The 118481-nt window shown below is 37.9% G+C and overlaps 10 protein-coding genes and 1 pseudogene across 16 annotated transcripts; 6 read left to right on the top strand and 5 right to left on the bottom strand.

Annotated features, from left to right (window-relative positions):
* Positions 1-951: 951 nt before the first annotated feature.
* Positions 952-5125, top strand: LOC103702216 (protein NRT1/ PTR FAMILY 2.7-like). The gene is given in 6 exon segments (XM_039125154.1): positions 952-1233; positions 1315-1532; positions 1867-2100; positions 2102-2406; positions 3740-3841; positions 4033-5125. Coding segments are annotated over 6 exon segments (1806 nt in total). The 5' UTR covers positions 952-1136; the 3' UTR covers positions 4883-5125.
* A 3719-nt stretch (positions 5126-8844) lies between these two features.
* LOC103702090 (protein NRT1/ PTR FAMILY 2.6-like) lies at positions 8845-9444 on the top strand. The gene has a single exon (XM_008784384.3). The coding sequence runs from the start codon at positions 8845-8847 to the stop codon at positions 9442-9444; it is 600 nt and encodes a 199-aa protein (XP_008782606.1).
* Positions 9445-9735: 291 nt separating this feature from the next.
* Positions 9736-24386, bottom strand: LOC103702091 (TOM1-like protein 6). 3 transcript variants are annotated; one of them, XM_008784385.4, is made up of 9 exons: positions 24099-24386; positions 19999-20077; positions 19354-19452; positions 16598-16711; positions 12158-12327; positions 11934-12015; positions 11689-11774; positions 10979-11236; positions 9736-10897 (listed from the first exon to the last, which is right to left on the bottom strand). In XM_008784385.4, the coding sequence occupies exons 1-9, from the start codon at positions 24209-24211 to the stop codon at positions 10024-10026; spliced, it is 1875 nt and encodes a 624-aa protein (XP_008782607.2). In that variant the 5' UTR covers positions 24212-24386; the 3' UTR covers positions 9736-10023. The 3 variants fall into 3 exon arrangements, with proteins under 3 accessions (XP_008782607.2, XP_038980273.1, XP_008782608.2); XM_039124345.1 differs by having other exon boundaries at positions 19999-20073; positions 24099-24384; XM_008784386.4 differs by lacking the exon at positions 16598-16711.
* Positions 24387-26918: 2532 nt separating this feature from the next.
* On the bottom strand, positions 26919-28667 carry LOC108511119 (protein LURP-one-related 15-like). Its single transcript, XM_039125153.1, has 3 exons — positions 28422-28667; positions 27094-27321; positions 26919-26981 (listed from the first exon to the last, which is right to left on the bottom strand). Exons 1-3 carry the CDS (start codon positions 28665-28667, stop codon positions 26919-26921), a joined length of 537 nt encoding a protein of 178 aa, XP_038981081.1.
* Positions 28668-33402: 4735 nt separating this feature from the next.
* On the bottom strand, positions 33403-36221 carry LOC103702215. Its single transcript, XM_039125152.1, has 7 exons — positions 36212-36221; positions 36005-36081; positions 35781-35888; positions 35333-35533; positions 35098-35247; positions 34985-35047; positions 33403-33771 (listed from the first exon to the last, which is right to left on the bottom strand). The coding sequence occupies exons 1-7, from the start codon at positions 36219-36221 to the stop codon at positions 33403-33405; spliced, it is 978 nt and encodes a 325-aa protein (XP_038981080.1).
* Positions 36222-38820: 2599 nt separating this feature from the next.
* LOC103702089 lies at positions 38821-45703 on the bottom strand (annotated as a pseudogene).
* A 2232-nt stretch (positions 45704-47935) lies between these two features.
* LOC120110167 (protein transport protein Sec61 subunit beta-like) lies at positions 47936-51485 on the bottom strand. Of its 2 annotated transcripts, none has more exons than XM_039124344.1 (2): positions 51318-51485; positions 47936-48485 (listed from the first exon to the last, which is right to left on the bottom strand). In XM_039124344.1, the coding sequence occupies exon 2, from the start codon at positions 48472-48474 to the stop codon at positions 48229-48231; it is 246 nt and encodes an 81-aa protein (XP_038980272.1). In that variant the 5' UTR covers positions 48475-48485; positions 51318-51485; the 3' UTR covers positions 47936-48228. The 2 variants fall into 2 exon arrangements, with proteins under 2 accessions (XP_038980272.1, XP_038980271.1); XM_039124343.1 differs by lacking the exon at positions 51318-51485 and adding an exon at positions 48740-50403.
* A 978-nt stretch (positions 51486-52463) lies between these two features.
* LOC103702087 (protein LURP-one-related 7) lies at positions 52464-55986 on the top strand. The gene is made up of 3 exons (XM_008784380.4): positions 52464-52789; positions 55133-55342; positions 55691-55986. The coding sequence occupies exons 1-3, from the start codon at positions 52571-52573 to the stop codon at positions 55814-55816; spliced, it is 555 nt and encodes a 184-aa protein (XP_008782602.2). The 5' UTR covers positions 52464-52570; the 3' UTR covers positions 55817-55986.
* Positions 55987-65569: 9583 nt separating this feature from the next.
* On the top strand, positions 65570-78308 carry LOC103702086 (ras-related protein Rab-21-like). Of its 2 annotated transcripts, none has more exons than XM_026802623.2 (7): positions 65570-65848; positions 66842-66978; positions 68658-68718; positions 68857-69019; positions 72369-72457; positions 77312-77462; positions 77994-78308. In XM_026802623.2, the coding sequence occupies exons 1-6, from the start codon at positions 65797-65799 to the stop codon at positions 77425-77427; spliced, it is 618 nt and encodes a 205-aa protein (XP_026658424.1). In that variant the 5' UTR covers positions 65570-65796; the 3' UTR covers positions 77428-77462; positions 77994-78308. The 2 variants fall into 2 exon arrangements, with proteins under 2 accessions (XP_026658424.1, XP_008782600.1); XM_008784378.3 differs by having other exon boundaries at positions 65572-65848; positions 68854-69019.
* Positions 78309-79195: 887 nt separating this feature from the next.
* On the top strand, positions 79196-110373 carry LOC103702083 (E3 ubiquitin-protein ligase listerin). 3 transcript variants are annotated; one of them, XR_003384672.2, is made up of 17 exons: positions 79196-79401; positions 79587-79698; positions 81602-81664; positions 83580-83657; positions 87505-87596; positions 89632-89734; positions 90781-90933; positions 92914-93569; positions 93688-94177; positions 98801-99294; positions 100357-101164; positions 103010-103727; positions 103817-104904; positions 104990-105445; positions 107926-108156; positions 108485-108716; positions 109637-109822. XR_003384672.2 is itself a non-coding variant. In XM_008784372.4 (16 exons), exons 1-16 carry the CDS (start codon positions 79346-79348, stop codon positions 109862-109864), a joined length of 5826 nt encoding a protein of 1941 aa, XP_008782594.2. In that variant the 5' UTR covers positions 79200-79345; the 3' UTR covers positions 109865-110373. The 3 variants fall into 3 exon arrangements, 2 of the variants coding, with proteins under 2 accessions (XP_008782594.2, XP_038980269.1); XM_008784372.4 differs by lacking the exon at positions 108485-108716 and having other exon boundaries at positions 79200-79401; positions 109637-110373; XM_039124341.1 differs by lacking the exons at positions 79196-79401; positions 79587-79698; positions 81602-81664; ... (3 more) ...; positions 90781-90933; positions 108485-108716 and adding an exon at positions 91043-91127 and having other exon boundaries at positions 109637-110373.
* Positions 110374-115978: 5605 nt separating this feature from the next.
* On the top strand, positions 115979-116740 carry LOC103702214 (mitogen-activated protein kinase kinase kinase 17-like). The gene has a single exon (XM_017841562.2). The coding sequence runs from the start codon at positions 115979-115981 to the stop codon at positions 116738-116740; it is 762 nt and encodes a 253-aa protein (XP_017697051.2).
* The last annotated feature ends 1741 nt before the right edge of the window (positions 116741-118481 follow it).

The following is a 118481-nucleotide window of genomic DNA, read 5'->3' as shown; positions in this document are numbered from 1 at the left end:
GTGAATGACATTTGGAAGGGTCAAGTGATTTGTCATAATATTCATAACGTTGAAGGTCTTATCTGCAAGACTGGCTTGAAACTTTTTCTTATCCATTGTATAATCTAAAATGGTGACCAGAGTTTTCTATTTGCCAGCCATATGGATACCGATCTTAATAGTATTGTTATTAATGTACTCAACTATTATTAAGATTCATTGCTTAATATGCAATATGTGTTAGTAGCGGCGTATTAATATGTTTGCTCATTATTAAAATTCATTGCATAATGTGCAAATTTTTTTATTCAGCATATAGATGCCGGTGTTAACAATTTCGAGATTGGTATGTTCTTCTATTATCAAAGCTTATGGTTTAATATGCAGCAATATATTAATATACTTGGTCATCATTAAAGTTTATAATTATTTAATATGCAATAGAAATTTGATTATTAAAACTTTTTATTTAATAGAATTTATTCAATTTCCGCATTATATTTCAAAAATAATTTGAAAAAAAGAGAGAAAAAAATCATATCTCGCATGTTGCATGGAGCTGGTACTAAGAACACTGATATTAACAACAGAAGTTTCTACAAGAAAGCTTAATTTTTAAGAAAGTTCTTTTTTCGCCATCCAAATACTTGTATTAATAATGAAAATTTTTAATTAGTGATAATTAAATTTATTATTTGATGTCCCACAAAAAATTTGTCGTTAAAAATTTTTCTTTATTAAAATTTAATATATTGTTATATTGTATTTCAGAAATAATGTAAAAATAAAAAAGAATTGTACCACTTATCATATCATGTAGGTTATGTGCTAGTTGATATAAAGTAAACGGAAGACCTTTGTTGATTTGACGCAAAGACTCTGGCACCTATTTAGGCAGTCCGTACATATCCCATTTTTAATAAGCGCACATCACAATCCATGAAGAAGAGAAATGGAAGGAAAATTAGGAAGTGCAGTAAAACAAATCGGAGACATATATCCTTCCATTTGCGCGACGCTTTTCCTCCTTTTGTATGCGCCCGGGACTGCTATATATGGAGCTCCACCAAGTGCTCTTCTCCAAGCAAGATTTAGGCGAGCAGGAAGTGAGCTGAGAGAGAGAGAGAGAGAGAGAGAGAGAGAGAGAGAGCGAGTGAATGGAACCCAAATCTGATGAGGAACCTGAGGTGCACGTCAATGAAGCTCAAATCGCTCGCAAAAGAGGAGGTTGGATCACATTCCCTTTCATCGCAGGTATCTCTCTCAATCCTCCCTCCTCGCCATGCACCTCTCAGTCTAATATCCTAATATTAATTATGCTTAATTTTCCCACAGGGACCATGTTCGGGATGTCGCTGGTCGTAAGCGGAGTACTAAACAACTTCATAGTGTACCTGATGAAGGTGTACAACGTGAAGAGCGTCGACTCTGCTCAGATCTCGAACATCATCAATGGTTGCACCAGCCTCGCCCCCCTGGCCGGAGCCATCATCTCCGATGCCTACTTTGGATGCTTCCCCGTCGTTGCCTTCTCCACCACGGCCTCCTTGCTAGTAATCACTCATATAATTCATTTTGCCTATATATATATATATATATATATATATATATATGTATACGTCAAGAATAATGCATGCATGCTTCGTAGAGACATGAGTATTCTTGTGAATAAAGAAACTAGAATTAATAGAAAGAATCAACCACAAAATCATGCCTTCCTCACAAAATTTCTGAAAGCCTAGAATTGAAAATGATGAGACCACTTAATGATATCAGCATGCAGGAAGCTAAGCAGGTAGATGTCCCGCCACCTCCTTGATGTTTTTCTTTTTTCTTTTTGCTGATGCATTCATGCATGCGCGCAACTATTGTCATCAAATTAATTAGGATATATATATTTGCATCAATTGACGTGCAGTCCTCCGATGGCTGCATCCTTCTCCATGCACACCTGTCTCCGGTGCATGCGAAGCAGCATCTATCGGCCAGTTTGCAGTCCTCTATGCTGCCGTCTTGCTGTTGGGCATCGGGATCGGAGGAACGCGGTTCAACAATATTACTCTGGGTGCAAACCAATTTGACGAGGTCCAGGATCAAGACGTCTTCATCAACTGGTACTTAATTCATCATCCTCTATGCAGCAGCCTTAATTGGAGCCACTGCCGTAGTCTACATCCAGGATAGCATAAGCTGGGCCTTGGGCTTCGGCCTGTGTGCTGCCATGAACGCCATCAGTGTGGTTGTCATTCTCCTCGGTGCGCCATTCTACCGCAGGACTGGGGCCCAGGGGAGCCCATTTACGGGACTGGCTCGCGTCATCGTTGCCGCAATTATTGCAGCGTCACCGTCGACGGGCAGCTCGGGTTACGACCGTGGACCTACCGAGGTGGCCATGCCCTCCCCTGTTGCTCCAACTCAAAGTTTTAGGTAAGCACCTAATTAATGGCCTAATGATCATATCGGATAATTTTCTCTTTCTTTTTATTCGAGAAGTATGGTAAGAGAGTAACATTTCATTTCAAACTCGGAATCTTTAGCTAACGAATTGCTCAGGAGAGGGATGCCTCCCAAAAAGACACCCAAATTATATCGGCTATCAAACATTCATATTAGACTTGCTGCAGACAGTATTTGTTGGTTCGATTCAATATAATTTAGAAACCGTTGCCATTTTTAAAGATCAGGTGCAAGATATGGTGTCAAAGCTTTGTTGGAACTGCATCCATTATAAGACAAAATGTAATAATAGAGCAAAAGGGAGGACTAACAAAAATAAAAGAAGATGGTGACAGCTGAGGAGAAGGCCTTGAGCATGACTCATGAGTGCTGACCTTTTTCTGATATAATTATGGTGATGGATGATTGATGCTACCAGAGAAAAAGCAAAGTTGCATGCTGAGAACTTTTAAAATTGCTCATGCTATTTGAGAAACGTCACCATGATCTCAAGCAAACATCACTATTATATTTCTCTTCTTAACAAACTATCATTAAGATTTTAGTAACAGCATGCTTATCCCAAGCTCATTCAAATAATAAATAAATACACACGCGCGCGCATATGTATGTATGTATATATTGTACGGATCCAGGAAAATCTTATCCTTCAAAGTTTTAGTGCTATGGAAGGTTCTCCCGTGGTGGAAGACAGCAACCATTCCCACCACATCCAATTATTTTTTGATGCGAGAAGAAAGAGTGCTAATATTGTTTTTGGATGGCAGATGGTGAGGTCCTATAGCTTAATCCTTCAGCACGTACAACGCGAAGTTGTCCCGTCCGTAATTCCTTTCATTATAGAAGAAAGGCGACTGATGAAGGTCATTCGGAAATAGTGAGCCGAACATATTCCTTTATTTAAAAAATAAATAAATTAGTTCTCATTTGCCATCTCCTAACAACAGCTGCAATAGAATATCAATTATTTTTTATATATGAGATAAATGAAACATTTTCCGAGAATGCTATAATGAATGTTTTGGCAATATAATTATCATTATTTGAAATCTCATTTTGACTACGTGGATGTACACCCCAAGGAGCGGAAAAGAGAGTATAGGAAATTAGGAAAAAGCTATAGTGTGCACTCCATTTTGTACTCAATAATATAGCAAAACTCATAAGAATTAATGGAATAAAGAGAGTGGTTGGATGTCGAGTTACCAAATCAGCATTTTGCAGACCAAAAAAATATTTTTGTATGCACAGTTAAACAGCATAAAGCATTTTTTTTTATTGGGAACCACCACCGACTACGATAAACCAAAATGCATGCCCACTTTTTCAAATGGAGTACCGCTACAAAGCTTCCATGGCCATTTATGTGTATAAGAAGATTTCTTGGCAAGCGGGACATAAAGAGGTTGGTGAAACTCACAAATTTGTTGCCATACAATGAAATTGGTTGAACATTAAATTACTAAATCAGTATTAAATTATTGGATTAGTATTAATTTGTCGATCCAATGAACTATTCTTTATGATCAGCCTCCCCATTTAATCGACTTTTTCCACTTCATTTGCTGATCGGAGTGTGTCTCCGGATGCTGCCAGCTTCCTAAACCGCGCTGCGCTGATCACCCAAGGCGACGCTTGCCGGGACGGCACCACCGCCAAGCCCTGGCGCCTGTGCACCGTCCAACAAGTGGAAGACTTCAAGGCCTTGATCCGAATCCTCCCACTCTGGTCCTCCGGCATCCTCACAACCGTCTGTTTAAGCACCCAGGGCAGCTTCACTGTCCTCCAGGCCCTCACCATGGACCGCTCCCTGGGCCCCGGCCGCTTCTCCATCCCCCCTGGCTCCATGCCCGTCTCCGGCCTCGGCGCCAGCGTCCTCTCCCTCGTCCTCCTCGATCGCCTCCTCTTCCCGCTGTGGCGCCGCCTCACCGGCCGCAACTCCACGCCCCTCCAGCGCATCGGCCTCGGCCAGCTGCTCAACGCTGCCGCCATGGCGGCCTCCGCGCTGGTCGAGACGCGGCGAGCCGGCATCGTGCGCTCGCACCACGCCGAGGGCCGGTCCGGGTGGGTGGTGCCGATGTCGGTGCTGTGGCTCGTGCTGCCTCTGGCGGTGACCGGGGCCGGGGAGGCGCTGCACCTCCCGGCCCAGGTGGCGCTGTTCTACCACGAGTTCCCTGCGTCGCTGCGGAGCACGGCGACCGGGATGATTGCACTGCTTATGGCTCTCGGATTTTATCTCAGCACGGCCGTCGTCGACGCGGTTCGCAGGGTCACGGATTGGCTGCCGGATAACATAAACGACTCTAGGTTGGATAATGTGTACTGGACGCTCGCCGTGCTCGCGATGATCAACTTTGGATACTTCGTGTTGTGTGCAAGGTTCTACCAGTACCAGAGTGCAGCCGAGAAAGTTGAAGGCCAGGCAAGCTCACAAAGTAGAGGTTAATTAAGTAATCTTATAGTTATTATCATATGTAGCTAAATTATCATGACTCTGGGACAAGAGTCGAGTAGTCGACTACCTGCAAACCATGCGATGAGTAAGTTAATAGCTCTAGTCTTAAAATTATCGAATATGTTTTCAATTTTATAGTTGCGAGGGAAGTAGGCCATCCACTTTGTTAAAAAGAATGTCAAGAGAAATGGCAAAGACGCCCCTTTGTATATTACAAACCTTTCCCTAAACTATGAAATAACTTGGGAGTGGTGTTTGGTTACATGGCAAAAATCAATCACCCAAAAGTGAGAGTGCAACAGGAATGATAGTGATCTATGTGGAGGATTTGCTAAGAAAAATCTGAGAATTTTTATTGGGACATGAAAGCCCTCTTCCTCGTCGGACGGTCCTATCTCAAAGTTTCAGGTAATGCAGTCAACCAAATCATGAGCACCGAATTGGAGCATAAATTCATAAAAGCTTAAGCTGGCAGTTACTTTTTACTAGCATATTAGAAATGAAGAACAGATGCCACTTAATGGTAGGTTTCAATAATTAGATAGGGATTGTCTTGTAAGTATAATGGATATTAGTTAAGCACTACCTTTATCTCATATTATATATCTGATTAATGGGGTAAGGAGGAGGATTTTCTGGGCAACCTCTTCATTTTGTTCTTACCCCCTTCCTACTGGAAATTTTTCCTTCCGATCTTGCTTATCTTGTTAGAGCAGATGCTAGTGGCATATCCTTTATTTAAATATAGTAATCTTCCATTCCCTGTTACCGAGAGAGATCAGAGAGAGAGAGAGAGAGAGAGAGAGAGAGAGAGAGAGAATCTTAAAACAAATGATACAAAAACAAACAAAAACTAAAAAGAAAATAAAACATAAAAAATTAATAATAAATTACGAAAATACGAAAAACACAATATGATGGAGAAAAAGAAAGATAAACTTCAAAATACAAATAGAACTAAGATGGAGACAGAAAAAATAAAGTGACCAAAATATAAAAATAGTAACATGGATATATTTTAAAAAATAAAAATTGAAATTTTAAATACAAATGTGACTAGCAAAATAAACTAGACTACTAATAAAAATCGTACAAACTGAAAAAAAAAAAGAAACCTGAATACAACACGGCAAATGGTTAAAGAAGATCAAAGCTATATCAAATATTAAACTAAAATAAAATAATTCAAATAGACTTAAGGTAAAAGTGCAAACTACAAACATATTCAACAAAAGTAAATCCACAAAAAATCTGCAAAAGAAAGAAAAATATAAGAACAATAGAAAGTGAACACAAGATTTAGAATTGATCAGAAAGGACAAGTGCCACGCCCCAAACCCACCACTCGGGTCGACCATATGACACAGTCACATAATTATTAAAGTAAAACTAGAGATCATGTAAGGCCTAAAAAGGTACAATATTCATAAAAATATTAAAAATTATTAATGTATTTAAACCAAACCAACTAAAATGTACTGATTGATTACACCATTTCAAATGTTCATAAGTAAAAGATAAATTAACTTTTAACTATCTAGCAGTCTGACTTCAGATCAATCTCACTTCTCGTCTCACCCGACGGATTCTACAAATCTAGTGCCTTTGAAAAAGAAAATAAGTGTAGTATGAGCTTTTCCAGCCCAGTAAGAACCCAACAGCCGCACCGGTAATAATAAGAAAACAATCTAAGCAACAAATAAGTGTTATTTCATCATTCAAAAGGCTCAATAATCAACGAGTATATATATAAACCATTACATTTACATAAATACTTTTTTACACATTATATTACTCACTTTCGTATTAATCTGATTCCCAAATTTTAAGTTTTTCACTTCTAGCTTTGGACTAACCAAAATCATGACCCAGTCCAAGACTGTACAAATCCCACGCATAAGCTCGTGGCAGCTATCTCACGCATAAGCCCGTGGAGGCTATTCTACGCATAAGCTCGTAGAGGCTATCCCACGCGTAAGCCCGTGGAGGCTATCCCACGCATCAGCTCGTGGCAGCTATCCTACGCATAAGCTCGTAGAGGCTATCTCATGACGAGGCTAGTCCAACCCATTTTACATATCTAATTTTACATGTTTAATCAAATTTCAATCACATCACATATTTTCATGTATTCTCAAAGATATGATTATTCTCCCCAATTTAATTATTTCAATATTTCTATAGCAACCAAGATGCATACCTCGTATGTGTCATACCAGCTCATAAATCTAATAATAACATACTTACAAAATAAATTCAATGATAAATCAAATACATGCATAAATAGAGGTGCTCAGATATAAGGATTCTTACCGGAATTTGTAGACTGACTCAAACTCGGATCCAAATCACAACTTACGAGCCGGGGTGCTGAGTCCTCTGATCAAAATCTCCTGGCACCATTGCCTCTCCTCCTACAACATCAATTAAATCACAAACTAAAATATTTAATATTTAAATATTCTAAATCATAATTCACATCTACTATGGGGTCCATCACCAGGTCCCCAAACATCTCAATCCCTTCAGATCTAGGGGCAGTCGGGGTGGCCCGACTCCCACCCTTGTACCACTGGCCTATGTCGTCGCCAGCCGTAGCCGCTGCCATGCCGGCGAAGATGGCCGGTCCCGGTGAAGAGACCAAGAGAAGGGAAGATCCCTCTCTCTTCATGGTTGGAAGTACATCTCCCTCCCTCAAATCTCTTTGGTCCAAGGGCAACAACCATGGTGGTTGTGCCCTCTACTTCCCCAACCCGACAACACCACGGCCACCCCTAGCCAAACTATCGTCAGCCGCCACTGTTGCAGTCGCCGACAATGGTGGTCGGCCAAGAGAAGGAGGGAAGAAGAGATCTCTTCTTCTTCTTCTTCCCCCAAGAACCGGAAGAACTCCTTCCTCCCATCCACCATCATCAATAGAAGGCCACCGTGATGGTGGCTCGGCCCCCATCCGACGGCAGCCACAGCGGCCCACGACTCACAATCGTCGCCACCGGCGGCCAACCGTCGAGAAGAAGGGAAGAAGAGGATGGGATCACGAGAAAGAAGACCTCGGATCTACTACTTCCCATCACCAACCAAACCCAGAAATCCCTCACACAGTCCCGATCAACCCCCAAACGCCATGGATCCCGACCAACCCAGCGGCCGGCGGCGGCAAGATCCGGAAGAGAGGAGCCGAAACAAAGGTACCCTGTTTCTGACTCTTCTCCAACGATCTCACCAGCCAAATCCTAACCAACGCAGCCCTAAAACTAGCAAATAAAGCGCAAGGGGCGAGCCATGCTTACCTCAGTCCGATGGGATGCTCCGGCAACCTTTCCGACGAGAATCCGTGAGTAAACTCGTATCAACACGCACGGATCCAAGATCTCTTCACCCGTTTTTTTTTTTTTTTTTTTTTTTGGGGGGGGGGGGGGGGGGGGGGCGGTCTTCGCTGAAGGGAAGAGGGCTTTAAAGCCTCATCCACGGCTGGCCGATTCTCGGAACCGTCCCCTCTCCGGCGATCGATCTCCCCCGATGATCGGTCTCCCCTAACGCCCCCTCTTCCACGACCGTGCTCAGGGCACGTTTGAAATTGGAGATGGGCCAGGCCTCTTTAGGCCGGCCCATCAAACCAAAGGATTTTTTTTTTCTGGTCCTCACAACAAGATTGTTAAAGTCTGCTCCCTGACCATGTTTCAGTTTTCAATAACGTGACGACAATTAATTGTTGCTGACCTGAACGTGCGTAAGCCGCGACGCAGGACAGCTTCCTAAACCGCGCTGCATTGATCTCCCAAGGCGACGCCAACCCGGACGGCTCCATCGCCAAGCCCGGGCGCCTCTGCACCGTCCAACAAGTGGAACATGTCAAGGCCTTGATACGAATCATCCCCCTCTGAACCTCCAGCATCTTCGTCAGCGTGCTAATTGCCACCCAGAACAGCCTCAGCGTCCTCCAGGCCCTCACCATGGACCGCTCCCTCGGCGATTACTTCACTGTCCCCGCCGGCTCTGGGTCAGTCGTCACCTTCCCTGCCACGGCCATCTTCCTCTCCCTCCTCGACCGCCGCCTCCTCCCGCTGCGGTACTGCCTCGCCGAGCACGTCTCCACGCCTCTCCAGCGCATCAGCCTTGGCCAAGTGCTCGATGCTGCCGCCATGGCAGCCTCCGCATTGGTCGAGCGGAGGCGGTCCGCCGTCTTGCACGCACACCATGCCGAGGGCCGGGCCGGGTGGTTCGTGCCCATGTCGACGCTATGGGTCGTGCTGCCGCTGGCGATGACTGGAGCTGCCGAGGCGCTGCACTTTCCAGGCCAAGTAGCCTCTACCACCAGGCATTCCCCCAGCCGCTACGGAGCATGGCAACAGCTAGCGATGGTCTGGCGGATCATCGCCACCGGCTTTTACCTGAGCACAGCCGTTGTCGGCTTGATTCGGGGGGCCACAAATTGGCCGCCGGATAACATAGACACCTCTAGCCGTTGTCAGCTTGATTGCTGCGCTAGGGATGATCAACTTTGGATGATACCTAATCGGTGCAAAGCTTTACAAGTACCGGAGAGTAGCTGACATGGTTGAACCTGATCCAAGATGGACTGCCCCGTCAGCTGGAGATTATGACCGTCCCAAGAAGAGAGATCGCGGTCCCTGTCATATGTAGCATTCGTGCGTGTGATGATACATATGCTGCAACACAGAAAACTGAAAAAATAAGAATGTTTTCTGGCCTTGATCATTTTTATTTTTTTGTGTAGTTTATTGTGCCTAGATCTCTTCAATTCTTTGGTTCTCTTTGCCCTCTCTTTAGCCAGATATCTAGGCATGTGTACAGTTATATAGATGACAAATTGATCCAGGATAAGATCTTGGATATGGCCTAACCCATTAGCCATCCACATTGAATTCCAAGTATGTTAATACTTACATATTTCGAAGACTCTAGCCGCAAATAACATATTGCTAATACAAGTTGATCGATGTTAAAGAAAATTAATAATAATAATAAAAAGATGAGGATCATACAACACAATCACAAACCTGAAGAAGTCTGCAGGAAAATTTCCCTGCTAATTATGGTACATTAAAATCATATATCGAGGGTTTTATTTTCTTCCACCGTTCGTACCTCGGCTGGATGCACTGGACAAACTAGGTGCTGTGCTGCTTAAGACTTCCATCAGCATTTCTCAAGTCTACCAGATCCTCAAATAATCTATTTGATAAAATATATGGTTTGGGAGGAGTTTCTGGCCCAATTGGCCTCAGGATTGCGTTCGCCCTTTCCCGAGTGGCAGATGGGGTGCTATTAATTCTGGAACCAGATGAATTATAGTACTGCGGAGGCATAATAGAGGCATTTGGCACATGAGCAGCAGGACTTACCTGTGTTTCCCCGGTGGTAGATGGGGTGCTATTAATTCTAGAACCAAATGAATTAAAGAACTGTGGAGGCATAGAAGCATTTGACCCATAAGCACCAGCATGGGCAGTAGGGGCAGGATACTGGCGGGCATTTGATGCAAAGGGATTGGTGTTGGCATTTGCAGGAACAGTCGCCCATGGTGGGGGTGGGTAACTAAAATTATGGAGTATCTGAGGCTGACTCTCTGGTTGAGATCGAGCTTGGGGTTGAAGTGGAGGGGTAGATTGAGGTTGGGACTGAGCCCGGGGGGCGACATAACTGCTGGAGGGAATGTATCCTTGGTTTACAGCATACGCCTTGGGATTGTAAGGATACCCTTGTCCATTTGGAGAAACAGATATAGGAGACTCGTTTTGATTTGAGGCACGAGGTGTTAGGGGAGTATGGGGTGGTGACTGGTTCGATGCCAAGGTGATGCTCAGAAGGTCAATCATGTCTTGCTCTTTGGTGGCAGTCCTAACTGAGGCTGGGGGATCAGGTAGGGTCAGTGCATTGTTTGCTGATGAGCCTTCTGCAGCTAGATGGCTTGGAGAGGCTGGGGGATCAGGTAGGGTCACAGCAGATGAGCTATGAGTGGTTGCTGGCTTGAATCTCGAATTCCTGCATACAGAAACATCAAGACTATGAACAATGGCCAAAATGTTGCCAAAAAAGAGACAAAGAGGTCAGTTTCTCTTGAACCTTCGAGCCAACTGGGCGAAATCATCATCTTCTTCTTCATCATCTTCAAAACCCTTAGTTTCTGCAGGTTTAGGTACAGCATAAGTACTTGGTCCTGGATCGGGTTCAGGTGTGGATACAGCAGAAACACTTGGTCCCGGATTAGGTTCAGATGCTTCAATTGGAAGAGGAGAGCCAGAGGCTATTGCATCATGTTTTGCAAGCAGGCCTTGTATGTTATCATTCAATACGAGACCTTGCCCTAAGAGCTCCTCATCCCTGCCAAGACAACAAATTACAGGTTACTGAGACCCAAAAGACAAAAATGAACAGCAGGTTTCTCATTCAAGAGAATGGGTTTCCCAAACAGGTCAAGTATTTCATTCCCAGATGCAGTGACATAGTCTGCTACTGAAGTTTCAATATATTCACACAACTCAGATGAAATACAATGGCAAACATAATATATTGTAGGGCAGAAGTGATCAAAGGTCATCACAGCAAACTGGGACACATGCACTCCAATTCCAGAGGTGCAATAATATCCAAGGTACTTGTCAATGCAAATGAACAATCTTTAGTGGCGTAAATTGATCTTGAACAAAAAAAGCCGTCGAAGCTTCATTTGCATGAAGAAGATTGGGTTTCACCGTCCCTTCTCTCAACAGAAAAAATGTTTTACTATAAATCACTAACATGGACAACAAGTTCGGTTATGGCTGGGGCAATACCTGGTAGAACTGACAAACTGCATAACCTTCTTTTGGTTGGAGCGGCACTGGCTGACAAGGTCTGTGATCACCTCATCTTTAATAGCCTAAAATTTTAAAAAGTAATGATAAATGCAGTAGGTTATATGATATAGGCCATCAACAAGTAGCAATATATTGATCCTATGTTCATGAAAGTAAACTTGATGCAACATGCCATAGTAACTTTAGAAATCATATACAATCTGCCCAAGTATGAAGCATACCCCAGGATCATTTGGATTCACAGCTTTGAGCATATCACTTAATAACTCTGTCACACTCTGCATACTATCCAAATCTGATAAGCTGAAAACCAAGAAAGAAATCTTAACCAGTAGATAAAGTGAATAGCGAGCAAAAGGTTACATCTAAACTGAAAAACCAGTCTAAATGAATATTACATACAAAAGCATAAAAAAAGGAAGAAGAGGAGGGTGCAATGGGGGACCTCAAGTTTGCCATCTCAGATGCCATTGCTTCATCAAGTCTTAATGTAGAATTGCTGGCCATTCCATACCCTGCTTGAGGATGTCTAGGTATTGGGGTTACACGAGTGACCGGAGGAGTAAATATTAGAGTAGAATCTGGGGGGCGTTGAGGGAATTCTACACCAGATCTCTGCATATGTTTTCAGTTAGCCAAATGATCATGTTCTAGTACTCTTTTTTGTTAAAAATAAATAAGTTTTTGCAACTTTCAAAAGATTGTATAATACTATTCATGAGAAGTTGTATCAACAAAATTTTCTGAGTTATAACAACTTCATAAAGACATAACGACACATTTATACAAATCCACATGGCCATGCTTTATTTCTTTACCTAGAGATAATATTAGCATATGAAGCACAAAAAGTACTTGCATACATGCACTTTGCCTACTCGTATACACTCACACTCAACTTATAGAACAAGGGAAATGAATGTATGTATTAGATGCATCACACACTCTCTATTTATAGAATAAGGGAAGCAAATGCATGTATTATAAGCAAATACAAGCATTATACCCTTGTATGAACAAAATACTTGCTTGCTATATGACTTAATATGTGCATTTAAATATATGATCTACCTAACTGAAAAGGAATAATTTGCATAGGGCAATGGTCTTATGAAGAAAACAAAAAAAAGGACAGTAGAAGCATAATTAAGAAAGCATACTGACAGCAAAATCACAAAGGTAGGTGGCTGAAAACTGAGATAATATAAACTAATGAACAACAGATCTTCAGACAGCCAAAATGATAAAAAGAAAAGGTAGAAACAAGAAATATAACAAATAAAGGTCAAAAGGTGACAATTTGCAGATTTAAAGCATTTGATATCTTCAGCAATCCTAATGTGAGGCCTTATAAAACAGAACTAGTATTACTGTAAGATGACCAAATTACCACATACAAGAAGATAAACTAATGAACATTGAGTATGCTTCTATTATAATATTATTATTAAATATATAATAACAATACAATATAATCTATTATTAGATTAGATTCTAATCTGTTATATTATATTATATTATATATTATAATAATAATAATATTATACTATATTATAGTAACATTGTACTATTATAATAATAATACTAATAATAGTAACAATACTAATAATAGTAATAGTACTAATAACAGTAATAATACCAATAATACTAATAATAGTACTAATACTAATAATGGTAATAATACTAAAATTGGTAAGAGTACTAATAATAGCAATAATACTAAAAATAGTAAAGCAGTAGTACTAATAATAGCATAGTACTAATAATAGTACCAGTAAAAAATAGTAATAATCCTAAAAATAGAAATAATACTACAAATCATAATTATACTAAAAATAGTAATAATACTAAAATAGTAACAGTACCAATACTAGTAATAATACTAAAAATAGCAATAGCACCAATAATAGTAATAATACTAAAAATAGCAATAGTACCAAAAATAGTAAACGTACCAATAATAGTAATAATACCAATAATAGTAATACTACCAATAATAGTAATAATACTAAAAGTAGTAATAGTGCCAATAATAGTAATAATATGAATAATAGCAATACTACTGAAAATAGCAATCCTACTGAAAAATGCAATAGTACTAAAAATAGCAATAGTACTAAAAATACTAATAATGGTAATAATACTAATAATAGTAATATTACTAAAAATAGTAATAATGGTAATAATACTAATAATGGTAATATTACTAATAATAGTAATAATACTAAAACTACTAATATTACTAATAATAGCAATAATATTTATATATATGTGTGTGTCCATATATATAAATGTACAGATATATATACACACACACACACACATGTCCATATATATATAAATGTATATATTAATTACATGTTTCATTACATATATATATAATGAGATAATGAAAATAAAAAAATAAAAACAAATAGAAAATAAAAATGTATAAAAAATATAATTAATATAGAAATATAATATAAAAAATTCCAAAACTGAAAAAATTTCAGTAGTCATATGGGGTAAAATATCTAGGGATTTCTAGCATATTCTTTCCGAATTGAAGTATTTTTTTCATTAATATCTGTGTATATAATCATTGCTTCTATTGATTTGATACAAATACATTACATAAACATAATCTAAAGCACCGAACTATTATATTTTTCTCCTTTTCTTATCCTAGATTTCATTTCTATTTTCCTTAATTGATTTGATTCAATCCGTTGAGTTGCAAGTTTACATATATATATATATATATATATATATATATCAATATATTTATACAGATATATATCTATATAGATGTACAGATAGATGTACAGATATATATATATATATATATATATATATATGTATGTATGTATGTATGTATCTACAAATATATATCTATACATATATATGTCCATATCTATATATATGTCCATATATATATATATATATATATACACACACACACACACACACACACACATATACATATACATATACATACACACACACACACACATACACACATACATATACACATACACACATACACATACACATATACATACATATATATATATACATATGCACATACACATATATATACATATATATATACATACACATATATATACATATATATATACATATACATATATATACATATATATATACATATACATATACATTACATAAACATAATCTAAGGCACCGAACTATTATATTTTTTCTCCTTTTCTTATCCTAGATTTCATTTCTACACACACACACACACACAAACACACACACACACACATACACATATATATGACGTATATATTTGTGTGTGTATATATATATATGTGTGTCCATATCTATATCTATATATATATATATGGACATATATACATATCTGTGTGTGCATATAATATATATATACACACACACATATATGTATATATATATCTATGTATAATACATATATACATATATATCCGTATATGTATATATGGACATATATATATATTTACAATCATAATTTTATATTATTATTATTATTATTATTATAATATACAATTAATAATATCAATGATAATATATTATATTATATTATATGATTGAATTATAATAATATTATATTATTATTAAGTATATATAATAATATTTTATAATAATATAATATAATCTATTATTAGATTAGATTCTAAGCCGTTATATTATATTATATTGCTGTATTATATTATAATATTATTATTTTATATTGTATTATGTATTATGTTATAATTATAATAATATTATATTACATTGTAGTAATATTCTACTATTAATAATGCATGATTATATCATATCATATCATATTATGTTATATTATCATGCTATAGTATTCAATATTATATTGTACTATATTGCAATCATATTATACAAAATAATAATATTTTAATATATAATAATATATGATATTATATTGTATTATACTTTCCCCTTTGTAATACTATGCAATATCCTTTATTGTCATTTATCATACCAAAAGCACTTTCTCATTTTGGTTACCAAACATACGTCAGTTTACAGTACTTTATAAATGTAGTTACCAAATAGCAAATGGATTTTAATAAAAATTCTACTTCCAAAAGCTCTACTTTCCGAAAGCTCTACTTCTAAAAACTATACTATCAATAGCAATCCCAAATAGGGCCTTAAACTGATTAAAGCTTATATCCTTATTGCCCACCTTTAGGTCCTACAAACTGACAATATAAGAGAGATTTCTGTCACCAGAGATTAAAGTATCATTCAGGCTAGCGGTATGGATCACCACATGTCATGCCAATGCCTGACCAGCACATGGCATAGCTGCATGCCAATGTATACCAATGCATGCCAAACATTACATGGCATGACACAAGCTGCATGCCAATGCATACCAACGCATGCCAAACACTACATAGCATGACACAACATGACTTTTGCACATTATACTTAAAACGTTGATTGTCTCTTTATATGGCCTATCAAGGCCAATTGGACAACAAAAGAGTGAAAAGATCATTTGTGGGTCATAAATTTATTATTTTACCAGCACATATTTTGAGCACGAACTAATATTAAAGCTCAATGCTTGTCCAAAACGCAATTCTTTTGGTTTCAAAAGTTGGACTTGTCATAAGACATATCTAACATAAATTCACAATTGCAGAAAAAAAGAAAAGAAAAAGAAAAAGAAAAAGAAAAACAATTGCAAACAAGCAATATATTGTTATGCTGTCGGTCATACACAAGTTAGATCATAACATTAAAATTTACGGAAATACGTATGCATAAAAAAACAATTCACAGGTAAGAGAAGAATGCATATATCGTGTTATCAACTAGGGAATTAGCTTTATCTAAGTAATAGGGACATTTCCCAGAGAAAAGGTACAACATTACATACCTTTAGGTCCACATATGCCAAATAGTACTGAGGATACTTTCCTCCTGGCCCACCAAATGCTTCTTGCCAAGAGTCCAGCAATACCAAAATTTTATCTCTTACTTGCATATCTGTCTGTAATTTTTTTCATAAATATTGAAGAGAAAAATACATCATAAGAAGCAAAATCTAGTCATGCTCAACCCCCGCCCTCCCCCTCCAACCCCACCACCAAAGAGAAACATTTTTAAGGTATGATTTATATGAAACAGGCAAAAGGAAGCTTGCACATATCTTTTTAATGTATTTTCTTGATAAGGATATTACTTAGACTTAATGAAGAAAGTTTTTAAGTCAATGAGATTTCACATGAGATTTAAGAACATGTGCTTCCTTCATGCCACTAAAATGTTGATTCATGCATTGCAGTTACGGTTAAACCTGATAAGCAGTCTCAAATTTCTTCACCTGCGTAGGGGTGTTAATGGGCTGGAACTCAAGCCCAGAATTTAAAACTTAGGCATATGCCCTGCATAGCCTGAAACTCACGGGGGAAAGAGACCAGGCCTTAGCCCAATCTGACTCTAATAATTTTTCAGCCTGGCCATGCTGAAACAAGAAACAGTTTATTTTCTAATGTTTACAAGCCTAGTCTCAGCCTGAAAAATTTCAGGCATTTTCAGGTTTTGGGACAATCAGGCTTTAGGACAAAAAAAACCCGGTTGTTTTTAGTTGCATCTCTCATATCATTCAGGCCGGCCCTGCTCATTGACAGCCCATATAGGCCCATGGAAAAATATCTGCAAATCACATTTATCCAATATATAAGTGGCCCGCAAATTGTGATTATGCCCATCAGTCGAAGCATACATCCTTGCAGAGATAGTTTATACAAGTTTTGGTGCCGCTGATATTCCTAATGACTACAACTGAGAACAAGTGTTCGTTTAGATTCAGTTAAGACATTTTGTCATAATATCAAAGAAAAAGACTATTGTATATATGTCCCATAAACATTAATTGAAGATAAGGACTACAATAATCAACAACAGGATATTTATGGAAAAGGCACAAGCATGCAAACCTACAATATGAACATCAATCCATATTCTACCTGTCCCAGCTCTTTCCACAAGTTCAATTGGAGATATGCATTACTAAGATGCTCTACCCTTCTAATTCTCTCACCCACACAGAATGTAAGGACATGAGAGTAAAATTCTATACCCAGATAATGAGCCAATAAACCCTACCCAAACTACACGATATTGACAAAAAATTCCTTTCTCAAGAATATTTTACATCCTTGGTAACACAAACCTTGACTAGTCCTTCACACAACTTTCATACGCATATCTCAGGTCTTCTCTCCCTCTTCGAGAGGTATGGCGTGAACGTAGCTTTTTTGTTGCTGAGGTCCCATCAAATCTTCATGCACATGGTTATAGCCCATACCATCTCAAATAGTTACATTTTAGCCTCTCATTTTGTTTCCTCTCATGTATTAACTTAGACCCACCCCTTGCTTTTATCACCCATCCACATGGCATTCTTAAAACCATCATAGTCATCATTTTTGATTGGGCTTCCTTTAATGTATGACCCTTGGAGCAATACAACATTATTTTGGCCATGTTGCTATCTTATAAAGTCTTTGTTTATGTCTCTAAGACGTGGGAACCACACATCACCCACAAACACTTCTTTGTTCCAGCCATTAAGCTTTGAGTATGCAAGGTATGCCTCTGCCTGTCTCTCATTCTACGGTATAATATATCCAAGATAACAAAGGTAATCAATCACAAAGAGGTATACTTTCGCTGTTAAATCACAAAAGAAAATACTTATTTGTTCCACTGTGGTAGATCCAAGATAACACATGTAATCACAGTTTTTTTTTTTTTTTGGCGCGCGGTTTTTTTTTTTTTTTTTTTTTGGTGGGGGGGGGGGGGAATAACTTTAACCAGGCAGTTAAGCCCTTCACCTCTCATATTTTATTCCCATTTTACATTTCACCCTTCTCCCATTACCTTTTACCGTACTTTATTGCTACCTTTTTTTTGCCCATTTTTACTTATTCTATAATTGCTTAACCCATGCTTTTCCAACCAAACACAATTTTTGCCATTTTAGCAAAAAGATGTGGTTAACCGACTAATAACCAAATAACCTTTTTTTGGCTTCATGGTTAACTGGTTACCACCCCGTGATTGACTATCCTGGAAACAAATACAGCCTTAATTGTATCCAAATGTAAGGGAACATGAAGGACTACGGAGATCTGAAATCATATAAAACTGGATATAACATTTTAGCCATTGTGGTTTTGTGGAGAATTTGAAAAGAACATAATGCTAGGATTTGCAGCCTACATCTCAAATCTGTGGAGGAGATTAAACAAAGAAGTGAAAATATATTGGTTCAAGTGGTCATCTTTTTTATTTTTAATTATAAAGAAGATATAAATAAGCAGGTTCAGAGTATTATTTTTTTGGAGAGATGGTTTTACTGTAGTTCATCTTATGATCCTAATGAAATGAATTGGTAGACTTGTCAATCTTTTCTCAAAAACAACAAGAAAAAGAAAAAAACAAAATGCAAAGGAACATGTTCACTGAAATTTCTGAGGGAAATTTTCATTACAGTGTTTTAGTTAAAATAAATTGAGGGAGATACATTCGTAACTCAAAATGGACATAAGAGCATTGGGTAAAAATACTACCAATTATGTACCATGATCAAACATCCAGTGTTCATAGACCATAAAAGGAACTAACCTTTTTCCTGACAATTTTAACCATGTCTTGCAGAATATCACGTTCAACAACTTGAAAATGCACATAATCACCACAGTTCTTTATCATCGTCTCTAAAAGCTGCAAAGAGCAAACTGAAATGTTATAGGAAATATGTGGCACAATTTCAACCTAGATGTCTACAGAGTCAGACAAATATACTGAACATAGATCACAACTGTCATCTAGGGGCCATTGTTTCGCTGATAAGCACAATGGTGTGGTTCAAGTCTTAGGGCAGCCACTTCATGGGAAAAAAAAAGGACAAAAGTAAGGTCTATCCCCAGTCCACCCCTCCCAAGACCCCAGAATCCCAGGACCATAATTGGATAATGACCCTTTCAGATTAAAACTGTCAACCGATATACATATGCCTCCAAGCAGCATGCTAACAAAAGAAAATAACTTCATTGACAGAACAGACGAATAGCAGAATATTAAATGCACCACCTATGAAATTCATGATTCATTGTTGAAAAGGTAATATAAATATCAAAATTTGAAGCCATCAATACTATGATTCTCAGTTAATAAGCCTCCATGCTACTTAACATCTAGATGCAAAAACAGAAACAGATTGTGTTCAATGAATGTATATGTTTAGCTTTCGTGAAACTATGCACATACCGTCAAAGCCAGAAATTGGACCTTTGGGTTTTTATGTTGCAGGCGCTTCTTCACAGCTTTGACCACATCTTTTGCCTGCCTGATTCAATATACCAAATAAGTTTTTCACAAACAGTTCCAAACATATCCATCATAGAGCTTGAATTGGCATTAAAATTTTTAATGCGGCTAAAGCCGTAAAACATCCATCATATGACCAGGAAAAAAGAATCTCAATTTGTACAATTCATGGTGTAATTCTAGAAACAAATCAAGGTGTAATTCTAGAAACAAATCAAGGTGTAATTCTAGAAACAAATCAAGATGTAATTCTAGAAACAATCAAGGTGCCCATCATCTATGCATGCAGCATGGACATAATGTGAACAAGATACGGAGGGCAAGCATGTGCTTTGTGAGAGACAGAGGGAGTTGAAAATTACAATGTATAAGACATCTGGTTTCCAACAAGTTACTGTTAAACTAGATATGTAGCCTCCTAGTTTATAACATCTACAAGTCTTTCATCTCCAATCTTAAACCGATATTTTGTTGTAATACAAATTGAATCAAATCATGAATAGAGGTCATGATGCAAAGACATCTTCCCGAGGTATGTTTTATAAACCATTTCTTCAAAATCAGTTTACTGGCATGAGATTAAGTATCTCTCTTCTTTTTACAATAAAACTTGCCTACTAAAAACTGGTCATCTTCTGCAGTACCGACTCGGTCCTTCTACCAATAGTAAATATGAAAGATGCCAAAGTGACCTTTAATGCTTCCCCTCAATCTTCTTCCTTCCTTTCTGATAATGATTTCTGACTTCGAGAAAACATTGCCAATGATGGTTTTAGATAATATTAGAGCTTTTTTATTGTATGCCTGTGTGGTAATAGTAGTAACAAGAAACATGGTTGGTCATCGTTTAAAGAACAGCTAGAGAGTTCTATCGGATAAAACTTGCATTGATATGATTAATCATTACAAGAGTTTTGACTAAACACAAGGAGATATTAGAATGGGCTATTTTAATAATTTGTAACATATACCATCCACCACATAATAAAAGAAAGGGAATTGGTTGGCAGTTTTTCTTATGGTGTATCAGTCCATGAGTGGCATACAACAGGAACAGTTTTACATGCAATGACCATGAAAATTGTTGCCAGCAAAGCTCCTTTATTTCTTTATGAGGACTTCATCTTTGGCATAATGTAGACATCAAACATATATAATTCCATCACATAGAGTTATAGGCATATCATGCTCTTGTATTGTATATTATTAAGCTGTAGAATGCGACCAGTCTACCTTAATAGTCACAATGTTACTTAGTTTCCTTTGTTGATAAGCACTGCACTTTGACCAAAAAAAAACTCACAAAAGTGAGAAACATTGCATTTCATAACTGCACACAGGAACAAATTAAAAAAAATGAAAGAACTTCACATCTAGGTTTAATATTTATATTTTTGAAGTGATCTAAGGGTGATCCTAGTTCTAGGAACTGCAGATATGTCAGCACCACCAGAAACTAGGTGCATTTTACAGCATGAAGCTCACACTCACCAATACGATATGGCTAGCATATCAATCAAGGTACACGGTACCGACTGTACCGACGTACCGGTGGGCATCGGTACCGGTACGGTACCGAACCAAACCGAGCCGAACCGGTACGGTACCGATGAGGCTAAAAGCCAAAAAAAAAAATTGGAGCCGGTACAGACTGGTCGGTTCGGGCTGGTACCGGTTCGGCACGGGCCCGTACCGAGTCGGTATGGGTCAGTACGGGCCGGTACGGTTCGGTACCGAAATATATAGCTGTACCGTACCGGTAGGATCCGGTACCGGTATGTACCGGCCCGTACCGACCGGTACGGCAGACCATGATATCAATTCTTATTATCTCAGCCAACATAAATGGAGATATTCTGATATATTGGCTGACAAAATACTAAAATATCAAACAGTATTTCATAATCAACCTTAACAATCCTAAAGTACCCTTTTTACTATTAAAAATTCATACTAATGTCCTAGAGTGTTTCAGGATTACTTAACACCATATTTACCAAAATTCTTATATCTCTATTCCTAAAATATTGGCTGAGATCTCAAAAATCTTGGTCGTTTTCTATTTTCCAACTTTCCATCTCTGCCAAGTTTATCTGAGGTCTTGGTCCATTTGGGGCATGACCACCCACCAAGATGATCAAAATTTCCATTTTTTTTTAAAAAAAATAACCTTAATTTTCTAAGAATGATGATGCCAGCATCCTTCACACTTCAAGCGCCTTTTACTTGCTGTTTGGTAGCTGGTAACACTATGCCTAACATCACATGCCACCATATCTGATCCCTATTGTTTTAGCATACTTGTTTGCATGGATTAATGGCAGATGATGGATGGCAAGAGCTTTTGTTCCTTCAATGTACTGAGAGGCATGGTGTGCAAGCTCATAATCACTTCACGTTGAATCTCCACCACTAAGAATTCGTTTGGTTTGCGGGAAAAGAAAAGAGAAAGTGTGGTCAACGAGAAAATAAAGAAAAGTCTCTCGTTTGGTTAGAGTTTTCAAAGGAGAGAGATGAAAAAGTAGCATTCTCATGGGAATAAGATTCTCATATTTTTATGAAAAAACAATCCATGAGAGACATGGGAAACTACTTTTCCACCTGTTAGGATTTGGAGCCTCTTTTTTTTCAAAAGTATTTTTTGAGCTATCAAAATCCATAGGTAAGATTTTTTCCTTTATTAAGGGTATAATAAATATTTCATATAACTTTCTTACAAAAGTAGATGCTCAACCAAATATAAGCCACGAATGTGCCACTTTCCATGATCAACCAAACATGCCAAAACTATTTTTCCAGGCATCATATTCTCAAAAATCATCTTTCGAGAAAAAACATTCCAGTAAAAAAAAAAAATTCTTCCCATGAACCAAATAGGTCCTAAGTTTGATTTTAGAAAGCTTAATCCCCTTCCTCTTAAAGAGATTCAATATAGTCAACCTACTGTCTAGCACCAAATCAATCAGGAAACTAGCACGGAAGCATAGCTAAATTACATTTATCGCCACCTTAGCAAAATATCTGAGGAAATACAGAATAATCCTTCTAAATCAAGTTTCGAAAAAATAATAATAATAATAATAATAATAATAATAATAATAATAATAATCTATACAGAATCTCTGAAGCAAGAATACCGAGAATTTTAAGAACTTAAAATGCTTTAGGACCAACCTGGCTTAATTTTATCTGAAAACAACTTGATCAACTTTGACCAGCTTCCTACTATGGAAAGAACTCAAAGAAAACCCAACAGAACCCCAAAAGAAAAACTAACCCAACTCCAAAGCTTCAAAATAACCCTTTAGGTCAACTAATATAAGTAAGAGTCTTTAGCATCAATAATTTCAAATTCTGGGTTTGGTGATCCTTCTATATCTAAGAGTATGTAACTGAACCACGAGTTATTATTTATCAGTAACATGCATCAATTAGAAAGAAACGCAGTGCCAGTAACATGTAAGAAGCATGTATAATTCACTCAATCATTCCTCGACAAGAAGCATGATCAAACTCACTATCTACGCCACATATTTGGCCGAAAATTTTCATCACATCATAGGACAAGCTATTCTTTAAAAACTACACATAAATAAATAAATAAATAAATAAATAACAAGGACAATAAGAAAATAGCAGCAATCCTCAACATTCAATTGAGCAACGGTTTCATATGACGCATCAGTTTTCGTGAACAGAGGAAACTATGAAGGACAAAAAAATTAATAACCATAAAACTTGCAAAAAATCCATAAAAAAAAAAATAAAAGGATCAGAAATTGATGCTGCGGCAACGAAAATTTTCAAGTCAAAAATCAAGTCAAACAATTTCCTCACAAAACGAAATCCAGATACGCAAGATTCCAAACAAAACAACTAAAATCGAAATCTTTGACCACCCAAAAAGACCTTCAAGAATCAAGAACCCTAGAAGGCAAAAAAAAAAAAGAAATGAAAACAAAAGAAGGGAACTAAGCTTGAAACATATGAAACATAAGAGGAACAGCCAATCATTCTTTCCACAGTTTTGGATTATTCACCAGTGATCGGTATTGATGGAGTCGCAGATTTCCAAGTTCAACGTCCAATCGGGCCCGATGAGGAGATCGCTCGTCGCCTTCTCGACCCGGACCGAAGCCGAGGACGATGACATCTCCGCTCCCAGAACGAAACCCTAGAAGACGGCACAAGCGATCGAGAATAAGAACCCAAAAATCAAGACTCTTTTAGCTTACAAGCATTCCTTCGAAATCCCCCCCTCTCTCTTCCATTAATAATTAGTAAAGCCAGAAAACGAAACCGCGAGGAAGAAGAGAACATCTCTTTTATATATAAAAGAAAAGAAACCGGATTGGGAATCACTACAAATGCCCGAATAAAGAGGCCTTCTGTTCTTTTTTAGCGGTCCCCATGTTCTTTCATCCGTCATCCCCATTTGGACCTAAGAGCCCCAAACACAGAACCCAAATATGTCCACTGCCACGTGTGGCAGAAAAACGGGGAACTTATACAGCTTCGAACCAGTCGCATCGTGCCATATGGAATAGAGTGCCGATTGGGGACCATGGCTGGGATTTCGTAGGAAATATTCGAATTTGTTTCCTTAATTTTGTAGCTGTTATCGTCAGTGGAAGGCGGCACGGGAAAGTCTTGGGCGGCGAGAGATGGAGAGAGGGAGAGGGAAAGGAGGGCCCACCACAAAGTTGGGGAGGCCAGCTCCGCCGTTCGTTTGGTGGACTCCAGTTTGTGGAAGTCTCGTTCTGTCCGCATGATTGACTGGTACACCGGCGTCACCACTGTTTATTTTCAACTTTTTGTTGGAAGTTAAGTTGACTTACAACCCGATGGGGTCTTATGATTAGGGGCAGGCATATGAAATGGATGAAATCTATGGATTATTTCGTAATGCCCGTTCTGGTTCATGCAGTATGGCTGTATGGGGTTTGGTGAGTGATGACGAAATTGATAATAAAAAAAATGGCACATTAAATGGGCATGAGCCCAAGGTAGAGAATAAAAAATTAGGTCACGCAGGACACCAGCATTGACCAAATATCCGTCAATTTAGACAGGGCGTGTGTGGAGATGCGTGATTCATTATCCACTTTCCCCCCTTCAATCACATGCATCCACGTAGCAAGAAGTGGAAATAATTTATTTACATATATCGATACAGAAAAAATGTATAAAAAATCAAAAGGAAGGTGATAGCAGACTTGCGAGCTGATAATTATCACAATGCACTTGCTTTCTTGTTACAACATTCGAGGACTATTTTTTCTTCTTTTTTTAAAGAAATTATCACCCTAGTTATTCTGCATGCACTGGGTGCACATAGCCAATTACGGGCTAATTCATCGACTATTTATCTCGGTGCATTACTACAAAAATAAACAAGTGTAATTATCGGTCTTCACAACACATGGTGCACACCAAAGTCGAGCATTTTGTAGTTGTGCTATGGCTATACATGTTATTATCTAATTCATCCAATTTTGTCCTGATGATTTTTTGGACTGCTTCAAGTGTCACAATGCCATCTTTAATCTTATCATCTTATATGTCCCCATTATATTAATTACAATTCTGCATGGCATTTAGTGTCAGTTGCATCGATATTTCATGATTCAGAATTAATTTGCACTTGAAATGGAGATGCACGTCCTCCCTCCTTGCTTGAATTAAGTTTTTCGGGTCCAAGAATTTAGAGAAAGAACAACTTAGTTAACCTCAATCATATACCTGAGATTCTCTCTACCCCGGGGGGAGGGAGGGTGACAAGAGGACAGCATTAATTCCAGAGAGTACAAGTGAAGTCGTTAGTAGATTATGTCACAACACGTATCCCTATCAACTCAGAACAAGTGATGTATTGCCCCTAGTTAGATAAAAGCAAGTTGGTGCCGGCTCCTTTGCAAGGCTACAATTTCACGACTAGTTATCTCAGGGTTAGCATTTTATATCCCTTTTTCGAACCTGGTTTACGACACTTATGAACAAGTGAAGGACTAAAAATATAACAGCCATCCAAACCAAGGGATGAAAAAAAAAATCCAGTTCACTATCTCTTTGGGTGCTTTCTTTGATTTCCTGAGGAAACCTTCTCTTTATCTTTCAGTTCTTTTATTGGAAATGAAATCAATCAATGAAGAGAGAGAACTTTCAAGAGGAAGAGGAAAAGAATCATTAAGACCTAAATATTAGATGACAGTCATTCCAAAGGCAAGACACTGATTTCCCAACAATGGCTCCATATGTGCAAAAAGTTCTCAGATAACACAGAGAGAATAATCAAAGAAACATTCACGGCTTACAACCACTATAACAACCATTTGAGTCCAAATTAAACATGAAACCTCTCACGGACACACATGACCTTAATTTTCATAAATAACAAATTATGTATTTGTTCCATCAAAAAAAAAAGGGAAAAAAAGAATCTTATTGAATTTAAACAAAGAATTAGAATGAAGCAACGAGGCCCAATCTGCCTTCACCTAGTTCTGGCTAACAATGAAAATTTTGCAGTCACTCGTCACTTATGGGAACACCTAGCTTTTCTGTCTCTTCTTCTTCTTATTCTTCTTCTTCTTCTTCTTCTTTGGCTTAAACGGGTAGATCATACCTGATGAGTGCGGATTCATCCAATAAAATTAGAAAACAAAATGCCAGCCTTTCTATCTCTGACAACCAATCAAAAACAACCTAATGTTGCCACAGCCAAAGGAATTGTGGCAATGTTTAATACCCTCTTTCTTCTTGCCACGTGGACATGATTACAGATCACAAATGGTGCAAAAATGAATGCAGAGTCAATATTTGGTTCGACAGACAGACTAAAGCTTAGCCTTCTGAGAAGCTTATCTTTGGTATTGCTTTTCTTGCTCATCTGCATTGCCCACCATGCAGAAGTTAGCCGCCATCTTTATTAGACACCAACTTTAAGATGAATTTCCTAATAAAAACCTCAGTTTAACCTACTCGACTAGATGAACAGCCTAAGATTAATTGGCTATGGAGGAGTTAGGAGCTTACTTGAGCTATGACCATTGAGGAATCACCCTTGTAGACTTTGCATGATCTTGTGAGAAAAGTTCCCTCAATGGTGAAATCACAAACATCCTTGCCGGTGTTTGACGCCAAGAAAATGTTTAATTTGCTCTTAAACTGAACTATTTTAGTCTTTTCGACAGTAAATAACAGATCTTTAGGGTCAAAGCTGCCACCGATAAAAACTTGCCATTGGCCATGGGCATTCAGTACCTGCACATAACGTATGTAGTTAGAATTCTATATGACTCATAGATGGTTATTATTAATTTCTAGTAAAATTTTGCCAGATGAAAACAAAGTATAATATATTTCTATTGCTTTGAACAATTTTCTCAAAAAACCTTTCTACTTGTAATCTTGCTAATTTTTCAGCTTGACACTTTGTCAAACTGCCTTCTGTACCTTATCCCCTTAAAGAAGGAAGTGGAGCTTGCTCCTCCTCGCAACATATTTTTTTTTTTAAAAAAAAAAGTTTATTGCTTCCAACAACATGAGCTTAAATACAGATGCTTTATGGTGCCTATATTGGTGTCTTTAAGCATAACTGACCTTGTAGCATCTCAAATTTAGTGGAATTGATATAAAAATGTTGCAGGTCATTATCTTCAACATGAAAATATTAAAATTTGAGATATAACACGATACTAAGCTATCTTCACAACCATATAGAGAAAATCAAAGAGTATTTACTAGTGTTAGTAACAAGCAATTCTAATTAATTCCCGACTGCCTACCCTGGCTTCTATTATAAACTAAGAAAGAAATTATCATATTAAAGGCCTAGAAGAGAAGCAATTCATTTGATCAACTGTAATGGTCCTCCAAAACCTTCAGTTGCTTAGAGGAACAAATAAAAATTATAGCAAGGGAAAAGAAATTAGAAATTAGTTGCCGGCAACATCAGAATTTTTTTCTTTGGGTCTGAGTTGAAGGTTTCTCTTCTCTTGTATACCTTTCGTTAACTAGCCACCAAACTACAAGGCTTAAATTACTATAGGACGAAGAATGTATATAAAGGCTAAATATTTTGTTTGCTGATTCTCACATATGTATTTATGCTCGTTTAATTTAATTTACTTGATTCACCAAAAAAAAAAAGAGGATGCACGGTAAAGTTTTATTATTATTATTGTTATTATTATTTGGTGGGAGGGTACAGTTTCTTCACAATTAAACTTGCCAACAGAATTAAAAGCTGTTCTTATGGCATCTTAAATTACTAACATGCTATCCTCTTCTTCAGAAAAAAACATGATATCAAATTTGGAAATGCGAGCGTGTGAGAGAGAGGCCTGAGAGGCAAGGCAAACCTTCTTTTGAATGGAAACGAGGGGATTTCCGGAAGCAACATCGAACAATGTGCTCCTTTTCCTAAGGTTGGACCATGGGCTTTTGGTCTCGTAGATGACGTTGCCAGCCGAGGCATCAGTTGCAGTGAAGGATCTACGCTTCACACCGCGGATCTTCTTCTTAAAGATGAGCTGAACAGGGTGGGAAGCACAGAATTGAGGGCCGATGACGGCCAACGGCGAAGTGCTTCCGCTTGATGCATCCATTTCCTGCCAAAAATGGAAACTCTACCTTCTTCTTCAATCTCTCTACTGTCTTTCCTTTCTTCTCGTTGTTCTGGTTCTTGGATATCTGGTCTATTTATAAGCAGGTATCCCCCTCGTTATGGTCGACCTTCCTTTTGGGTAGGAATTCAAACCATAGAATATTACAAGGAAGCTTGTTGGCCCATCTGATTCCCAAGAAAAAACATGTGGCGTGGTGCAAAATTCTGTGTTAACTGGACAAATGTCATTGATATTTGTCACGATAGAATTGAAGGAACTTGTTATGATAAATATTATATTCTTGATTTGATGATGATATATTTTTCTTCTCATAGTGATACCATGTAGATATTTCTATACGCGCGACGCCAATTCTTCCCTGCGTAGCAAAAAGATGCTAATCTAGTCATCTATAATCCAAGTCATCATTAAGGAATATTAGACGTCCTACCAAAATCAAGGAATATTAAGCATCCCACTGATTTCTCTTGGTTCAGGTTGAGTGTCAAACTAATGATGTCCTCGAATGGACTGCTGCTATTCCATCAAGTTAGTTTTGTCACGTGGAATCTCTTCTCCAGGTTTTCAGCTACAGTCGCTAAAAGGATCTAAACTTTGATGAACTCTAGTTCTGAGGGATAGCTATGATTTGAAGTCCAAATGGCCGGCGCCCTGAGCCATTCAAAGGAGATTGGCAAGAGCCAATTCGATTTCCATCGGTTGTTATCTTCTACCTTGGCTCGTTCCGGAGATGTTTATTAATAGCCGTGCACTCTTAGCTATTTGAATGAAAGAGGGCCCGAGAAACATCCATATACTCTCTCCTCTCCCCTGTGGCCTCCTAGCTGGAGCGAGCTTTCGCTTCCGCCTGGACCGAAGAATTCCTCGTCAACTTTCTCTTCGTACTCTATTCCAAGATGGAAAAAGTTACGTAAATCATACAATTCGCACGGGTTCTTCAATGAACACGTGAAGGTATATAACCGTCGAGTGAGAAATAGCGCATAATTAACATTTAAATTCACATCAGTCTTCAAAATAAATAAATATATATATACTATACATGTATTTGGTTTCCATGCACGCCCTGGTTGGATGTCGGGTTTAGCTATCCAACGACAAAGCAAGTGCTGTTGGAAGAAGTGTAAAGAGAGGCATTCAAGAGGATCCTATGTGAACTTTGATCACTACGAATAGAGCTAGACAAGATTCAAAATTAAAATTTATCATATTAAGAAACCGAATTACAAATCAAACTTTCGAAAATGACAACTTTTATATTTATATACATACGCACGATGCCTAGTTGAGATAATCTTTTTTTTCTTTCAAGTAAAATAATATTTCAAACTTTATGACATGGCACCACTCTTGAAGGATGCGTTGCAGCTAGCAATCAGGCCCAAGTTCTATTGTTTGGGTTAGGGATGTACACAATTCGGATTGGATCAGTTCAGAAGTATTTTTGAAACCAAACCGACTTAAATTGGTTTCCTCAATATGAAATTCAAACTAAACCAATCTAAAATGAAATCTAGTTCAAACCGACTAAAAAATTTTGGTACAGTTCGGTTCGGTTTATCAGATTGGAAGAAGAAAAGAGGAAGGGAGAGAGAGAGAAAGAGTGGAAAGAGGGAGAAGAGAAGTCTAGTAGCTTCACCAATTCTAGGGAATTCAATGATCATGGTGGTGGTGGGGCTTGAAAGTGTTGACGTACCAAGGCCGCACATAGGCGATGAGGAGCAAAACAGAGAGAAAGTTGGCTACCTTTCGATTACCTAGGCTAACAGGCTAGCTAGATCTGTTGATGGATAAAGGGTAGGGCCGATCCAACATCCAGTTACATTAAGAGTTCGGTGTGGTTGGAACTAGAATAGGCAAGCAAGGGTGAAATAGGGAGAGGAGAGGAAAATAGGGGAGTTGCTTTGCTATCGATGTGCCATTGGACTAGATTTTACCATTGCTAGTTAGTGTTGAGGCCTAGGCTTGGACAGCTGAGAAGATGATGGTGAAGAGAAAAGCCACGACAGCAACAGTAAAGAAAACCCTAGAAGTCGATGCCATCTCGACCACATAGTAGAGAAAGAAAGACCAACTAATTGACTATTGATCTCTCTCTCTCCAGCTCGACGACGAGAAGAAGTTCTCTGCTGCTGCGAGGAGGAGAGGAGATGGAAATAGCAATGGTAGAATAGGCAAGAGCATTAGCTACGTTTAAAGCCTTAAAGGCTTCGTATATATATCGAGTTGTGGTCCCATAACTATTGATAATGTTGGGATTAAAATGGTCGAAGGGTGCTAGTTTCATTTAGCCCCATATCGACTATTTCTATGATACTTTCTCATTTTAAGAGAAGATCCTCCCAAGTCCTATCACCAACCTTGGTAGCTAGAGGGAGACTGGTATGTCAGGCTGGCTCGTCTATTCCAAGTTGAATTGTACATATACAGATTGATTTAGTTTAAGTTGCTTTTAACTTAAATCAAAACTAAATTAATTTTTTAATTTCAAAAAATTCTGTACCAAAAGTGGAAAAATCTTATAGGATTTTGGAGATAACCTATCCAGGTCACTTTTTCGAGATATTTCTCTTGTAGGATTTTGGCTAGGAGGTAACTCCCATTATAAATAAATAAAATTTGAACTAAGAGAAAAATCGAACTCGATTTTTGCAAGGGCATACCTCACCTTACTATTATAAATAAAGATTATGTATCACAGTTTATTTATAAATCATCAATGAAAGAAAAAGGAATATAAATTCTATTTTCACCAATCTTTTTCCATAATTTTTGAGGGATTCGAGTTCGATGGGTTGAGAAAATTCTTTCTCCGCTCCGGTCATATCAGAAACCCCTTCATCTTTTTTTGGGAGAAACACTTCGACCCCAGAAGTTCAAACAAGGATATATGTCAATCAATGCTTCCTCAGAAGTTCGATTGCATCTTTCTCTGCACTCCTTTCTCACTAGCTTGAGTTAATGTATGCAGCCAATATCTTAGTCTGACATCCAAACGGTGTTTTCCACTGGGGAGCGAAGAGGTGGTATGAATGCATCAAGCATGAAAAAGAGAAAGAGGAGCTTAAATTGCCAGGCATGGGCTTCATGTGTCATCAGTTCAAGGGCCTAAGCAAGGTTTCAGGGAAGGCTAATTAGTATGGAAGTAGATGTGGAAGGCTAGGCCTGGTTGAGGTTGTGATTTTAAGTGATGTTCGGTGGAGAGGACCTGTCTTGCGATCATGGACGACCTGATTTATGTGATGCCTTGTAGTTGTTAAGATTTTGTTGGGATTGCAACGCGTTGTCCCATTTATAACATAGGGCCTATACAGTCATGGTATGTTTAGGACTAGACCTATCCAATTCTACCTTTGAAGTAGAGAGAATCCTGACCCATTTAAATGAATGGTTCATGAGTAGATGCAACTTGGACTGCACTCGATAAGTTACACTCATTTGGAGGGTAGCCTACAATGGCTTGCAAGCTTCCCTAGATTTTAGGTTGTAAATTACAATCTCTTTTCTTAAATTTAAACAAACATCAAGGCTAACAAATGCCTAGCTGACCGCAAATTTCCGTCGCGTATAAACTCCACTGATTGTATCTGCAATTGCATCTTCAATGTCAATATCTTCATCGCGATATATCTCATGAAGAATCAATATGAGTGCAGCAATGAAACAATAGTTGGTGTTTGGATTGATGTGCACTCCAAAAATATGCTTTCCCTATGGCAAATTCATAGCCTTGTGTTCCTCGCTCATCTGCATTGCCACGTATATGTATGTATGTATGTATGTATGTATATAAGGGTTTTCTCAATCTTAGTGTCAAAAAACAAGAAAAGAAAAAGGAAAGATAAATCAACTGGATTCCAACACTATGCTAATCATGGGACTTTCTACAACCTAAGCTACGCCATGCATGATCACTTACATGGCCCAAATTGAACAAATTTTTAAGGACACATGTATGTATTTAGTCCTATATCGGCTATAAATTGAGCAGATCTTAGATACTTATGCAAACTAAGAAATTCAAATAATATGTTTCAGCTGGCTTTTTTGGGTGAGATCCTAAGTTGTTATAATAATAGAAGAGCAGACCTAGCTAATAGTACATGTGGACTAGAGGATATTACAACACAGTCACATTTGAGTTGCTATAGGCTGATCATGGCATTTATAATTAAATTTGTGATCCTCATAATTGAATTTGAATGAATGTATACTTTTAGCCTAGCAACGATGCCAACACTTAAAACGGAGAATGTATGCAAAGACCTATGTGGGCATATATTTAGTCTTTCATTTACTACATACTATATAGATCTTGGATATATACTTATATATGGTCAAGAAGTTCATATAATATCTTGCAGCTTTCCTTTCTAGATGCGGTCTTGGGTTGTAAAATTAATTAGCTTGAAAACCAAGAACAATTATCAGAGATCTGCGATTAAGTTGGAGAAAGAATCGGTATCTTAAGAGTTTGTCAAATGCTTCTTCTCCGTTGCCCTCTTACATAATGTTAGTGCTTAGTATAAAATTGTTAGATGACTCTTTTGGATTGCATTGTATCTCCTTCCTAGAGCCATCAATTAATAAGTTTCGGTGGAGCCTTAGCCCCTCCTTTTAAATATATGCATGTAAACAAGTTTATAGGCTTTATGTAACAAAGTTTTTTAATATATTTGCTTGCAAACAATTCATAGTAAGTGCCCTTAACACATCAGCTGCAGCGTCCATCGCAGCATGGACCACCTGGTCCGCCGTAATATAAATGCACTGCGTATTCATCCTGCTCCACATCATAACAATGACGAATTTTGGTATACTCCAAATGCAATGGATAATCGAAGTCCGCGTGTTTAGTCTTCATAAACATGTCCCTGAAGAATGATGATTTCAGATGGCCTTCGCTGGGAAAATGGCCGTTCCCCATCTGTGTGGTGGTGTGATAGCCTCTGGTTTCCGTGTCACAGACTTTCCCTAGCCATTCAACTTGTTTGGCAGAAGGAAGATTAGGGACTATGGACATTGGCCAATACCCAACTATTTCATCAGAAAGTAAGAACCACCAACTTTGTTGGATATCGTCCTGCCAAGGTTTTAGAACGAGAAAGTTAGACATAATAGACTAATATCATGCCTCACACAAGATTTATTTTGTAGAACACTATTCCAGATCTTCTTGGTCCGCAAAAATCAGCACATTATCATCTAAATTGTAACAAGATAGGGTGAACTTTTTCTAGACCCAAACTCAGCAGGATTACTTTTGTCATGAATTAATATTGAATTCATTTTAAACTTATTCCTGGTTGTAGTGGCTGGCTGAGTTGGAACTAGTTTTGGATTAAGGCTTAGTTGAGTCGAATAATCTACGGGTGCACACCATGCATGTTAAGTTAAAACATGAATATATATATATATATATATATATATATATATATATATATATATATATATATATATATATATATATATATATATATTCATGGATTGCGATTCAGATTAAACATTACAAGTTCATAACGAATGAAATTATCAGTTTATACCTTATAAATTATGGGCTCCACGTCATACTGCTTGCCACCGTAAGTTGACAAAGGAGCTAAAGCAGCGCCAAGCATGACTTTGTTGCTGATTTGGACGAAGCCGGGGCACCAGTGATTGTAGCACCCGTTTTCTCCATCCTTGGCCGCATTACAAAACAAATTGAGTTATAATGGATTAAAAGAGATCACTGGGGACTTTCAGAGCAGGAAAACAACTGGCACCAAGTCCTGATCTCTCTAGAAGGACAATAGGTCATTCTAGCCAAACTCTCTCTGGTTTAATTGGGTCTGCTCCTCGATCCTTGCTCTCAACCAGTGTGTTTGGATAATTTTTTGCAAACCAGTATGCTTTCAGCTTACCTAAGGTTGGGTCTAATTTGATGTAACATTTAACTCAGTGGTTTCTGGCTGATTGAGAGGTGCCTGAGTTCAAAAAGATACTGGGGGCAGCCTGGGCCATTTGCAGCCATCCAGTATATAAATGACGCCATGATCATCATTGCAGCAAGTAAAATGATCACCATTGCACTATAAGTAGAAGTTATCAGTGTGGATCCTTTGCAATTTTGACATGCACCAATTGCTAGGAAGTTGGTTTAAATGAAAGCATCTCGCATTCACATTCCATGTGTCTATAGTGTGTATAAATATATTCTTAAATGAGGGAAAGAGCAATGAAAGAGCAGAAAAAATTCTTACCCTCCAATTGGCAAAAAGTCTTGCCTCAGGGCCCAAAAACAAGGTTGGACAAACCTGAAATGCATTAAATTGAAGACCAAGATGAGCCTTTCTCATTAAAGGAAATGTACTAAGGTTCTAAACGCAAAATCAGTGAGAGCAGCAAAATCCAAGCTTCTAAGACTCACTCCCCATCCAGCTTCGACCAAGCTCCCATGATTTACTGCTGCAACTGAGTTCAAGCTCCATTCTCCACTCACAACAAGCAGATCCCAAACGCTAATATATGCTTTGACTCCATAATATGGCTGTAGCTCACTCTCCGTTGCTCCAGCAGTCTAAGAATGCAGACGAAAACGTTGAAGTATTCATCATACCTTGATCCTCAAGTGATAAACTATTGAAACCAAAGTTTTGACTCACTTGTACTGTACAATTCTGTGGCTCGTAAGTGCTCAAACCACCATGTCCGAAGGATCCAGCTTTCAGAAGGTCTCTCTTTCGGATTCTCTGAATGGGAATTGTTCCACTTGGGCAGCTTCCTCTCCTCTGCCATATTTGTTGGCCGGTTGCTTCCAAGGAAAAGTTATCTTTCTTCACCTTGGGTAAAAAACTCGGCCTCATCTATGCACAAATGATTCATTTTTGTTTTTCAGGAAATATAACAGATGATTACAATCCAAACAGCAACACAATCGCAGGTTAGACTATAGAGAAGTGGTTGCAACCCTCCAACTGGAGGAGATTAAGGTTCTTTGGGAGGTACAATTATAAGTATTTTACTTGGGTAATTCTCCCATCATTTCTTAAGGAAATGACTGCCGGTGCTCCCATTGTCATCCTCAGGACAAGAAGATTGCATGATGGAAACTAGACAAGATAAAAACCTAACCATGATAGTATGGTTCTTTAGTAGAGGATGATCGAAGGCAGGTTGCTTGTAAATGTCAACACAGTCAACGACGTCGCCATCTTCACTCTGCAACACCTCGAAGTTTATATTTTTTCCGTTTAGCAACATCATCAATGCCATATTTGCTGAATGTAGATCTTTTTAATACTTTCATAAAGAAAGAAACTAAAATTAGCAACGACCTGTATGGTCTTTACTGATGGCTTGTTGAGTTTTTTCAGAAGTCCCTCTATTTCAGCTTCTGCTGGAATTCTAGTCCCTGCTCCCACCACTCCGAACACGGATAGACCCAATACCAGAAGCCCAAAGCAACTCTTACTACAGGGAAAGTGGTAAAAAATTTCCATGGAATTTCTTCTTGTCACGATGCTAATGGTAAAAACTCTTACCTGTATTCATGATCAAGAAGTAACCCGGAAAACTTAAAAACAGATCCTTTGGAGTCAGAAGATAAACAAACCCAAAATGGCCTCAAATGAGAGCTAGAGGATTCATCCTCACCCAAAGAATATGTATAGAGGAAAGAAAGAGCATGGGGAGCAGAACTATCCAGAGAAGTGCGCCCAGAAAAGATAAATTTTATGAACATACTTGGCATGAGGCTCATGAAGTTTTATTCTCAGATATTTAATGCAGTACGATAACATGATCCTAAAAATATCAGAGAATTGAGTTGTTCTTATTCTCCCATACATTTAACGTGAGAGGACTCGGTATTAATTTATAAACTTTCTTCCGATGGTTATTAGTTATGAGCATGTTGTTACAACAACCAGGGAATGAATACAAGTGATGAGAATTTTATGCGGGAAAATACTTTTGGTAAGTTAGTATTCATCCACCTCATGTGTCTCGCACCAATTTCTTCGAGCTAGACTAACCCTCTCATGCCACGTAGAACTTAATTTTTGTGAACACCAAACTAGCACCTCCTAGAATCATTCTTCTAAAGTTTAGCTTGGGTTTTTGGTACAGCTTGACTTATCTTCTTTATCCTTGGAAGTTTCAGTGGTTATGTAAGTGCAAGAAGGTTTGTAGAGTCTTATATCCAAAGCTTAAATGTTGTGAGCTATGGAATTGTCATGAAATGAAAAACTCATTTAGCCACTGGCTTTTGTCGTAGTATTTTGACCCAAAAATAGCTCAAGGCATTTGAAATCATCTACTAGGCGATTCGACAAGTTATTAGTTGTACCGAGCGACAATGGATCTTTGCACCGAGTCAAAAGTATAGATTAAAGCCTGCACCAGAGAAATGGATTCATGAATTCAGTAATCACTTCTAGTAAATGGTTCCAGAGAAAGTCAGCATGAAGACCAAGAGTACAGCTTGAAAGAGATGTAGATTCTAAGCATTAGAATCAGAGTAGGAGAGATCGGAGTACAAAGAGAGGAAGGAAGATATGTGGAAGGAAAATTTATATGCAAGTTCATAAGTGGAGCTTTAATTATTTACAAGTCCCAAGGAACCACATTACACAAAGAGGCTGCAGATCATTTGCATGCTCTGCAATCTTTGTGGAATGAGTTGAGAGAAAAAAATATGCTCACAGATTCCTGAGGATTTATATATTACATATCGATCCCTGAGATTGCAAAGATGCATTCTGACCCCATATGAGAGAGATGTTGAAAAATAAGTTACTGTGAGGTCAACAAACTAATTAATTATTTATTGGTCCATGAAGACTGCAACTAATTTATTGCAGTCTCTATGAAATAAAGTTTTCAATCAAAATTTATTCAAAGAACCACAGGAATTCATTAGGGTAAATTACGGGTGCCTAAGACATGCAGTCCCGAAATGAGGTCTAGCTTGAAGAGAAAAATATTTATAGCCTCATAAGATGAGCTTTCACCTTACCTGTTTTATTACCAGATTGCAAAGAGCTTGCAGTCTCTCCACCGAATGTGTTAGAGTGAAAAATTATTATGGGCTCCCTAAGAGCATTTATTCTTTATTGGTCTATGACCAAGGATGCAAATCTAGTGAGATCTTTATACTGAATAAGTTGACATAGAAATTATTCCAAGGCCTCTGAGAATCCATTTTATTTCGCATTTTCAAAAATAACTGGGTTAAAATTATATCTTCAAAACAAATATTCATATGTTGATTCAAAATTTACAGTATATCCAGTGAACACCGAACAATGGCGTTATCATTTAATATCATCATTCTTCATTATTTTCCATTACAACAAGTAACAGCAGTCACCATAAAAGCTATTAGTTTATTATTAAAATTAGAAAAAGCTTGAATTTAACATGATAACAGTGCTTCCTGTTATAATGGTCTAACATATAATTCAAAAATACAAAAACTTGACTTGGCTCAAAAGTCAACCGAGTTGAGACGACTTGAAGACTTGGCCAAGAACATCTTAAACATCAAGACTCGATAATAAACTAATAACTAAAAAATATATTATGAAATGCTTAATAGCCTATAAAATTATGTGCATATGATGTAGAACGGCAGAAATAACAATACGCTGACAAGCATTAAATCACCACATTTTTTTCAATAATGAATGATTAAAAATTCTAAGAAATATACACAAAAATCAATACATTGAGCTGGAAACTAAAATAAACTCGACACATTAACATGCTATAGAGTATCAACTATTTCTCAACAGCAATTAAATACCATGAATTAGGAAAAACATAACGAACGGTGTAAAAGCTAGTAGAGGAGAAGTTGCTTGGTGGTTGCTTGCAGGTGACAATGATGAGGAGTAGGAGAGGTGGCCTTACAGTGGTGCCAGAGATGAGGTTGAGAGGAACAGGTGGCCCCGTGGTGCCACAGGTTATCGTTCACATCCAACAGAACTCTTCAAGATCTTATTATACACACATATCATAGCCTGTAAATGATCATTCTCCCTAGCAGGATTATAAGTCATTCAGTCTTCAATCATGAAATTGTTATCCAAAGAAAGATTCTAACAAGAGGTATCCATACAATTAATTCTAATGATCTTCAACAGGCACAGATCTAGAAGATGTTTTTCATTTCCAAGGAATAAGCATGCGAGAAAAACATTATTTAGAGGATTTATAGAAATACAACTCGTTTGTATTGATTCAATGGTATTACATATTCAATACAATGGGTTGCCAATCATCTGTTGAAGGGACCGCACATCAGCAACGCCCATCACAGCACGGGCCTCCAGGTCCACCATAGAAAAATTTGGAGCCCTGTTCCCACTCTTTCACATCATAACAACTAGGCAGTGATGCGGTGTAGCTCAAATTATTTGGAGCCAAAAAGGTGGCGCCTGTGGAATTAACCATTACAGAAACGTTGCTGAAAAATGATGATTTGCGATAACCATCACTAGGAAAAAAGCCGCTTCCCATCTGGGTGGTGGTATGATAACCTCTCCATTCTGTGTCACAAACTTTCCCGAGCCACTGAACTTGTTGGGCAAAACAAAGTCGAGGAATGAGGGACAGTGGCCAGTACCCAACCAATTCATCATTCAATGAAAACCACCATTGCCTTTTCAAATGGTCCTGTCAAGGATTTAGAGAAGAAAGTATTAAGTTTTAGAGTAATTTCAGGCTTAACAACAATTTATTCTGCAGATCAATGAATTGGGCAATGCCCTAGCTATTAAGCCCTCCTCTCTTTAGATCCTTGGTGGAGCAAGTCCAAGTACTAGCAGTATAGGACTTATATAGTAACCTCGAGTAAGTCTTTCTCCCTCCCCCTCTTTTTACCTTTTGAAGAAAACACATTTATAGATTCACCAATTTCTCAAAAAAGCCAGATAATGAAGATGAGAATTATATTCTAATGACTGGCCAAGAGGGCCCTAGCCCCATGGCAAGCCCCCTGCCCACCTATGAGGAGGTTCTATAAGCAACTCCTCCCAAGGAATCTTCAGCAATTGTATTAATTGCAACTTACAAATATTGTTGAGCCACTAAGTCATAATTGGAAGCTTACGTGAGGTTTGGTACTAGTGATATCTGGCTGGATTTGGACATGCTAACTCCCAATTGAGACCTAGACCCATAGGATGTGCAGGTCTAAATTTTGATCCAAACCCTTCCTATTCAAGGAACGGGCCTAGCTCATGTCTAGGTTGGCAAGATTCCATAAGATTCATCAGGTCTATGTGTTGGGATATAGATATAGATCTATAACTTCGCCCCATAATCACCAGGTTTTTGGGATATAGATATCGAGTCAAGGTTCATGTCAAGCAAGTAAGACCATTTAGTAAGTACTATTTAATTCATGCCTTCAAAAAATCCATGAATAGCATAGATTCAAAGTATAGTTAATAAATTTTCTGTGTAAAATTATGTATTACTATACTTGGTAAAGGAATATCAAGTCTTAATCCAGGTTGGCTTGGGTTCATAAAAAATAAATCCATATCTTAATGTATAACATGATTGGGTCGAAGGGAAAATGAGCTGAAGAGGAGCCAAGCCAAGCCTAGCTCTAACTTGGCTTGTTTTATATGGTGCAAAGAAACTAGATCAAGAGATAGCAAGGCAAATAAGGAGGGAGAAGAACAAATAGATTTACATGTTTCAGCCTATGGCTTACATCCATGGGCAAGGATGATCCAGAAGACTTCACTAATGGTGGAGAAAGTACAAAGAGGAGACGCGAAAACGCTAATACAGAAGCCTCAAATCTTACAAGCAGTCAAAAGCCCCAAAATAGAAAAGATGCAATCCCAAAAACTCTAGGATAGGTGAACCCTATCTGTGTACCAACACCTCTGCCCCCTATAAGCCTTATAGCCCCCAGGTCGAGGGCCCGAGAGGAGAGTCTCTTTTAGCAACCTATCCTCTAGATAAAAGATGCCATAACATTTTATATTCGGATTGAGCTCGAGCTAGCATGCGAATCTATCCTCTAAATAAAAGACGCCATAACATTTTAATGAAGAAAATCGAACTCGAACCAAATTTTGAGCCAAACTCAAGCTAGCGACCGAGCAACTTGCTCATTTGCCAGTCCTAATTGGATCAAGTCAAGTTCGCATTTTCTATATCAAAATTCAGACTTCAAATTTATGATGGCTCCTTTTTTTTATTAACTAGGATTGAACTTGGGATGAAAGCTAGTCAAAATCAGAGATAAGGGCAGAATTGAAACCAAAATCGCTGGTATCCAATACATCCTCATGATGCGTCTATTTTGGATGCATACCCTACCCATAGGCCTATTGGTATGGATTGGAACTAGGTAGGATCTAGCATGATACAGGCTCTTGTAGCAAAGGTACTTAGAAATTTGTTTGTTCTCATAGTGAAATCTCACAGGTTTTGAGTATAACTAGTCAAAGGTACTTTGTCATCAGGTAATTAAGTTCAAGTTACTACACCGCATATACATGTTGTGTATGTTAAGCTAAAAAGGAGAAACAAATATTTAACTATATTCCAATTTACATAAAAAAAACAACTTCATATACAATGAAATGAATTCATACCTTATAAATTTTGGGCTCCACATCATACTGTTTATCACCATACGTTGACAAAGGAGACAATGCAGCACCAAGTGAGAGTTTGTTGCTGACTTGAACGAAGCCTGAGCACCAAAGATTGTAGCACCCCTTTTCTCCATCCTTTGTCACATTACAAGAACAAGTGAATTCTGGTGGATTAAATGGGACCACATTGGCTTCCAAGTTAGAAATTATTCAACAACTTAGACTAAGTCCTGATCCCTCTAGAAGAATGTGAGCCATTTTAGTCTTTCTGGTTTAATGCAGTCTGGCCTCCTTGTCCTCAAGAAATGTGTTTGGATATCTCCTGTCAACTCAGTGTGTTTTTAGCTTAGCTGAACCTGGATCTAACTTCTTGTTACCAAGTTAAAAGCCAGGGATGTCTAGCACTTGGGCCTAGGCTGATTATAAATCTACCCAAGATCAGTAAAATACCAAGGCAGCCAGGTCCACTTGCAGATATCCTGTTATATAGATGTTACGATCATTGTAGCTATGGTACATAATGATAATTATGGCCAATTTATGATATCTTTGCTTATTAATACGATCTTATAGTCTAATTCATGAGCGTACAAACTAGTTCAGTTGGACAAAGTAAACCAAAGTTGGTTACTGTGACTTAGTTCTAGAAGATCCACTGCACTATTTTGTTATTATCCATTGTTTCTCTTTATATCAGAAAAGGTAATACTTAGGATTAAGTCATTATTCAATCCAACAAAATCCAATAAGAGGCACAAGGCAAACTACAACTGATAAAGAGGCAATTTTGGGGATGTTATTGCAGGACAAAAATGTCATTGAAACCTTGAGTTGGGATAATGAAAACTGTTTCCCTGCTTTTGCCAGTTATGTAGGCTATTGGACCTCTCCTTTCTCAGAAAAGGGGAATGGTGATGACCTAAACTTTGTTTGACTTGAGGCTAAACTTGGTGGATGTTACCTTATTCCCACTTCCTATATGTGTGTAGTGTGTACATGTGAATATTAAAATGAGGGAAAATAAGATGAAGCAAAGAATCAAAGAATTACTCTCCAATTGGCAAAAATTCTTGCTCCACTTCCAAAAAACAGGGACGGACTCACCTGAAATAAATTGAATGCAAGATTTAGGTGAGTTTCACCCAAAAGAAAAAAAAGAAAAAGAAAAAAGAAAGGGACCAGGTGAGTTAGTCAAACAGCAATCAACCTGTCAGCATTTATAACAAATTGAGATGACACGTATACCTCTATGAGCTCCAATATAACACTGAAAAATAAGCTGACTTAATAAGATAAGGGATACATCTGTTTCATAAGACAGGGAGAATAGATTAATTATTGTGCTCTCTCTCGCCGCCGCCCTCCCCTCCCCCCCCCCAGCCCCCACCGGCGTAAGTGTGTTATGTGTGTATGCACGCATGTGAATAGCAGTCGAGCACCACTAATTTGGGAACTCATGTGAAATGGACAAAATGGAGAAGAGGTGCAACTTGGTACAGCCCGTTTTGTAAAGAGATTCTTCATTCAAACACTAAAGAATGACAACTCCCAAAGTTTAAATATTATAGCTAAATATAAGGTGTTTGAGAGCAACATAAAACCCCATGCTTGTCTGTTTTTTCACAATCTAATATCCACTCCAACATTCCAGTAATAGCCCTACCCCCCCCCCCCCCCCCTCTCCTCCTCCTCTATCTCAAAAAAGAATGCAGATAACCAAGGTTTTAAGTTCCAGTGGGACCAGGGGCATCCCGACCAGGCGACCATCCCATCCCATGAAGAAACCGAGACACTGTCATTCCAGGGGATTTAGAAACTTGCAGATAACCCTATTAACTATAGTTTTATTCGAATTTGCTTTGTTCTGCCTAGCTTTCTGTCAAATATTGAAATAAATCAAAATGAAATAGGCATTACTAAAGAAGTGACTTACCCCCCATCCTGCTTCTACCAAGCTATAATCATTTACTGCTGCAATCGAGTTCAAGCTCCATTCCTCATTCATGACAAGTAGATCCCGTACATTAATGTTTGCTTTGACTCCATAATACGGCTGTTGCTCAATTGCCATTGCTCCAGCAATCTAAGAACCAAGATAGAAGTGTTATGTACTTGTTATACCATGATCTCATTTGGTGATCAAATGAAACCAACAATTCAACTCACTTCTATTTTACAATTCTTTGGTTCCTGAATACTCAGACCACCATGTTCTAAGAAGCTAGCTTTGAGAAGGTCACTCTTGTGAATCCTTCAAATTGGAATTGTTCCATTTGGACAACTTCCACTCCTTTGCCATATTTGTTTTACAGTTACTTCCAAATAAAAATTTTCTTTCTTCACTTCAGGGAAAAAACTCGGCCTCATCTATAGCACAGGAGATTCTTTTGTCATACATACTGAGGAAAATAGTACAGGTAATTCTGTTAAAAATATTAAAAAAAAAATAACGAGCACAGCTATGGCCCAGTGGTTGCAACCTGCCTTCATGTGAAGAAGGTTCCAGGTTTAAACCTTGAGAGGTGCTTCCCCAAGTATTTGACCTTGCAATTCTTGCATCATTTCTTGAAGGAATGATTACTGGTGCTCAACCCAACATAATTCTCGATATTATAAGACTGAAGCATGCGAAATAGTAGTAAGAAAATAAACAGATGAAAACCTCACCGTAATAGTGTGATTCTTTAATAGAGGATGATCGAATGCTGGCTGTTTGTAAATATCAACACAATCAATAATGTCACCATCTTCACTCTGCAAACCTCACAAAATAGCTTTTTTCTTTCAATACCTTTTTCAGAATCATCATCAATAACAGTCGATCTTTTGATACTTAATAACGGAACACACTATAATCAGCACCAACCTGTATGGTCTTTAGCGCTTGTTTGTTTAGTTTTTCCAGAAGTTTCTCTACTTCTATTTCTGTTGGAATTCTAGTCCTTGATCCAGCCACTACAAACACCAGTAGGGCCAACAACATAAATCTAAAGCAACACTTACCACTGGGTAAGTGGTAAAAAATTTCTGTGGGGTTTATTGCTGTCATGATGGTTAAGGCAAAAGCTCTCATAGTTTCACCTGTATTCATGATCAAGAAGCAATTCAGAAAACTGAAAAAACAGATTCGTATTGCTTCCGATTCAAAAGATAAAAACCCCCAAATGGCCGCAAATCGGAGATATAAGATTCACCCTCACCCAAAGAAGAAAGAGTAAAGAAAGAACAAGAGGAGTATTGTACTACCTGCACTTGGTAGAAGAAACTAAGAAATTGGACTCTTAGAAGTGATGGACCAAATTAGGAGGTTTGCAGAATTGTACAAAAGAGTTGGCTTGGCAAATTAATAGCTATCTTGTGTTGCAATTTAGTGTTTCAAGACATACATGGCATGAGACAATTGAAGTTTACCCCCAGAGATTTAAAGCAGTATGCTTGCGTTTTTTTTCTAAAATATCAGAGAATTGAGTTGTTCTTGTTATTCTCCCACGCAATTAATGTGAGAGGATTCATTATTAATTTATAGAGATGGTTAATAGTGATGAGCATGTCGTTACAACAACCATGAGAAAGCTGGAAGTATGCAATGCTGGCTTGGCAACTTAGTCGTCTGCCACTCAACCAAGCCTCTTCTGCCACGTGGCAGGAGGGAACTTTTCTGTGCATGAAATGTACTCCCCTTGGCATTACTCTTTTTTGTGGTTACAACTTGCAGCAATCATGCGGATGATGTATTTGGGATGTAACAACTAATAACTTTAAATCAAGCCAAAAATAGCGTGACGTAATGAGCTTCATCTGGTCCGTGATTTAGTTATTTTGTAGTTATACTGAATCAGGGCAAATGACTGTGTATTGCAGCATTAATCAACAAAATACCAATTAAACAAGAAAGCTGAAACATATAAACGACGGCCACCCAAGCATCACAAGCAACAGAAGATACCAATTAAATCGACACAATGCAGTAACTTTATTAGATCGAATAGAATGGTTTACGAGTACCTACAAGATTCTAAGAAGAAATCGTTCGATAACCGCGAGGAATCATGCCAAGATCTCGGCTTTCTCGTTCTCCATCACACGGGCCAAAGGTAGAAGACGGAGAAGCTTGAGGTGGAGGTGGGAGGGGGGTGAAAGTTGAGAGAAAAGACAGGGCATGACGAATAATCGCAGAGTAGTCGACGAAGAAATTGTGGCGTAGGCTGCAGCATTGGCGATGGCGGCAGAGGGAGGAGGGGGGAAGGGAGGAACCAACGGACGAGAGAGGCAGAAGTTTGAGAGAATAAGGGTTCAGAGACGCAGCCACTAGAGATGGCCTCCGATAATTTTAGATGTAGGAGAGGGAGAGAGGACGAGAAATACGCTTGAGGGTTCGTTTGGGGGAGATATGTCGGTGCTATATGACGATTTCGGAAAAGCACTTATCTAGTATGCTGTAAGTTCATTTGGTTGGAATATATTAAATTATAGGATAGTTCGATGATTTTTGAGAATTATTTATTTAAAAAAATAATTATGAAGAAAATAAATTTTATCATATATTGGTGGAAATACTATTTTTTTAAAAAAAAGCATCAGAAAAATTACAATATCTAGTTAAAAATAATTTTATATAAAAATATTGCTGAGCCAACAATATTTTTGAATAAATAATTTAGATGATAATATTTTTTTTAATCCATCTGTTGGTCCCATCTATATAAACTTTATCAATATTGACTATTTTGAATATTAAAATATTTATTAATAAATATTATAAATAAAAATTTATTATTTAATAGGTTAATAATTTATAATAATATAATATTGATATAAATATATTAATATAATTACTATTAATTATATAATATAATTAATATAATATTAATATATAAGTGAGGATATTTGCATTAAGAAATAATATTTTTAAATTACCCCTACACGAATTTGAAGGTTTTATGTGGAGCGAGTTGAGTAAACATTACTAGAGGCCCTCAACATTATCCGTATTAATTATGGGTCCCTCTATAGGAAGATTGATACTGATTGCAAAGTGCATACCTAGGTCAAACAAAACCATTCAAAGATCCCCCAATATCTACCAAATAATTTATCTTTTCCTCTGCGGCAAGCTTCATGTTTAAGAACCAAATTGACTCCATACTGTTGAGCTAACATCTGCAAGACTGTAAATTTTTTTGCCGACACCTAGCTTGACTAAGAATTCTAATTGCAATGCCCGACATCATTAATTTAGGCTAGTGTCGTCACCCAGCTTACCAGCATCGATATTCATATCAACACTTCTATTACACTTTTTGTGTTAATATCAACAATTAATTTGCCTACAAGGACCTCAGTTTCCATACATCATCGGAACGTGCAAATCACTCGCAAAATAATGTTGGTAACGTTTGCCGACATGATCTTCTTGTTTACTAGAAAATTAAAGTTTATTAGACTTACTGATTGCTTTGCTGACAGCAGCTTTTTTATAAACAATTTGTTTCTATCCCTACAGACTAACAGGAACTTCAAATTTTGTGGCAGTCAATTTGTTGACCTTACCTTTACATTATTACAAAATCAAGTTACAAGAAAATACTATAAAATCAAATTTTTTATATTGGCAAACTAGTTTGTTGAAATTATCTTTCTCCAATCTAGGGCATGTGTATTGCCTGTATGACATATATCTGACAAAATTAGACAATAAAAAAAAAACATATTATATGGTGCATGGATAACTTTGATACAAGCAACTATTGTTTCATATATCTTTTTGGATTGTAAAACAAAATAATCAAAGATCCACATTTTCACTCATCATATCTAATACTATAATGATAAAAGTTTGTGCATGTAAATGGATGATGTGGCTCGCTATGTACATCTGCATAGCATGTTTACAACCATAAGAACCTATATAGTGGTCGTAAATTGGTTGTCATTTGAGGAAACACCATTTCTCAAAATTATAAGCATTTCACCTTTTTTTTTCCTCGTCTTTTTTTGGGGTGTGGAAGCTCGGGGACAACTCCCCTAATTGCAGACACTAAAGCTGCATCATAGCAGAATCAGCATACATGAGAAGATTAAGAGCAGCAGGATAGTTAGATTCCAAGAGTTCACCAAATCGATTTAATAAGATGTAGAAATTAGCCAGTATGTCTGCTGGTTGGTTTCGTTCTCACAGCATAAGAATGCATTCAAAGTAGAGCATGGTAACTTTAACAATAGCAATGCTCTGAAGAAGGGGAGTGCTGATAATGTGCAGATCTAATCCAAGATTTCACCCAATCTATTTAATAAGATGATACTTAGATATGTGCAAGCCTAAAGGTGCCAGCAGACAAGCGACGGGCCAAAGAATACAGTCCTTCATTCATCTAAACTCCTGCAAAGGAAACTAAAGACTTCCAACCTTCACAAATGTCCTCCTTTCAGTATTCAAGCAGAAGACTAACTAAAATGGAACTATTCTTGCCAATTGATGCCCACTAAAAAGAGTCACATAAAATCTGTGAACCCAGTCAAACTTCTATGACCACAATACATTAATAATCAGGAATACTACAGATTAATTAACCCTTGTAGTCTTATAAAATTTCAATTGTTTGCAAGTTTTTTTAAAAAAAATGCCTCCTGGAGCTGAGTAAAAGTCATAGAAAACATCCAGTATGCTAGAGTTCATAAGACATTTCACAATAGAACTGCTGCTGTTATAATTTCTGGTAAGCCCACATGCACGACTATCAACTTCATGACTTCTTTTCTCAAGAAAAAAAAATATATCACCCTCATAATTTTCCATTTTCCAGTCAAAATGAAATCCCTCAAGTCACATAACATAGTTGGTAAATCACCTGACCCTCCAAATTCAACATGTCTATGTCTATGATGCTAATAGAAACACTATTTAGTGAGATTCCAGTTACTGCACATATGGAGCTCTATTGCTGAACCAAATAGAGCTTACCAACCACATGCAGCAGAGCAACCACAGCAATAAATCCAATACTCATAAAAAGGACAGTATTAGGAGACATCTTGTGGCCTGTGGCATCATCAGTGTAGAACTGGAACATTGTGCTTGCACCACCTCCTGCAGCGCCGCCACCAGCAGATGACCGCCGCCTCCGTAAGCTTGCAGCTGCAGCTGCGCTCCCCCTGGGTGGTGCTTCAGCATTGGCAGACATCTTGCTTCTATCTTTAACATAAAAAGAAAAAGGAACATAAATGATATGCAAGATAACAAACAGAGATGTAATATAATCTTCAATTCCAAAGGCCGATGCAATTGCATGGTACAAGACCAAAAAAAAAAAGTGTTTTGTTGGATCGGATGCGGCAGAAAAGTTTGACGATATGCTGCACACTGTATCCTGGGTAAAGTTTTTCACATAGCAGGCTTAACCAAGGAATTATGGTTGGCTTAGAAATCTATGCCACAGAATTTATTACCTTGAGACCACTGCATTCAGATATAATAATCTTCAATATCTCCTCTCCTGTCATTTTGATGAATAAGTTGCAGGAAGTGCTACATCATCTTTCAGCACAACCATTTTCTTTAAAAATAAACAAGAGAAGACCAATTCCACAAGGACTTGTTTATCTGCAAATCAACTTCAATACAGCATTGAATGTTAATCTGTTTATTCCTACATCTATGGATATATGAACAACCATAAGGTATTGCTGACCGTAACAAGGCCTCTATGGAGCGGAAAACCAAGGAATGTTCATTCCTAACGAGTCCACTGTCATTTACAATCTCACTTTTATGAATGCTAACCATATAATCAGTCTGATGTCTTCCACAAGTGAAATCATCATATATCAATCAACCTGAAAAAGGGAACCGGCCAAACCAAACCTTCAAGGGTCAAATCTAGATCTAAATCTAAGGTCCAATGTGCCAACTCCTTTGCCATTTGCTTCCTGCAGCCACTGTAATAAGGATACTTGATGACCTCCTGACCAGATGATAAATGCAAAAAAAAGGCCACGAACTAATTTACCAATTGCAGTATAACTACAACGCTACACCAAGGATCAACTTTAAGCCATTATCTCTTCATTCTTGTCAAAAAAATGTCCTAACAGACAAAACTAGGGGGAATCCAATGGTTATTTTGCTTGTCATACAGTATGAATCAATAAAAATAGCTATGGGATGAGTCAGGCTTGGACCAAGGAACTCTATATTGGGGGGGTGGGGGCGCATGGGGACAGGGGTGCGGAGAGGGATGGTGAGAAAAGAAGAAAGAGTATATTAGCAAATATGGCCAACAAATGACTATAGATTTATGCAGAGGTGTCACCATCTGTCAAAACATTGTTAGTAAATTTGGCAAGTGGTGCATTGAGCATTCAGCGGTTGATTGGTGCCATCATATGAAATGGGTTCAACGTCCTATTTTGAAACCCGTGGAAGAAGAGGATGAATCGAAATATAGCTGCTATGCCAAAACAGGGTCGAATAAAGGAGCCAAGAATGTGAAGAAACAAGAATACATGGTAAAAAGATTGAGAAAATTTGATGAAAGTATAGGGATGCAACCAAGTTTGGCTAGGTCTGTGAAAGAGAGAAGTTTTGGACCTCAGATTTATCACCATTTAATGGGACATAGAGTCCTTGAATGAGTAGGAATCTAGGGAAATGCACATAATTTATTGTAGTTATTAACTGTTAAAATCACCAATTATCCGAAAAGTTTAAGCTTATAGGATGAGGTAGATTTATTTATATATTTTATATTTTCTTACACTTCCTCTCACTTGTGGGCCGGACTTTCCTTTAGTGAATGAGCCCAGCATGTGAAATTTTTAATAATAGAGTTAAAGAGTGCGGAGACAGAGTTCGAACTCAGGACCTCGATACGATGTTAAAATCACCAATTGTCCTAAAAGCTTAAGCTTATAGAATGAGGTAGATTTATTTATATATTTTATATTAACTAACCAGCTGCTTAAATAAATTAGAAGCAAATGAGCAGAGACATAAACACTATGTCGCACCGTAATATCCTTTCCGAATATGGAAATCGTAAGTGAGTGGGACTGATTAATCATTATATTTTCTCCTCGTGGTAAACGTGTATATAGAGTTTCATGTTGAAGCGACCTACGGTGGATAGAGCATGCATTAAAGGAGGGTTTTTGCGGTTTGGGTTGGGGGGGGGGGGGGGGGGGGCAAGGATTGAAATGAACGGGAAAGCTCCAGACCATGGTTGGCGGTATCATCTTGAACTATCTGGTTTAGGATGTACCCCCGCATCGGCTCTAACCCTGCAACTTAAGGATTAAAGTGTCCCCAAACGACAACAAGGGCTTTCAAGATCCCCCCCCCCCCCCCCCCCCCCCCCCCCGGGGGGTAAGGATTAACACTATGGGTAAGGATTAAAGTGTCCCCAAACGACAACAAGGGTTTTCAAGACGACCCCACCCCACCCCACCACCCCCGCGGGTGCCTCTGAACACTATGGGTAAGATATTAAAAATAAGGGATTGAAATCAGATGAACATAAAGAACAACTGTATACGGAATCAGCTGAACCAAAATCAAGAAGCCTCATCAATAGATTGGAGGTAGATAACTAAGTTCCATGTCATGACCCGACCCCTAACTCAGCTTAGGTGAGAATTCTGCTGCAGTGGATCAAAGTACCAGGAAATCTTTGAATATATCATCCCCATCAGCACATGCCAAAGGAAAAGCATCAACAAAGCCAAAAAGGAAAGAAAAAAAAAATAGAGACCTCAGCAAGATAACAGCAGAGTTCTCCTTACCATGGGGCAGTAACAAATCAAGAATCGTTGAAGCGATTCAATATAACTACGCTATAAAGATCTAAAAATAAACTATTCAGATCAGATATTGGAGGAGTTCGAAATCTAGGGCAAGATCTTCCACGTACCAAAACCCTAATAAAATTTTAATTTACACAAAAGAGAATAGAGATAAATATGTTCGATCCCCCGCATGGAGGGGCGGCAGAAAAGATCGAGATGAATGGCGTTGATATCAAGAACATACCTTGGGTTCTTCTCCGGCTGCCACTTGCAATGGGAATATCGCCCGAACCGACGAGATGCCAAACTAAGTCGGCATTTGATGCGCTTGGAATTATTAACGATCACGCTATTCATGCGTGCGATCTGCTGCTTTAGAACTCGAGCCGGTTCAACGACGTAACCATGCAGCCTCCACCTAAATTCGGATTATATTCGAAGCAATTTAAACTCACCCGGTTTATTGCAGACAAATCCACCTAAATTTAAACTGTGAAACATATCATACTGATTTCAAACCGTCGGTGTGATTGAGAGAGGCAAATTCAGACCTTATTATAATATACCATGCAAGCCTCCATCTAAATTCAAACTGGGAGGGCTTGGTGACTTGGCCCATGCAGCCACAGTCCTAAAAATCTCCAATACGGTACTCAAGGGAGATTTGAAAACTGTTATTAGTCAATTATCTAAACTGTCAATCTACCTCCATGGCTCTTACCCCATCTTAGAAGATTTGAGAAGGCTCATCCCCGCATTTGGGTCACTCAAGCTTAGCCATGAAGGCAAATAATACAACAAACTAGGTAGCCTCTTATATTGTGAACCATTTAGATTTTATCGTTTATATAATATGTTTTATGATGATGCTAATCACTATATTTATTCTAGTACTATGTAACCATGCCATCTTACCCCCAAAAAAGCTTAAATTATGCATATATTTTTTCAAAAAATATCACTACTATCAAACCTCTGCTGAGTTCACTTGACTAATTTGAGAGATAGGGATTAGTGTTGTACACAAAGGTCACTAATGTTAGCCGGGCCTTGCCAATCGCTCAACCAAATCAACTTTAGCGTCAAATTGTTGAGCAAAATCATGAGCCGGCGGGTGATGTCTAGCTTCTTCCTTTCCGAATCAAAACTTAATTCATATTTTTCTGTTTGGGCTCCTAACCTAACTTGATCTCGGTTTGAACCAATTGGCCCCAACCACATAGTTGTAAACTTCAAAATTGGATCAAGTCAGTGTTTGGCTGGTTGGGTTCGCAGCCGCGTTGGACCCGGTTGGATGGAGGGGCTGGGCTCGGGTTGATGCGGGACCGAAAGCTGACACTTGAGGATTACGAATATACGATTTTAAAGGCGGCGCGACCGAAACCGCAGGACGTCTTCGCCGGACTTGGAAAAACCCAAAATATTTACCGACCGAGCCCTTTAGAACACGCTTTGGTCTTCTCTTCTTCTCCCTCGCAAAGGGTTCCGTCGGAGATCATGAGTGCGTCTAGCTCCCCGTCGACGTGGCAGATCCCGGTCGACTTCACGATAACCAAGGCCCCTCTCGGCCTCACCGGAGCCGGCGACCTGACGGTCTACGATGCAAACGGGAACTTCGTATTCCGAATTAAACGATGTTCCAACTCCCATCCCCGCCGGATCAAAACCCTCTTCGACGCGATGGGCAATCCCTTGATCACCGTCGTCCACCACAACGTAAGCTTCTCTTTTCCCTTTTACATGCTTTGATGCTTTAACAAATGGAAAGAAAATCTCTTAGCTAACTTTTTATCTACGAAACTAACCAAATACTTCAAGTTTAACAAAAAAATAAATCATTAACTGTAGGCCTATAATTAATCCAAGCTCGAATCTGATCTATGGGCTCCAATTTAGGTTTTTAGGTTCAAACCGAGCTTTGGAGAGAAGAAGAAGAAGAAGAAGGAAAAAAAAAAAAAAGTCAACTTGAGCAGACTCAGTTAGTAACGTTTAAAACTGGCATGCTTGTGTATTTGAGTTGGCGTATAGTTTTTGGGGTTTTGATCTGCTATTCTCCTAGATACGTAATCCGATTTGTTCTTTTCATAATAAATGGCTGATGATGGGCGACTGGTTAACCAGGTGAAATAGGAAGGTTCCATCGCAATTTTCAAAACCTATGTCCTTTTTTAAAAAGTTATGCTTCTCTTTTTTCCTCGATCCTATTCTCGATTAGGATTCGTGTTTTGAAGAAGGCATGGGAAAAGCAAAGGAAGGAGGAGGAGGGTGGGGGCAAGGAGAGGTGAAAGCTAACACAAAGACGAAGGCTCCTATTTAAATAAGAAAATCTAACACCAGTAAGGACGAATGTCCTCTATCTAGACAATCATGGAAGTGTTTGATGCTGTAACCGAACTAGTCCTGCTTCATCCTGGAATCTCCTACTTTATCTAGAACACCATGCTGTTCCAACTCAAATCCGACTCCATTTTATTCCAACTAGAATAACACTGAGAAGAAAACTAGGAATAATACAAGGTTAACTAAATAGGTTATAATCCTTGTGTGAATTGACTTGCAATGACTTTCTACACTTTTGAGCACTTCAATGTTTCCTTCAATGAGATTCAGTTGGATCCAAGCTCATATTACACTTTATGAGAAATGTAGGCATGCGAAGAACTTGAAATCATGTTGGTAACAGTTTAATATTTGACTCCTCAAGCATAAATCCAGCATAATTCTTTTGATATCATCATGAGTTGAATTAGTCACCGATTTGGCATTCGTAGTTCTATTTTTGATGCTCAATTTTTTCCATATTTTTGGAGCAAAATTTTGTTGCTTAACTTTAATTCCACAATATTTTGTGTACTTGTATGCATCAATTGGTCCTCATTAATTGGCTGCCACACTTTCTTCGATCACATTGCATTTTTTTTTTGTGTTTTTTACATGAAAATTCATTGTGTGGTAGTAAGTAAATCAAATCCAGTTTCTCTTTGCACATTTACGTTCTATATCAGCCTTAGGGACAGCTTTGAAGTCTCACAACAAAAAAGAGAAATCATTATTGTAGTTTTGTTTCTGAAACATTTAAAGCAATCTTTTCATCCTTTTATTGTCTCGCCATCCATTATCAGGCGCGAAAAAAAAAAAAAAAGATTATCAGTGGAGCCAACATAAGTGCTGACCATACATATTCCAGAAGAAATAACAAATATATAATGAACAAATGAAAGGAAAGGGATGGTGCAACTGATGAAGTTGGTAAAGTCTCTTTGTGTTGATACAGGGGGCCTGAGACCTGGGTTTGATCCCACCTTCAGGGTGTGTTTGAGAAAATCCCACAGGACCCAATGGGGCACGGTGGACAGAGGATTTTTCAGGGAAGAAAGAAGTTCTCGTGGTAGCAGGAGAGGGAGAGTCCATGGGATTGTGCTTGCATGATCCCCATAAGATGAAAGAAAAGACCTCTTGAGGTCCTTTTTTTCATCTTGTGGGGATCGGGCCGCATGATGCCCCCATGCTTCCTTCTTCTCCCCCACTCTTGACATTCCTTCTTCACCGGCCCATCCTACTGGATTCAGCAAGATTTGTCTAAATTGTCCCAAACAGATCCTTGGTCTAATATTTGTCCAGGTTTGGACCATCGTAGTCCTCCTGCCTCTAGAAAAAAAAAGGAGTAATGGAAATGAAACAACAAATATATCAGCATTCATTATCATGAGTGTGATCCTTGTGGAGACATGTTTTACTTCCTGTTTGACGGCTTAGCAGCAAATTAGTTTGGTGATTCTCTATTTGACTGCTACAACTTAGAATAAAAAAACCTGTATCATGAAACCATATTCAACAAAAGACTTGCTGTACAATGCTAGGATGGTAACTCATTAATGTCTGGAGAGCTCCTTATACATGGAGATCTGATTATTATCTGCATCCACAAAATGGGAATGCCATTTCATGATTGTAAGTTCAAATTTGGCATGCATATCCAGATAAAGCTTTACTATGTTTTTTTTAAATATATTTTTTCTCTGCTTCATCTCAAACATCTTGAGCATATTTTTCTTGTAGGATGGCTGGCAAGCCTTCAGAGGGGACAACTATGAACGGAACGACTTAATTTTTACAGTGGAAAAGACATTGTATTCTCCCATTAAAACTGAGCTAGAAGTATTCTTGTCAGGCAGAAATCAAGGAGATCTAAAACCAAGTTTTAGACTAAAAGGCAATCCATTTCGGAGATCATGCACAATATTCAATGGAAATTCCATTTTTGCTCAGGTAATAAGGAAGGAATAAGCATCTTGGCTTTAACTCCCGTCATCTATGGCATGAGTAGTATTCTAGATTTATATGTTTGTACATTATGTTATCTGGGAACCAAATAATTTCTGTTCGGGTATGGAAACCAATAAATATCCATTGATTCATCACCTGGAGCGGATTTCATTTGATCCGGAACTAATTTGTGCTGTTTCTGAAACTGGCTTCAATCACTGAGGGAATAATGGATCTAATTCCCATACCCTGCATTTTTAAATTGACACACGAACTGTGAGATCAATATCGCATTAAATTTGAAAAGGGTAAAATAGTCAGACAGTAACTAAATGCTCATATTTTGTGCAGACAAGCCTTTTTTACAAGCTCCGGAAGGTCATCTATTCACGGCGCAAGTTTCGACTCACTGTTTATCCAGGAAATGATCCTGTTCTGGTCATGGCTATGCTTGTAGTTTTTTTTGGAGGTAGCTGACAGAGAGAATGGCAACAACTTTGATGCAGTTGTACAATAAACATTCCTCTGATCACTGCCTATGTAGCAACCAATATCAGTTGAATAGTAATGTATTAATTCTTCTCGTGAGACCAATATTTACCATTGATTTATATTGCAATAACAAGGCTGTAAAATCCTCATGGACTACATCTATATGTTCGCATACTCCAAAGCACCTCATCTCAAATTTTGGCCCTCTTATCCAATGCAGAGCGAGTGGGGATAGAACTTGGCAGAAAGTTACTTTGTTATGAGTCAAAATGTGTGCCTAACCTGCAGAAATTTGATCTGAAACATACACAAATGTGTAGATTTATCCCTGCAGTACTGAATTCATTCATAGATTCGTGATGAGTGAAACTGTGTTTTTTGTGTATATAAGATTCAGTTCACAGGGCATGGTTGCTGGAACGAACTGATGCTTAAACCACAAGTCAGTACTGAGAATCTATGTTTAAACGATTACGTAAAACATATACACAAGCAACATACTAGAGAGGAGACATCTATCACTATCTTTAAAGCAGTTGATATGACTGATCTACAGGAGCTGATGGACCCTGGATGCCACTAAGTGCTTCACGGTAGCTGGGGATTTGGGTGAAGCCTGGATGTCTTTATTTCTACCTCTCTCTCCTGAACTTTTCTGTATGCTTCAGTAGGTGTGAGGTCGGAGGTCAGGAGAAGGCGACAATACTGATGGTAGTGTTGTTGCTGTCCATGAGGTTGTGTTTTTGGCATCTACCTACATATATATCTGAGATCAATGTAGTTCTATTTACCGAAGCCGGGTTGTATACAGCCTTCTTTTTCAGAACAAGTGCCATAAACCTATAATCTACCACAGAGCTAAACTTTTTTAGTGCAAATGCTTAGCTAAACCTGGGCCACCATGCAATAAAAGCAATTAATTAGTTTCATCATTACCTTGATTCAACTGGGACCTCTCCAATATTTTTCTCAAAGAAGAAAAAGGAAAAAAAAAGAATGCAACACTGTTCTTGGAGTGCCCTGAAAGGTAAAAAAAATGGTAAAGCAATTATCTAATCCAAACAATTCTTGTAGAAATTTACCGAGGAAATATGTGGGAGCCTGTGATCTGGTGTCCAATTCTTGAAATATATCTGACTTTGTCCCTATAGAGTTTCACTTTTCTACCGCATTTTGATAGTAAGCATGCATCACAAAGACGGTAATGATCAGCTTGAGACAAGAGTTGGATGGGGGATACTTGAAATTTTGTCTCTGTCAGCAGAAATATACATAGTGTGTAGATGTGCATTACATTGTCAATATTGAGATTTATGTTTTAGAGCAAAAAGTTGGTATTCCAAGCATATCATTTTGCAGAATAATAGAAACAAAAACTTAAGGAGCCAAAAGTATGTAGTCTTAAGTCAAGATTTCAAACTATTGCTATTATTTTCTTAATAAGGCAAAGAAAATGACTTGAAGAGTAGGAATGAGTTGTTTTCAGAGTGTTCTAAATCAAGCCAATTGTCCATCCAACTTTAGTGGTCATTACATTTGCTCCATTTTAGTGGCTGGGGTTTATGGATAGCTATGTCTCCAAGAAACCAAGAAAGTTGCATAACCCTCAAACCGGCCCTTAAATTCTTGACTTTGAACTTACTACAAGTAGTCTGTTATAGCCACCTAAGGAAATGCTCTCGGGTCAAAGACTATATGTGAAGATTTCATGAATCTCTCATATCCAACATCTTTGGTAACGAAGTTATTTCTTCCGTGGAAACTTTATTTTGAAGAGAATCTTTTTGACATCAAGAAACTAAACTTGAAATATTACTATCACCATCACTAAAACGTCAGCAAGTAATATATCATATCTAATTCGTTTCTTGCTCTAGGCTAGCACGCATCTACTGTAATGTGCAGTTTTACATTATGATTTATGAAAGCTACAAGCCTTAGCAATTATCATCTTATATTTATGCATATGTTCTTGGATAAAGGAAGTTCATTTTAAATCCAAAACATTTTAGGAATCAAATATATTTTATTCCACTTTTCTGAAAGTTGACTGTTAGATTTGAAATAGAAAGATAGAAGATATCCATTTCCTCGAGAAAAGATGGAAGATACCTATAGAACCGATAATGATGATCAGTGAACTACTCGAAGGTTAAAAACTCAAGACATTGGATTCTATATCCATATAATTAAAGAGTTAAAGGCACCGTCCATGATCTGTGGATTTTAATTTGCAAATTTGTGTTATAATATGGTAGGTATCACTTGACAATACTGATTATTGCACTATTACAGTTTACTTCTTTTCGATTCATGCACTACTGTAATTTTCTACTAGTGAGTGGAAGCAAGTAATCCTACACACACACACACAAAAGGAGAGATGAGGAACAAGCATTGTAAAAATAATTAATAACAAATAAAAAGTTCATAGTTTTCTCAAAAATAATAGAAAAGTCAAAACTCTTAACCCTGGAATGGGATTATTAATTGTTGGACACATCAAAGACTAAAATATCAAGCTAAAAATAAAGTTACAAGCCTCCTTTTCTAAATACCATTCTTGCATGGGCAGCTTGAGCATCCAAACAGCTTCCCAAACATATTTTAGAGCTTAGCCATAGATGCCAAAAAAAACTTCCCTAGTAGAGCAACTGAAGATTTCCTCTAAATACGAGTTTTAGTAGTTTTAAAAACACCAATCAGAAGGCCATCATGGTATTACAGCTTTGAAACATTCTCTAGTTCAAAAAAAAAAAAAAAATCCTTGCAAAAAAGAAACGATGGTATGTAAATGATTGTGACAAAGGCCATGTTATGCAGTGAAAATCAATGTTGATTACTGAAGTATACTGACAAACATCCTTTAAGAATCTACCGAAAACACTTGTAGGAAATTTTCAGGAAGATATGCTAATTTTGGCTGACATAACCTCAAACCTGGTATACTTGTTCACTATCCTTGCTGGGGCTCCTCAAGAAGCTAGCTTACAGATGGATCTCATTATGATGGCCGTCCACTAAATGGCCCACATGATTGAGAGATTGGTTTAGAAAGTAAGTAGCAAGTAAATGAATGATGCAGTGATATTTCTGGGATCCCCTTTTTCTGAAACTTTTGGAACAGACAAACCTACCAACCTTCAGAACTACCAAATTGACGGAGCACGTTGCCAAAAAAGCATTTAGGGTGCAGGAATTAGTATTTCTTGTGATAACAAAGCTCTAAGCACAAAATCTTAAATTTTTATTTTCCTACAATGGACTTATTTCTGCAGACCTACCACTAAATAAACATCTTGTAGATAGACATATGATGTGATTAAAATGAGTGATGCCTGTTGAAAATTTGTAATGAACAGTGACAAAAGACATAACAATCGAAGAAGGAAAACCATAGTAGTGGATACTGTCCTTTCCATGTGCTCTTTTATGTGGTTTTGTTCTTCATTTGGCTTCCAGCTTATTGATCCAAGCAGACTGTGTTAGTTTATAAGAGCTCGTCAGCAACAATACTTTCACCACCAAACTTCCCTTCATTGCTAGGGCCAGAGACAGTAAACGCATTAGAAGCATTTCATGGACTTATGGACATTATTTTGATGAATTGAAAAACGAGGAATAGAATTTTGTTTGATAAGAAAGTTGAGAATTGTCCTAATATTGATTGACTCGAGTTTTTCTTTCCCATTGTGAGCTAAGTTTTGAGGTTAAAGTTTGAAAATATGTCACCTCCAGAGCCTGTGACTGAAGAAGCAAGGACTCATGATCCACACAGCTACTAAAACAGCTGCGAATTCACCTTTGCTCATAGTCAGTAGGAAGCCTTTGTCATCCATGCTGTGCTCTGTATAAATTAGATGAGTTTGGCTAGGTGGAGAAGCTGGGCACATGAAGAACTAGCTGACTCCACTCTCCTAGAAGAAGATGTGATAGATAGTAATGCACGTGCCCTGCTTCTCCACCTTGCACAACCCATCTTTCCACAACCTCTAGAGCATCAAGAAGCTCGACCTGCAACTAGAGATAGCAGTCCGCTCTCTCGTTTATATATAGGTGGATCAGACACTGGTCTGATTCCAACTTTTCGCTCTTACTCTTCTGACATTTTTTTTAGCTTGTTATTTTCATAAAGCAAGTGCCATGAAGGGTGGGAGAGGTGGCATGGAAGACACCAGCCTCTTTCAGAAACGTAGGGTCCATGACAACAATGTAGTGCGAAGGACATTGGTGACAACTGAGGGGCTATTTGGCAATCAAAAGCAAGAACAGTCACTTGATGGTGGGACTTGGGAGGTTTCATCTGAAGACGGTAACAGCACTAGTATGGTGGGTTCAAGCCAGCGAAGATGTACCTTGATGATATATAATAGTTTAAAGAGGACCGTTTCGATCATCTTATCATTAAATATCTTATAGCAAAACAATAGATATGTCCATCCTCTTACTGAAGAAAAAAAAAATGTAGTGCAGCAGTTTTTTTTTTAAGAATTACAGTGGGAATACCAGCTTCCCACGTTGACCTTCAGCAACTCTTCTCCGAGAAGAGGTGTGCCGAAACTGTCAGATATTTTTCCATATGAAACTCCTTGTTTGATAAATTGTTTGCAGCTATACATTTTCTAGGATTCTTCCTTATCTCAAACTGTCAGAGATATGCTTCCCTATGTCCTTCCTTATGTTACAATAGTTGTTTTAACATTTGAAGAGAAGCCAATACAACATCATCATCATCTACGTTGGGCTCTTCTGTGGTCGTGTCTGGCGTAGGTCTATAACCAAACGAAACCTCTCTCGTTCCGAAGGGCGGTACATGTGGAAAGAAGGAAGGTTCGGTTGGTAATTTTCAGTCGATGCAACGGGCGATCTCTCCTGTTTCCTAGCGATCAGCAGCTCCCAGCTTCGAGTGCAAGCTGACTTGGTGGCGGTGCCTGGTTGTTTTCTAAGACAGTGACTAAAGCAAGCAACGCGTCTGACATTAGAGGAATAAAGCACAAGAAACTTTTGGACCACGGCTAGCAATGTACTGGTATGACAGTGATCGAACCCGCCGTGATTTCATATCTGACACGTGAATGGAGACCCACCATGGACACGCGGGAGTGATTCACCTCAGTCTGGACCACTCCTAAATGAGGTGGCCCTAAACTTACTTCAATTGCTCCAAGTTCCTTCTTATGAAGGGCATAGAGTTCTACATTTTTCTCCGAACTATGACGTTAAGATTCTCATAAACAGGTCAGGTAAAGCAGGTTGGTCGACGCATGAGCTGTTCTTTTCAGTTAGGTTTCCAATGCAGAATGCTGCAATTGATGTTATGCACTGCAGTTTCCATCTGCATTAGGAAAGTGGTTGAGCTCCCGTCCTTTACTTCTTGTGTCTTCGATCGGAGCCGCCACGGAGTCCTTTGCCGACCATGATGCAGTCCTTCGTCATCATCACTGCAAGGACCTTGTCCTTCGTCATCATCACTGCAAGGACCTTGTTGTGAGGTGTCATTGCATTTGCTATAAGCCTAAAACCGACCTTTCTACGGCAGACGAGCACATAGCAAGCATTTTCAAATGCTTTGAATTTGAAAAAGTGTCAATGGTGGGGTCCAGACAAAGAGGATGAAAACGGCAGATTTGAATTCAGATAAGAATGGGGATTATAGCAATCCTTTGATTTTTACTTCCAGATCATAAGAGATTCCCGCTCCCTCCTCTATAGGGCCAAGGGATCCCAAAAGAGTAGAGGAGGGATGACGAGAGGTCCTCAAGTTCTCATGATGAGAAGCTCCTATATATAAAGAGGCTCTCAAGCTCTAATGACCACCTCGCTGTCCAACTCCTCTTCTGCAACTGTCTTAAGCGCCACCTTCTCTCTGCACGGGATATGCATCCTTGGAGACTAGGACGTGTATCATTAGAGACTAGGACACGTATTCTTGAAGGTTGCCTTGCCGTGCCATCTGAGATATGAGCGAGCACCTTGCGCACGGGACGGACGACCGCCAACCAGAAGGACAACCATAATTAGACCAATTAGGATGAGCTCAGAAGGCTGAGCTACCTAGATGAGACTGAACTACCGAGATGAGGCTAAGCTAGTCGATTTGAGGCTAAGCTGCCATGCTGAAAGACCGAGATACTATGTTGAAGGCTGAGCTACCGCACCACTATGCTGAGGCCGACCAATCTAGACAGAGCAATCCAGGCCGAGCAATTTAGACCGAGCAATCTAGACTATTCTAATCTTTTCTCTTTTTATTGCTCATTGTCATTCGAAAGCCCTGCTTGACTTAACTATTAGAGAGTCCGGACGGAGCCGATCCGAGTGGAGTCAATCCAGTGAACCTTCCTTTTCTTTTTTTGAGCAGATTAGCAACTCTCTACAGCTTGATCGGCGCCCTTTAGGCCACTATAGCCGGGCAGGATTTTGACATAAGCAATATCAATGGATGGATAAAACCTTGGTAAAAAGTATAGCACTCCTTTCCTCCGGAGAGAATTAATTCACTAAAAATTTATTACCATGATAAGGTTGTTGGAGCCGTTGTTTCTATTCTCTCCTGGTTCCGATAGATGGAAGGCTCCTGACGCGCCAGCTTTTCTCTAGTGTGAGAACCGAAGTCCCAGGCCCCTCCTTATTTCTTCCCATCAAACTTACCCAACAACAGGGTGGCAAACCCTTCAGTTGTTCTTCTCCGAACACTAATTTAGTGTTCAGTGTCCTGGAAGGACGGATGACCTCCAATTGATCAGAAGGTGACTCCTAGAAGATGCTCGAAGAGTCGCGAAAGCTTTTATTTGGGCCTGCGTCGATTTGCAAGTAGCAGATCATCATCATTGCAAGAAGATTCTCATAATGAGGCATCTTTAGAAGCATTCGGTGGACAATTAGGCTTAAATATATGCAAGATGTAGAACAGAGCAAAGCATGTACGTGTGGCTGAGTTAATTCATCTAACCAATGCTGGTTGGTGCTGGTGGAAGCCACGATTCTTTTGGGACAATGCAGGTGGTCTTTTTGATTTAGCCTCAATTGTAACTTGCAATCGTGCCGCTTCAAAATGGATTTTTACGTAGGAGATTGGCTCCATTTTGAATAAGTGTCATGGGACTACGTAAAATGATGATTAAATAATTAGAAGCGCAGTTAGCCATGGAGTTAGTGGTGAGCAAAGTGGTAATTTAATTCGGTGACGCCGATTTGGTGCAAGTAATCATTACAAGAGAAAGAGAGGCAGGAAGGCTGGTACCAAAAGATGGTGCTAACCTCTTTTGGGTAATGGATTTGTCCCATATTCCAATATCAATGAACCAGGGGCTAGAAAATTGGATTCAAGTGGAAATGAGAGGCTTTTAATGGAGAATGTTCCATCTATCAACATCTTTCCCATCTGCATGGCTCCACGCACTCTGTTTTCTCCCGTCCTTTATCTCTATATAGAAATCGAGAACACTAAATATCTCTCAGAGAACTGTAACATTTCGGAGAATCCAAGCACAAATTTGTCAGAGGTTGCTTTAAAGAATGTTTGTGATGCTGTGCAAGTTACCGCAGGAATGAGAAGGAAGGAGGAAGAAAAAGAAAAATACTAAGCGTGGACTGTGCCCTGTTTTTTCCAAAGATATCATAGCTTAGATTCTAACTGGAAGTTCCGAGCACTGATTCTTGTTCTTGTACAGCATATTGGATCTTTCAGAATTCCAAGAGACACCCACTATATTTGAGTGCTCGAGGTTTCTTAGTCCAATAGTTGGCAGCTACCATCTTCGCTGCTTGCAACCGAGGACCAAGCAATGCAATTATTTGATTAAGAAATGTTTGAGATGTCAAAGCAGCGACAATGGCTTGTAGAGAATAGTCTTGATAGCAAAATGTGGAAGTGCTTGGAAGGTTGGACCAAAAAAGATATCCAAACAACTTGTAAGCAGGCAGAGAAAACCAATTAGAGACTGGTTACTGGTGGTTTCGCTAAGTTTCTGCTACATACAAGACAAAATAATTTGTTGGACCAAAATCTTTCAAAGATTGTCCGGTATAATTACTGCAGTTAATGTTGCAAACTTGGATGATTAAGGTCTGTCGCATAGGCAGAGTACAGGTATGGGAGAATTCTCAACATATAGCAAATTAAACCACTGTATTTTTCATCCCAATTAGGGCTGTGTGATTATTAATAATGTGTAATCAGTCACTACAACATAGAAAGGCTTTCTTATTGAGATTATTGCAGAAGAGGATCAAAGATCACCATCCAGGAGAGACACCGGGACAAATTCTCATGGCATATGTAGCTACAAGCTTACAGACCCCCTCCTTCTCTCTCTTCCTTTCTCTTCATTTTTTCGGCGAGAAAGCCCTTCTTCTTCTTCTTCTTCTTCTTCTTCTTCTTCTTCATCATCATCATCATCGATACATGGTATTCAAGGCTTGAAATTCTTCTTCCTCTTTGGTGGTCAAGGCTTCAGATTTGGAAACAAAGAGATATGTGTATTATAATTTTCTTTTAAATTTTCAGGTGTTCTTTTACTTATTTCCTCCACTTTGGAAAAATCAAATGAATAATTATTTCACATGCCCATGTTGAATCAATATACAAAGCTGAAATTGTAGTTGATTTGGACTGAACAGAAAAATAATAATACATAAATTGATTGACCGCAATGTTTGATTGACTGCAATGTTTGATTGACCGCAATGTTTGAGGAAATCACTGTAGACTTATGGGAAATTTTAAAATACTTGTGTAAAACTAATTTCCAAACCATTTAAAATTCTGCGGTAAAAAAAAGAAGCTAAACCTTGTGAACTCATTCATGGATCAAAAAGAAGCATAGTTTCTAAAATAATGAGATGCTAAAACAAAGCTAATTTTGGTAATATTTGGCTTTGCAAAGTGCAGATGCTGGGATTTGTTTTGGACTCATACAGGACTGGTCTCAGCAAATGCGATGCACATCCTATAATCAGTCCTTAAGTAGCACAATGATCCCATAAATCATCATTACTCATAGAAGATATTAATATACTTCAAACTTCAGTTTATCTACTTGAAAACTAGTGGTAAGAATGTGCATGAGAAAAAGCATTTGATGGCGACTTAATTTTATTAAAATTTTCACCTTTGGCTAAAGAACTATATTAATCAAGATTTGCCTACTAGAGACGAGAATATACGTTTGAGCGTGGAAATGTCTGGAGCGCGTGGCACGAATAGAAAGCTTTTTAATAATAGACAAAGCAAAGGTGATTTATGCATAAACCTAACTACAAATCTGTCTGCTCTCTCGGTTGCCTAAATCAGTTTCTTTTTTTTTTTGGTAGTTTATTTATTATTTATTTATTTTTTTTGGTGAAAACCGTATTTCATATAGTTCTAACTTGAGTACATCCAGCCTTTTGGTAATTTGTCGCCGCAATCAGTTCAAACTTAACAATGCACATTTTACAATAGCGATGCATAATATTCGTGTCCTATAAGGGCTTTTGTGTAAAAACAGTTTTATTGAATACAACCGTCTGCAAACAAAGGACCACCTAAATTTTCGCTTTGAAAATTGGAATAGGTATTTTTCACAGAAGACCCCTTACAAGTTACAACGTCCATCACGTTTATGCGGTGAAGCTCCAATATTATACATATTTGTAGCATAAGGTGGATTTAAACTGAAGAGTCCCGGAACACAAGATGCCGACATTAGTATAAAATTAAGATTTTTACAGATAAACCCTTGTAGGCCTCCGTATTAGACTGGTAGATTAGTTCACGCGTAATGGCCCGGCTCCCGGCTTCGTCGTGTGGGTCGCGCGAAGGCTTTCGTTCTTACGGTGTTGAAGAAGATTTGAGTTTCTGAGAACGGAGTTCGGAGACGCTGATCCCGTTTGGAGGGCTCCAGATCGATCTCGGTTTCCGAGAGGCCGAGGCATCTCCTCGCGTTCTCTCGAATCCCGACTCCCGGAGGAAGAACCCTAGGATGAGCTCCAGGCCCCCAAATCTCACCTTCAAGCTCGTTCTCCTCGGCGACGGTAACTTCGATCTCTTCTCTTTGCCATCTTTCTTTCCTTCCTTCGAATGTCATATGCATCTACCGATCCGTTTCCTGGATCGCTCTTTGTTGTTCAGAATGAAGAGCTTCATGTTTGTAATCCTGTCTGCTTTTGTATCGTTTCTTGAGAATATGTTGATAACTGTACTCGAGGATTGAATTCAGTTAGGTTTCCTCGCGCTATAGTTTGATATTTGAAGGGATGAAGATTTGGGTAGAAAAAATAGAAATTTGATAGGTTTTGATGAGTTTACTGGGAATATATTCGCGCAACTCATTCGAGGTGGGATCTCCGGCAGGGATGTTAACTTATTCTGGTTGGGTTTTGCCTTAATTGGCACTCTGTTAGAAATTGGCGGATGTACGTCCCATCACTGGTTGTTGTTAGCCATAATTGGTTTCATGTACACGTTGGTATGGTGCTGAAGCATGTATAGTTTTGCATATTATGCATTCAAGGGTTGCAAGCTGCATTACTAAGAAATTCTGTAGATGATGAATAGTAAATTTGTTATAGGATACAAGCTGCCCCCAGTTTCAATTTCATATCTGCATTTACTGTGAAAATATTGCTTATTCTTGTTAAAAATTATAGCTTTTAAAAAAAATGTCAAATTTGGGATGCTTTCCTTTTTATTTTTATAAAAGATTTCTTCCGGCTACACGATTTCATTTAATTAGCAATCAGTTTACAGTAAAAAAGTTAATAATTTACTTTTCTATCTTTTGATTCATTTCCACTACAGATTTTTTCACTCACCATCCAGTCTAGAGAAGTTAGAACCGTGTTGAGATTCCTCATGTTCACTGATTAAACCTTTACTTAAAATTTTCAAACTGTTGTGCTTTAAGAACCTCTTCAACAGTTTGGCCATAGGATCTATATTTTTTATGCAAGGTTTATATCCAAAATTTGTCAATTTTCTTTTAATCCTACGTAACTGATAATGGGTTTTATATTTGTTTTCTCCAGGTCGAGTTGGGAAAACCTCTCTTGTATTGCGATATGTAAATAATGTTTTCTCTGAAAAACAACAAGCTACAGTGCAAGCTTCATATTTAACAAAACGCCTTGTTATTGAAGGTGTGCCTATTACCTTGTCTATATGGGTGCGTTGTCTTCTCTTTTTATCCTTGTACTGGTTGATTTCTGTGAACTCCTTTACCCTTTAATGGTTGGAAATTAAAATCTGATTTCAATTTCTTAGAGCTGATTGTTCATGCTTATATTAAGATCAGTGACATAATTTTTTGACTATATCTTATTCCAACTCATATTGAACTTAACTCCTCAGAGAATATCCTACACTATATATTGAATGTAAGGCATAAATAAAGATAAAGAATCATGTGGTCATTTTGATTGCTTATCACTTTCCAGTTGCGAATGAGGTTGTTTGTTGTAAAACCTTTTCTGCATAGCTTCATCCAAGTAGTTGCACGTAGATCTTTTTTCAACCGAATGTTGGCAATCGTTCATTGGTGAAGATGGGGGAAGATGTAGCTCTCCCTATTAGACCTGATACTTTAGATCAACTCATAAAGAACAAAAGTTTCCTGGACCTTAAAAGGTACAAGAGTAGTTATAAAAAAAAAAAGAAACTTACTAGCCAAAACGTAACATATAAACTGCAAACCTAGGTGAAATTACTATGAACTGCAAATTGTTAACAAAGAGTGTTCTTTTTTTACTTATATGCTATTCCCAGAATTTAAGGAAAAAGTGATATATGTAGCAATAGATATCTCACCTTATAAATGATTATTATAATGTGCTGTGATTGCTGATCAGACATAGCAATGCATAAATGGATAAGGGAGCTTGATAATTAAATGTTATCTATATCTCAATGATTACTTCGATTCAAATTTCACTGCTTTTTTGGAATCTTTTCCTGCACTATTTGTGTTGACAAACGCAAAGAATTCCATGCAGGCCTCTGTTACTTGGAGTTTAATCATTTGGATCACAATCCTGGGTTTTTTCACTCTTCTACCAAGTTCAAGTCTAACTATTCTGATAATTTATGCTTTTTGAATATTTGCTCAAATTGTTATCTGATTATTATTATGTTACTGTCTAGATTCTCATCATACAAAGTCATTAACTTTACACTCATTAGACAATTTGGTGGTGAAAATTTGGTATGTGTCATAATTTCGAGAAAGACCTGAAAGTTGAAATGGTTTTGCATTTTTGTATATCCTTCCAAAAGTTAACCGTTTCATTACTTTTTGTGTTTTTTTTCCAATAACCAATCACAACTAAGGATCTGGTTACATTGACGGCAGTAGTTCGAAACATCTTATATGATACTGATTGGACAATCTTGGCTCAAGTCAATGCTATTTGGGTTTAAAGACCTGGCCATATGCATGTGGGTGGAATAATGAATAATGTAATGCATAACCAATAATGTAACTCATTGAACTTAACTGAATGATTTTGGCTCTATGTATCCTTTCCGCATTAGCCTTTTCTTTTCTTTTCTTTTCTTTTTTTGGTTAGCATTTCAAGCGGTGTTTCTTCCAACCTTTCCTTACTTTTTCCTTCTTGATCTTCTTGCTTCTGATATCATATCTGATCTTAGCACTTATCTTTTGTACATGCACTTTTGAATTTTTGTGGCATTTGAAAGCAAATGACTTTTTGCATCAGATTTTGGATCTTTGGTTTGTCCTTAATAGTTGTTATTTTAAAATCATAGCAATCAATCTTTAAACTTATGCTAGTATGGATATATGTGTGTGTGTATAGACTTCAATGTTGAAGCATTTTCTTCATGCAGGATACTGCTGGACAGGAGCGATTTCATGCATTAGGTCCTATATACTATCGGGATGCAGATGGTCTGTATCCAACCTCATCTAGTCAGTTCTGTCTTATTGATGTAGTTATTGCATTTGTAAGGAACCTCAAACTTACATTTGTGATTTTTGATGATTATGAATGACTAAGACAATGCCCTTTATTTGTGACTGCAGCAGCTCTTTTGGTATATGACATCACAGACAATGATACTTTTGTTCGAGTAAGGAAATGGGTTAAAGAACTTCAACAGATGGCTTCCAAGAATATAATCATGGCAATAGCTGCAAATAAAAGTGATTTAGTTAGGTCAAAGAAGTTTGATCTTCAAGAAGCTGAAAGGTCAGTAAAACAAATGGAAATCCATAATGCTCCTTGATAGTACAATAGATACAAGGCCATATAGCTTTTTTATACATTTGGTATTCTATATTAATACTCAATTGCTATATGAGATGGACATCATTAAACTTGATATATTAACATATTCAGCAAGGTTTTAAATCCCTAGGACGGATGTCCCCATTTCTCCATGTAATGGGGTTGCTCGCTAGCCCGCCCTGTCCCACCAGCCATCTCAGTAGGTACCTTCCATCTCTCTCCCTTTCTTTCCGTTCTTTCTTTCTTTCTTTTTTTCTTTGTTTGTTTCCTTTTCTTCTTTCTTTCCTACCTTTCTTTTTCTTTTCCTTATTTCCTTTCTTTCTTTTTCTTCTTTATTTTTTCTTCCTTCCTTTCCTTTTCTTCTTCCCTCCTTCCATTCTTTTACTTTTTCTTCTTCTTGCTCTCCTTTCTTCCTTTCCTTCCCTTCTTTCTTTTTCTTCTCCCTTCATCTATTTCTTTCTTTCCTTTTTCTTTTTCTCTCTTTCCTTTCTTTCTTTCCTCTTTCTTCTTCTTTTCCGGTGTGGATGGATTCTCGCCCGCGGTCCATTTTTCTCTCAAGAATGGGACCGGACGGCTGGGATGCCCCCAAACCCACCAGAATTGAAATAATTGATATCAAGAGCACTATTTGGTGCATACATCTTAGGTGCACTCAAAATTATTGGGCTTCAGTATTTTACATGTTGCAGCAAGCAGACATTCATACAGGTCAAGTTGTGTGTGATATAGTAATAAAGTCATCATTCATTTTTGTTCCTGATTTGCTTCTCTTGTAAAATTATTAGGATATAATTTTGATGAGCATTCCTCTCTCTCTTCTCTCTCTCTCTCTCTCTCTCTCTCTCTCGTCTCCCTGCCCCTTCCTCCTCTTTCTAAAACATGATTCTTCTACTGGCTGTAATTGGAAATCAGATTTGTAAAATCAGCCTCAAACATATTTGATGAGGCTTCACTTAATTATATTTGTTTTAAAGTGCTATTCAGATGTCCCATTCCTGTTCTCCCAGAGGTTTCATTGGTACTGATCTTCCCAGATAATCGCGTCCACCACCACTAAAAAATGTTTTTTCCTATTAAAATAGATTTTGGCCATGATTTGCCTTGTTCAACCGTGGACAGGAATCACCTAAAACAGCTGCAATCAACTTTTATAACAAGAAATTATGGAAATAACTATGAAATAGTGGTGTCATTATTTGATTATGTCATTGTTCGCAGAATAAAACATTAATTTCTGATTTGACATGGAAATTGGAATATAATATGTATTGTTGTACTTGAAATGTGAAATGTCAGGTAATGACTGATGTTCTCGTTATACAACTGTATTTAATAAATGCAGATTATATGTATATGTATATATATATATATATACACATACATACATAAATATACACACATGTACACACACACATATGTATATATATAGAGAGAGAGAGAGAGGGAGCTGGACATGGCTACACTCGAGTTGATTTTCATGTAGATCTGGTCAGGTCTAAATTGGATAATGGGAGTCCTACATCGATGTTTCGAGCTGTTAGATATGTTCTATTATCTCTAAACTACTTACATACTGAAAATCATATGATTTAGAGATGCTTAGCCTATGCATCAAATGATTAAAAAAAATAATTTAGTATAATTTAGATTGTCTATTTTTGGACCACTTGATGCATAGACTAGGCATCTTCAAATCACGTGATTTTTGGTATGCAAGCAATTTAGAGGTAGTATATCACAATCAATGGCTCGGATCGTCGATGCGGGACTTCCATAATCCTATATAGACCTAACCAATCTGAGTAGAGATCCACTTGACTGTAGCTCTATCTAGCTTCCTCTCTCTCTCTCTCTCTCTCTCTCTCTCTCTATCTATCTATCTATATATATATATATAATGGGAGTCTATAAAACTTTTGAGACTTATTATAATTTACATTAGCTTGAACCATGGCATTTACTGTGTTGGATCAGTTGCTAAATGCATATTGTCTCTGTAAAAATTTCAGCATTTGTTTGCATTTGTATAAGGGGACTTAGAATGACCCTTTCAACTCTCTTGGTGGGAAATATGGTATTTAACCATGAAATCTAATGTTATACAGTGCAACCAGAACTTATCGAAATCTTAGGATATGGCGCTCTCTTTGTATAGAATTCAAGTCTGTAGTTTGCAATGCACCACTAGTGCCGGTGAATGATTAGAATGGAAAATTTATTAGAAACATTGGAATTATCTTCAAGGAGGTAGACTGATCATCAACTCATTTATCACTTCTTATAACTATATATTATTCATTTATCTGTCAAATTTACCAATTGATCGGTGTCAGGTGGCAAAAACTTAAAGCTTGCTGCTAATTAATCTTCAAGTTGATCTGTAGAAGGGACTCTGTGGCCATCTTGAGAGGTTTTTTGCCTGGATGCTCAAGACAAATATTGAAGCATATAATTCTAGCTAATTTTAACTCTTTAAACAAGAGTATTCAGAGATGAGGATATATATGAAACTTCAGAGGGTCAGGTTTTATATGCCAGTGCTAGACTTTAGCATGGATTGGTACCCTTGGCTGAGTCTGTGAATTCTGAGCTCAACCTATCTGACTTGGAAGTGACTCAATGACTGCAATGCACTGTATCAATGGATTCATTTGATTCGCCTATCTCATAACCTTCTTCTTTGTGATATTTGTCTTATTCTTTGTTCATTAGAAAGTTTCCATGTCACCTGAATTTACCATGATGAAAATCAGTCAGTGGATTGGATGGCTTGAAGGGGTTCTTGATGGATGCTGTTTTCTGTGGTGGTGCAGTCCTACAGTTTGATATTTCTCCTCGTCCAGGGACTTTTATGGATGTGTTTTTTTTTGTACATTTTGAGGCTTTGCCTCTCATGGTAAAAGAGGACGGTTATATTATTTGTTCAAGCTCCTTCCAATCTATGCTTTTGTATTCTTACCGTAGTGCACCTGGTTTTTCTTGTTGTTTATATCCCAAAAATTCAAATCTATTCGCTGTTCCTCTTCAGTTATTTTTAGATTCTAACAGTCTATATTTATCTCTTTAGTTTGTTTGGTTGTCCCTGATCTGCATCAAAGGTCTTATTGTCAAATTGTGTGATGAGTTCGTATTTAATTTGAGTTTTCCTCAGAGCTAAACAATGTCAATATAGTTCATCTGGAAACCGCTAAATAAAGTTTGTTTTGTGCAATTTGTATATAGTAGTCATCTGCTTTTAAGTTCAGAGTATAAAGACTTCATTCTTCCTTTAAAATACCTTACTGAGCTAGTTTGTTTATGTCCCTTGCAGTTTTGCAGCAGCAATTGGGCCAAGACTTTTCCTCACATCTGCAAAATCTGGGACTGGAGTAGAGGAAGTCTTCCTTGATATTGCAACACGTGAGTTTCAATTTTGACAAGAACTTGATGTTTGTAATCAGGGGCGGCCCAATGCATTTGGGGGCCTAGGGCGAACTCACTAAATGAGGCCTTTTTTAAAATAATAATAATAATAATAATAATAAATTTTTAATAAGTATAAAATACTTTAAAAATTTATTTAAAAATAATCCGTCTAGCTTTTTGAGATGCAAAATTACTAATCAAACTTTTGTACTCAAGATTCATTAAAATATTATTTTCAATCGATAATATAGCTAATCCATTTAATCTTTCTTGTGACATAGTTGACCGCAAATAAGTTTTTATCAACTTTAATTTTGAAAAACTTCTTTCAGCAGAAGCAACTGTTACAGGTATTGTTAACAATATCCTATAAGCAATGAATGCATTTGGAAAAGAATCTGTTTTTTTAATAAAACTTAAAGTATCAATAGGGGTACTAGTTTCTATTTGTAAAACTTCTTTTAAAACATTTAACTCCGAAAACAGATCAAGACCATCAATATCAGAATATTCACCGTGCTTTAAAAAGTTTTCAAGATTAAGACAACACTTTTTCAAATTCTCTTCATTCAAAGATTTTAACTTTCTAAAATTAAACAAAAAACCAAAAACATCTTCATATATGGTGAATTGTTCAAACCTATTTTGAATTGAAGAAATAGCTTGATCTACTATATATAAAAAGTAATCAATTCTAAAAGATTCTTCAGCTGATCTTGTTGTTTCATCATTACTATTTTCATCAAATTGTTTTTTTCTACGGATCACACGTTTTTCACGAAATATAGGTTCTATTTCCATTTCATTTGCAATTTCTTTAGATGAATTCAAAGCATTCATGAATCCATTTTTCCTATAACTTTTCAAATAAGAAAGAAGATTTTTTAATTGATCTATAGCAACATCAATATGCATGTCTTCAGATTGTAAGTTCTTACTAACTGAATTAACAGCAAACAATATATCGTACCATATATTCATGCCTAACAAGAATTCAAAATTTTCAATCTCATATGTAGCTAAACATATAGCCTCACTCTTTATTTTAGGATCTTCACTAGTTTCCGCTAATTGAACTAATGCATCTTTTATTTTAGGAGCTTGATGTTTAATTGCTTTGACACTTTCAATACGACTTTCCCAACGTGTCTGTGACAAAGGTTTAAGAGTTAATGTAGATACATTATCTTGTAAAATTTTCCATCGTTTTGTAGAAGAAGAAAATAAGGTATAAATTCGTTGTATTACTCCAAAAAAAGATATAGCCTTAGGACATGAGTTAGCAGTATCACATAATACTAAATTTAAGTTATGACATCCACATGGTGTGTAAAATGCTCTAGAATTTATATCTAATAATCTTTTTTGTACACCTTGATGTTTTCCTTTCATATTAGACCCGTTGTCATACCCTTGTCCTCTTATATCATTAATATCAAGTTTATATTTTTCTATTATATTTATAAGTGCAACAAAAAGGCCTTTTCCAGAGGTATCATCTACTTCTAAAAATTCTAAAAAATATTCTTCTATTTTTACTGGACTTGTTGAAGTATCTACACATCTTAAAACTAGGGTCATTTGTTCTTGATGGCTTGCATCAGGAGTGCAATCAAGTATTACAGAAAAGTATTTTACTTCTTTAATCTTTTTAATTATTATAGTTTTAATTTCAGATGCTAACATTTGAATCAATTCATTTTGAATCTTATGACCTAAATAATGATTGTGAATTTCACCATGTTGAATACGTCGAATATGTTCTTGCATTACTGGATCAAATTCTGCAATCATTTCAATAAGACTTAAAAAATTTCCATTATTGTTTTGATAAATCTTTTCATTCTTTCCCCGAAATGCTAAATTATTTTTTGCAAGATTTTTTACGACAGCAATAATTCTCAATAATACTTTTTTCCAATGATCTTTCTCTTGGTTTATTTGTTCTTGGAGACTTTTATCAATTGTCTTATTTTTCAATAATCTCACTTCTAAATTAATCCATTTATTCATGCTAGTAATATGTTCATTAGTTATTTCATGATTTTTGATCATAATACCTAGATTTTTCCAATTCCTAGTTCCTTCATTGACTAAGTGACTCGTGTTAGGTGTTGAATCAAATAATTTACAACAAAAACAATATACTCTATCCAATTCCTTCGAATACACTAACCATCTTCTATCATATTTTTCACCATTAGGTAATTTACGAATGTAATGTAGCGTAGAGAAGTGCCTATTATTTTCATCCTTAGGAAAATGAAGATCATAATCTCTAATTGGACCTCTTTCTACTAATAGATCTCTCAACCTTGTATCGATTTGCTTCCATTGACCAGGATCTTATATATTTGTAGAAATAGAACTAATTTCATTAAGCTCTACACTATTCTTATTTATCCTATCTTCATCTAATTTCTCATTATGTTCTTCACCATGAATATGGTTGTCAATCTCATTTTGTTTCATTCCTTTCATGTCATCTTTTAGCTCTATTTCAGGTGCTTGTTTAGTTGTTAATTCCTGAGTTGAACTTGATGTAGTGTTTTGTTTGTTTGTCATAACAAATTTATCTAGAGCTCCTTTTTGAGATTGAATGAGTTTTTCGATTTTTCTTTTTTTTTTAAGTTTTTCATATCCACATTCATATTTTCTATTAGACATTTGAATATAAAAATTATATTACCAAACAAAACAATTAAGATAATTACTACAAACAAATTAAAATATAAAAGAGAAAAAATAGAAGAGAAAAATTGTAACAAAATTATAGAAATTGCAATAAAATTAGGAAAATTAAACACTGGATGTCGAAAATATAATCAAACAACAAAAGGAGGGTTAGAAGGATCACACCATATGCTGTGCAGCTTGTGCTAGTGCTACAGTGCCACTAGGCCCACCACCCACAGTCCCACTGAGTCACTGTCAGTGTCACAGACTGACAGTCTCTCAGTCTCAGTGAGACGGACGGGAGGGCTGAGGGGACGGCCGGGCCCGCCGGGGTGACGGGTCACGGGACAACGGGAGCCGGGGCCGGGGAGGGAGGCGAGGAGGTCACGCTCACGCCGTCTGCCGTCACGGCCTCACGCCTCACGGGAGCCGGGGCCGGGGGCGGGCGAGGAGCGGAGGAGGTCACGGGCTCACGGCTCACGGGAGTGACGGACTGACGGCACAGGCCGCGGGCGGGGTCCGGGGACTGGGAGGCGCTCAGGTGGAGGAGACGACCTCGCCGGCTCGCTGGATTGAGCCGGACGGGCCAACGGGCGACGGGGTCACGGCCTCACGAGAGCCGGGGGCCCGAGAGGCGGGAAGGAGGCAAGGAGCCGAGGAGGTCGCGGGCGGCGGGACCGCCTGGATGCCGGGGAGGCGGGGACGGTCGCGGGATGCCGGGGCCCGAGGAGGCGGGGAGGCGGACTGGCGGAGGCGCGGCCACGCGGGGGGAGGCGAGGAGGAGACGAGTAGACGACCCAGGCGGCAGCTGGCAGGCAGTCACACCTTCACGGCTTCACCTTCACGGAACAGTCGAACAGAGACACAGAGTAGAAGAGGATTGAGGAAATAGGAATGAGGAGCAGAGGAGGAGTGGAGGAGTGGAGCAGGATGAAGATTTTAAAGAGAGCCAGAGGGCAGAGAGGAATGATGGGCGATGGCATCATGGCCGATGGGAATATGGGATCGGATTAAGCCATTGAGGAGGAGTGGACAGTGGAGCACCCGGCGACCTGCGTCTTGTCGAGGTAGCCGTTGGCTCCTGCCGTCCTGCGGGCTGCGGCCTTACCCTCTGATGTAGTCTGTAGGTAGCTACTAGCTAGGAGCGGGAGCTGGGAGGGTAGAGCGTAGGATGCCGTCGCGGGGCCTTCTCTCGAGCCGGGGCCTTGGGCGACCGCCTAGGTCGCCTAAGGCTTGGGCCGCCCCTGTTTGTAATACAAACATAACTTTGGCAAAATGTTGCTGACAAATTTTCCATCTGATGAGAAAATTTGGAAAAAAGATCTCGCATATATTTATGTTTCTTAAGTTTAGTTCACTATGTCATATTGAAGATACCTTCTTGACATTATCAAGCTACTTTGAGCATTATTTAATTTTTTTAGGTAATCTGTCTAGCTTATTGCTTAAATTTTGCTTTTCGTGGATATAACTAAATAGAAAAAGGCCAAACTTGCCAATCATTCTCATTTTCATGGCATTTGTCTTGATGACAAGATTTTTCTCTACATTTGGCAGCCGGGATCTGAAGTGCTTCACACAAAAATTTGTGGTCGAATCTCTCTCCTTGATAGCCATTTTTAACCATTTTGTGCTTCTCAGCTAAATCACATTTAGCCAATTTTGGAAAACATCAGTGCTAGGTGATCTAGAACTGATATTTAGTGTTTCTTTGGTCAGAAAAGAACAGTACATTCTGAATTAAATGAAACATTCCATCCGAACTTTTCAACCGTGTCTGCAAAGAAACCTCGTCTCATATGACATTATGAATAGGTGGGCAATCATCTAATCTGAAGGATTGTCTACCAGGAGCCACAGATCAGCTATTTTCTAGTTTCAAGTAAAAATAATAGATTAAAACAGGCATAGGATTTATTGTAAAGGAACAGTTAAAGACATTCAACTTGTGAGATTTGGGTGTGATTTATTATTCACGAAGAAGTGTTGGGGTTGTTCAGGTTTTCGATGAGAAATAGATTATCAGGCAACCATGTTCAACATTTTGTGACTATGAATTTGACATGTTCCTTTTTTAATTCACCAAATGGAACAGCATCTGTGTACCTTGACTGTTGCTGTTGATTCACTATTCTGCAGGGTAGTGTACTCTCATCTGTGTCACTCTTGCAGGATTATTGCAAAAGAAGAAAAACAGTGCTGAGGGCTTGTCCCCTGCTCCACCAAGAAAAGGGATTCTTATTGTAGATGAACCAGAGAAAGAACCCCCACCAAAGTGCTGTTCATAGCATTTATATGCAATAATCCATCAGATTATTTACAGGTATACCAGTGGATGCAAAATGCTTCTATTTTTGTTAATCCGATTAGCAAAACTGTCATTGCATGGCAGACATGCCAGCAGTTCTGTTAATTTGCTCCATTTTGTAGTGGTTGTGCAGTAGTGTGTCGATGTCCGCCATCTGTCTGTAATTGCTTGATAATCCTGAAAATGACTTAGGATGCCTTTGTTATTTAAACTGTCAATTGGGATAGCAAAAGGAGTTCGGTTTCCCAAATGATGATTCACCAGTCATCATCAAAATCTTTTTTTTTTTCTGCTTCATCATATCCCCAAATTTTAGGCATAGATGCAATTCATTTCGGAATTGATGGTTCATATCACATGCATCCAAAAATCAGTAAGATTTCCTTTCTTGCTGCAAGATTCAGACCATGACAGTAGACTTATCATGGGAAGAAAGTTACCCGTAAGTCGAAAGTAGTTGTCGATTCATGAATATGGCCATCATAAGTTATGTAGAAAATAATAGCTTGGACAGAATGATCTTATTAATGCTCCTATTTCTTGCAGGTAGTTGGTCATGTTTCATATAGGCATATAGCGATGAAGTTTTAAAATGCAATTAACCCTACACCTCGCAAAGAGAGAAATATCAGTTTGAATAGCAATCTTTGGACTGGTGTAGAATGGCAGCAGTTCTCAAAGTGGCCACAAATTTTTCAGTTTACTATCTTGAGGTTTATCACCATCAAAAGGGTTTATGCTGAAATTTATCCATTTGTATATACATTGCAATGTGCAAACACATATGCTGGGGTGTATATGTAGATCACTTGAGCTTTTCTATTTTCTCGTTTAGTGTTGAGCTTGCTTAATAGTCCCTTAGCTCTTATGGCATAGTTACTGATGGAAAAAAAAAAAGTTTCGGCGGGTCTTCCTTTTGGCTAAAATTACTTGCAAAATTGAGGCGGACGCACCACCACTGCATCTGTTATACCTCTACCATTATCACCACTGCCACCACCTTGTCGTCGCACCAGTAGCATCTCTATGCCATCATCATCTCTATCATTGTCTTGGTTATTATTATCATCATTATAAGATATATTTGACTTTAAAATAAAATAAATTTTTTATTTTTTTATTCTAAAAATATGAAATATAAAATAGACTGCAAGAGGTATCTTAACTTTCTTTTCCGCGTCTAGATTGCTTATAAGTCCGTAACGCTGCCTACGGAGATAAAAAGGGTTGGTAGGTCTCGTCGAATTCAATCATCGGACGATTAAAATTAAATTGTTGAGAGAATGTAATTTTTAGCTCTGCAGTTACCTCGGCGTTGCAATTTCATGGCAACCTTAGTTTCGAGATGTCAGGTCCGATTCACTGTATTGCCGGACCTCAGGACGAACAGCATAATGCTCACCTCGTTGGCTAATGTGGTTCGGCACCTGAGATGGATCAACACCTGATGTGAATTAAGACCGCCATCCGTGCCAAGCTGTCTCCCTTCTGATTTGCACGGTCGGTGTACGTGTCACCGCACGTGCCATCCATCTCGTAATACATCGCACGCACCGCCTCAAAATTCCGCGCGGCTTGCACGCGCCTTGGGCTAGCGGCCGGACCCAAAAGGGGCCATCGGCTAATAGTATCCCGATGTAATCCCGAGGATAGGGCCAGGTCCCCATTCCCCGGCTCCAAGGGATATATTTCACTGGGCCGGGCTTCCAAGGTCGTGTCTTCGAAAACCTGTTGTTGTTTTTTTTTTTGTTCGGCCCCTCCTCCAAACGGACCAAACCCCAACATCGTTCCTCGCTCCCCTCCCCCTCTCTCTCGCGCGCCAAGAAGAGAAGCCAGCCCGACTATTCTAGGGTTTCGGCCATTCGGCGCAGTTCGCATAGAAGAGCTTGGAGTGGAGAATGAGGAAACAAAAGGGAGAAGGTGGGAGGAGCAAGAACCGGCCTTCTAGCAGCAGGTTTGATTCTCTCTTGCTTGAGTTCTGTGTGTTAGGTTTCTTGATTTCTTCGTATTAGGTTTCTTGAATTCTTCGTATTAGGTTTCTTGAATTTTTCGTATTAGGTTTCTTGAATTCGCTCTCGAGGGCTATCTTTTTAAAACGTTTCGTTTTTTTTCCCTTCTTTTTGTTCTTGACATTTTCAGGTTAGCTGCTTCGCTGTTGCCTGCCGGGGTTTCAAGCGTTGGATTTGGAGGTTATCTTGGAAGGTCTCGGATCGAGTCATCTTCAACAGCTGAGGAATCGACGCCTTTTTCGGTACTATTGGTCTTGATCCTAAGTTGCGCTGAAAATATATGTCTGATTTGCTAATGATGTAGGTAGTAAGCTGTTTGTTTTTCTTGCTCAGTATTTGAGATATAATTGATCAGAGCGGCTAATGTTGTTATAGAATTTGTGAATTCTTGAGATTTTTATGGTGGTTTGAACGCTGAGCTGCTGTGTCTAAAAAAGGGTTATGTAAGAATAATGAAGAAGGGGCAGTAGATATAAAAAGAACCTTTTTCTTTAAAGAAGGTTATATCAATGTGAAAATACAGTAATAATGAATTCTCTCGCATAACCTGCTGCACCTTTTTTCAAGTATGGTGAAAGAAGGCCCATGTGTAGTGAGCTTTAGATAATCTAGGTGGAGAAAACCAACACAACATGCTCTGCCAAACTGGTTAGCACTAGTCAGTCATCTGTAACAACATCTATCAGCAACAAAGGTAGATACTCAAACTTGAAACTTCATATTTGTGTGTAAAATCATCTGTTCTATGTAATCGATATGGTGAGCATTGGGAGTGACAAAAGAATGATACTTTATTGAGAAAACCTCCCATGACTATGATCACCGAAAATCTTAGAAAGGAATTAATATTGGTATGCAAACACATACTTCTGGGAAGTTGATTCTATTAAAATAATTTCGATTCACACATTCAAGGACCACAAGCCTTATCATTCCTTAGTTCTTTTTCATTGGTCATCTGTATTAAAAGCTCCACATTGCAAAATTTGCATTGCATTAGTGCAAATTGGTAATGAAAAGCAATTAGCAGAGTTTTACTTGGAAAAGGAATAGAAAATCAATCTATTCAAAGCTTCGAAAGCTTAAATTAAATAATCAAAATTGTCAAAAACAGAACTTCAGTACCATTTTTGAACTATATCTTTCAATACAAAATTGTATTTCCATGCAACTTGTATGCTAAATAAATAAATTGAGAAGAGAAAGGGCACACTTTTTAGTGGTCATAAAGGAAATGACTGTTACCTAAGATAGAAGACATGGTTTTTGATAGGACTGGATGGTATGAATTAGTCTTTACTAGGAAGCAGCATAAGTTAGATATTAGTTGTTGGTAACAGTTGTTATATGTTGGTCCTTATATATTTCTTTTCTCTAATTGGAAAGAAATTAAAGGAAAATGGATTTTAATTTATCATGATCTTGTGTGATACCATTTGGATTAAGGAAAAAATGGGATACAGAATTATTTGGACAAAATAGAATGGTTTCCATGGAAAAGTTTTTAATTATGTACGGAATAGTAGAGCAACGGAGTATAAGCTAGGATCACAACTTGGAATTAAAAGTGTCATGGATGAACAGAACTAAATTTATCTTATATTTTGAGGAGAACTTAGAGGATTTTTCTGGTAAATTTGGGAGTAGTATAATTAATAAAAGAAATAAAGTATCATGACTTATTTAAAGAGAAGAAGCTAAATATATTAAATGATCCTGAATTCTGAATTCAAACTGTAGTTGCAATTGCTTACCGCTATTTCGAAGAGGATTTTTTGTATGTAGTCTTTGCCCATGAACTTGTTACATATATTGCATGTCCTTTTAGTACTACTTGAATGTTCTCTACATCCATATGCTTGATGTTTGTCATGCTAATTTTGATTGAATAGTCGTCAAGGCATTTTGTTTGAAAGTATCATCTAATTAATGAAGAACTTGTGTTTCTAAGTATATGTTGTTGCTGATAAATAATATGGTATAAATCATTCAATGCTTTATTTCATTTGACTTAAGTTTTTATTTTGATTCATTTCACCATGTTGTCTAAATTGGAAGTTATTTTTTGACTTTTTTTCCAACTTTTTTAAAACTATTTCATGTAAGTCATCATTCACCCCTTTAATGTAAAGCTATTGTATGAAGGATGTGGATAGTGAAGTTGCACAACACTTAAAGAGGCTGGGTAGGAAGGATCCTACAACAAAGGTGAAAATTTTATTTCTTGGTACTAATATTTCATATATTCCATAATTACCCTGGTTGCCAATATTTTTTAACGCTTGCCTTTTCCTTGATCGTAATGTTCAGATGTGGATCCCCATAGTAAACATTTGGCAGCATTTTTTCAAGACTATACAGAGTTATAGACATTCTTATTTTAAACTTGCTTAACTAAAACAATGGGCTGACTTGATTATCATGTTTCGTTTAAGTACTATTCTTTTGGTAAACAATGCGCGGATGCAGCTAATGAAGTTAACTAACATAAGGAAATGAAAGATGAGGATCAGAGTTGAAAAATTTGTATCAATGGGGCACTGGATAATATATTGGTTATAAGGAGTGGCAAGGCTTGAAGAATGTAAGGTCATGCAGAACACTTTGTGGTATAGTCAAGGATTAAAATATTGTCTAGTGAGCATGCTGGAAAGGCGCTAGTTTGGTACACTTATTCTGTTATGCCACACCAATACTTGGTGTGCAGTGGCAGGGAAAGACATAAAGGTATGCAAAAAGTTTCATAATTGGTAGTTGGCAGACTAGAGGAACTGCATAATCCTAGTCCTTTTAAGTATAAATCAATGCAAACTTTTAACACCGAACAAACATGAACATCAAAAATCTGCAGAAAATAAGAATTATCATTCAATTGGCAGTAGGCCCAAAATGCTAGAAAATGGATGATTTGTTATCCAAACTGTACTGGTTGAATCTAACAGAAATATGTATAGACAAAGCATTTAAGTCATTCTTTTCTTTCATATATTCTCATTTTGCAAAACTTTATTTAGCATCTTGGGTGTTTTTATTAATTTATCTTTCCTGTTTGCTTCTGGAAGGAATCTTGTTGGAAACTTTCTGGTTATGATTGCTGGATCCCTCTTAAGAATCTGTATGATGCTATTTTCTTCCATAAAATGTATAAGGACTATTATTTTATTTAAACCCTTTGGTATTTGGTAATATGGGCACATTTGTCTGTTGATAAACTTCATTGAAGCTTTGAATTAAAAAGATATTGAAGATTTTGAATTTATAGAAACATAAAAATTATCTTCCTTAAAAATCAATATGATGCTTTTTTTCTACCACAAGAGGTATTTGGACTATTATTTTATTTAAGTCCTTTGGTCTTTGGTAAATAGGGATGTTTCTTTGATGGTAAAATCCGTTGAAGCTTTGAGTTAAATAGATACTGAAGATTTTCAATTTATAGAAAAAGTTCAATTATCTTCCTTAATTTAGGCAACAAGACTATAATTAGTTCTGACATTTTGTTTCGAATTAATTATGACAATAAGGCTTTTCCCAGCTCAGGAGCCCTTTTAAATCTTAAGGCTTGATTGTTAGGTCCGCCCTCACTCCCCCCTCCCAACTGCTAGCCATGTTCCTAGCTCATTGCTGTGATCAGTTTTCATGAGAAATATGCTATCTTGAGGAGAATTAGTTGGGATCCGAGAAATGGGTATGTTGAAAAGAAGCTTGAGGTAGTTTCTTAGAAGGAAGAAATGACCCTTAATATTAGAACTAGTGGAGACTTTGAATGCATGAAATGTATATTGAATACATGGAATAATGGCTTGTGGTTGTAGTTGGCCATTCCACAAAGTTACATGAATTTGTTTGCATTCTTTTGGCTAGCTTCTGATTGTCCAGGGTCCTTTGCAACATATTAGGATACGATTAATTACACAATGCTTGTATACTTAGAAGAAATGATAGCAAAAAGGTTATTGATAGGGCAATACTGTCACTTTCTTTTCCCTCTTAGAGGAACAGTATTCTGGAGTCTGGACTATATCGTCTAGCTTTAAATGTATATGCTTAAGTAGACGTATCTTGTTATGCTACTTTTTCTAGTAGCTGTATTATTATAACACGTGTCTTTTTTTTGGTACAGCTTAAAGCCTTAACAGCATTGTCTATGCTCTTTAAGCAAAAGTCTGCTGAGGAAATAGTACAAATTGTTCCACAATGGGTATCATTTTCTGCCTCTGATGTATTCACTTTCTTTTCATCAGATGCTTTGAACTATTAATAATTTAATTGAACAATCTATGCTGCATATCTCTTTTTTCTTGTTCTATTGTTTTTGCAAGTGTAACATTGTCAAAGCAGCCACCTCCTTCCCCAATTTTTCTTTTTTGGTGTTCCAATTTTGTTTCTTTTCTTATACAACACACACATTAGTTGTTGGGCATGCATGATGCATGTGTAATCATGCGAGGATTTAATTTGTTATTTTGATTTGATTGTAAGATTTATACTTATGTAATGTTAGTTTTTTTCAATCATATTTGATTAAATCACTGCATAAAATTATGATGGCTAGAAGGTTCTAATCAAAGCATTCTATCAAGGATGGATCATGATCATTCACCATATTTCAATTATCATGTACTTTTTATGTATGAAACACATTGTACTACAACGAAACTCTAAATATTCTCCCTTGAAATATCATTTGTCCAAAAAATATTGTTTGATATCCTCTATTCAATAGATCATCTGCAACTTCAAAAAAACATTTTTGAACTACTCAATAATTTAATTGTGGAGTCTGATTATGCATGTTGATACATTCCTTGTCAGTTTAGTTACTATCAATATGCACCCAAGAAGAGTATGTGCAAGATGTTAGAGTCTAATCCAAAAGCTTATGCTGGTAGGTGGATGGCTTATGGGTATATGAGACCAACTAGAGTCCCTTACCTATCCGATATGGGACTATTCCCACTCTCCAACACCCCCTCTCACGTAGAGAACTCAAGGATGAAACCGGAAGATGCATCGCAGGTAGAAAAGAGGAGCATCTAGGGAGATTGGTAGGCCAAGGGAGGGGTCAACTGGCTCTTATACCATATTAAAGTCCAACCCAAAAGTTTATGCTAGTAGGTGGATAGGCTATGTGTATGTCAAAACCAACTAGATCTCCTTACCTATTCAATGTGGGACTATTTCCACTCTCCAACACTACATATCACATGTTGTATGTGCGCATATCCCTAGCATATCTCTTTAAAGCATGCCAAATCTTTTCATTTATTCTTATTACATAGCTAAAAAAGTTAATTTTAGAAGTGTTTTTTAGTAATTTTATTTTGGAGGGGAACTAAGCCATCCATCTTCTAATTTCTTGTTAGAGAATTTGCAAGATTGCAAAAAAAAGGGAAAGATGGAAATGAAAAAAAAAAGGGGAGCAGAATCTTCTGTCCTATTAGACAGTTTAAAGGCCTGGGAAAAGAGAAGAATATAGTACACCAAAAAAAAGAGAAGAATATAAAAATAAAAGGAAAATAAACTTAGGAAGGCAAAAACTCATTCAAGTTTTGTGGATATGGTAAAAAGTGCAAAAGGAAAACATCGGAAAGTTGATCTGCATATTTCATAGGTCAACGGATATCCGATAAATATTAATATATTATTTATGATACCAGTGAAATATTTGATCAGCAAATTTTATTTTTGTAATTGGTTGTTATAATAGATATTATTTGTTTTCAAACAACGAACAGCTACGGAATAAGCAAAAAATAATCCAATGACATTCATGATTTTGGAGAATGTCTTTGTTATTGGAAAGCTGGTGCAACAACCCTCAAACTGAGTTTCCAATACTGTGTTATTCATGCAAACGCTGCCCCTGGAATCATTTTTTATCGTTATAGTAGTTATTACAGCTATTATTTGCCGCATCCTATGTAATTTGAAGTTATTTGAATTAAAACAATTATAATTATTATAGTGGTCATTATAATGACATATAAAAGAAAAATAACAAGCAATAATGGAAAAACAACGGTGTTTTTGTTTTACATTTGCGTGTAAAAAAATATCTTTATGATATGTAATAGTCACTATTATTTTCCTTGTTATTATAAATTTAATTGGATGGAGTGAGGCTGAAATGCAATTATGGTCATTCAAATGTTATAATGGCCATTATTATAAAACATGCCTCAAATGATGTTAAAAGCAACAAGGCTTACCATATGCTAGTGCAGGATTGGCCTTTTTGTGCTGGGCTCATGCTAGATTCACATGCGACAGACATGTGGAAATGGATTCCTGAGATGCAACATTCTTTCATACTGACTCGACATTCGCTGAAGTAGCCTGGCCCAAAGGAACCCATCTGACACTCCCGAGCAACATGGTGAGAAGATGGGCTACTGGTTAGAGAGCCAAGAAGCCTTTTGACCAGAGGTTTTTTTATATAAGGTGTATGTATGTCGAGATAAAAAATGAAACACATGAAAACATCTCCAAAAAGTTATACAGACAATATGAATTATTTGTGGATTCTCTTTCTGCAGTGCCGATAATAGACCTACAGATGTGTAATCTAGGCCCATCCTTTTCTGGTATTACCTCATACCTTTGCAATATGAATTATTGTTGTTGTCGTTATCATTGTCATCATCATCATGTTATTGTAAGTATGATCGCCATTGCTGTCGTCGTCGTCGTCGTCGTCGTCGTCATCATCATCATTATTTTGGTTGTGTCGGAACACAGGGATACTCTGTGACATGTCATAGCACTATTAATAATATTTGAGAGAGACAAATGAATAATTGATAGAACGTTTTGGTTAAAAATGCTTTATAATAAGATATTAGTGTGATTAAGGCCATCTTATTAACATATGGAGAGACTTGGTGAGCTCATATAGGTCATAGCATAAGGATTTGGGTTGCGGGTAAGTTCTTGGAAATTGGTAGAATCATTTTTATGTTTAACTTTTGAGAGACCTTTGCTTAGCTAAGTGGCTAGTTACGAACAAACAAAATCAAAGGTGAAGCCATGCCCCAAGGTTGGAACTCTTCTGGACATGTTGACTCTTGCACTCCCCATCCCCCCACCTCAACACAACACAACACAACAACAACAAAAGAAATTCCCATGCCCATATAATATTTTGGTCTTATATACTATAAGTCAATAATGCTTTATCCTTTTTTATTTATTCAAGTGGATTACCTTCTCAAAAAAAACATTTAGGGATACAATGCGTACTTACTTTATGAAAAGTTGTGTATACTACCAGGATTTCACTAGTAAAAAAGAGTTGATGTGGATAAGGGAGCCAAGAAGCCTTAATGACTGGGAAAAATGCCAATTGTAAGGTTCAGAAATGAAAGACATCTAAAATCCAGGAACCGAAATTCCTAGTTGTGCAGCGCTACGAGGATTGATAGACATTCAAAGCATCAAAATACACTGTGAATTACATAACCTCCTACCAAAAATCAATTTTCTGGGCTTCTTTTTCCCCCCTTGTAACTCCATTTGATTTGCAGGATGTTTGAGCAGGCCCTCCTCAATATTCAGTTGTCTCTTAGGAAATTCAGGTGGTTGCTATTTGTTGCTCTCTCTTATCAATAATGCAGGTCGACTGGTTGTGAAGTGATTAATTCTTCAAAGATGCATATATTTAGCTACAGAAGATACCAGGATCTTTGTTAACATGTTTAGTATAGTGTGCCATTTTAACTATTCATCATATTTGGTGCAAATTTGTTCCCACCTTCTGATATTAAGATATTGTTTATTTTTCCACTTTTAGCTTTAACAATCTTGTCAGGAAGCTTTCTTCCCTTTCATGTTTTGCTGCTAATATTATAGCCTGCTAAGTTTGTTTGTGTGGTTAGGCTTTCTGATGGTACCATTTTTTGACTTTTGCATGCTGATGATTCTTTGCTTACTAGAAAATAAGTTGTCTGGTACATATTTGATCTTCATGAAAGTAAAGTTCGCTGCTTAGTTGTTAAATATGTATAACTGTGCTTATGGTGAATGTTTTTCATTTTTTTTTCTTATAGGCATTTGAGTACAAGAGACTCTTGCATGACTACAACAGAGAGGTCCGTCGAGCTACTCATGATACCATGGCTAATCTTGTCATTGCTATCAGGTCTTTCACAATTGTCACATCGTACTTGTTTCATGCTTATGATCAACAGCATTCATCATTTGGCTTCTGTTTTATGAAAATGGTTTTCTTATTATTGATATGACATGCTAATTTTCATGCGATAAAATTCTGGAAATTTTGGTCTATTTGTTGTGGAGACATGGCTTGACAACAACAACCCCCCCACCCTCACCCTGCGGCAGCCGTGCAAAAAAAAAAAAAAAAAAAAAAAAGAAACCGCACAAACGCTCAAGGGGAACTTTTATATAGTTTCCTCAGGAATACTTTAAAAAATTTCCAGCTGTTTTGCTGGTGGACCTACATAAGGGTGTGGGTGCAGAAGCAGATTCCATGGTGGGCGCGGGGAAGAGGATCTCTTTTTTTTCCCAAATAAAGGAAGCGGGTGCAGCGACGAGTTTTTGGGGAGATTCCAAAGGGGGTATGGCACCCTAAGCGGAAGATTCCTTCTAGCAAAGGCCTACCTAGGTTAGGGGGGCATTATTCCCATAATTCTTACCAACCTCTGGTGTCCAATCAACATCTAGCTTATAATCAGTACGAGTTTTTATGTGGGCTTGACATTAGCTGCCCATTTCTTATTTATTTAGGGTTCCCTAGTGGACTTGGTGGTGCTTCTTTCTCAAACCAGAACAAGTCTGAACATTAGGGAAGATAATGAAAAATCTCCTGAACACCCGACCAAACCAATCAAAGGGACTCTACTTATCCAAACTGAATATAGCAGCTTAAGCCAAGTCTGTCACAAGCAGTGTCACTGCTTGATCAGTTGGGGTGGGGGGTGGCTTAGCGTTGTGCAATACCCCTGTTGCAGGAGCAGGCTGTTGTCATCTGAAAGTAAATGCCCCACCGGGAAATGATGCCCTTAGTTTATTGACAAAATGCTTTGAAAGAAGCACGTATCTCCCTATCAATATCAATATATTATCGCCACTGATTTCTTTTGTATTCTTAGCTGGAGTCTTGCAAAAAATTTCTTAGTTCTTGGTGGCTTTGTACTATTCTTCAATTCATTAAATTTCCATTTTTACAAACAAGGAAAAAGCTGTTATCCAAGGATTTAAGTTAAATGCCATTTGCATGGATCTTGGTCTTCTTTGCTCTGCAATATATTAGTTTTTATTTTCATGCTTGAGGACAAAACAAGAAATTTGCGCTAGGCATTCTTTCCCAAGTGTCCTGGTAAGGTTTCCATGATGTCCATTTCCACTACTCGTATCAGATTTGATATTGAGCAAAAGCTTTTCTTCTTCACTAGTCAGAAGTATATAACATTCACAGGAACTTTCGCTGTTGTCTGAAGTTTACCTATCTAAAGCTATGCTGGAAATAAGATATAATGTAGATGTTCCAGATTGACCATTATAACCAGCATCAATGTTTCCTCAGATTCAGACAGACCCCTTATATCAAGCCTTTGGTTATTGTTGCAACTACCTCGGAAATACTTTCTGTTAACCAGATTGAGAACATCACAGCTAACTTGTGGCACCTCATCATGTTGGTGTGGTGATTTGGCGAGCTTCATGCATAAATGGTCATCAGTTGATGTGCTCATATAGTCCCTTGGTCTTATGGCTTATTGGTTGAAGCTATAGATTGAACCAAATGAAGACTACTTGTCGCTTAAACACAGGATGCATCACTTTTGTCAGGCTGGTCTACAAAGCAAATGCAGAATTTCAAAATCCTAGCAAAGCTATAGTCTTATAATTTATTACTGATATTTGGAACAATTTTTTCTGCAAAACTTTTGTTAAGTACTTGTCAATAATCCTTTTTGTTAAGTACTTATCAATAATCCTTCTTTTCATTGCTTTTTTATGTTCCTGACTACGAGTCAGTTTTTTGTCTTTATTTAGGCTTCTGTTATGCCTTTTATTGTTCCTGGACAATCTTATGATACTGACAAAATTGCTGAGTGCTTGTTAATTGTTATTGTTGCCAACATTGCCTGTGAAAGAACAATATTTATGCCTACTTCCTCTGATAGTTTTGATAAAAAACACTTATTCAGGAGAGGCTTGGCTCCGCATCTGAAGTCTTTGATGGGTCCTTGGTGGTTTTCTCAGTTTGATCCAAATCCTGAGGTTTCCCAAGCTGCCAGGCGATCCTTGGAGGTTTGTAATTCATACTTTCTGAAGGGAGGCTTTGTGATGCTAGTGGGTGTCAAAGGCATTCCAGCAAGAAAGATGTTTTCCAGTTGCATGGATTAGCTTGTATTAGGATTATATTTCATGCATATAAATTTACAGAATGCACATTGATGATATCAAGGTCTGCAGAACCGTCTCGAACCCTCCGGTTTGGAGCATCTCGGGCTGTACTGGCGGCGGACCGGGATGATTCTAACATTGAAATCGAGACGCCATCGTCGGAGGGGAAGAAGGAGAAGAACAAAGAGAAAAAGAGAGAGAGAGAGAGCGAGGAAGGCAGGGAGAGAGAGAGAGAGGAAGGAAGAGAGGCCGGCCAGAGCTGGTCGGCGGAGGCTGGAGAGATGCAGAGGCGGGGCTTTGCCTTCGGTCTCCTGTTTCGTTTGAAACAGGGGCCCAGAGGGTGCCCCTTTTATTTTTGTGTTTTTTAAATTGAAGTCGGCAAACCCATTAAATTAAGTCGGCAATGGGTTTGCCGACTTTAACTTAAAAAATGCAAAAATAAAAGAGCCCTCTCCGAGCGAACGAAACAAGGGACCGAGGCGGAGCACTGCCTCCACATCTCCTCGGCCTCCGCCGGCCGGCCTCGGTCGGCTTCTCTCTTCTTTCCTCTCCCTGTCTCTCCCTTCCCTGCTCTCTTTGTTTTTCTCTCTCGTTCTCCCTCTCCCCCGTCTCTTCTATTATGTTGGTACGGGCCCGACATGGCACGACGCGGGCCCGTACCGACTCGTCTCGTCGGGCAACCGGTACGGTGCTAGTACCGGTTCCACCGACGTTGGATGATATTATTTTTGTTCACTTCCTAAAGGCGTCATAGAGTTATAACAAATTAGTATGTTGGATCATGTGACTTCTGTCAAGAGGATAGGTTAGGTGACTAGGGCCTTTGCATGATTTTTATATAGTCTAACTGAAAAAGGGGACAAATAAAATAAGGTCTTGGCACTTCTTAATACATTAATTTTTCTGGTTTATGATTAGTTGTAAGCTGGTTGTCCAAATTTTGATAACAGGCAGCTTTTCCAGCAGCAGAAAGAAGATTGGACGCCTTGATGCTGTGTGTAAATGAGATCTTCCTATACCTGGATGAAAATTTAAAGCTTACACCGCAAAGCATGTCTGATAAGGCAACACCTATAGATGAGCTGGAAGATATGCACCATCGTGTATGTGTTGACATTCCTACTGGATATTTTTATTTTTCATTGGCTACTAAATAGAATAATGAGTTTGATATTTTTTTCTCTTATTTGATAATTTCAACACCCTAATTATAGTTTGAATTTTGAAAGCCTTTATTCAATCAAAGTTGCTCTTTGTTGGAGTGGGTCCAACATGAAGATGGCAAGCATCATCTACAGTTGAGCTTCATTTTCTGTCCTAATCTTAGCTACATGTTACTTTGGTCTCTCGTAGGGAATGGAGCAACTTACATTAACTAGAAGGTCCTGAAATGTATTTTCTTATTGTATGCATAAATTTATCCTACATACTTGCTTCCAGGTGTATCCTGTAGTTTGTTATTAAGGAGCTTATTATGTGGATGCCTACATGGTGTACACACATTAATCTATAATTGTATGCGAGCACATGCATGTGTTGGTGTTGGTTTTGGCATGGAGCATATGATGTACAAGTCTACGTTGTGCTAGTTCATAGGTGAGGAATGGTGTGCATTTGCATGCCTGCTGGTCCCTGTCTGCCTATATGAAACTACGTTTCTCTGCCTGTTTCTATATTTATGTATGACGTATATGTATAAATGTATGTGTCTGGTATATCTATGTGTATGTACGTGTGCGGTGGGTCATTGTTTTTATACATATGTTGCATGCACGTGATGTTTGTATTGTACTTATGATGCATGTATGATTGTATGTTTATGAGGAGAAAGGCATGCATGCAGGGCGCATGAAGGAGAATCTTCATGGCTGCCTCTTTGTATGTCTTTATATGCATGTATATAGAAATGTGCTAGTGAGATTGGTGGCTAGTACTAGGTGGCTAATTATGCTTTTGACTTGTAATTTAGACTTCTTTTTTTCGTGTCCAAATGTATGGCTGTCTGTCTGTCTGGAAATATGTGAGAAGGACCAATATTGCTGTGCTAGCATGAAATTTTTCATGTAGCATCCCTAGTTTATCATGCTCATCATATCTTCTATTTTAGTTGTTCATTCAAACAAATATAGCTAATTTGGGAGGTTTTGGAATTAAGTTTCTTTGTGTTTCTGAAGTGTAGTTCCATGGTTTGAATTGTTTGAGCAATTAAAGGCTGAAAATAAATCAACACTCATCATTCAAGAGTCCAGCTAGAGGACAGTGCCATTGCATGTTTGCCAACATTTCTTGTGACACTCACAATCTTACATTTTCTGTTTTTATTGTCCATTCAAAATAGAGAAAGCTGATTTTAGGATCTGACATTTAAGTCCTTTGTCATTGTTACTGGGGCACTTGTATCTAGTTCCAGAAAGTCCTTGTCAGATAATATTGGACACTGGATACTTATAAAGTTCTTTAGTTGCCGCTTCTAATATCGGAAGAGAGTTGAACTCTTCCTAAATGAATTTGATCCTCTAATTTGATAGTTGGAGTGAGTAATTGTTCTTTTTCGAGATTTCTTAAGGGTGTAGGTTTCGAAACAAACTTGCAAAATATTATTTGCTAATATGCTTAAGTTAATTGGGAAGTTTGAATGAGAACCATGTAGATTGAAAGTTTTTAAAAAATAATATCTTATTAACATCTTCTTTTTAATATTTAAATAGATGATGTTTTACTGGTATAAATATATAATTTAGTTAAATTTATATGCTATCCTATGTAGCCCCATATGTCTCTTTTTCCCTCTTGCCGAATCAGACACTTGGTCACGTTTCCGAAGCCAATTCTCATGTCTGTGTCTATGCAACATTCTGTCGTATCCTTTGTAGGAGACTATCTTTTCCTTTTGCATATTTTATCTAGTAGTAATTCAATTTCATTATTCATTTTTTATAATGTTATTTACCTCTGTAGTTGCATTCTGATGTCTCTTTCTTCTGTGTCTTTTTGATAACTCAGATTCACTGGTAAAGTTTTGAGTTCCTCGTTGACGATATATTCTTCATCTCTTTCATGCTTCCTTTTTTCTTTTTTCACAGGTAATTTCGTCATCATTGTTAGCAGTAGCAACTCTTGTCGATATTTTGCTGGGAGTAAAATTAGAGAGCCACGATGATGAAAATGTTAACCCAGAACAAAAACTTGTTTCCAAGGCTAGGAGGGCCACAACTTCTTCAGCAGAAAATATGTTTTCTGTGCATGAATATTTTCTTGAATTCCTCAAGTCCAAAAATCCTGCTATTCGTTCAGCTTCATATTCGGTTCTGACGAGTTTCATAAAACACATACCTCATGCTTTCAATGAAGGAAATATGAAAATCCTTTCTTCTGCTATACTTGGTGCTTTCCAAGAAAAGGATGCATCATGCCATTCATCCATGTGGGACATGATATTGCTTTTCTCTAGAAAATTTCCTGGTGGCTGGTCCCACTGTAATGTCCAAAAAGTTGTCCTAAATAGGGTTTGGCACTTTTTACGAAATGGGTGCTATGGGTCACAAACGATTTCTTACCCAGCCATAATCTTATTCTTGAAATCTATTCCTCCTGAAGCAGTGGTTTGGGAGCAATTTATCTTTGACTTCTTCCATAATCTGTGGGCTGGAAGAAACCCATTGCACTCAGCTGCAGATACTTTGGCTTTGTTCAATGCAGTCAGAGAATGTTTTCTTTGGGGGTTATATAATGCTCCAAGGTTCAATTCTATCTGAATTTTAAGGGTTGGTTATGCTATCTCACCAACCCATTGTCTTGGTGACCCTTTTGACAGAAGTAACTCTCTGACTTGTTGCTTTAAAACTGTGTTTATGCAGATATTCTGCATCAGGAGACCAATTGAATCATCTTCCAGTCAAACTTGTACATGAGATTCTCGTAGGACTACTGTGGCATGATTATCTTTTGTCGGCCAGCTTAAAAACTCGAGATGAAAAACTTGTGAAATGTGATGGCTTAGCTGAAGATGGCAGTCAATTATTCCGTGAAAGATCACAGCATACGCTCGATGCTTGTTATCCTACAACGTATGTCCAAGAATTGGGGAAATGCATTATAGGAATTCTATCTGACATTTCATTGAAAAAAAGTGATTTGCTCAATGTTTTCTGTACATCATTTCAAAAGGATTGTTTGGAGGTAATTCAGGAAGGAGACCACTTACTGAAATTTCATGAGAATTTGGAGCGGATTATGAGGTTTTTTAGGCTGCTAGATCAACATGCATTGCAGAAGGGTCAAACATGGCCCTTGCATTGTTTAACCAGACCATTGGTAATTAAGTCTTTCCCCGTGATCAAATCTATGGTAAGCTCCAAAATCAAACATGCATCAACAGAGTGATTTCTTGTCTTTTGCCTTAAAATTCAGTATTGTATTATTCTGGTCTTGTACTCTGCTAAGTATTGACTTTGTTAAACATTGAAGCTTATCTTGGTTAACTGATCATGTTGTGTGCTATGACACATGGCTTGCTTTAACCAGTATCTAAGAAACATCGATTCTTTTGTTTCATGAAGAAATTGCTATTGTTAACTCAGCAACAAAATGAACTATAAATGGCAAACTTTATTTTGAAAATGGACTGCAATCCCTAAAAATATTGAAGGATCTTTAGCTTCTGACAGATGGATTTCTCTTTCACTACCCTTTTCCATATTGGTAGAAACGAATTATGATGTTCTAAAAAAAGAGGATGCGTTAAAGGTTGCATATATTCAGGGATTACCTTTTTTTTGACTTTTTAATTATGTTAAAACTTAAAACATAAAACAGTTATTTCTTTAGACAGTATAAGGGATGCCTCGGATTGTCCATATTGTTCTGCTTCCTTCTCTGTGATTTTATTGTCTTCAGCATTTTCTAAATATGAAGTGATTACTTATTGTTTTCCTTATTGTCATTATCTTTATCCTCATCATAATGCTATGTTTGTAATTAATTGTATTTTGCAATATGTTACTTCTCTTTTACCATGTAAAAGAGTTAACTATATGATTGTATGAACAGCAAGACGTTTCCATCATGCTTGAATTATTAAAATTAAGCAGCAATATTGCTTATCTGACAGACATTATTTATCCACATAAACCAGTTGAACTCTACGAGCATAGTTCTTGTTACGGTGTGACTCAGGTTGATAGCAGAAAATTATGATAATACTTCATAAACATTCTGGTTTGTTGGCCAAGGATCTAGACTACTGCATTAGTGTAACTTGTCACACAAAACATATTATGGTATTATAGACTGCTTATTTTTTCAAATTTCTTTCCCTAAGCAAACTAAATTAATTTAAGTACTAATTGTGAAGAGATGTTTTCATATTGCTAATTAATCTCATTCTTTAATGGAATTAACCAGATCATTTGCTCCCTCAAGAATGTCTGTGCACCACAATCCATACAAGAACAACCTGGTATCTGATTGTGATGTAGCCACTGAAGATTTAAAAATCACACCATATAAACCAGCAGAAGATTTGGTCCAGATCTAATGAAACTGTGATATGCCGTATTGGCCCGAATCAGACGGTATGGAGCATACTGTATCGTACCGGTTCGGTACCAGTACCGGTACGAGTGGCGTATCGACACTCGGTACGCTAAAAAAACTCTGCACCATACCATACTGGGACACTGCTAGCGTGGCACCGAGATGGCGAACTATGAATGAAACTTGACTTGCAGCTGTGGTGAGAGGAAGGAGACATAAATAGATAATAGAAGAAGAGAAGAATGGGAAGAGAGAGAGAGAGAGAGAGAGAGAGAACAAAAGGCTTGTGGTTCTCATATATCTCCAAATAAGACTGAAAACCATTCCAATAAGCAGCCGGCCAAGAGGCCTTTTAATGGACTCAAATAACCTGCTTTCCCCTCCTCGACCAGGACTCGTTTAAAAGGAAACAAAATAGTCCTAAACAACCGAGTAAATCTGGACTCCTAAATTAAGTAACATACACCAACCGATAACGGCCAATTAAATCCTAACAAGATATTGACAAATCAGACCATAATTTGATTGACAAAAGGACTTCAAAGGCCCCCAGAGATATGAAACAAAAATGTTGAAGATAGAAGATGAATCTCTAAAAAACTGAACATAAATTATATGAATCTCTAAAAAACTGAACATAAATTCTATCACTGAAGTCCTGAAATGCCCAATTACATCACTATATTGGGGCTTTCTTTAGTGTGTGAAACCTTGCTTTTGTCCTCTTGCCATTCTAAGGTGATCTTAATGACTAGCATGTAGGAAGCCTTTTTGGATCGCCTCTGCCACCTGTCCAAAGGTCATCAATTGCCTCATAGACTTTTTCTTTCCTCCTGAAAAACCACAACAGGTCAATGTTGTTGATGATGGCTTTTGGTTCACTTTAACCTAACCTTCATTAGTCTCCTTTCTGTATACATGGTTATCACAGGCATCAAAACCACCAGAAAGAAGGATGTGCTTTATCTCCTCTACAAGCTTATCAAAATGCCTAGGTGGCTAGGTGAGTGCCTAGAGTTAAAATCACCAGAATTTACTAAAACTAATCTAGTAGTATGTATAATCAAAATGTCACAAATAAACTAATCCTAGCTTTTGGATTTACCCCTTTATCTTGTAGACTTCCCTAAACCCTCCTCTTGCCACCCATGATGGAGAGGAGGGCTCAGAGTTAAGACAGGGCAGCTTGATGGATGTTTGTTGTTAGATGAGGGAAGATACAAGATGGATGGTTATGATCTTGGTCTTAATGTGCTTTGACGTATGCACTCTTGGACAAATTAATGTACCCTAAATTACTAAACAATAAATATTCTTAATAAGATACATGTAGAAGATGGCAGAAATTTAAAGTGCTAATAAAATTAGAAATATGCATCTGCATCGTAACAAGCAGCTGAGGGAAGGCTAAATGCCCGCCTCACCTAATAGCTTTGAAGGTATTAGGCACCTAGGCAGGATAGATCAGACGCCTAGATGACTTTCTGTGGCAATATTGCTCCTTTAAATCGTTGTTTAAAAAGATTAATCTTAATACATGTTAAGGAATCCTAAATCAAGAAGAAATTTTTGAAAATAATCCAGCCCTCTTGGTCAGGACTTTAAACTTGTTGAATGTATAGGTGTAACCCAGAACATTTAGGGACATCAAAACACGTTATTGCCTCAAAATCTTTGCCTAAACAATGATAGCCTTTCTAAGAAGTCAGCAACAGAACTTCAGATAATCAGTTATAGAAAGTTTAGGTGCTGGCATAAATGTAATTAGCCAAACAAATGTCTTTGTTGACACTAAAAAACCATTTAGTACCAGCATAGAAATGAGAAACAACTTCTAGTTTATCGATCCTCACTTCATAGGGACTTACCTTTTCTCGGTCAATCTTCTTGTTCTGTTGCTCTTCCAATCTCAAACACTAGTTTATGAAAAGCATCTAGATGAACACCAGACAGTTATCCTTTGTAAACCTTTTGAGTCACTAAAAGTCTTGCATATAGCCTCCTGTGACCAAGCTGTTTCTGACAACTTTACCAAAGTGTTGATCATTACTTCCATTTGCTTCAGTCCCAGCTTCCTCGAATTTCCATTGTGGCCATGGCTATTGTAGTGGGTAGTGTGACCACTGCAGATTCATTTTCTCTCCTTCAAGCCATTGATAGAGAAATCTTAACAATAATAAGTTGATCCCTGAGCAAAAGAAAACTTACAAAAGTTATTCAGGCCTACCATCCAAGGCTAAATGTTTCTTATATATTTAGGTAACTCACACGCAACCCACGTTGTTTGAGGGCACAAAAACTATGTTATTACTTCAAGCTTTTGCATTTAATTGTCATTTGTCCCTCTAAAGAGCTATCTGCAAAGTGAATATCTCTAGGCTCTAAGATCTATTTCACTAATGGGGTATATGATACAAAATCTCTCCACTTACTGACAATGGTCATGCATCATCAATGATAGAATAGAGGAAGGAATCTTAGCATGCTTTTTGAGTGAAACAGTGGTTAGCAACCACAAATTTCATTGACAATGAAATGGAAGGAAGCTGTAAGGACTTTCTTTTAGTTGTCAATCCTCACTTGTCTCTTGCTCCTCCAAGATAGTGCCAATCACTAGCTTGTAAGAAGTCTCTTTGACGTAGAGTTCTGCAGAATTTCCATTATGAACGTTCCAAGAATTAATTGATAATCCCTCTCTACTTTGTAATTGTTCATAGTGGGTGGCTAGCTAAGGTTGTATTTTGTCAGTATTCACTGGCATTGTTGGTATTTTTGGATTCCTGGTTCCTGCCCTCACTGAAACAAATCTAAGTAGGTTTCTAGGCCAGTTTCATCTAAGATCGAACTATAAAGAAAAAGAAAAAAGACTTGCTGCACAAGAAATGAAAGACTTAATACATGACTCAAGCTTAAATGGGATTTTTCTTTTTTAGGATTTCAGCTTTTCTTTTCTTCCATTGAGTGGGGGACTGTGAGAACATGAGGAACAAACTTAACAGATATGGGACAAAGTTAATTTTTCATTCTATCAGATACTAATAGAGAATCACTCTTGCTTGTAATTTTGTGAAGCACCCTATTCAGAAAAGTGTCTATTGTAGGTGATTAATTGTTCAATTTATACATCTGACGAAATGGGTGTTGGTAAACTTTGTAATTAACTTGTTATTGTAAACTTATAATTTATATATCTCACAGACCATATCTGTGTCAGGAATTAGATTTAGTTGATCAATTATTTTTCTGGTTGTGCATTATGTACTTGTTGCTTCTAGTGTAGTTCATCAAAATATCTGGGTTTAAAATTTGTCTGCATTCCATGATGCTATACCCATTGTGGAATTATAAATCATGTGTCTTGCAACCATGAAGTTGCTGAATTAACCCATCAAAGACAAATATAACTGATCTTGGTTTAACCCTTCTTAACTGCAGGACTCCCCAGATGTTGTCAGGCTTTTGTCTGTCTTAGTTGAAATATTTGGACCTATAACAATATTCTCATACAGTGGTAGAACGACTGATGAAGGTGATGCCGAGTCAAAAATGAAGCATTTCTTACAGATGTTTAATGATGATTTTATTCCTTGGTGTTTTCATGGGCATAGTGACTCCAGCAATTCAAAACTTGATTTATTGATTGCTTTAGTTCAAGATGAATGTTTCTGTGAACAATGGTGTTCGATCATTACGTATGCTACAAAACTTGAAAATTTTTCTGTATCTGAGTCCTCAGACAATTTCAGTCGTATTGAATTGTTGGCAATGCTCATTGAGAAGGTGAGAGAAAGAATCAGCACCAAGAAGCTGGGACATTTGCAGAAAAATGGTTCTCTCCCAGGAAACTGGCGGCACAACCTGTTAGATTCAATTGCAACTTTTGTTGCCTGTCATTCTTTTTCAGGAGTCACCCATGCAAAATTTCTACGGTAATACATAGTATACAATAGCTGCTGACTTCTACGACAAAAATTGTAGGAAATTTCTTTTATAATATTTTGGTAATTTTGGTTTCTTTGCTTATGTTAGGAAATATTTCATGGGCTATTCTCCATTAGTGAGAAAATCCAATAGTTAAGACCTGCTTTCTTGGGCATGCTAAACCATGCTGGATAATTTTGACAATTGAGTATGCCTCGTCCTGCCCTTTTTGTCCAGCAACTGTGCTTAGAAAGATTATTGATGTTCTTGATGAATTTCTACAGGAGAAGTTCTTTTCTAGCAAATTGTGTTTGTAAATTAGAGAATCCTCACCAACTGACATAAAGCATTTACAATTTGAACACCTTTAATTGAAACTTTGACTTCCAGCGAGAAGTAAAAGAAAAGTTGAGAGATAGTTGTTACAATATCACCAATATTTGAATTTAAACCTGGTGTAAATTATTTATTCTCTTCTAGGGCATCAGGTACAACCCTTAATATCTAAATTGAGGGAAGAAGATAATTAAAACATTCTAGAGGCTAGACGAGGAATGTTGGTTATGGCTATGGCTTTTTTTTCCGCTCATTCACATGAAGTATTCATGTATTAGTTTTATGACCCTTACTTTCGGGTTTTTTTTCTCTCACTACAGACTGTTGAGAGAGAAGGCATATTTAGTTTTCATGACTGACAAGAAAAATTGGATGGGAAAATGATAGCCATGTGGAATTCCTCAATGGAATATACTGCTCCACATGAGCTGCCACCACCTTGTAACAGCTACATTTATCTATATTAGATTTTGCTTGTTACTGGGTGATCAAATGGCCAATTTTTGTAAAATATATATGCATTTGACAGAAGCAAGCCACCTTGATTTTTTTTGTTCTGTGCTTTGTACCAAAGAATTGCATGATTCGTTACAGCATTCATTTTTCTATGATGATATATAATATTCTAGTGTTTTAATGTTCATTCCTTCTAGCAGTGTTGAACTATAGATTGTTCTTATGTGGTGCAATTCCTGTTCATATTTCTACCTTCATGTGATTGTATCTTTCTGCAGTGCTGTACTTGGAGGGTCAATTGAAGATGATCAGATCTGCTTTCTTTCTAAAGAAGCACTAATGATAACATTCAAGGGAATTTTGAAAAATCTGTCATTAATCCTTACTACATCGCCTTTTCATTGGGCAAAGTTTTCATGCTCTTTGTTCCTGTCTGATGGATCCATGGACTTCTCACATATACAAGAACCATCTTCCATTATCCAGTTTGAGAGAGCTCGATTTGCTTTTGAAGTTCTTGAGGGTAGCATCTTTTGCTTGAAGCTACTTGATGAGGATTGCAGTTTGATTTCTTCTATTTTGGCGGCTTTATTCATCATTGACTGGGAGTGTAGTATGACATCACATTTAGGTGATGATAGTTCAGAAAGCTGTAAATATGATGCCGATGTCAAGATATCTGTTTCGGCATCCAGGGATGTGGTAAATAATAACTCAGAAAACCAGGTTAGTTCTAAGTTGGCTCTTGGAAGAAGTATGCATGCTTTTTGCCACAAGATAAGTACCTCTTTCTGGAGAAGCCTTAGCTCAAGCATCATATCAAGGTTGGGAAACATTTTAGTTCAGACCATTAGATGTGCTGTATTTGAAACCACTGATTTAAGTGTAAATTCAGTTTCTGCTTTGTGCTCTGAATGGTTTTTGAGTATGTTGGAAGTCATCTGTCGTGATCATACAGAGTTGCAAATGTTGTTGGACCAGATGTTATCTGAGAGCAGATCCTGGCCTCTGTGGGTTGCTCCAGTTTTCCACGATGGAACTTGGGCAGCCAAAATTCAAGTTAAGACAGTTGATATGAGCACTAATGTAAGAATCCCTAATTTATTTGCAGCTTCATCATCATCATCATCATCATCATCATCATTGTTATTGTTATTATTACTACAAGTACAATCATTGCTATTGTTGTCATCATCATCATGTTATGCTATTGCACCATATGCCTACTTTTCTAGATTTCATGATAAATACTTAAAATAACTTTTCTATGATTTACATCGTGTTTTTGTTTTTGTTATTCAACTTCAGATTATTAATTTTTAGCAGAAAGAATGTTAGTTTTATAGTGAATATGTTAGGTTTTCATTAAATTTGTTAAACAGAGTCAAATCAGAGTGAACCCATTTTATTTGCTTGCAACAACTTTCATAATGGAAAATAAGTTGAAATTTTGATTCCCATGGAGTGTTTAGTGAACAACTGGCTGATGACATGTGGATTAAGTTAAACATAAAAGTTGTGCAGTCTAGTTTTGGCCATAGTCATCCCAAAAACACTCAAATTGGGCTTAAAACGGATTTTGCAGAAGTAAAACAACAACAACAAAAGAGGTGCCCTGGCTACTCTGGAAAAAGTTCAGCTTTGTTGCACTTATCCAACTTTAGTTGAAAAGTTGCAACAGATATCAAGTGTCAAGAGGAATGTGACACAAATATTCTAGAAACCTAAGATGCCAGCATGTCCATTGTCCATACTTTAGACCATATTTTGTATATGTGTGTATATGTATGTATCGAAGTATATATATATATAATGTTTAACCAACTGTTATACGTTTTCAGTTTTTGTGACATTTATTACTTGATGGTTATACTCTTTCTATCATTATTTGATGATATTTAATTTTCAATCTCTATTTAGTATCATGGACTGTCCAAGTTTCCTATGTGGTCCTCTATGTTAGGGGAAAGGGGAAAAAATTATAGTTGTCCTAGCGACTTCTCATTCTTTTACCTTATATCCCTCCCAACCCACCTTTCCTTACTCAATTTCATAACAAAAAACTTTTCCTTATTTGTTCCATAGGAAATTTTCCTGATAATCTAAAGACTCGAAAGCATTTTCTGGAAAATGTACGTTGACACACCAAACACCTTGATGCCAATCAGAATTTTCCAGTATTGAAAAACTAAATCTAGCTACACATCCCATGATAAGCATCAGTGACTAGTCAACAGTCTCCAAGGCATGTTCCTATAATGGCTGAATATAACCTGCCAATGCGAAACATATATGAGACATAGATTTCAATTGTTCATGGAAGATGGAAATGATGGACAAGTTGCAATCTTTTTGTGGTTATCGTAAATGAATTTTCATTCTCTTAATTGAACAACTTTATTCAGGTTACAGACATCATATGTTGTGCTTTCATTGTTATCGCGCTGGGTGGGCTGTAATGGAGATACACCTTATAGAAGATACAGTTATGACAAATTAATTTACATAGGAATCCTTTACCTTTCGATTTTTTTTTTTATTGTCACAAAAGCATGCTTTTAACTGCTGATGGCATTTTGCTTCTTTATTTTGGGATCTGCATGCTTATCAGAAATTCAGAATATCATGTAAGCAGTGCTTTTCATTGCATTTGAAATTTTGAGTGCGTTGTTGCTTAGACTTAGCAAAAGCTCTTGATTATGGGTTTCTAGGTATCATCTTCACAACTGGTTCATTGCTACTGTTTTCTCTTAAATACCTGTCTGTCCACTTTTTGATTATGTTTTTACAAGAAAGCATCTATACACTTTTCTTTGATTTGAGAAATATCATTACTCGATGGTTAATGCATTCTTTTTGTAGTTGTTGGGGTCCACCTTTTAGTAAAGATACCTTGATGTTGGCTCATTGCATTTTTATGATAATTTGCAGGAACTGAGGCATCATCAATTTGTTACTTTCGTTGACAAGATTATTTCAAGTCTTGGAGTGGGCAAAGTGATTGCTGGTGTTCCAGATACTCCAATTTCTACAGCATCACCTACCAGTGAACTTGTTTCATGCTTTTCTTCTTGCACTCGAGCGTGGCTTGCAGCTGAGCTACTTTGCACATGGAAGTGGAGAGCAGGCAGTGCTTCAGACTCATTCTTACCTTCTCTGAGCCAATATGCAGAAAGTGAAGCATCTTCTTCTGTGATAAATGTACTATCTTCTGTAGTCAAAATATTGCTTGATGGTGCTCTCGTGCACGGAGCTTATAGCCAATGGATCTCATTTAATGCATGGACTGTTTCAGATGATGACATTGAGAGTATTCAGGATCCCTTCCTGCGTGCCCTAATTTCCTTGCTATTGACACTATTTGTCAAAGACAAAATATGGGGAAAGAGTGATGCTGATGTATTCTTTGAACATGTAGTAGGCAAACTTTTTGTTACTACGACTGTAAATAGACCCTGTCTAAGAATTCTTCCTTTTGTTCTCAGTGTTATTATTCAGCCATTACTAGAGAGCTCTGAGTTGGATGAAGCTAAAGAAGATGTTTCACTGGTTACTGCAAGGGATGATTTAGTGAGTAAGAATATCTTGAGTTGGCTTAAGACAGCTCTAACATTCCCTTCTTTGGGCTCAGGGCAAACTGGGCAGCAAGGTGAGTGCATCTTCTTCTCATTTTAGTTTAAATTAGATTATATACACTGTTGTCATGGATTAGTAAAATCCTTTCGGTTCCTGTTGCAGATCTGGAAGAATGGATTCAAGTTGTCATATCTTGTTATCCTTTAAGTGTAGTAGGAAGTATTGGAAAATTCAAAGTTGAGTTGCTGAGGGATATTGGCCATCCGGAGAGACACTTATTGCTAAGTTTATTCCGAAAGCAGCGATTCTGCTATGATGCTTGTACAGCTTCTAATCAGATGTCTTCTGCTGCGTCGTCCAATGAAAGTTCATTTACTTTGATGTTAGTACAGATGATTCAAGCAAAGCTAACAGCAGTTTCCGTTGGGTATTGCTGGCAGGAGTTTGATGAAGATGATTGGAACTTTGTGTTAGATAAATCACATAAATGGATTGAATCATCTGTTTGCCTAATGGAGGAAATAGCAGAGGATATAGATGATGTTGTAATAAACTGCATAGCAACAGAGGACTTGGAACTAATCAAAAAGAAGCTTGAAGTAGCAGTTCAGGCTTTAGATCCATTACCAATGCATATTTCCAATACTGCTCTAATTATATTATGTCTGCTCTTCCAGCTTGATGAACTCCATGTAGCAGATAATGTTGAAATGTTGCAGTCAATAAGATCGGGGAAGTGGGCATATATTAAAGATCGGATAGTGGGAAGTGTTCTTCGGCTGTTTTTTGCAACTGGTGTTGCTGAAGCCATTGCCAATGCATGTGGTGGAGAGGCTTCATCAATTGTAGCCTCAAGTCGGCTGGCTCATTCACATTTTTGGGGGCTAGTTGCATCATTCGTTATCAATTCACCTGTTCGTGTTAAAAATGCAGCAGTGCAGTCCATGGAACTATGGGGTCTTAGCAAGGGTTCGGTTAGCTCGCTGTATGCAATTCTTTTTTCATCCAGACCAATCTATTCTTTACAGTTTGCTGCTTATAGTATACTTTCTTCTGAACCCATAAGACATCTGTCACTTGTTAAAGAGGGTTGCCTGGATGGAAATGCAATTGCAAACCCAGAGTCTGACCTGTTGCGTAGTGCTGAATCATCTGTGGAAGAGTCTTTCTGTCTGAGGGATGAGATCTCATGCCTGATCCAGAAACCAGCTGCTGAACTTTTTGAAATGGATTTAGTAGCACAAGACCGGGTAAAACATTTGATCTTTTGTTTTATACTTATCAGCATTTTACCTCCTCCTCTGTATTGATATACCAGCACTTTCCCATGTGCAGGTAAATGTTTTTCTTGCCTGGGCTCTATTGTTGTCTTATCTACATTCACTGCCATCTTCTTCCACAGCAAGGGAAAGACTGATTCAGTACATACAAGATTCTGTTAGTTCAACAATAATAGATTGTATTTTCCAACATATTCCTATGAAGTTGGGTGCAAGTAACCTAAAGAAAAAAGATGTTGATCTTGTAGTTGAAGCGTCTAAGGCTGCAAATGCTGCTAAGCGTGCCATAAGTACATGCTCTTTATTTTTATATGTAGAGTCACTTTGGCCTGTTGGGACTGAGCAGATGGCTTCACTTGCTGGTGCAATATATGGAATGATTATTCGACTTCTACCTTCTTATGTGCGCAATTGGTTTACTAGCTTACGTGACCGTTCTTTTTCATCTGCCATTGAGTATTTCACAAAAACATGGTGTAGTCCTCCACTTCTTTTAGATGAGTTATCTCAGGTACGTGGTCTTGACCAACAAATATGTTCTAAAACAGACTAATATATTCTGAAAAATACTATCTGTCTCAGCAACATGTAAACATTCTTTAGGAAGTAGGTCTTTCCTTTTCAGCATTAATCAAGAAGAGACTATCAGATTACAGTACATGCATTCTAAGTTGGGGGGTAAGGATTTGTCTGAGGTCTAAACTGAGGCTTTTGGTGGATCTTTTGGTGCAAGTATTAGTATTTATTAGTGCCAGCTTATAGAATAGACTAATGCATTACTGTTGTCTTGACTTTCAAATAAAAGGAATTGCATCTGGGCCTTTTTCCTCAAAATTGAGAAGAAATGGCACAAGTGCCTGACTTGTACAACAGAAGCAAATGATTTATGTGAGAGAACATCCTTACTGAACATTCTTTCCTAAATTTGTTGAGTGGGATGCACAGAAATTTGTGATGCAAAATTCTGGGAGATGCATGTAGAAAGAACAGAAAAGTCTAATAGAGGCTTATTGCTGCTGCATTGAATGCATCCAATTTATAAATGTTGAAATGATTCTTAAAATTTTAAATGGGATATGTAAAATGTTTAATGGTTATCTAGAGAGAAAAAGAAAAGGAAAAAATTATCTCCTAACTAAAAGTTTTTGCATTATGCAATTTTCCCCATGAAGAGACTATAAAAGAACCAAAGCCCTTATAATAATGCTCTTAGCTTACAAGTTTGAAAACTTGTAAGTGTTACATCTTAAGCATGAATGTCAAGTAAGATCTAGAAAATATGCTTTTAGTGAAGGGGGGGCCTAAAGGCATTGGATGCAACTGAATAAACAGGTTATTATTAACTTCTATTATAAAATCATTGACAATTGAGAAGCCCCACTTAAAGAATTTTAGATGACTCAAGGTTCACATAGGACAAATTGAGAGAAGGATGACTTAGATGATTTGACATATATAACTTAGACTGGGAGTTGCACCAGTATGTATGATTGATATATTGTAGAAGAAATGAGGAGCCGTAAAGGTAGACCAAAAATTCTTTGATATCTCAACCCTAAATAGCACAGAATGGAGGGAAAGGATTCATGTTGCCAACCTCAACTAGTTTGAGAATAAGGGTGAGTTGAGTTGAGTTCAAGGTTCACTTGTAATAAAATCTTGATTGTGGACAAACCTAGTCTGTTCTAATTGATAAGAGGGGGCTGACTCCCTGATTTCATCCCACTTTGTGAACTCGAAAGAGAGATGCTTATGATTGCCTTATTAGAAAATCTCGGCTCTGATATTGGAGTTACTAAGGGGCATCTAGTGTGAAATTCCAGCCAATCTGTATGTTTTTCTCTGGTCTTTAGGGAATGGGAGAAATAGTAAAAGAAAATGGTGCCGGGGTCTTGTTTTCTAAAAGCCTTCAGGGACGGGGCGGATGAGTGGCCAAAGTCCAACGTTTTTATAGAAACAGATTCTGTTAGCTTTTGTAGGAGCTCTACTGGAAGCTGCTTGTGCTCACCTGTTAGAATAGATTGAGATCTGCTTGGCTGTTGTGCCCCATTGCAAATAGTTTGTGCAATTTATGTAGGCAATCTTTTCGTTCTAACTGTGAGAGATTTGGTCTAAATATTTTTTTTGTATCATTTTTCCTTTTTTTATGTGTGTATTGTTAGGGGGAAGGGGCAGTTGATAATTTAGTGTTTGCTCTCCTTTTTTGCCAATCTTTAGTATGTAATCTTTGTTGGTGTGTGACAACATTATGTGCATCTCATACTTTTTCCAAAAAACTTTCTGTAAGTTTGTTATTTTATGTGGCAGTTGTCTGACATATTAAAGGATGTATGATGCAATTATTGCTGATTTAACTGTATCAAGGATTGAGACCATTATTTTAAGCTATAAATTTCCAGGAAACATTGTCAATGTGAGACAAAAATATTCTTTAACATACTTAGGATAGGCATAAAGCTGTCTTTCTTAAGAACTCAAATATAGATCCTTGCGGCATATGTTTTCACGTGCATCTTTCTAGCGAAGCTCACTTGGAAACCCTGTCAATAATATTGCAAACATCTTTATCAACCATCAAAGTAGCTAGTATTCTGATTTGAATATCAACCTGGCAGGCTAGCTCTTATTTAGTATAATAAGGATCATGCTATCGTGTTTACCACTAAGCTCCTTTTTGTGATGTATGTGTTTGTGGTTTTTGTACACTGGTAGATCCTAAAACTAAATTATAGATTAAGGACTGAAATTTAGTGGTGGATTCAATAATTGTGAATTTGTGGTGTTCTGGTTTTGGAGGCAGACAAATTCTTGTGGACCTCTTTTTGTTTGTCAAAAGTGATTCTTGTAAATTAGAAATTAAATGTGTTATCCAGAAAAAGTTCTGAATGGTGCTGGAAAGGAATATTTATTCAAAAACTACATTGGTAGATGACTAACATGCTTTTCTAGAAATATTTGAGCCTCACTAGTTTCAAATATTTATCCAAGCAGGTAAAAGAGACTGTCACTGCTGATGAGAACTTCTCAGTGAGTGTGAATAGAACAGCATATGAAATTATTGCTACTTATAAAAAGGAGGAGACAGGAATGGATCTTGTAATTCGCCTTCCCAGTTGTTACCCATTGCGTCCTGTGGATGTTGAGTGCACAAGAAGTCTGGGTATCAGTGAAGTGAAGCAACGAAAATGGCTGCTGTCCCTAACTGCATTTGTTCGCAATCAGGTTATTTAATATGCACTTTTGTACTTGTTTATGTATACTTCATGCTACTCAAAATGCAGTTCTAGTCTTCTCTCTCCATTGTGTATTATTTCCATTCATTTGGTGATTTGATGATTCTTTTCTACTCAAGATGAAAAGGATGGCAAAAAGTAAACAGATTCACGTACTTTTCTATGTGGCTTGTATGCTACAGTTTTTTGAAAAAAAAATAGATCTTGATTGCCGTGCGTACTCGTTGGTTTATTTATATTCCTTGGTTGCCTTACTGTTTGCTTGTTCTCTGATTATGCAATTGTTAAAAGCACTTTGTTCGCTTACACTTTCCTAGGTCCTGCTTTTGGTGTTAACTGGCTGTGGCAGTTGGATATTAAACTATTCTTTGATCTGGGGGTCTCCTTTGGACATGATGCTCTTATTTTATCAAGAGAGCCTCTGTAAGTTGTTTATATCTGCCAAGTGACCAAAAAGAAGAATGAAGGACTTTTAGTTACACAAACACTGGAGAAAAACTTCGTCATGAGGTTCTCTTGATGTGGCATCCATTAGAAAGTTACAGTGCGGTAATGTTTTAGTACAGTGTTGCCTGTTTTAAGTTATTCTGGCCTTTTTCAAGTTCAGGAGTCATGTAATCGTATTGTATTGAGCGCACAATGTTGCAGGAGTTGAGGTAGACATAAGTTTTAGTATCTTTTTTTTGGGAATAGACATAAGTTTTAGTTAATTTGTACTAACCTGCTGGATATTAATCCATTTGCACTCATTGTGTAGGAAGATTTCTCCTTCAGAGTTCCCTTATATTATTTTTGTAGATTTAGCTGACAATCTAAAAAGCATAAACGAGAAGGAACATGGTGGCATCAATTTTGCAGATATCATGTTGGCATGCTAATTGATCATGGTTTTTGCATGTCTTGCTGACAGATGTTTTCTCAAAACTGCGTTGGCGCTTAATATAGCATTTGCTTTGGTTAGGTCCCTTTAAAATCTTCAGAAGTGGTTAAGAAATTAGTGGGTACTTGGGTATTTTTTTTCCATTGCATAATAACTGATCATGACAGTCAAAATAACATGGCAGCTGCATCGGATGTGCTAAAACAGTATAGATAGTCATGAAATGACTTTTGCCCCTATATCAGCTATTTATCGTCTCAGTCAATTATTATGTTGACATTGTGTTGCCATTTCACATAGTTGAAGTACTGCTATTAGTTGTAGTGTTGTATTTTCATGCATGTGCTCGTGATTATTGTTGTTGTTCCTACTGTCAAGGCACGTTTTCTGTTGGCTTAATAGTTATCCATCTTGTACTCTTGTAGCGCTTTTTATTAATTGCTGTTATGGTCCGTAAATTCTTATATCCCTTAAATTTTTTATGGTATTCATGCTTATAAATAAGGGGGCATATTTTCTGGTCTTTCGTCAAATATGTTAAATCAATTTCCAGGCAGAAGAGTTGAAGTTGATTTCTTATTTTGTGCAGAATGGTGCGATAGCTGAGGCAATTCGCATCTGGAAGAGTAATTTTGACAAAGAGTTTGAAGGTGTTGAGGAATGCCCTATCTGTTACAGTATCCTCCACACAACTAATCATAGTCTTCCCCGGCTGGCTTGCAAAACCTGTAAGCACAAGTTTCACTCTGCTTGCCTGTACAAGTGGTTCTCAACCTCTCACAAGTCAACATGCCCATTGTGTCAGACACCATTTTGATCTGTTATTTTTGTTCTACTTCAAAACAAAATTGGGACCATTAGCACAAGATACTTTAATCTGAATCCCCAAGTATTCTGCAGAGCAGGAAGGAATTCTGGAGCTGCATGAATTTAGATGCTGCAGTATTATTCTTTGATGACAAGAGTGTTTTGAATTCCAAAATCGAGAAGTTTTTTAGCTGTATAATTATTGGAGATTTGTAATGTGGCAGTACCTTGTTCTTTTAAGCAAAATAGCTGTAGAGATTGGTCTGCTACTGTCATTGGCGTAACTCATATACCTGGTAACGAGTTATGTAAAATGTATTTGGTGAAAAATTTTGTTGTCTTAAATTGTAAATTATTAAATCTCAAAAAGAGTGGTAAATTATTACATATTAAAAAGAGGGAGAAGGATGACCTCAGGGTACCTTAATTGATTCAGCATAAACATCTCATGTTTCTAGAATATATTGTATCGGATGAATAACTTTTTTCTCTCATTTTTAAGAAGAAAATGAATTTGTACATTCTTTGGCTCTTTAAAATTGGTGTCATTGTTTCACTCTCAAGTATTTGGTCTGTAACTTTTTCCACCTATAGTTTCTGCCATCTAGAAACCATGGCTCTGTGCGATAGGGGAAAGAAGAGGCATCATATTTTTACCTTAATGTCTTATCTTCCATGACTTGCTCGAAATTAGTTTGGTGTCGCTATAGTATAATTATGTGTGAGTTTTGTGTTGCATCATGCGGGTCTCTAAAGCAAACTGCTGCTTTGTATTTAGTCAAAGGAGTCCGTCATACATTGAAAGCTAAAATACTAATGGAATGGTACGTTCTGGGAGATGGTGGGTGCAGCCAAGACTTTCAGATTCCGTGCCTGCCTCATGGATCGATCCGGCTTGGGATTTTTTTTTTTTTTTTTTTTTTTTGATGGGGCGGATAGATCATTCATTTTTGTATGAATATATTCAATAAAATCAAAAAATAAGATGTGTTCTAAGGGCGGAGAGATGGTTTCATAGCTATTTTAGAGAATGCTGAGCAATAAATGATGCAACCTAATCAGCTGGTCTTATTTGCCTCTAGGTACACACAGATTGCTTGGAATGTTGTGCAATTCTTCATCAGTCTGAGGATGTTTTGCAGCAGTGGATGCCCACAATCTTTCTAAGCTTGACCTTAGATCCATTCGATAATAGTGGCAATCCCTTTTCAGATAAATGCATTCCGCCCCTAAGGCGTGCCTAGCATAGGTGATACCTTTCCATGCAACCCTCGGCTCCTCACCGGGCATGATATATCGAAAATGCAAGAACCTCCGACTGCTACCAATCTAGAGTCAAGTCCTTTGATCAGAAAGTCGACTCCACCTTCACTTCCGCCACTCGATAACTATCATTGAGGTTAACCTTGATAAAGCTCGGGGGTGGGGTTTCCCAATAGATGAAAATTGTATGGGTCGCTATAAGTGCTGAACGGGAGTCTCAAATGTCCCTTGCCATCATGGTATCACCTGCGGTAGTATACTATAAGATCTCGGTAGCCTGAAGAAGGGCCCTCTCAATAATGACCCTCGGCTGCTGCCTTCTATTCTTGAATACTCGAGCATTTCTCTCAAGCCAGATATAGCATGCAAGATAGGCATCTCTGACTTCCTAAGGAACAACAACATCTCTCATCATGGTTCTTTTCAAATAATTGAGAAGTCTAAAAGGAGCTTGTGTTGTGCATGAAGCTCCAAGTAACTCCCAACATTCTCCAGACTTGCCTCGTACTCGGGCAGTCAAATAAAACATGCTCCACCATCTTTACCTCATTTAGACATGTATCACAGGCCAAAGAAATCCTCAGTCTTCTGCCGCCCAAAACACCCCCGGTTGGGAACACCCCCATGCCACCTCCAGAGAAACAAGGCTCTCCTAGGATGAATGCGAAGCTTCCAGATCCAACCACCTTCCATCCTCCGTGAGGACTTCACTCTGTATAAATCACACAAATCATTGGCTCTGACCTTCGATCTGCAGGTTGATCTCCATACTCTCCTGTCAGGGACTCCCCACCTAGGAATTGACACTACAAGGATTGTCTCTGCCAATTGGTCCCAAAGATTTGTTGCATAGTCCCAATATCCTATCTCCTCTCTCTATGGAGGAGCAAATCACAGACCTTAAGCCCCTTCGCATGCTCCAGATCAACTATAATAGGCTAGACTTTCATTGGTTGTTCTGACATCCAGGCATCATCCATCACATCTATAGATCTCCTATCTCCGAGCGACCATATGATGTTAGAGAGCACCAGTTGTGCTTGAGCACACATCTCTTTCTAAATGAAGACCAGCGTTGACCGGCCTAGTGCTCTGCCACTGTAGTTTGCAAGCTATACTTGGCCCTTATCATGAAGCTCCACAATTCCTCTAGTTCAAGTAAGTACCTCGCGACATGTCCGGCTGCCAAAGCCTCTCTCCTTAGTAAGAACGACCGGATACCTAATCCCCCACTTTGTAGAAGCTGACAGATGGTCTTCCATGCCATCGAAGTGCACATCTTCCCCGCCCCTATGCCACCCCCAAAGGAAATTTCACTGGAAAATCATCTAGGAACATGATCCTACTCGACTTTGCATAAATATCTTTACCGTTGGTGTATACAATCGTCTAGGATAGGGTAAAAATACTCACCATTAGATGTATCCTAGTTATGGTAAGTTATTAGCAAAAAAAGTAAATGACCATATTAAGTCATTGATTTTTTTATAGGAACCTTTTGACTCGATGATTTAAAGCCAACTCACGTTCCAGACCTTTTCGGATTTGGAAGCTGTTTATTAGCTGATTCCGTCTTCTGGTCAACGGGTGGCTGCTCATAACTCATCCGATTTATAGAAATGCTTTAGTAACCCAAATAATATAACTCAAAAAGTCACTCAGCCGGAATTGGCATATCGTTTGTGCAACGTAATGCAGCAAAGTGAATGGTGCAAAATAGCCGAGTGACATTTTGAGTCATTTCGAGTTACGATACAATTGAATTTTAATTAGATCAGGGAATTGCCGCAGCCATCCATGCTTCCTTACGTGCGTTGCATGCCGTGTGTGGAAAACCAGTGTCTGCTGAAACAAAGGAGATAATGGCTGTTCTCTGCTGTCCAAGCCTTGGCCTGGAATTTTTTTTTTTAATGTCTAAAATCAAGTAGGCCCATGGGGGATAAACAATCCTTTTATCTGTCTCTTCCACCATGATCATGTGCAGTAAAATTGCTTCAACGTTTTACGTGTATTTTGTGATTAGAGAGATAATCTCTAAAAGAATCATTGGATGTCGCTTATATTAGACAAGGTCTAACGTAATTTGTCATCTGTATCATGTGATTATATATTTTTTTTGGCAACAAATAAAATTGTATAAACAATCCTTTCGTTTGCCTCTACCATGTTGATTGTATATGGTAAAATTAATTGCTGCAACTGCTTATGTGTATCATGTGATTAGGGAGATAATCTCTAAAACAATCATTGAATATCTGCTCATAATATTAGACAAGGCTTAATATGATGTGTGTGTGTGTGTGTGTGACAGTTATCTTATTTATACATGTAAGAGAAAATTACACTCACACCCTCTTAACTTTCACCTATTTGCACATACATCCTGTCGTCTTTAAAAAGTTCAAAATAAACACCTCCATTTTGATTTCTATCAGCAGTTGGTCTATGATATCATTAGCTTGTGACTAGGGGTGCAAATGGGTCGGATCGGGTCGGGTCCTGAGTGACCCCGATCCGACCCGGTTTTTTGTTCGGGTCCTAATTTTGGACCCAGACCCGACCCGGTTGAAGATCGGGTTGGGTCAGGTCGGGTCCGAGTCGGGTTCGGGTTCAGGTTCGAATCGGATCCATTTTTTATGCTTTTGGGAAAGAATTTTGGGCAAATCTAATTTGGCCATATCATAACTATGAGGTACTGGGTGACCCATGACTTGAAAGACTTGCAATTGACCTCCGGTCGGAACAGATGATCCGTGACGAACTAAGTAAGTCCGTCTACAAGCCAAATTTCATATCACACTACTTTTTATCTATATGACTGATTGGATGGAACTTGGTGCCTCCCAGCTCCCCTCTCAGGAGGGCAAAGAAAATCCCAGACCTTCTTCCAAAATCCAATTCCATTGCAAAAACTGGCACATGACCCATATTCAGTTCAGCGTTCCCTCACTTTCTCCCTTCAAACGTTAAAAGAAACAAAAACCAAAAAACAGAAGGAAAAAAAAAACCTAGCTACCGAGACACCAGAGGTTTCAACGGTATAATAGATCGAGAGAGAATCCGAGCTTTCCCCCTTTTTTTTCTCTCTCCCTCTCTCTTTCTCTCTCTCTTCGGGTCCATTCGGGTCGGGTCGGATCCGTTTGGTAAACCCAGATCCGACCCAGAAAATGATTCGGGTCCAATTTTTGGACCCGACCCGGATCCGCGGGTCCCAAAATTCGGGTCAGGTCGGGTCTACGCGGGTCAGGTCGGGTCGGGTCGGGTCACGGGTCAACCCGATCCATTTGCAGCTTTACTTGTGACAGGATTGTCCCTTGCATAATAAGTAGGGCTGGAAATGGATCGGGTTGATCTGAGGCCCATTGGGCCAAGCACACTTTGGGCTGGGCTTCGGACTAGGTCCAAAAAAGTTCAAAACAAGTTTGAGCTTAAATGCAGAGCTCATTAATTTTTCGGATTGGGCTTAGGTATATAATTGGCCCGACCTTAGCTCGAGCCCGCACAAGGCCCAAAATCGAGACCGAATTTAGGCTCAAATCAATTTATTTTTTTATATAGTTATTTAAAGAGAATAATAAGAAAGTAATGAATAAATTCAAAAAAGTTCAGCTGAGAATAATGTATCATATATCATTTACTTGTGTAATAGAAGAGAGCCCAATCTTTAATTAGCTTATTTACTTAGAAAAGAAATATTATAAAATATTAAATTTTAATTGGTTTCGGGTCAAACTTATTTTTGGCCCAAATGGATAATTTGAACCGGCCTAATCAGATTTAGTGAGCTCAGGCTTGGATTATCCAAAAAAAAAATTGGACCTAAGCTCGGTTTGAAGCCCCAAAAAAATTCAAGACAGGCTCAAGCAGAGGCATGGCCGGGTGCGGCTTCCGGCCCTAATAATTCTGCTTTTACGGTCACTTTCCGGAACCTTAGCTTGCTTCCCCCCCCCCCCCCCCCCCCCCCCCCCTAATGTTACTGTTTGGTTATTCGGATCAGTTTTAGGACTTCCACTGCGGTTTGGTAACTTGGGAAAATCGTTTATTCGGATCAGTTTTAGGACTTCCACTGCGGTTTGGTAACTTGGGAAAATCGCTTATTCGGATCAGTTTTAGGACTTTTTGGTAACTGTTTTGCGCCACTCACAACTGGCTTCAATACGTGGCACAGACGACATGCCCATTCAAAGGGAGCCGTTAGAATACAACGTATACCAGCTGAGTGACCGACTGAGTTATACTCTTTGGGTTACCACAGCATTTCTATTAATCGGATGAGTTCTGACTTCTGAGCAGCCCAGCCCGCTGACCCGGAAGAACGAATCAGATAATAAACTGCTTCCGAATCCGAAAACTCTGAAGCCTTAGTTGTCCTGAAATCATTGGCTCAAAAGGTTCCAAAAAAACTTACTATGATTCACTTCCTATACATAACCGTTTTACTAAACTAAGAGTGGATTAACCTCCCAATTCAAACAAAAAAATAACTTACTAAGATTACTTGGTAACAACTTTCCATAATCAGTATTTATCTGAATGCGGGTATGCGAAGCCTATCCGGCCTAGATGATCTTTTTTGGCAAATCTATCGTAGACGATCGCAAAGCCGAGTAGGATTATGATTCCTACTCCAAGAACTACTCTCCAAGAGAACGAGTAGGATTATGACATGTATGCAGAGCCCAGTAGCCTACATCCGTATATATACTCTTCAAGAGGTTACAGCAAGAGAGTGCAACAGTAGGAGATCAAGAGAAGAGAGATGATGTTTACGTGGGAGAGAGGAGCGAAGTTGGGGAGAGGAAGCTCAGCTTCGGTTAGCTTGGGCATCCTCAGAGATGGATCCTCCTCCTCGAAGAAGCTAATGGCAGTCAAGTCCGCACCAGTCTCCAAGTCCTCCATCTTGAAGGACGAAAAAGAGATCCTCGATCTCTTGCAAGATTGCCCCGAGATCATCGGCTGCCTCGGCGACGACATCAAGCTCGACGACGATGGCGAGGCCACCTACAGTCTCTTTCTTGAGCTCGCAAACTTCGGCAGCCTCTTCGACATCCTCCGATCTTCCCACGGCCCTTTCTCCGAGTCCGAAGTCCGGCGCTGCGCCAGGTCCATCCTCAGAGGCCTCACCCATATCCATGCAAAGGGTTACGTGCATTGCGACATTAAGCCACACAACATCCTCGTGTCTGGCTCCGGCGAGGTCAAGATAGCCGACTTTGGGCTTGCCAAGAGAGCTGCGGAGAGGTCCCAAGGGATCTTTATTCGAGGCACACCACTGTACGTGGCCCCGGAGGGTGTGGCTCGGAACGAGTACGAGCCGCCGTCGGATATATGGTCTCTCGGGTGTACGTTGATCGAGTTGGTCACCGGCAAGCCAGCAAGAAGTTTCCCGGTCGGCTTCGAGCTGCCGGCGGTGTTGTTTCGGATCGGCCGCGGCGACGTCTTGCCGGAGATCCCGGAGAGCCTTTCAGAGGAGGGGAAGGATTTCTTGAACAAGTGCTTAGTGAAGGACCCAAAGAAAAGGTGGACGGCCGAGATGCTACTGGATCATCCCTTCGCATCAGATTATGGGGAAGAAAAGATGGACATGGCGCAGCACCGCGCGGAGCCCAAGAAAGAGTGTTAGATTGTGCCGCAGGGTTAGGAGGCGAAGTTTTGCATGTCGCTCCTCGGCAGCCAGCCCTTGTAAATTGACTTTGTTCTCATATACTCGATTCAATGATATTTTTTTATTATTTTTACGATCAATATTTCTTGTTTTATTTGTTCACGCATGGTGAGTCCGTTACAGGGGATCGGGAACATATTCTTCGAGTGACAATTTGTGATTGGACCCATCAAACGATCTATTTTAAATAATTTTAGGTTTGACATAAATCAATTTCAGTTATGGAGGGATCATTCCAATTAAACCTATTTATTAAATAAATTGAGTTCAGATTTAGATCTTTAATTTGTTTAATAATTGGGTCGGATCGTTACTTGACCTAGTTAACCATACCTATTTAATCTATTTAAAATCTACTTAATTTATTTTTATCTATTTAACTTGACTTGCTTAATCTATTTAATCTATTTAAATCCATTTAATTTGTTAAAAATCTGGACTTGACCTGCTTAATAAATGAAAATATGAGTTGGGTCGGATTACTTGTTTAATAAATTGGTCGGATTCAAATATGAAACTTTAACCTGATTCAAATCTTGAAGTAGTGGTATCCTCAAGATTCAACCATGCTTGGTATCCCCCTCCCCTCCTATTTTTCACCAAAAAAAAAAGGGGGGGGATTGGAAGTAAATGCATGCATATGATGGGGGCATGTTATACAGAATACATTTTTATGACAAGACCGTGCACATATATGGAAAGAATGTTTCCAGACGCTGTAAATCTGATTGCAGCACATGTGGTGTAATTTATATGCCAGTGTTGGGCTTCTTAATTCACCCATTCGTACGTTTTCAGAAAATCCTCTTCACCATCTAAAAATAGTAGCCGCAAAACTTGAATATGATTTTGCTATGGCTTGTATACGCGGAATTTCCAGGTTTCGGACAAAGTTTAAATCCTGTCCCATTCAGGTTTAAATGGAGAGATTTAGTTTCTTAACTACAATTGTTTGTATATTGTGCAGCGACCGTGATTAAGAGCGTTCCTCTTATGTCACCAAGGTGGTAGCACAGTTGGAACGGGATTTTGCTTCCACCAGCACGGTCCAGGTTCGAAACGTATGGGCGTCGATTAAATGTTGAGGACTGTATGCCCTCCGCTTGGACATGCTCGGTGGGAACACTATCTAGTTCAGGTGGCGCTGGAGTGACGTACTTACACGTGGGGTGACCCACGGGTTGGGAAGGGTATAAGCAAAAATTTCTACTCGCATCGAACATTCCCTAGTGGAAGGGGGGCCCAGTGGAAGCTGCTACGCGGATGAGGTTTTCTCTTCCTCCCTCCTATTTTTTACTATAAAAAAAACAGTGGACTGCACAATATCGCATCGGTCCTAATACATTTTGGGATCAGCTTTTTTTGACTACTCGATGTTGGGATCATTGCCGCTTGAGCACAATATATAGCTACCAGAACATCGCTGTAAAGGCGTGCAACACTCTCATCTGATCTTTCTGATCTAGACGGTGCACAAGCCGAGATCTTCAGTAACCTCCACAAACTTAGTAACTAGGTCGGGCTGTTCCCAGCAGCAACAAGTCTCTCCCAATTATGATGGGAGATTAAGACTAGTAATGGCGATTGAGCAATTGGATCAACCTTGAACTAGATAGGATACTTTATTCAACTGGATCTTGACATGCTAGCAACCATTGAAGGATGATTATATATCAAGACGCAATCAAAATTTATATCC

The sequence above is a fragment of the Phoenix dactylifera genome, chromosome 3 (genome assembly GCF_009389715.1).
Source record: "Phoenix dactylifera cultivar Barhee BC4 chromosome 3, palm_55x_up_171113_PBpolish2nd_filt_p, whole genome shotgun sequence".
Lineage (NCBI taxonomy): Eukaryota > Viridiplantae > Streptophyta > Magnoliopsida > Arecales > Arecaceae > Phoenix > Phoenix dactylifera.
This window is presented reverse-complemented; position numbering and strand designations above follow the sequence as displayed.

Excerpts from the sequence above, each read along its gene's own strand:
- LOC103702090 (XM_008784384.3), top strand. The coding sequence starts at position 8,845 with ATGGACCGCTCCCTCGGCGATTACTTCACTGTCCCCGCCGGCTCTGGG.
- LOC103702091 (XM_008784385.4), bottom strand. The coding sequence starts at position 24,211 with ATGTCATCGTCCTCGGCTTCGGTCCGGGTCGAGAAGGCGACGAGCGAT. Across the intron at positions 16,712-19,353 it reads TTAAAATTGTCAGGAAAAAG|ACAGATATGCAAGTAAGAGA; the intron begins GTTAGTTCCTTT and ends AAAAAATTACAG. Across the intron at positions 12,328-16,597 it reads TGGCATATGTGGACCTAAAG|AGATCTGGTGTAGAATTCCC; the intron begins GTATGTAATGTT and ends AAACATATGCAG.
- LOC108511119 (XM_039125153.1), bottom strand. The coding sequence starts at position 28,667 with ATGGATGCATCAAGCGGAAGCACTTCGCCGTTGGCCGTCATCGGCCCT. Across the intron at positions 27,322-28,421 it reads TCGTTTCCATTCAAAAGAAG|GTACTGAATGCCCATGGCCA; the intron begins GTTTGCCTTGCC and ends CGTTATGTGCAG. Across the intron at positions 26,982-27,093 it reads CCTCAATGGTCATAGCTCAA|ATGGCGGCTAACTTCTGCAT; the intron begins GTAAGCTCCTAA and ends TGTCTAATAAAG.
- LOC103702215 (XM_039125152.1), bottom strand. Across the intron at positions 35,889-36,004 it reads CATCAGTAAAGACCATACAG|AGTGAAGATGGCGACGTCGT; the intron begins GTCGTTGCTAAT and ends GAGGTGTTGCAG. Across the intron at positions 35,534-35,780 it reads TTAGGTTTTTATCTTGTCTA|ATGAGGCCGAGTTTTTTACC; the intron begins GTTTCCATCATG and ends ATTTGTGCATAG.
- LOC103702087 (XM_008784380.4), top strand. The coding sequence starts at position 52,571 with ATGAGTGCGTCTAGCTCCCCGTCGACGTGGCAGATCCCGGTCGACTTC. Across the intron at positions 52,790-55,132 it reads TCACCGTCGTCCACCACAAC|GATGGCTGGCAAGCCTTCAG; the intron begins GTAAGCTTCTCT and ends TTTTTCTTGTAG. Across the intron at positions 55,343-55,690 it reads GAAATTCCATTTTTGCTCAG|ACAAGCCTTTTTTACAAGCT; the intron begins GTAATAAGGAAG and ends TATTTTGTGCAG.
- LOC103702086 (XM_008784378.3), top strand. The coding sequence starts at position 65,797 with ATGAGCTCCAGGCCCCCAAATCTCACCTTCAAGCTCGTTCTCCTCGGC. Across the intron at positions 68,719-68,853 it reads ATACTATCGGGATGCAGATG|CAGCTCTTTTGGTATATGAC; the intron begins GTCTGTATCCAA and ends TTGTGACTGCAG. Across the intron at positions 69,020-72,368 it reads GATCTTCAAGAAGCTGAAAG|TTTTGCAGCAGCAATTGGGC; the intron begins GTCAGTAAAACA and ends TGTCCCTTGCAG.
- LOC103702083 (XM_008784372.4), top strand. The coding sequence starts at position 79,346 with ATGAGGAAACAAAAGGGAGAAGGTGGGAGGAGCAAGAACCGGCCTTCT. Across the intron at positions 93,570-93,687 it reads GGGTTATATAATGCTCCAAG|ATATTCTGCATCAGGAGACC; the intron begins GTTCAATTCTAT and ends GTGTTTATGCAG. Across the intron at positions 99,295-100,356 it reads ACCCATGCAAAATTTCTACG|TGCTGTACTTGGAGGGTCAA; the intron begins GTAATACATAGT and ends ATCTTTCTGCAG.
- LOC103702214 (XM_017841562.2), top strand. The coding sequence starts at position 115,979 with ATGGCAGTCAAGTCCGCACCAGTCTCCAAGTCCTCCATCTTGAAGGAC.